At 37.7% G+C, this 132,274-nt stretch overlaps 8 protein-coding genes and 2 long non-coding RNA genes across 10 annotated transcripts; 8 read left to right on the forward strand and 2 right to left on the reverse strand.

The window, feature by feature from the left end:
- Positions 1 to 730: 730 nt before the first annotated feature.
- LOC106181551 (two pore potassium channel protein sup-9) lies at positions 731 to 55,638 on the forward strand. Its single transcript, XM_013565967.3, has 2 exons — positions 731 to 2,800; positions 53,933 to 55,638. The coding sequence occupies exons 1-2, from the start codon at positions 2,518 to 2,520 to the stop codon at positions 54,754 to 54,756; spliced, it is 1,107 nt and encodes a 368-aa protein (XP_013421421.1). The 5' UTR covers positions 731 to 2,517; the 3' UTR covers positions 54,757 to 55,638.
- A 4-nt stretch (positions 55,639 to 55,642) lies between these two features.
- Positions 55,643 to 58,228, forward strand: LOC147760267 (uncharacterized). The gene is made up of 2 exons (XR_015335705.1): positions 55,643 to 56,537; positions 56,785 to 58,228. It is a non-coding gene; the product is annotated as an uncharacterized LOC147760267 (long non-coding RNA).
- Positions 58,229 to 58,675: 447 nt separating this feature from the next.
- LOC106181549 (turripeptide Ici9.1) lies at positions 58,676 to 59,757 on the reverse strand. Its single transcript, XM_013565966.2, has 3 exons — positions 59,607 to 59,757; positions 59,057 to 59,161; positions 58,676 to 58,869 (listed from the first exon to the last, which is right to left on the reverse strand). Exons 1-3 carry the CDS (start codon positions 59,650 to 59,652, stop codon positions 58,766 to 58,768), a joined length of 255 nt encoding a protein of 84 aa, XP_013421420.1. The 5' UTR covers positions 59,653 to 59,757; the 3' UTR covers positions 58,676 to 58,765.
- Positions 59,758 to 62,552: 2,795 nt separating this feature from the next.
- Positions 62,553 to 66,447, forward strand: LOC106181548 (uncharacterized). The gene is made up of 5 exons (XM_013565964.3): positions 62,553 to 62,684; positions 63,974 to 64,054; positions 64,673 to 64,817; positions 65,058 to 65,168; positions 65,545 to 66,447. The coding sequence occupies exons 2-5, from the start codon at positions 63,989 to 63,991 to the stop codon at positions 66,123 to 66,125; spliced, it is 903 nt and encodes a 300-aa protein (XP_013421418.2). The 5' UTR covers positions 62,553 to 62,684; positions 63,974 to 63,988; the 3' UTR covers positions 66,126 to 66,447.
- Positions 66,448 to 68,330: 1,883 nt separating this feature from the next.
- Positions 68,331 to 71,501, forward strand: LOC147760268 (uncharacterized). Its single transcript, XR_015335670.1, has 3 exons — positions 68,331 to 68,417; positions 69,294 to 69,374; positions 71,384 to 71,501. It is a non-coding gene; the product is annotated as an uncharacterized LOC147760268 (long non-coding RNA).
- A 6,677-nt stretch (positions 71,502 to 78,178) lies between these two features.
- Positions 78,179 to 82,406, forward strand: LOC106181538 (uncharacterized). Its single transcript, XM_086994648.1, has 5 exons — positions 78,179 to 78,229; positions 79,116 to 79,196; positions 80,655 to 80,778; positions 81,081 to 81,191; positions 81,504 to 82,406. Exons 2-5 carry the CDS (start codon positions 79,131 to 79,133, stop codon positions 82,082 to 82,084), a joined length of 882 nt encoding a protein of 293 aa, XP_086850774.1. The 5' UTR covers positions 78,179 to 78,229; positions 79,116 to 79,130; the 3' UTR covers positions 82,085 to 82,406.
- A 1,280-nt stretch (positions 82,407 to 83,686) lies between these two features.
- LOC106181537 (uncharacterized) lies at positions 83,687 to 88,329 on the forward strand. Its single transcript, XM_086994642.1, has 5 exons — positions 83,687 to 83,775; positions 84,218 to 84,299; positions 85,005 to 85,128; positions 85,777 to 85,887; positions 86,776 to 88,329. Exons 2-5 carry the CDS (start codon positions 84,234 to 84,236, stop codon positions 87,354 to 87,356), a joined length of 882 nt encoding a protein of 293 aa, XP_086850768.1. The 5' UTR covers positions 83,687 to 83,775; positions 84,218 to 84,233; the 3' UTR covers positions 87,357 to 88,329.
- Positions 88,330 to 89,365: 1,036 nt separating this feature from the next.
- LOC106181547 (aldo-keto reductase family 1 member B1) lies at positions 89,366 to 94,793 on the forward strand. The gene is made up of 10 exons (XM_086994321.1): positions 89,366 to 89,503; positions 89,984 to 90,151; positions 90,996 to 91,112; positions 91,499 to 91,585; positions 91,760 to 91,876; positions 92,372 to 92,478; positions 93,003 to 93,084; positions 93,453 to 93,536; positions 94,155 to 94,237; positions 94,525 to 94,793. The coding sequence occupies exons 1-10, from the start codon at positions 89,411 to 89,413 to the stop codon at positions 94,559 to 94,561; spliced, it is 975 nt and encodes a 324-aa protein (XP_086850447.1). The 5' UTR covers positions 89,366 to 89,410; the 3' UTR covers positions 94,562 to 94,793.
- An 8,305-nt stretch (positions 94,794 to 103,098) lies between these two features.
- Positions 103,099 to 104,479, forward strand: LOC106168079 (uncharacterized). The gene is made up of 2 exons (XM_013547010.2): positions 103,099 to 103,183; positions 103,811 to 104,479. The coding sequence occupies exons 1-2, from the start codon at positions 103,145 to 103,147 to the stop codon at positions 104,336 to 104,338; spliced, it is 567 nt and encodes a 188-aa protein (XP_013402464.2). The 5' UTR covers positions 103,099 to 103,144; the 3' UTR covers positions 104,339 to 104,479.
- A 13,653-nt stretch (positions 104,480 to 118,132) lies between these two features.
- On the reverse strand, positions 118,133 to 124,233 carry LOC106168090 (aldo-keto reductase family 1 member A1-like). The gene is made up of 9 exons (XM_086994138.1): positions 124,077 to 124,233; positions 123,426 to 123,593; positions 122,586 to 122,702; positions 122,083 to 122,169; positions 121,782 to 121,898; positions 121,363 to 121,469; positions 120,544 to 120,625; positions 120,171 to 120,254; positions 118,133 to 118,234 (listed from the first exon to the last, which is right to left on the reverse strand). The coding sequence occupies exons 1-9, from the start codon at positions 124,167 to 124,169 to the stop codon at positions 118,133 to 118,135; spliced, it is 957 nt and encodes a 318-aa protein (XP_086850264.1). The 5' UTR covers positions 124,170 to 124,233.
- Between the last annotated feature and the right edge of the window lie 8,041 nt (positions 124,234 to 132,274).

Consider the following 132,274-nt stretch of genomic DNA (forward strand, 5'->3'; position numbering starts at 1 on the left):
AGTGAGGCAGAATTCATGCTCTGAATAATAGCAAGACTCGTGTTAAAAGAGCTTTAGGCAAATTTCATCCCAACCAAAATAAATAAGCAAATAAATAAATAAATAAATAAATAAATAAATAATTATTGACAGTAGAGGAGGGGGACTTCCTTTTGGATATCCTGCAGGCAAGGCAATGAACTTGTTACATTTAAGCTCTCTCTCTCCCTTCTGTTTTCATTACTTCTTCTGATAGAAGTTTATCTACCGGTGTCTGTCTGTACATAATGTAATAAATGCTGCTTTATATATGTCGAATATGTTGTCAAAGTTGTGAATGAACGCATGTTGAGAGAGAGAGAGAGAGAGAGAGAGAGAGAGAGAGAGAGAGAGAGGGAGAGAGAGAGAATAAAACTGAGGCAAATTTGAAAGGGAGGGAGGAAGAGGGACATAAATATTTCGAAAAAAAATTAACATGAATATAATAGAAAAAAAAGCACTAAAATACCAAACATGTAGTAAATATAACCCACCGCTATGCGCGTCACCCCAACTCAATCAGCCCCTGCAAAAATAATAACTCAAGCTTCGAGTAGATTACACCATTACAGACTGGTCGAGGCTTCGCCGCACGCCTAACAGAGAAATCGATAACATGTTCATATATCCATCCATTCCCACAAGTTAAGTAGGCGACCCGTATTGCCTGCGCAAGCTGGGTTGAAATCTGTCCATTTTAGCGCATCGTTGTTTGAAAGCTACTGCAGCACTATAGCACTAGTATTGGCCTACACTTAATACACCGTGTATCATTTCTAGAGAACGCTATGCAGGTGATTAACTAGACGGCTGCAGCGTGTTGTTTCTGTATTATCTCGCAAGCGTGGACCTCAAATGGATACTCTGGCCTTGATGGTATAATAGGTGACTTTATTTTGGTTTGGAGGATGTACAGGAGGGAAGAAATAACCCTTGGATCCGCGTGTGCGTAGGGTGTAAGAGGCCATCGTATCGGACACACGTTTGGCGTGTCGTACGTGTGTGTGTGTGTGTGTGTGTGTACGTACTTGGACCGCCCTGCCAGCTGTACACATAACACGGACAAAGGACGAGAGAGATTATATTCACGATTATTTATCTACGGTGTGATTCTACGGTAGAAACTAGGAATATCAAGCAGCGCGTGGACCGACTCCTACGTGTGGATTTATGTTCAGCTGCGGTGAAGGATCCATTCCGAGGAATGGGAGTGTACTAAAAATAGACCCCACCGGTCTACCTTATGGCAGCCATCTGTCATTTACACTCCCGGTGTAGACCTAACCATCAAACAGACGTCTTCCGACGGCAGCAGACGACACTGGAACGCTTCGCGATGTGTAGCAGACGACACCCCGCTAGGTGAGGCTTAATCACAGGAAATTTCATTGAAACGTTAACCGTATATATCGCCAGCTTAGCACATGTAATTATTGAGTTGTACCGGGCGCATGGACACAAAGAGCTACAGTATTGGCTCTGTACACATAAACCAAGGAGCGCTACCGATTTCATAAAGGAGGGCATTATTCCAGGAAATTTCATAGAAGCGATAACCATATTTTGTCTACTGTCAGCTATTATTGAATTTCCCCCAACTCGCCAGCCGAGGAGAGTATACTGCGGTCTATGTGTATTTCCAAGGAATACGGGCTCGGTTAGATCATGGGTATAAATTCCGAGAAATACCACAAAAGAGATACCCTCATCACGTCTTCCATGCCATTCCATTGAGTCGCCTTCATCACCAATATAGCACAGTATAATATTGTAGTTTGTGTGCACGGAAATAGCGTTATCGGACGTAAAGGGTAAAACAGCTAAAGCGGCTATAGCTGCTCACACTACAAGGTCGATACGCCAATTTGTAATATTTTATATGAAAATATTAGCTGCCTCGATGAAGGGAATCCTCGTGCTATTCTGATAGGTCGGCTACCGGAAAAACCTCTCGCTTCTCAGTGCGTTCATGTGATTCATCTCTAACCTATGATCTCCGAATTACAGGTGATTAAAAAAAAAAAAAAATAAAATATCGATGCGAAAATGATTAAATAGGGTCTATGTCTAACGTGTTATTGCTGCATGGAGGCATTTTGCTAAATCAAGTATGCAAATGTAATGATCTATTTTTAGCCGTAACCTCACTGAAGCAAGTTGAAATAACCATCAACAGAAGCAGACGATTAGTGTGAGAAAGAATAGAGGAAAGTGCGTCTGCTTCGGTGTTAGAAGCAAGCTGGGATACTCCTGTAAATACATAACCTGCTATTCAAAAACATCATCGTCTGTCAATTCAAGACGAAACCACCAGCAGCAGACGATATAAGTACGACACAAAGGAAGCGACTATCGTCTGCTCAAAAAATGAATTCAAGCCAGAAGGAGCAGGTGTAGTTTGGAAAGAAAGGCACTTCTGGTTGATTCAAGTTGTCGTCTGCGCGAGGTAGATAAGACAAAGGTCACATGGTGCGAATTTAGGATGTCCATGTTCACAGAATGAAGAAACAAAACGTAAGGACGTTAAGTTTAATCGTGTGCACGTTCACGTATTTACTCGTCGGAGCGGCTGTATTCGACGCTCTCGAATCCGACGAGGAGAAAAGGGAGAAATCCCGACTGGAAAATGAGGAGGAGGCCATCAAAAAGAAATACAACATTACGGAACAAGATTTTGAAATTTTACGGAAAAATGTACGACGGTCGATCCCGCACAAGGCTGGAATACAGTGGAAATTTGCCGGGGCTTTTTACTTCGCAACTACCGTTATAACCACAATCGGTAAGTGCATATTTATATTACACTCATTTTCTTTGACGTCTAGTCAACAATCTTAGGGAGCTTAGAGCCCTGACATAAGCGAGCGCATTGTATCGAAGACCCTTGACTCTGTTTAGGGCTTAGGTTCTGTTATCCAACTTTACTCATGTATAAACGGCCGCTGGGATTAAGCATGCTTCTCTTTGCTCCAACGGGCGTGCTATATCCTGCACTAGTATTTAATATTAACCGATGATGCGAAGAAGTACAATAATACAGGAAGGATATTTTAGCACGAGCTTTGAGTTATGCCTGGATCATATATCGGCTTATGTAGATACAGTCGGTGTTCAGATATAGATAGATATGGGGTTGGTATGAGTATTTGTATGGAAGATACCGCATTTCTCTTTCGCTTGATTAATCGCCTGGTATTATTTGGTTATGGACTAGAAATATACATCTGTTTTTGCATCTATAGACGAAATGCATGCTCGGGGTGTCGATGAACTTGAGGGATTATTTAGCTCGAGTGGGGAATGTTTCTGAGTCTCTCTCTCTCTCTCTTTCTCTCTCTCTCTCTCTCGTTCGAGTGAAGAATATAGTTAAGCCTCTCTCTCTCTCTCTCTCTCTCTCTCTCTCAGTGTAAAGTACGTACTACAAGTAACTGATTACTTGTAACATTACCACAGTGTACCACTGCCTTGCGTCACAAGTCCGTCAGCGTAGGCGTATAGTGGACTTATTACTGGCTTTTCATCTTCTCTCCGACAAGATATTGATCTATTATAAGAAATGCACTCCATATGAGTACATGTACGTACGCACAAGAAACACGCCTGCACGTGCAAAAACACGCGCATAAACACGCATTGTTTTAATCTCCTGTGCGTTAGCGTAATAATTATATCGACCCGTAAGATGGTTCATCAACAGTTGCACCCTTTTTTTTTGGCGAGGTTGCAAGGATTCAAAACACACACACTCTCTCTCTCTCTCTCTCTCACACACACACACACACACACACGCACACGTATACACACATATACAGGTACACACACGCACATATACAGACAACAAACGCGCTCGCACATACACATGCAGGAACACACCTGCACACACACACACACACACACACACACACACGCACACACACAAACATCAACACGACCACGCAAACAAACGTTTGTCATAGATATCGAAAGCAAACAGACCCGGCTTGTATTGTTGTATCTTCAGCCGTCCTGTTACATTTAATTAGAGAGGGCAAATAACAGCAGAATAGTCCCATTATCCTCTGAACTCGCTCGACCTAAACACCTTGCAATAGATCGAATACTACAAGTCATTATCGTCTGAATAATTTATACGCATCGCAATTACTTGTATACTAACATTATTGACATTGTTGTGTTACACGTGTGCGATTTGCAGCGGATTACATCTTTGTTTCATTTTTATCGTTACCTGTGGCTTGTTTCTGATTATTATGGGTTTTTTACTCGTTGATGCTATTATTATTATTATTATTATTATTATTATTATTATTATTATTGATGCAGTTGTCTTCCTTTTGATAACCTTGACATCATTCTAAAATTGCGAAAAAGAGCCTCATTCCGAAGTTATGAATTAATAATGCAATTTATTAATCGGGAAATGCACTTTCCGGCCACTGATAATTGTAATTAGTCTTGGATGCTTGGAGACTATAACTGAGGCATCCATTTATCTGGAACGCTTAGATTAGAAATAAGTTGGAATGACGTATTTTGCCAAATTTGGGATCAACTTGTCTCTCTTTAGATGATCAAAATAGCGGTCTTTTCGTTCTTATGTGCATGCATATGGTTTACGTCTTGTTTGTAAGCTACCCCCCATTCCCACCTCTTTTATGTGGTGGGTGTGGTCGCCTCTCTCCCCTTGCGAAGAATCGTTCACTTACGGTTCTCAACCTATTCTATAATAGGTGGGTTTTTTTTTTTACAGTTTTAATGTTGTTCTGTAATGAATGTAACAGTTTGAGAACTGTTTTTGGGAAGTCCTTTAGAATGTCTTAGAACAGACAAAGAACATTCTTCATTAAATAAGAAAAAAAACACTATATTCTAGGACAGATTGAGAACAATAAGTGAGCATTAAATGAGACAAATTTTCACAGGGTTCACAACTGACTTGTGGAATATTAACGACATTTAAAGGGATAATAACTCTTCGTATGAAATCTATATTTCACAATAAAAACATTGTGAACAACTCATAGAAATATAATATATTCTGTTGTACAAGAAAAACGGCAGTTATAGCTGTTATTCTGATATTTGAGCTTGCCTTTAGACCACGTGACCTCCACTGATGGCTATACTCTGTTATAATCTCTTAAGAAATTATAACAAAAAACAAACTTTTTAGAAAAAAACAGGGACTAACTTTGAATGTAAAAATGGATTCATTTACCATTGATAAGTACGGGAAAATTGTTGTTTACTCCAGGAAAATTCATTTTTTTTGGCCAAAAAGAAGAGTTATTATCCCTTTAAGCACCTGACGCTTAAGTCTCTGTGTAAAACTCGTCAAATGAGCCCTAAATTAATACACGTAGTTCCAAAATCGAAAACACATCACCCGACGAAGGTGACATTGGAGTATCACATAATACGTGGTACCTTACCGTTTTCGTTTTCACATTCCTGTAAGCATAACAAAAACATTAAGTAACAATATACCGCCTTGGTGCTCTAAATCGTCATAGGGGACCGTGTTTTTAAGAATCACGCCCACCGACGGTATAATGAAAGTAATTTTGAATAATAACAAGACCCTGTAATGATGCAGAGAGTAATTTCGACTGCAACAATAGTAATGAAATGGAAATATAACAGCGGACACATTTGAAGCTTTTGATATGTGTAGATGGAATGAAAATAATAATATGCTCTGAGTAAATCATGGACCGTTTCTAGTTGGATCGGCGATGTCAGGGGTGAAATATGTTATGATTAGAAAACAGCGAAACAGTAAAAGATATGTATTGGGAAGTTAAGGGATGACTCTATTAAATATTCTAGGTCTCAGTTTCACTGTTAACATGGCGTAGGTTTGACAAATGACCATTGCTTTTTATACGATAATAGACGGTTTAACACTAAGATTGAAGACAGAGAAATGGAAAATTGCTTGGTGTCTGGTGTTTCCTTCCTATCGTTTCGCTAGGTAACACCCCCCCCCTTTTTTGGAGGGGGGGGGGGGAGAACGAGAAGCTGTGTTTTCCCACCGACTCAGCCGTTGAAGGCGCAATTCACATATTCATAACGTGACCATGCATGTTTTTTGTTCATATGTGCACTTCAATCGCTCATTAACACGAAAAATATATAAATCAATAAATAAACCGATGTGCTTGTAAACGCGAAGAGAAAATACACTTTAAATACACTTGTGAATCTATTCTCTGCTCCAAAAAAGCAGAAAGGAAGTTTAATCGCGCGTGTAGTAGCTGAATTGTAAAACACTTAAGGGGCGGACTGTCTTCTAGAATAATGACGACCACCTACGTGATGCGATGTTGTGGTTCTTTACTAGAGGCAAAATTCCATCAGGTTTAAGCTGTGAAGTTTTGAAAAGGAAAACGAGACGCAAGTGTAAGGAGTAATTGGGTGTGAAGCGTTAATCTGACACCCTACTAGGAGGCATTTTACTAGAGTCATGTTGTGTGTTTTTTAAAGGGGTTTACACACGCCACATTTAGATATAGCCTTAGGCGTGGCAATCTCTGTAGACTCTGTACACCATCTCTCTCTCTCTCTCTCTACACAACGAAAAACCCACACGTCATATCCTAAATAGGATTAAAAGTAGAAAATACTACCGGAGCTGTTCCATAGTGTGGATGGCGAAAGAGGAAATCGATGACGTGTTTAGTGACGTTTCAGATGCTCGACTTACGTAAAGTTTTAGTTTGTGTGCGCTATGTACGTGTATTACAGATTTATTTCTTAACCAACACAGCCGGTAAATCTGATGAAAATATACAGATGTGATGACTTATACAAAAACGTATAAAAGTAATGTTCTTTAGGGCATACTCTTAATGAGTGACAGCCGATAAAGTTGATGATAAAAGTAAACTGATGTTATAAAAGCTAACGCCTGTTAAGTATGGCCAGAATACACATAGACTATATCACTTATCATTGTATCTAGGCGACCCAGTTTCGGTATCATTTCATGCGTAGCCAATATTAAATCAAGCGAATTAAAAAGCAACCACCTTTGAAGGAAAAGACTACTATTTTGCAGACACGTATTTTGATAATTCAAATTCTGAACATCGCATCGTCATCACTATTCCCTATGCCATAGATGGAATGATTTTTTTTACCAGCCATTAATAAGAAAAAAAAAAACACGAACAAACAAAGTTAGACAGAACGTGGAATTGATATAGACGTTAGATAAATCATCTCTGCGCAGCTAAATCAACGCTTAACCCCTATCATCGCTACTGTTTAACAACGCGCCAAAAGCACTTAAAACGTGCAAATAACTAGTCCAGGACAGGCGCAATGATATACATGTAGCTGTAGGGGTGAAATCATCACTCGATCAAATCTGAAAGGCAAATCTGCCCCCAGAATTACCGAACCGACCAATCCAGTCTCTTACTGAAGGCTATGGGGAAGATACAATTTAAATTTGCCATATATCTGCCTTCAATAGATAAACTAGATATATAACCAGAATCCGGGACAGATTAAGGTCGTCTTCTGGATCTTCTGGAAGACGGTCAGATTTTCAAGTTTACATTGACGATTGTCTGTTTTTTTTTCCTCAAGGTCAACAATGGATGCTGGATCAACAAAGACCCTTTGAAAGACCGTCAGAAAATTTCTCTGGATCCGCCCCTAAAATACTTCTCTGGGGGGTGGGGTGGGGGCGTGGGAGGAGGGGGGTTAATTGAGCACAACAGAGAATGATGGGATGTTGCATCTGTCATTACATATCTGCCCCACAATTCCCTGGGGTAGTCAAGCTGTAAGAATACCAGCTAGTTTTTTTTTTTTTTTTTTTTTGACAAGCTATTGACTAAAGAGTTTCCTTCATTTCTACTGAAATTACACACTGGACGCTGCCGAAACTCCTCAGTAAGGCTCAATCGATGTTGAACTCGAACTGGGGTCGTCACCCCACCTATCGGGCGAGAAGATCGCTCAATCAACGGGTCCTTAAATATAAATACCACGAGGCGAATTTTACCCGACAAAACAGGAAACTTGAGAATGGTAAATATCTCGTTGGAGCGCGTGTACGGAGGGTTTGTGATGAACTGAAAAGTGCAGAGATGAGGTTGGCGTGAAAGTGGTGTTTATATAGATTTAAGGTCAAGTGAGGCGTTCAGGCAGTATTGCATGCACATACCGGTACACACGCGCGCGCACACGCAGCTCGTGCAGCCTACAGTGATGGTTTTGCTTAATTGGATTAGGCTATAGGCTAGTTGAAACTTTTGCTGTATTGACAGTTAGATTTTCAGAATAATTGCTTGAAGCATGTAGTAGACCGTCTCTCTCTCTCTCTCTCTCTCTCTCTCTCTTTCTTGGCACAACGAAAAATCACGTCGTATGTTAATTATGAATAACAGTAGAGAATAATGTCGGATTTGTTCTTAAGTGTGGATGACAAAAGAGGAAATCGATGACGTCTTTAGTGACGTTTCAGAAGCTTGGATTACATAAAGTTTTGCTTGTGCTTGAAAGTACAATTTATTAGGTGCCACCATTTCCTGCATGTGTTTTACGGGTAAAAGGCTTGGTAAGAAAGAATAAGGGGATAAATAGGTACTTGAATATATAGATAAATAAATAAGTACGTTTATAAATAAATAAATTAATTAATTAATTAATGAATTGGAAAACTTGAAATGAATCTCAAGGAGAAAGTGAACGTGATAGGCATAATTCGTAGCGTAGATGTGGCAAACGCATAGATCTATGCACTCTCACGAATGGGACGCACGTACGCACACACGCACGCACGCGTCTTCTACTGTAACTGTAATTTGAAGTTGATCGCAAGCCATGCGTTCTTGCTAATGATACGGCGATACCCGTTTTAATATCGAGCAATAATAGTTGGTCTCTAAATTGAAGTAAATTTGCTATTATCTTGTTCTGAATTACGGTAGTTTTTTCCCTATTTTACTTTATTCCCTTTTATTGGAGAGAGAGAGAGAGAGAGAGAGAGAGAGAGAGAGAGAGAGAGAGAGAGAGAGAGAGAGAGAGAATAAACAAGCGTGGGTTTTTAACGACCGCACAACGCGTTTCTATAAATAACCTTCCACTTGAAGCAATTTGCAGTAGCTCTTTATCTCTCGGCAACATATGCTCTGATTTGCAAACAAGAGCATATGGTTTCAACCCATGAGCACGGGCCAAGATATACAAGAAAAAGTGATAGGTATACAAAACGATATTCTTTTTATTATTTTTTGTGGCGATTATTGTTCTTCAACTTCGCGTGTCAGTGGTTGGGATGTGCTTGTATTGCAAACAAGAGCGTGTGGTTTCTGCGCGTGAGAATTAACAGAGCGAAAAGACTGACGACGTAAATGGTCCTACAAGAATACGAGATATAAAAAAAAAAATCAAAAATAATAATAAATGAAAATAAATAAAAAAGGGTAGTCTTTTATTTTTCATGTCGAATATTCTTCCTCAACTTCTCGTGTTAGCTTTGTCAGTATATTGTAATAGACAGTATGTCAGAACAGGATTCGTTTTCCTTTCTGTCATCGTTTTTTTTCACTCCGGGGTATCCATTACACCTGCCTCTGTTCTTTGCTAGTGTGGAAGCAGTAACAGTAAGCGGCCGCGCGGTTTGCTTCAAAACATCGCAGCGGGCACTGTTTTTTATTGTATATTCTTTGCGGTGCTCTAATAAGATGCAAATTTGCTCATTTGTTCCAATCGATTGCAGTGCACTTTGCAAAAAGAAAAAAAAAAAAAAAAAAAAAAAAAACGGTCAGTCATATTGAAATGGCTAGGTTTACAAGTGAGTTAGGATAGCGCTTTGCATTCTTGCAAATAGGTCAAAATATCGCATCTAATTTATATCGAGCCGTGACTTAATAAAGAGACAACAACTCTTCGTATCAGATTCAAAATTTAACAATTAACACAGAGATTATAACTAAAAGCAAACTCTTTTTTAAAAATAATAATCAATTAACTTGGAATGTCGGAATGAATTCACAAAACCTTTGGCAAGTATAGGGGAATTACCGTTCACTTCCAGGAAAATTCGTTTACTGGCACTTTTCTCGCCAAAATGAAGAGTTGTTAGCCCTTAAATTTATGTAGGAAGAATTTGTCTGTGGCGTAATCTACTACTGACTGTCAGAATCACAAATGTCCCAGTTTAATCATATTTCTTTTGAATGTCAAAATAAATAGATCTCAATTTAGGACCTCGTAACAAACCAGGCAGAATGAAAAGGAAATTGTGTGTACATATTGCAATTTTTTTGTCTCTAAATTGATAAGCAGAACTCAGAAGATTGCATGTTCTCTAACAGGAGAAGCTGTTGTTCTCTTATCCGCATAACGCTCCGATTTTGGAAAAGAGATGCGTTTTTTTGTAAGATTTTAATTCAGCACAACAAACGTACGCCTCTACATGGCGACCCGTATCCGGTGTATAGACATGGTATTCTTCTTCGTGCAATTACAAGTGTGATGCAGCTAAAATGGTTTTTGTAACCAGGAAAAAAACTATGAGTGGTCTGTTAAGTTAGTCCCGTGTTTCCCATTTGTAAGATTGTCCTCTTTCATGTTTCTGTCATATACAGCACCGTAACTAAAATAATATTTTGAGATAATAATAATTACGTCAGAAGATCGTTTTTAAATAGACGAAACGTGCTATATACATACACGTATAAGAGACAAAACGTTCCATTTAAACCTTTACCAAATGGTCTTATAGGTAGAAAACATGTTTTTTTTCTTCAAAAACGATTTACTTTATTTTTTATCACCTTTACAAGAGATTAAACGATAAACCTATCCCAGTTATGAAGACCATTAAGTGTTATCAACTTATCACAATAACTACTCATGTATGTAGCGTTGCCTTTTATTAAAAAAAAAAGCCTTAATGTGAGAGCACTGCTTTTCGTGTACCGCCTTAGCATGACAAATTCTATTAGGTCTTTTTTTTTACCAGTATATTATCTTGTATTGAAAATTCTGCCCCATTATGTAACATGCTAGGCAGGTGTGTTATTGCTTTTAGGAGCATCTCGAACACGTAAATGATCGAAGCGATGGGATTTGAAATGTCGTGCTTCTTAGTCGTATAGCGTGATAATTGGAACGCGTTTGCCGTTTAGATATGCAAGCAACACACGATCATTTGACCACAGAAATCACGCATCAATATGGCGGTGTTGATATTTCATTTATGATTGCCTTTTTGGACGCTTGAACGAGTGATCCATGCAGTACTTAATTGAAATATGTATAATTTAGAACGCTGATATTGTTTTGTCACTCTAAATAAATGATGCAATGCAAGGGTTCAATGCACTGCATATGAAAAATACGTTGAAATATGTGTCACACCTGCAACGGATAAATTTGAATGCCAAAGCTCAAATAATATAGTAAAATGCGTAATAAGGTAATTAAGAGTCTTGTTTTTGTCACTGATATTTAGACATACAAATAACACGTCTTATTCAACTATTTATCAATGTGCTATAGATCAGGGTCAGTGGCAGTTGCCACAGAATGACTTTAGCCCGTCAATTGATCTGAACTTTAACCCAAAATATGGCCAACTTTCGTTGGAGTTAACCCAAGTGTAGTCCTCTTGAATAAAACACGCACTGGCCTGAAATATTTAACAAGGAATTTTTTTTTGTAAAAAATGCAATATGCCATTTAATTATACCGATACAGATTTGTCTAGGGCCAAAGTCGACTAAAGTTTGGTCTAAATGTTTAGACCAGTTTTCAGTCAAAAGACATCATGTGAAATAGGCCACAGAGGAAAATTCAGAAATCATTGGTCCAGAATGTTGAATCACAGAGAAATTTGTTGTTCCGTTTATCAGTATGGTCAATATATACATTACAGAACGCCCGCATGAGCAGTTGTTGTAAATTATAGAAGCATATTTGGTAATGGCAGGATCCATCCCAATTCAAATATTCATTGATTTGATTTTAATGGTTAAACTAAAGTGGGTAAATAATGGACAGTTGAGATTATCGAGGAAAATTATCGACTAGGTTAATTTTCATCGACTGAAGGTTTTATTGTAGTCGGATACTCTCTCTCTCTCTCTTTTTTTTCTCTCTCTCTCTCTCTCTCTCTCTCTCTCTCTCTCTCTCTCTCTCTCTGTGTGTGTGTGTGTGTGTGTGTGTGTGTGTGTGTGTGTGTTTGTGTGTCGAAAGTTGGAGAGAGAGAAGGAGAAGCGAGTTTTACAAATAAAAGGTTCCATGCTTGTACGTTATATGTATACTTGAGTCAATAACAGTTCGGCAAAAAGACGACGACAACCTTTTCCAATTAACTACCACGTTGGTCTTATTAAAAAAGAAATATATGAAAACATCTCTTCCACAGCGGGCATGAATATTCAGAAATATAACAATTTTTGCAATTATCAAGTTATTAGCACGAAGGTTATTTAGGCATATAGAAACAACGATCATCACGATCACTGGCGCGTATATAAGGTGGTGAATTGATAAAAAAAAAGTCAGCCATTTTGACAAAGGAGCTGTTTTTCGTGCAGTTACAGGTACAGACACAACAACTTGTGTATTACAGCTGAAAAAACGTAATTTGTGCCACAGTAAACAAGTGTTTCCCATGCGTTCTGCACAAATTGGCTATTCACGTAATAAAATAATTCATATCTGCAAGTACACGTGTGTTTCGTAAGCTCATAGGGGTCGTATGCAGAATTGAATGTACATGGGCAAATTAGAACCACGGCAATTGATGTGTATTTTACTTAATTGAAATTTAATTGAAACTCTCTCTCTCTCTCACACACACACACACAAACACACACACACACAGGCTACACCATGTATACTTATTTTTACATGTTCGATATCATCTAACAGGTATTTTCGCAGGTGTGCGCCAAAGTTATCACGTTTTCGCCATGAAGTGATGAACCCCAGAGATATAATTAACAAATATAATGAAACACAAACAAGCCGCACTTATCATTTTCCCTTCTATATCGCGATCGCTGCTGGGTTAACGCACAGAAAGGTGTTCGATTTCATCGAAAATAGTTATGAAAAATGCTGAGCCACAGGTATTAAACGAAATAGTACAAAACATTCACTCTTTGACGACAGGACGCCAAGAAGAATCGAGGCTATTTCCCCTTATGTTTCTCACCTCCCGTAGTTAAGAAATGTGGGACATTCTGTAATGTTACGCGACACGTGCGTCAATTAAGCCACGCCCCTCTCACTTCCGGTTCCGCTTGTAGTTGCAGTTTAAACAGTCACTTTCATTCTGAAAGATACCGACCTACTTTCAATACCTTTAAATTTATTTTTGCAGATTTTACCAAATTAAATACAATAAAAAAAAACAACAAACAAACTAAGGACAGAGTGATGCTTTAGGTAGGCGTATTACTACCAAATAGTTCTGTTCGAATTTAGCGAAAAACTACCGTACCATAGAGATCTTCAGCATTTTACACAGTCGACGGGAAGACGTGATACCGAATAAACATCTGGGTTTAGGCTTATCAACGGTGTACCTAGTACAAGTATGAAGTATATTCTCTTAATATCATTCATAAACAATGACACTGATGAATATATCTACACACTGCGTTAAAATATGGCGAAAAAAGAGAAATGACTATTCATAACTAGAATAAATGAAAAAAAAAGAAATGTACTGTGCGTGACTGAAGAAAAATTATTCGATCTAAGATGAAGGTAATTGGAATGAGAACACTGAAATGTGCTGACCTTTTGGAAGGATATATGATAAGGAATGCTTACCTGAATTATCAGATCCTTGGCATTGTCGAGTGGCGTTGCAATGGACTGCAAAATGAAATCTTTTATTTGTTCTAAAATGGTAAAACTAATATCTTGAAATATATCGTGCGGTTTTTGGGCTGATTTTTAGGTTCACTGTCATGTCGAAAACAATAAATAGATATATGGTTAGACAGGGGATCAAAACGAAACGTTATTTCTGCGTGTACATATATATATACAGTTACTTCGTGTTCCTCAGTGACAGCATTGAAGCAGAACATGAATACTATTCACTCAGGGGATATCTGTAGCATATTCTGAAGACAATGAATGTGTTATAATGCAGAGATAATTGGAAGCTTTCCAATCATATTGAAGTTCATATTGTTTTTTTCCCAACACTGATGACGCATTTTATGCAATTATGCATAGAGAGAGTGTTGTCGGTGGATGTAATAAGCCCTAAATAGTGTTAGTGCACTCTTTATAATACAAAAACTCTCTTAGCCCATCTCTACTGAGAATTGTGGTCGGCATTATTGCGTCTCCCGGAAAAGCGTTTCACTGTACATCTTGCATAATTTTTAAGCGTCTGAACAAAACCCTAAACCCTTAAACAAGGATCTTACAACCTTGATACCGAAATCAGCTTGACAGCGGCACATGTACGCGGAACAGCCTGCGGACGAACGACAAGAATTGTTTTATTTCCTAATACACGTATTTATTGAAGCCCCATAAAATGTATTCCTCTAAGTCGACTTTATTCCATGCAGACTATTTCACCTAGGTGTCATTTTAAGGAAAGATTACAAATTAAAAAAATTAAAAAAAATTAAAGTCGCTTACGACAATAAAGGTACAAGAGCGTCCCAACCACAAAGGATGTGAAATTTGTCATACCTGAGAACAACAGAATAACAATGGACTAACCAGTCTGAGGGTCAAATATGGCGACCCACTAAAAACCTTGACGTCTAATCCGCTAATAAACACTGAATAGATTCCCCGTGGGAAACTATTCAATTGGATCGGCCATATTTGATCCTCGGAGTAGTTAGTCCTCGGTTCTGAATGCGGCCTTACCCCAGCAGGAACAGTGCCACAGCACTAGTAATCTCATGGACACATGCACACATCCAAGTCAACAAAAGATTTAATATTGTTTTGTGAAACGGAGGCCATGGGCTTAAAGCGATTTAGTCTTTCTATGAAACAGGTACACTAAGACAGGAATTTAGTCTAAATTCTCAGACCAAAAATGTATAATCTACTGTGACTTTAGATAAATGAACCTGCGAAAATCACATGTAAATTTTGAAAACAAAGTAATGACAAGTATTTTTGTCTAATTGTGGTATTGGTTATTTTAACAGTTTATTTCTGATTTATCCAGAAAAGAAGTGAACCGCAATTTCCGGAATATCTCACAGTAATGACAACCGCCCTAGGTATTCAAGATAATTCAACTAAATTATTATTCCAATAACGCCCGCGTGAAATTATCCGTTGCGTGCTGTATAATTAACCTTGTAAACACAGCAATAAAAGTTGTGAACGTGGGAGAACATAAGAAAACACATCATGAAAACATAAAAAAACGCCTCGTATCTGCTTTGCAATTGCCCTCATTTCTCAGGTTCAAGAACGCGAACCTAGCTGTTCAGTCACCGACCCACGTACGTAAATCTTGACTGAATCGGAATACCAACACTAGCACAGAATATGTGCCTAGCATAACCCGCAATTTCCTGTTTCGAGTATTATTTAAGAAAAGATGGTCCCAAAGCGATATTTGAAAGTGGTAGATCTTTCTGTAAAACTTACTGATTTTACTAAATGTCACATTATAAATTATCACGGAAAGACAGACAGACAGACAGACAGGCAGACGGACGAACAGACAGACAGACGTGTAACAGACGTGCATATATGGGTTTTTATTAAAGATACCAAACTGGAATGATAACATGATGTCATGTACATATCCGTTTTAATCGTCATTTCTACCTCGGATATAAACATTATATATACTGGTAGCCACCGGAATGACGTCAGAAATGAAGGATTCAAGAGCGGGGGGGGGGGGGGGGGGGGGGGGGGGGGGGGGGGGGGGGGGGGGGGAGGGGAGAGGGCAAAATGAGCCTTTCCCTCTTCTCCGCGCCTCCAAAAGAAAAAAAAAACAACAACTAACAAGCAAAGCGAGTCTAAACCAAAAAAATATGGGGATCCCTGTACGTAGCTTATATATTACAGTTATTAGACTTATTGCAAATTGTTAGCACAAATTTGCTGCACATTTGCAAGAAGGAATTTAACCATGCATGTACTGTTTTAAGTTTGAAAAGATTCGAATACTTTTTGCAAATTTGCTGCTACATGTAACTTTCGATGCTCTTGCAATTTTGCAGCAATTTTTTTTTTTTTGCAACAACCTGCAAACAGTTTCTGCTGCAAGTGTTTCATATTGTTAAGGAATTGTCCTTCTCTGCTATTTTTCTTTGTGTTTGTCAAGTTTATCCCTTGCCCCCTCCCTCCCACTTCCATATTATCAAAATCCTCAAGTCGCCAATGTACATTAATTCTAGAATAATCTCGGTAATTTGCACACTGGTTGTGTTTGCGAGTCGTGGCCGGAACAGCTGCGCTCAGCAATACTTGGAAAGTAAAATCAACACACTGCACACGGAGCACACGAGATGAAACACAGTGGGATTGAAATATGAGATTTTTTTTCCTAGGAAAGATTTCCAGTCATGCTGAGAAGTTTTAACTTAGAACGAGCCTATCCGCCTTTTTACGAAGTATACATCTCTCCTGTGTGTGTTTTCAATGTAAAAGTAAATGTTTTATTTTCAAAGCCTGATTATCCACGATAAACGAAATCAAACAGCTTTATGCTTTAACTTGAATGTTATTTTGAATGAAGAATGACTTGCATAAATACATATTATGTCCTCCAGCAATCGCCTACTAGGGTGAGAATGCACCGTGCCAATATTAAATCGGAATTTTGCAAAGATCAATATGTTACCGTAAAATCTTCCGCCTCAGCTTTTATTAATTTATTTATTGTGGCAGGAATGGTAGTCCGCTAGGAACCGTAGTCCGTTCCCCATTACTTTGCAAAGGTGGGATTCGTCCCATTTATTACCCCCAATACTCCGTCTAGCCCTAACCTGTACAAATTATATATTACCCCTAGGACTTCTATTCCTAGGACTACCATTCCTATCACACCGGGAGGGTACTCGCTGGCGTCCATCGCTGTGGTTAATGTTTTAAGAACCACTTCGTTCATCACGACTCTCCTTTCTTTGTATCTCTGTCTTTTCTCTCTGTCCGTAATTCTTTCATCGATTGACACTGGCGATCAGTTGAGAGAAAACCCAATAAAAACCATATAATGGCGCGTTATTGCAAGCTTGGATATCTTTAAGGTGTTTACTCCGCAATGGCGGATAGTGGAGAGGGCCCATTGGGTATATGCCCCCCCCCCCCCCCGCCCCTTAACTTGGGGGGTTCCCTCTTTATCTCTTGTCCCTCCCAAAACTAGTGTAATATAAAGTGGAAAACGAGATGTATGTTGTATAACTCCCATTAACACAGCATTTGCAGATACGTATTGGTGTAAATTAGAGTATGAAAAGGTAGGAAAAGGTAGTGTGAAATTTTGCACTTACTGTATATTCCTGACTACCCAACCATCTATCAAAAAAGAAAAAAAAAAGAAAATAAATAAATAAATAAATAAATAAATAAATAAATAAATAAATAAAAATATATAAATAAATTAAAATACAATATCCTAAGTTTTAAGTACTGTACTAGTACGTGCACACATATGTACTGCACACATAATAAAACATCAGTTTATAAAGTCATCAATCGTTATATACCATGTCAAAAGAAACGCATGTGTTTGTTTGTTAATAAATCATTTATAAGCCATCCGAACATATGGTATACATGAACCAGTACTCGGTGATTACATCATTACTATGAATTGCGTTATTACAACAAATTGAGTCATTATTATTAATTGTGGTATTATTACAAATAGCATTTGATGTTGCAAAATTCCAGAGGGCACCATTTAGAACGCATGCAATCATGACACATTATTACATAAAATGCTGAAGGGTCAAAACATGGTATTTGAAATGTCTCTGACGGGACATTTTAGAGACAACTTTTAATATTACAGTTAGTAAAATGATCCACACGGTTACTTTTAAATACATTTCTATTGAGCTGGACCATAAAGGATTATATAAAACAAGCAACTAATTTGTATTGAAATAACTGTGGGAATGACAATCACTTAAAGGTCGGTCTCCGACGGGACATTTTTGACCCCTGTATTTTTTTTTTTACTAAAACTCCAACACAAAATTCTCTTTGACTTTTGTAATTCTTCAAAGTATTATATTCTATGGTAGAGAAGAGCTGCATGCACATGTGGGTGGGAGCCTCAATGGCAATTTTTTCTGCCAATAATGACAACAAAAATGCAGATGGAAATGCCAATTCTAAGATTTCTTTTAAAATTTCGATCCCCAGCTGAGCATTGTGTCATTTTCTTGAAATGGTGTTTTGTTTTGTGTCCATGACTTGTACATTGACGTATGTGCTGGTAATTGGTCTTTTATTATCCACATCGCCCTTTATGCATAGTAATAAATGTATCCGAGTCAGAGATAGGCTCTATTCCCATAGATTTTAGATCGATCTATCCCCGCGGGGAGTCTTACTAGATTACTTTCAGATAATCCGACTTAAATGTCCGTCCCGCCTACTACAAGCTGTAATGAGCCTTTAACTTTCGTGTCCGCCCGGCTGACAGCTATTTAGCGTGAACCCCCCGGGAGTTAGGTCGATCTAAAGTAGGTCGATCTAATCTATGGAAATGGGGTGATAGATACATGTACAGTACATGCATGCTACCAGCCCTTTGAATAGGGACGTGGTCCGAATTCAACCTTTTTAAAGAGTAAAAAAAAAATAATAAAATTACTTTTCCCCACTCTCTAGTTTAAAATACTGGTGTATGCATAAAATCTAAAATTAAAACCAAACTATCATTGAGTGACTTTTTAACAAGTGCGATATACAAGTTCCAAAATTGACTTATAGATTATTATTTCATCTTTGACCTTGTTATTTTTTTTTAAAAGTTTGTTCACATATGTCTTTTAACATTCTTTTATTTTTATTCATTAGGGATTTTATTCAAGTACGTTACAATCAAAGTATTTATCCAGCCCTCGGGGTTGCAGATTTGACAATAATAATAATAATAATAATAATAATAATAATAATAATAATAATAATAATAATAATAATAATAATAAGAATTTCCAATAGTTAATGCGTGGGCAAGCAGCATCACCGTTTGGTTTGGAAAGGGAAGATCCCCCCCCCCCTTTTCCCTCTATAACCACCAGTGAAAGTAATTGTATGCTCAAGAAAGTTGGCCTAAGAGTTGACAAGGACAAGGACAAGGACGTTTAAATAACCTAGTTTAGCTTCTAATACAACGAGCTTTTTCCTTTTTAAAACCAAGGGAGCTATCAAGTTAGATCCAACTGGTCAGGTCATAAAGGTTAAAGCGAGGGTAATTCCATGGCGGTTTCCCAGCGCCGGAAAACGTTGACATTTTGGTTGCGGCTTCTCCATCAAATCGATCGATGGCGAGTTCTCGATAACATCCTGTTTATTTCTTGTGGAGATAGGACGACTCCTCGTACGCAGATACCTGATATCAAGGCTGATAAAAACGTTGATATTTTTCAAGTTTCTTTAAGAGCACTGCAATTTTCAGGCTATCGGTATAATTTGTCCAACTTCAGATCGAAAACGTGACGTCTTATCTATTCCTTGAAGAGTCATTTGAGTTACCAACGCAGATACCTAGGTTGATAATAACTTGTCTATTCTTCTGAGGTACTATTAAGTTCACACCGAGTTTCAGGTCAAATAGAATTTCTCAATATTAAATCGACAAGAAGATTTGGTTAATAGTGTTATGTACGTAGATTCCCAGTCACCATAGGCCATTAACCCCGTGAATCGATTAGGGGTCGTCGTCCTCACGTGTCACAGATTATACTGCCGATGCAGTTTATTGGGACTTCATTTAAATATCATGTTTTTGAGAGGGTGGGGGGTGGGGGGGGGGTTGACGCCACGAAGCAGTGGCGTAAATTTACCAAAGGTGCATTAAACAGAGAGTCAGCCATTCATTTCATTCGTATTGGATAAGGTTAGCGTGATGAAACGTGAGTCAAAATCTAGGACGGGGCTTACCTGTACAAATCGATGGGGATGGAGTACATTGGCTTTAATAGTAGATGTAGCGTGCTTTCTTGGCGATCATTTTGGATTTGTGTTTTGGTGACGCAATGCAGAGCTGGAGGCAAAAGAATTAGAGGAAATCAATGGGTTTGAAGCGTATTATCATTTGAACTTTTATTGACCTTCCCTATAAGGACCTTAAGGTAGATAATCTCTTTAATATTGTTAATCACTGGGTAAAATCGCTGGTTCTCGTCTCATAGTGGCGTCTGTTTTTGATGACATGTTAAGTGGCATCGGTCGGTACCGCCAGTGAAACGGACTTAATGTATTTCTATGTAAAATTAATGGAGTTATTATGTTTTTTTTTTTTTTGGAGGGGGGGGGGTTGAATGGAAAAGTGGATTCACGTGACATAGGGAAAAATGTGAAAAGCAAAACATACGCGCAGGACGAATACCCTTATGGGAATTGAATAATTGAATGCCCTGTGGAGAAAATACGACTTGCTTTTGATGAATTGCATTCGATTTTCCATTAAACACATTCTGTACACTACAGGAACGGTTTTGTTAATATTATCCACTTCTTATATGCAGTGGTATAGCGTGTGTCCAGCCCTGTGTATAATGTACATGTATACATAGGCTGAATAAATGAGAATTAATTTTGTAATCATTAGTATTGCATGTATAATATTGTACTGGTGGCAAACTTATCCCCAGCCTCGTCTACGGTTCTGAGACTTTTGGTAAAATTCGATATGAGTTAAGCCTAGGTCCCAATAACGTTTTGGACGCACGGTTTTTAGGTTCCTTGCGTCCGGATAGGACGTAGCTAGATTGCAGGTACGGAATCAAGTAATTGGTGTTGATCATGTCGAAAAGTTTCTACGTGCTGTTTGCGTCCCCCAAAAATCGCACGATGAACGTGCTCCTCACGCACGAACTTTTCCCCATTTTTTTGGCCGTAGACATACGTAGCAGCCCGTAGGTTCGGTTGGGACCAAGGCTTTAGCTAATCACATGTAGTATATATCAACTACTATATATCATGGCCACATATGTAGCGTAAAAAGCCAAGGTATGTGCAGTTACTCCTTGTACATATTATCTATGTATATAAATTATGTGTTAAAGAGACTAAGGGTGCTTTTCCGAGCGGGCACCATAGTTAATTACCCCCTTACAGCTTTTAGTAGGCGGGACAGACGCTTAAGCCGGCCAAGCTGACAGTTATCTAGTGAGACTCCCCACAGGGATAGATCGATCTAAAAATCTATGAAAATGGGGTGTAAATTGGCAGTATCATATATCCACTGAACGTACTTCCGACTTTGGAGTTCAATGCCCTAGTAAAACATACATGAGCACACAGACGTATAATTAATTCATATTGAAACTTCTATTTAGTCCATGAGCCAAAGGCCAAAAAATCCAATTTGGCTGCACCCCCCGTCAGGCAAAGGTTTTATGATTGATTCTTGTAGTTTAGAACCTGAATTTTTCATTTCTGCTTGTTTCCGGCTTGAAAAAGTGTCTGTTTGTACCGGAAACAGGCCAAATCCAAGATGGCCGCCAGTAAATTCATGTGTCAACTGTAAATACAAAAATTGATTTAAAAGTTACTTAACAACTTAATATTATCAAAATTTGCACTGATCACAAGTACTTTGGCCTTCTTTGATTTTTCAGGCACTTTACATTTTTCAAGATGGCGACTGAATCCAAGATGGCGGCCATTTTCCTTACTTTTTGTGAAAAAATACAAATACCTAAATTTGAATTTTTTTTATTAACCAAAAATTAGGAATATTTAACATGTTTTGATGTATTTGAATAATTTGAAGTCTATATTTTTAATTTTTACCAGTTAATTTATCACAAAATTGTACATTTGAACACAGATGGCTCTAATCCAAGATGGCCACCACATAAAATGGGCTTTTTGTTTTGATATGTCAACAAGCCTTTCTTAGTATAAAACATCTCAGACAACTTAATGGAGGATTTATTGCACAGGTCATGGTATGAAATGTATGACTGAATAATTTAAATTGTTTTGAGATTTTGTTCAGGGTATAAAAATCCAAAATGGCCGCCAATTTCTGGATTCAAAACGTACATTATTTTGATTTGCATGTTAAAAAACATTAAATTGAATAATTAGCAAATTAAAAATATTTATTTTTTGATAAATTTATCTGTATTGCAATCTCATTTTGCTTCTTGGACACTTCATTCTGTCAAAAAGTGGTTAATTTTTCTTCATTAATCATGATTCCAAGTTTGCCATTCATAAAAATGAACTGCACGCTACCCGTATGGACAATACCATATGTTATGAGCCTTACTTAAAAGGCTATTTCTGAGCTTTATTGTTCAAGTAATGGAATGGAATATATAACTGAATGATTCAAAATGCTTTTAGGCTTGTACTAGTAGTTTAGGGTTGAAAAGTCCAAAATGGCCGTCAATTTCTGGATTCAAAACAAACGACATTTTGATTTGCATGTTGAAAAGCATCAAACTGAATGATTGGCAAATGATTATATTTTGATAAACTGCAGTGTCCTTTTGCTGTTTAGAATCTAATTTTTCCAAAAAGTAATTATCAAAGCTCCAATCATCAAAAATATCCAAGATGGCCACCAACAAAAAATGAATTTTATGTAAACATGGATGAAAACACACTGTTGAGTCGTAATTTTATACATGCCTGTACTTAATAAGGTTGAGTGAATCTCAAATGCTTTGCCGTTTTCTTGAACAGAAATTGATGCATAACACACAAGGGACAGCAATTTTTTTCAGCAGCAACTATATAGGTTAGTAAAATGACAATTTTCAATATTGCAGACAAAATGCATGCCCAAAACGCCCTGACAAAAGTGACGTACATCATTTACAACTTAAGGATCAATAGTTTGTTATATGGGGGGTGGGCTGTAAAATTTAATTTAGCACTTCTATTGTTACATTTCAAATGGACTTGGGTTACTGGTACATTGCTTGTTGAAAGTTCCCTGTCAAGCTTGATGAAACAGCCAGGATCTCAGTCAAAAAAGGGACTTACTGGTAGTAGTGATAAGATTTCTCACATTCTGCTAGGTGTTGATCGTAAAGAAGAATCAGAATTATCCTAACCTCAAGCAACCAAAAGGTAAAATATTTAATTTATCTGAAAAAAAGGGATGGATAACATGCAGCTGTAGCATTATTCTACATGTATAAATCCGGGAAGCAATCATTATCATAAACTAAGGGTGCTTTCCCAGAGATTTAGATTGATCTAGAGATTAAGATTTAGATCGAACTAACTCCCTGGGGGTTCACGCTAAATTGCAGTCAGCCGAGCGGGCACTATAATTAATTACCCCCTTACAGCTTTTAGTAGGCGGGACAGACGCTTAAGCCAGCCAAGCTGACAGTAATCTAGTGAAACTCCCCACAGGGATAGATCGATCTAAAAATCTTTGGAAATGGGGTGTAAGACCAGCAAAGAAGTTGCAAGAAAATGTCTGGATCTCCAAGAACATCTTTTGTCTCTTTAGAAAACAGTGCTGGATAATAATTAATACATTCAGGGAACTCATGAAGTGGTGCTGCAAAGTGAAGTACATTGATGGTGAATGATGTATGGCACATGTAAGTGACGATGAAGGAGTTCAAGCACAACATGACAAATGATGTTTATGATACAATGTATATATAGGTGCAGGTAATTCTTGCACTTCACGGATAGGTACTGCTCAATATGTTCCATGAATTCTTTTAAAATCCAACATTATTCTGAGGAAAAATATTTGGAGATCCAAACATTGGAGAAACACAGACTAAAACAAACTTTCTTAATAAACTAATTAACAAATAGATCACCACCAAAATCTACTTACTTTTAGCCTAAAAAATGACCTATCCTGAACACTTCATTTAAGTCTATCCTGAAGTTTTTGAGGTGTTTGCACACAACCTTTGGCATCATCAGGCAAGCCAGAGTAACTATTACAGAAGTTTTAAACAGGCATTTCTGTGCTAAAGAAGACTAAGTAGACTTGGACATGTGAACTAGATGAATGTTGCATAGCAAAATCCCAAAACAGCTGTCACCTGTACTATTTGACCAATTGGTTTTGGGTAGCAATCTCAGAGGAAGACCATGAGACTTAAGGACTGAAACTTGCAAAAGCAGCCTGTTTACCGTAATTCCACACAGTGACACGCTGGCAAAGGAGTAAACATTATCTAGAGCAAAGTAGAATAAATCTGTCTCTCAAAGAAAGACTAAAAGAAGTCAACAACTTGCTACAGCAAAATGAATAGACTTTTGAAGCAAAATCACCATGAAATACTGACATAAACCCTGTAACACCTCCCTTGCTTGTAGATTCTAAAACAGAACTTGCTTATAAAACATGGAAAAGATGAGCCATGAGAGAATCCGACTTTAGAAGACTATGGATGCCAAATTGAGACATACATTGCTGCATAAGACTCTTAACTTGAGTGGTGACCATATTGAATATTGTAGACATGAAACTGGTTTAAAATATAAAAAAATTAAACTTCTTAATAAAGGCTTAACTTTTTAAAATGATGTATTCAAGAAATACTTGATGTAATGATTGTCCTAGCCCCATTATTTGAAAATCATTTGCAGTGGCAGCCCATCTTGACTTTATTGATGTTTTTGACCATTACTTACTAGCAAAAGGAGACTGGAATTCAATCAAATTAATTAAATGTATAACTTTTTAGAATTAACATTTGATTTCGATTATTTTTACTTTTTTATTTACATGAATGGCTTAAGGTAAGAATTCACAGTTAATAGTAGTATGGTTGCCATCTTGGATATCCTGTCATATTTGAAACATTTGAAATATTTTAAAAAGAGAAAGCTTCGAAATCATACCAAAATAGGAAAAAGGAGTCTGCAATATATACAGTTTTATCAAAAACATGTACATTACGCCTTTTATATTCATTTTCAATGCAGTTTGATTTTTTCTCATTACGTACAGAGAATTTATGGGCAAAAAATCAGAAGGGATCATTTGTTCAATGTAGCCTTCCAAGAATTTGAACTGTATTAAACAATACTGTAGATGAATTATTGCATGAAAAAGACATTCAATTTGAAATCTAGAAAGACATAAAGCTTTCGTTCATAATCAACTCACTATAATCAACTCTTTTTCATTGGTAGCCGTCATTGATTTATGGCAATCAAGTAAAATATGATGAATTTAAGGATATGAATGGTCAAAGTAGCAAGAAAGGCCTGGATGTTAAAGATACATTAAAGATATATGTCACAGTGGTTTTAAAATAATGTTTCTTTAATTTCTCTCTCTCTATATATATATATTATTAGTAATGAATCAGATAAATTAGCATATTTAATGTACGTAATAGCAGCCATCTTGAATATTAATTGCAATGTTAAAATCTGAGAAAGTTTCTTTGAAATAATTCAAAGAAAAAGTTATTTAGGATAAAAAGTAATTTAAAAATGAGTTCAAAAAAGTACAGAAATACTGTGTACGCAGTTTAGTAAGGCTCTCAACGTGGTATTGTCCATACAGGTAGTTGCAGTTCATTTTCAACAATGGCCAACTTGGAATCATGATAAATGAAGCAAAAATAATCACTTTTTGACAGAATGAAGTCTCCAAGAAACAAAATGAGATTGCAATACAAATAAATTTATCAAAAAATAAATATCTTTAATTTGCTAATTATTCAATTTGATGTTTTTCAACATGCAAATCAAAATAATGTATGTTTTGGATCCAGAAATTGACGGCCATTTTGGACTTTTCAACCCTAAACTATAAGCCTAAAACCATTTTGAATCATTCAGTTATATATTCCATTCCATTACTTGAACAATAAAGCTCAGAAATAGCCTTTTAAGTAAGGCTCACAACATGTGGTATTGTCCATACGGGTAGCGTGCAGTTCATTTTTATCAATGGCAAACTTGGAATCATGATAAATGAAGAAAAATTAACCACTTTTTGACAGAATAAAGTGTCTAAGAAGCAAAATGACATTGCAATACAGATAAATTTATCAAAAAATAAATGTTTTTAATTTACTTATTATTCAGTTAATGTTTTTTAACATACAAATCAAAATAATGTACGTTTTGAATCCAGAAATTGGCGGCCATTTTGGATTTTTATACCCTGAACAAAATCTCAAAACAATTTAAATTATTCAGTCATACATTTCATACCATGACCTGTGCAATAATTCCTCCATTAAGTAGTCTGAGATGTTTTATACTAAGAAAGGCTTGTTGACATATCAAAACAAAAAGCCCATTTTATGTGGTGGCCATCTTGGATTAGAGCCATCTGTGTTCAAATGTACAATTATGTGATAAATTAACTGGTAAAAATTAAAAATATAGACTTCAACTTATTCAAATACATCAAAACATGTTAAATATTCCTAATTTTTGGTTAATAAAAAAAAATTTCAAATTTAGGTATTTGTATTTTTTTCACAAAAAGTAAGGAAATGGCCGCCATCTTGGATTCAGTCGCCATCTTGAAAAATGTAAAGTGCCTGAAAAATCAAAGAAGGCCAAAGTACTTGTGATCAGTGCAAATTTTGAAAATATTAAGTTGTTAAGTAACTTTTAAATCAATTTTTGTATTTACAGTTGACACATGAATTTACTGGTGGCCATCTTGGATTTGGCCTGTTTCCGGTACAAACGGACACTTTTTCAAGCCGGAAACAAGCAGAAATGAAAAATTCAGGTTCTAAACTACAAGAATCAATCATAAAACCTTTGCCTGACGGGGGGTGCAGCCAAATCCTTAAATAAGGCCTTTTTTCAATTTGGCTCATGGACTAATTCTTTTGAACTGAACGCAAAATCAAATCAGGGTCGTCACCAGTAAACGGTTACAAACGGGCGTGGACCCCATATACTAGTATGCATGTATGTTTGTAATAATATTAGTGATTGAAACAAATTTTTTTTACATTTATCTTTTAAAGGTGTTTGTATATGTAAATAAATAAATAAATAAATAAATATCTTCTGTGGGCACATCCCCAACAAAACTATTGTTCTATGTAGATCGATCCAACTCCTCGGGGACTCTCGCTTAATGCAACCAGAGGATCAGATTAATAGACCTCCTTTAGTTTCCGACGTACTCGTATAATCACATTTTTTTTCTATATTTAACTTAACGCCTGGAGAAGACAGCATATTAAAACAGATTAAAACATCTGTTAAGCTGATTGCATTCAGCAAGAGCGCTTGCGGAGTTAGGTAGATCTGTATGTACGTATTCAACGAGGAATGAACCCTATATGGTTCACCAATTATTCACAATCGACTTTAATCGCCGATAAGTCTATTTGTAGGCTTTTTTATCGAATCTCGGACCCCGTTTTATCTTTGCCATCATCTTTCCGGGTTCGTCTGCTCTTCTTTCTGCACTTTACGTCACTGTATTAGAATTACTGCGTGTCGTTAGTTATTTGCTTTCTATTTTCGTCCCCAGCGTTCTATATTTAGAAGCAGTGAACACTCCCGAACACTCCTAAAACGCATGTACTGATCTTATAAGTCGGTTGAACTGGGTTTATTCTAGTCAAAATAGATAGACGTACATGGTTGAGACACTTAGACGTCTAATAGATGGACGTAATTAATACTTTAAAACAGCCCAATTGATTCCGTATTCTGTTGTTGCTCTGCTCATATATATAATGATTGTGCCTGGTCAGATATATATTAGGCTTAAGGATCCAATAATAGAAGTAGCTAACACTCTTTCGAATTGCTTCTATTGATTTTGTATAGTCTCGTGAACTTGTGTACGTCTTCGTTGAAACAATTTTAGAACGGATGTGTGTGGCATTCGTGTTCGCGATTTAAAAATAGGTATTAACTTAATGCTAAGAAAAAAGTCCATTTCGTATAAATATCCGCAGATTGTTTTGCTTGATTGCTGTTTGGCACAGGTTCACTGCTTACTTTACACCAGTAAAGGATTTCATAACTTAATTGTGTTTTTGCACTAGGAATAAAGCAGTGATATTTCTTCAATCAACAACTTGTATTGGGTTTGCTGTCCACCCCCGATACATCGACGTGATTAATACTGATTAAAATATTGGATGTAAACTACAACGCCAATACTATTTGTTGATGAATGAAAAAAAAAAAGATTGATAAGAATAAAGCCTGGGATCAGGTGCACGAGATGGAGTGACTACTGAGTCTTCTAGTTATTGTTGCCTCCACGACTCTCTTAAACGATGTAATTTGTATCACAAAAATCACAACGAAGATTACTTGTGAAGTTACTCAATACGGTATTTTCGCGGCAGATAAAAAAATATAAAATGTCACCGAAAAAAATAAATTTTCTTCTCATAATTTGATGCTCGTCCTTGGATTGGGCGTTTTGTGTCATATCTACTTTAGGTCCCCGTCACTCTTATTCGGAAACAGCAGGAATCAAGCAGAACCAGCCGGAATGATTAAATTTAAAAACCCGTACTACATTCGGGAAGAAATATCAAATTGACCTAAATTCTTGTAAGAATGCCGTTGGAATACTCAGAATGCGCTTGAATCCGCCTGGAATGATTCGTGCACATTTTGCCTGTATTAGCTCTCAAATGCAGCTCGAATGTAGTTGGAAAACTAGGAATCTCAATAATGCTGTCAGAATACAGTCAGAATATTTAGAATACACTTCGAATGCCGTACGAGTGTAGTTCGATTGCTGGGTGAAATAGGATCGAGATGCATTCACTTTGTATTCTGGCTCATTCTAGCAGGATTTGAAGTGTCTTGCCATTTCGGTTCTCCCTCGAATGTGATCAGAATGTTTCGAATGCTGTTGGAATGCCGTGAGAATATTTAGAATGCAGTCATAGTGGAGTAAGAATACTATTCAAATGCCATTCGATAATTTTTCACTTGGAATGCAAATTTTAACATAAGCAAAACATTCGGGCCGGCCACAAGAATGGGTTACAATATTTGGAATTTTTAGAATGCTCTTCGAATATCCAGGAACGCACGAAGATTTGTCTTTCCGACGGCATTCTTGTTCATTCCGCCTCTTGTGTGACGGGGGTATTAGCAACTTCTGGGTATCCTGATACGTTGAAGCCGCTGTCCCTTCCTTGCGGTGCCGAAAGAAATATCGGCATCGCGCAATGCTATTTGAGTCTCTTGGAACCATTTTTAGGCCTGGACTGGAGAGGATATATTGATGTGCATCACATTTCAAAATAAATATGTGATTTTGGCACAGCTCCATATGCCTGTAATTGTAAAGTATGGTTTTCAAATATGACTTGCATGGATTAAGATGTCTAGACGCGATACGTTTGTCACTGATATTGACAAAAATACGAACCTCTGTTCATTGCTGGGTTAAGATACGATATTTTCTCCAATACGGATACGCAGACGCCTCTTATCTATTCAACTGAGAGGAAACCAATACTGGTGATAATGCATTGAAATATTGACGGGTCCACGGAGACTTGCTAGGAGCTGTGTGAAAAAAAAATAAATAAATAAAAACTCTCTTCGCTACGTCAATATAAAACTAGTACATACAAAGATATATTTTACATTTTTAGGACATGGTGATGGAAACGTGTTTGATCTTGCCCCGTTATACTGGTGATTTTTCTATGGGTTGGGGGGGGGGGGGGTGAGGGTTAGGAGAAGGTAAATAGGAATTATATCAGCTAATAGTTAAGGGAGTGACACGTAGGGTCTACGTCCTTATCCAGTTATGAGACCCCTTATAATGGCACGTCCCGCACGAAAATGAAGTAGATACTCCAGCGCAGTAGACTACTGCAATCATACTGCAAACATGCTTCAAATCTGCTTCGAAGTGGGAGCTAATTAGCATATGAAACATGCTTCTATCATGCTGCTAATCTACTGCATTTATGCTCCTCCTCTGTACAACCCTATGTAATTTTTGAAGTAGAATTGCAGTAGGCTATACTGCATTTCTACTGCAAATATGCTCCACACCACTACTGCGTTAATGCTTCTTTGCTACTTCGATACTACTGCATTTTCTTGCGGGGTGATATAAGAAATTGATAAATGTTACAAAACATACTGGACACATTAAATGACTGGTCGTGTGTCATTGGTATCTCTCTGATGTATGTATACTCTATGGCAGATGATTGGCAGTAAAAGCGACATCTATCGACTAATTGTTATTGATCACGTGGGATCCTCGCAGGTGTTATCGACTCCGGTCACGGTTTTGATGACAATTAAGCGCCGTGGATTGGGGATTATCTGATTTTGCCACTTCAAATCGACTTTTATTTCCAAAGGGATGTTTCATGATGGGGAAAATTAATGAACTTAAGCTCCTCTTGAAGTGCGGCCCCACTTCGTTTAATCTGTTTGCATAAACGTTGATTGTTACATTGATGTTTGCGCAATATAATTAAAAAAGCTTGTACTGCAAAACGAGCCATGTAGTCTTCGCATCTCAAGGTTGGAGTACCTTGTTGAAATAAAAACTGATGAGAGTTGTTTTCTCAATTATGGTACTTAAAACTGGCGAACAAGTTTTGAACGTTTCGAAACCACCGTAGGGGACCGTAGCAAAAGTCCGAAGGTTCAAAGGTTCATTGGTCCGAATGTTCACTACAGAACCTTTGGACCAATGAACCCTTTATTAAAAAAAAAAAAAACTGAAAATGGTACCAATGAACCTTCGGACTATCGAGACGCCCCCGAAACCAGTGCTAACGATTCAAATTCATCTAACAAACTCCAAGATATTTCATCCTTCACCCAGTTTTGGTCGCTGTGAAGAATGATGGTGATATTATTTTGTGGCGGGGACTAGAGATCTTCTGCCTTCCCCTGTCTGTCTGATTATGAAGTTATACACTGTATATGGTGGGTGGTTGGTCCATGTACCTTCTTCCATTTTTGTCGCATTCCCTTTCAGGAGAGATCACTGCATCATGGTCTAAGGTGGATCGTTTCCTTTTATAGCACGTTTTAATCGACAATTTCCTTCTCTAGTGTTTGGCATAGAGAACCTTATTATCAATCATTGTTAGTATACATTTATGACAAGTAAAATTACCTCGTGTTTTATTATTATTATTATTATTATTATTATTTCGTGGAATAAGTCTTACGGATTGTATTGCCTTTATTTCCCGTTTGCAGTTCAACTGCGGTTTCATTCCCCAACGTGGTATTGGTAATCGGTGTCAATGCCACCGACAGGTTGATAATGAGTGAGATACATTTATACGAAACTAGGAACTTCAACTATAAATAGAGTTCGTGCATGAATGCCTTTAAATGTGTGTGCACGTGTATGTGAGTAAGTCCTCGCGTGCGTATTTGGTGTGCATGACAGTATGTGTGGATGTGTATATTTGTGGTAGGCCGTTGGTTTCGAAGGCAAACTAACGTACGTTCATGCCTTCCACGGCGACATCCAAATGGTCCTTGAATTTCAATAGTATATTTCAAAAATTCGAACTCTGTTCCATTCAGTTCATTAAGACAGCGCAGGTCGAACATTGTACGCAATGGCTTTTGGCGTTAATTATGGATATCTTTGTGAATGACAGAACGAATGTAAACTGGCGGTAGCATGAATAAGTTATGTCTCAAAAGAAACCTACTAAAAGAATAGAAACAATGTACGGTTACGTGTTGAACTGTTCTGTAGGCCTAATACTGCAACAAGCTCAAGGACACACTGCGGCTGTGTGTGCAAGGTGTCTCCTTCAGACCAATAATTAAAAACACAGAAAGTCAGTTCGCTAAACTTGTTTGAGTTTAACTTGTCTTCTTTTAACGGTCCATGTGTTAAAATTGTCGTCTTGTAATTATCGTATGAGGTTAAACCTGTCGTCAAGTGATGGCCATGTTGCAAGTTTGTCTAGCTTGTTATAGTTGTATGTAAAGCGTGTCCTTAGAAATGGCCAAACATAACTTAAACATAAATATTCTTGAAATGAACAAACCGGTACATATATATATATATATATATATATATATATATATATATATATATATATATATATATATATAATCGTATGCTACACTGGCCTTTTTGAAATAGTCAAATGGTCAGATTTTTGCTGTTACGGTTTTATTGTCAAGCTGCCTTCTTGAGTTAATTTTGCAACATGAAGGACGCTGAAACGGTTGTGTGCATAAATGCCGTTCATTTCACTTGCAATGGGCATGTCATGAACATTTCTTAGACATTGTGTATGACAAACACAAGGGCAGTCACACGTCCATCTTTCGCTTACGCCTGCTTTCTTCCTAAATCGTTTTGTCATGACCGTGTGTTTAGTATTTCTTTATTATTGCATATTTAGCAAAGCGAAGCACCTTCGACAGTCGTGCATTTAACTGACCAGTTTTCTAGCTTACATCATCATGTCATGACCATGTGTTAAATATTCCTAAAACATTGCCTGTTTAACAACGCAAAGGACCCTGGACAGCCGTGCGTTTAATCGCCCTTGTGGTTCTACTGAGTAACGGTCGCTTTGCATAGACTTAAGACAATAGTCACAGATCAATATCAGAATATGCCAAGATGTGACGGAGATAGCTGGTCTCGGATAATCGGATAATCCATGCAGAATCGATTTTTCATCAGCATTTCACAGTTTCACACGCTCAAGGGCCACTGGGTCGGCGTTTTGGCATGGTTACAAGGGAGCCGTTAACAAAGTGAAATGAGACGCTTTTCTCGTTATAAGCAGCGACAGGGCAGGGATTAATGCGGAGCTGTGTTTCTGGTATAGTGACAGCCGGAAGTCCATTGAGAATTCAGGGAGCATTCAGAAAGAGTTGATCGGCGGACTAAGGCCGCGTTCACATCAAGTTGAGCCATGGCTCTACAAAGCCACGACCTAAATATGGCGGACGTGCATGAAAGGAAAACCGCCTAATATTTTAATAGTCTCTCCGCCTCTCACACGCCTTTCCATGTGTCGTCCCAATGGAGCCGAGATTTAATGACTGTGCCCCCGCAGGGACGACGCTTGGGGAAGCGTGTGACTAAAAGGGAATAATAGAGCTGAGAATAATGGGATGATCAAAGGTTAAATATAAAGACAGCCTATCTCCATACAAAGTTAAGATAAACACAAAACCTGTTTTAAATTTTGTCTATATATATAGAATACATACCGTGCCATCCACTCCAGTTTATTTTATTTCCATTTGTCATAAGCCGATTAAACTGTCTTATGTGTTTCTAGTATTTTGACATCGCACTGAATACAATTATGTGGACCAGGACGCTAGTATTAATACCATTGTTTTATGGCTGTCTAATTATAACAATAAAACATAATGGAAATGAAATGAAACTAGCAAGATATAAGACGCAGAATGCTTAAACAGCTTCCCCTTTATCATACGTCAAAGAGCCCATCTAAGTATCTGATACATGATGCTCATCATTTCCTAGAAATAACCAGGTTATCGTCCTCGTAGTCATTCCTAGAACACTCATGATGCTTTACGATATCGATGCTTCATTGAAAACTATCTCATATATCTCTCCTTCAATAACGCTATCTGTCCAAACACAGTGTTTATTCTTTATAATAGCGATCCACTCAAGAAAGGCAACAAATCAATTGTTACACTTCATTTTCTAGGAATCCCATTTGTAATTGAGACGATCAAAATTGATATATTTCCCTAAAGAAACAACAGGTTGCGTCAACTCTGACTAGATCTGCTAATGATACTTTCATATTTGTAAAAAAAATATGAAAATATTCATGCTGATATTTAGTTCAATGCCCTTTTCTTTGTCTGTTGTATAGATTATTAAAACATTTAGATAGTTGATTTCATTTTTTTATTCAATTTTCATTTATGTTATTTTGTATTCTTTGTTTATATCCTTTTTAATTTTATTTATGCCAAAGTATTAATTGTAAAGATTATATTTTATTTGCTTATCTGTCTATCATCTGTATGTTTTTTTCATGTTGGTAGAGGACAAAGCATAAAGTACAAAGCACCAATTTTGCAGCAGTACACCACTTCATGTGCACTTGCCGAGATATACACTTACGAGTTATCTGCGTTGACAGTTGAAGTGTTTTTATCTGGATATATCGACGATCGTTTCTTGGAAGTGAGGATATTAATCGAAAGTTTACATGGATGAATGTGTATTTAAGAACAACATAAAATGTCATTGACAGACCGAGAAGTGCGTGTAGAGTGGCAATAATAACGACTGTAATGACAGTTATCTAAAGAAGTATCGGACACATTTGTACTTTCAAGCACAGGAAATACTGGGAAAACTCGCCTCTTTACTTTCACCACGCCTCTGCTGTTTCTAGAAACACCAGGTGTAACAGAGATGCTAGGAACCGCCAGGAACCGTAGTTCGCTCCCCTTTACTTTATACAGGTGACATGCGTCCCATATACAAACCCAATACTCCAACTACTATAACCCTAACCTGTACTTATCGTATGGAAACCCGGACTTCCATCCATTCCTAGGACTTCTATTCCTGTTACACCTGAGTTTCAGACACAACTCGGAACACTATTTTATTTTTCAGCTTGTTTGTTCCATTACTGGAAACGGCAATGGCATGTTTATAATGGATGTCATTAGAGTTTTCAAAAAAAATTTGAAACTCGGGGTGATAGGCCAAACAACAGAGACATACTGATAGTAGAGAAGTGAGTTACCGAAGTTATCGCGATTTCAGGGTACTTCCGCGGGCAACCCAAGGCTCTATTCTGTACAAGATACACAAAACACAATGGCACAAAATAATGTGCACGTAAAGACGGTAATAGACATACAAAGCGCAGCAGATATTTATTTGCCTGTAAAACAAAAAGTGAAATTTCCATGAAAAAGCAACACTTTGTCCTCTCATCACCAATGAGCCCGTATATAACCCTGTCCACAAAATCACTGTATACGTACCCTTTTTTGTGTCTTACGTTTCCAATTTTTAATACCTCGTAAAACAAATGTGGGAATTCGTAGATTTCTCTAGTAACGTTGGTAGTAGGCATCTAGAACTCAAAAACAAGCTATCATCTCTCCAGTTCTGGAAATAGAATGTACCTTGGTGAGACAAAACGTTGACATTTCCGGAAAGGTTTATTTTTGTCTGTCCATATAAAGGTAGCCCTAACTTGCTTTGTTCAAGATAATTCACAAGTGCAGGAGAGGCCATGCGGTAATTCCAATTCCATAGGCTCTATTCCCATAGATTTTAGATCGATCTATCCCCGCGGGGAGTCTCGCTAGATTACTTTCAGATAATCCGACTTAAATGTCCGTCCCGCCTACTACAAGCAGTAAGGGGGTAATTAACTTTCGTGTCCGCCCGGCTGACAGCTATTTAGCGTGAACCCCCAGCGAGTTAGGTCGATCTAAAGTAGGTCGATCTAATCTATGGAAATGGGGTGATAGAAACCATTACAGAGCAGTCGGTAACAGCTGCATGTTAATAAGACCGACAGCGGGTGAACTAAGAACAAGCTAGGTAGAATGCGACCAGGAAAGTTCGTTAAACTCTCTTGACATTTGATACGCGTTTGTTCCAGTTTGACCACTAAGTGAAATTGACAAAAATCGATATTGGAATTAAGGACTATGCCTTGAAGCTAATGGATGGTCTAAAGCAATATGGGAAGCTTACTTTGCCTATTCTTTTTTTGTCAAAGTATTATCTAGTTCTAATTTTGTTTGGCCAGTTTAAATTATCCTAATGTATTCGAGCTGCACCTTCCATTTTGTGCTTGGGGACCATTGGACATATTTTTTTGATGTAACTAAGACATACTTTTCTGCTCTCAATGGGTTATACTGCTTCAGAAATTAAAAAAAGTATCCTGTCCGGAATGTTTTCGACAGTCATATTTTTGCCTTGGGAAAAAGACCCTTTTCCTACTCGCAAATCAGTGAGAGACCCGTCAATCTACATGGGTTGGATGTTTGATGCCATTTTAAATTAATAATACCTTTTTCCTAAAAATGTCCTTCGGAATTTTAGACGCAATTTCGTTCTCTACACTTCAGAAGGAAATATCGACATAAGGTTCCTTTATTTGAGATGTTTTGTTGTATATCAGCTCAGAATAGGGAAAGATAAGTAGCAATTTTTTCAGGATAAGTAGACATGAAAAAGATGACTCAATGATATTTTCAGAATTTTTAGACGCGGAAGGTACACCTTTAAGAGACACACTATGACATAAATGGTGCGATCGAAGTGGAGATAAGAAATTCCTTTGAGCAGAGGCGTTCCATTAGACGTAGTCGTCCAGTTTCCAGCCACCGTGCGTGTTCCTTCAGTGTTCTTCAAGATCGAAATGTCACGGGTTGCAATGGTAACAAGTCCAAACAACATGACTAATTATATTAGACTTAGCTAGATAAGATGAAATTATGGATAGTAACAGGCGTACCAGGACACGGGTAATGTCTGCAGGATTTGACTTCCTTTCCTACAAGGGTTTTTATTTGGAGAATATTTGTGTATTGGCTGCGTGATATATTTTTATCAGTGGTCAAACAAATACGATATCATAAGATTTATATGGTATCATTTGAAGACGTTTTAGTTAAGAACTTCTTGACAGAGTAATTTAAGCCAGTAAATTATAGATTATACATATAGATGTATTCTTCATTGACAGTAGCTATTGGCTTAATTTTAGTCTTTGACATCAAACTGGATCTAGAATTGAGACGCCTTGCTTATATAATGTTCACCTGTGTGAATGTGTAGATATACAGAAACAATCTAAATGTTAACCTCTTTCTCAGGTAACTTCATGCTCAGTTTGGGTTCCTTCTTGCTAATGCGTAAAAGTGATGTACAAATGTTAAAAAGCCAATTTTGCACAAACCAATTTTGTCTGTGGGGTTTTACCTTGAAATAATGATCCATTCTTAAAATTACATTTCATCTTACCAATAAAAAAGACATGTGCTTGTTGTTTGTTAGCACGTTCAAAACTCTCTTCATGGGGAACAGTTTCTTTAAAAAGGCCATCATGTGCAAGCAATTGCAACAAATATAATACAAAGGGGTGGTGAGATGCATTTTGGGAGAGGGTGCAGTTGCCTACGGGTATTCTTGAAAATACTTATTGGATCATTATAATGTGTTTGTTCTTTCCATTTCCTCAGTCCATCTGATGTCTCTTTTTTAAGTCAGTGTCTGGTTGAATATACGTGTACTGGAGGCCTTATCGAGCATTTTGCTCCTGCCAAACTGTCTTGTTTTACTTGTAGTACCAGTACATTATTTTGTGCACTTTTATTTTGGTGCTTTGTTGTGGAAAAAACTTTCTTGTTTTTATTACTCGGTAATGGGATATATTTTTTCATGTTTCAAAACAATGTCATTGTGTGAAGAACAACTGGAATGTGGCAAACAAAACAGGCCAAAAAAGAATACTGCTACAGCAAAGTCCTTGTTGCATCCAATATAATAAACCGAAGGCTCCATTACACCATAACCTGATTGTCCCCATGTCAATTATGTATTTGTAGTCTATCCAATAGCTTGTATTTGCTGATTTACCAGTATACACCGTCACATAACTTGTTTCATTAGTACAATTTCGGGCGAGTAGACGGAGATGTGGGGTGGGGGTGGGTCTGGGGTCTTGGGTGTGAAAGAAAAAGGTGGGTTCTACATGGGTTTAATGTTTGGTGCCATTTTAAATTAATTATACTTTTTCCTAAAAATTGCCTTCGACATTTTAGATGCCATTTCGTCCTCTACCCTTAAGAAGGAAATACCGACATCAGGTTCCTTTTTTTGAGATGTTTTGTTGTATATCAGCTCAGAATAGGGAAAGCAACGCTCTGAAGCAACGCTTGACATCGACTTTATGCCATTTTTCAAGTTAGGGAGGGATGTAAAGAGAACCAGTTGTTCAGAATCAGTCCCACCCTTTGTTATACTTGCTACAGACTAGGTCATTGAATAAATAAATAAACAGATAAATAAATAGTTAAAGCGTTTTCTTCGGATGGTAAGATCCCCCAGTGCGTTCTTGCAGAAAGCAAACCTAACTGATGAAGCTGATAATTATAGCGTTGGGAATTTTGCGAAACGAAGGCCGAAACCACTTACAACACGATGCCAAACGTGCACTTTTCATTTCGCCTTTATTACCGAAGTGGGATTAAACAAATCGCTGTTAAAAGGTAACATATCATTCCCCTTATAGCACATAGTGCGAATCAACACAAAAAGCGACGAGGACATTATTCTCATTGCTAAGACAGGCGCTGATGGAGTGTAAATACGACAGTAATTCTAAGTAGTTGTTAGGTCCCGCAGGGGAAACCGATATTGATGAGCAGGCGTTAAGATAATGACACGGCTAGCGCTTCTCGGCTCATCTAATTGGTGATGTTAAGAATACCTAGCATGGGTTGTCTAAGAACTGTTTTTGGTTAGGTCGTAATTGACAGCGCAATATATTAGCATGTTGTAACAGCCAGAACGCTCGAAGAATCAGGTCATTTTCTTTTTCGTATATTCGAATTATGACAGCCTGTTATGATTTTTTTCACTGGTTTTCTTTGGGCATGAAAACCTCTTGCCGCAGAAGCACGTGCTGGGATACGTTTAGTGCTATTTTTATGCCCTATATAATTGGCAGTTGTTCAAGATATGGGACCTATTTTACAAACCGATTTTTATCTCATCTAGGTCCAAATGATAGTCCGAAATATTGAGTCTGGTTTGACCCGGAATAAGCCTGTGTGTCCTACAAGGCAATGTCCTGTTTCCTTTGGTGAAAGGCATCCATTATGTTCAATTATGTTAACTTGAACTGAACAGGTCAAATTTTCTCTTCTTGATTTTAAGACCTGGTCTCTACTCAAGTTTTAGTTTCGTGAAATCGGTCCGTAGTGTACGTTCCAATCCATTCCAAACAACGCGTATCATTTCCAATAAATGATACCATCAACTCTATCATTTGATGTACTTTTATCAAAATTATTCCCCAATAACGCAAAGCGCGTTCGTTTGACGAGATTGAAGCCGACAGTGTAAAATGAACCTCGCGTCATCCCACCTGCAAATGCGTCAAGGTTCAATTTAGCGAAACGATAACTTCGGTAACCTTCCAGCCGCCTCTAGCCGGCGTAAATACACGCAACATTATGGAAAACATCCCCCGACACGGTTCAGGAGGGGAAGGATAAGGTCGTTGATTATTGGGCTGTTACGGATCACTCTGTCTCGATCGTCTAGGTGCTTACTTGATGCTAATTGGTTAAGTCAGACATGTACACAAAAAAGTGCAGAAAACCCTTCTGCGCCATAACGAGGGTTTATCCATTTTTCAGCCTCGTTCACAGCCTCGTTCACAAGATTAAGATTAGGAAACTGATAATAATTTGATGATGATGATGAATATGATGATGCTGGCAATAATAATAATAATAATAATAATAATAATTATAATTATTATTATTAGTATTATTATTATTTACTCTGAAATCCACTTTGCTCAGTTGACTTTTCAATGCAATGTGAATAAAGAATAAAAAGGCTAGTAAAAGAAGAGGAGTAACTGATTAAATTTAAAAAAAGAGGGAATATTTTCCTACATATTGGCCCACTTGACTGTGTCTCGGGTAAAGAAGCGCCTCTCGAAATCGGTTTCTAGAAAAACCGACGTAGACCCAAAAATAGATATGACACTGCAGCGCGTCTAAGGTTGCATTCACAACAGTGAACTAACAGATCCTCGGATCAAATATGGCTGACCCACTTGAATGCGTGTTGCATAATCCCCCAGGGAATCTGTTCAGTGTCTATTATAATGAAGGGTTTACGCGGCAAGCTTTTAACTATGTCGACTTATTTGACTCGGGGATCTGTGAGTCCTCTGTAGTGAATGTAGCCTAAGAATGGGTTCCCATACTTAGATCGATCCATCTGGATCTACCTAACTGCCTGGGGTTTCACGCTAAATTGCTATGACCTGAAGAGGCTTAAATGTCTGTCACTCCTGCCGAATCAGCTAGGGGTAAAGATATTATTATCCCCTAATAACTTTACTAGGCGTGACAGACATTTATACCGGTCAGTTTCATAGCAATTTATTGAGACTCTCCAGGGAGAAAGATCGATCCAAATATCTGTGGGTATGGTCCCTAAGCTGTAATTCTAGTACCCAGAATAACCATTCATCACTCACGGCGGCGGCACCACGAGCCATCTCCATTTATAAAATAAGACGTCAGTCGCACAAAACGACAATTACAGCAGATCAAAAATAATCAAAACCGTTTAGGAAATCATATTAAAGCTAATCTTTTTTCCCGATTAAGGTTTCCAAATATCGATCAGCTTTTCTACGGCAGCCAGATCCATGTTAAGCTCGCACTGCGAAGGTGAAAGGGTGTTTTGGTGGCTTATTTATTCCAAAAGCCGTCTAAAATTGGCGTTAGCCAGCGATAAACTGATAGGTCAAGCGCGTCCTGAGATTTCATTTGAGTTTATCCCGGAAGATGGCATCTTATCACGATAGTTATTAAGCATGCAATATGTCCCTTCATCACTTTGAACAACCATAATCATAAATAGGCGCTTTTTTACTGTAGATCAAACGCCTTTATCACACTTCCCCTCAAATTGAAAAAAAAAAAAATATTATTCCTAACCTTAATCGGGGTAAATTCGCTCTAAAATATGCAGCCAAGGTGAACGGTGCTTCAAGGGTTCAGCTCGACCTCAGGGGAAATCTATTCTTATCTTGTCAAATCAGGACAAGATTACAGAGATCAGATTCAAAATTAGAATCCTGAAATCTGAATTAGTTTGGGACACGCAGTGAGAACTTCTAGTAGTCGTGACGTCATGGTGGTATTATTCAGCTTAGGATTAACGTTGAAATAGTCAGATTTTCTCAAGGGATTGCGTCATTCAAACTTAATGTATTAAAACTGTACTCGGCAAACTAGACGGGGACCTATGGGCATAGCATTGACATCATGACACACGACTTTAAGTTCTAACCTTAAACTTTGATGAATGTATTCTTTAATTTTAAGGGAGGGGGAGCTCATTATCAGCGCTGTTGACATTACGTGGGTTATGGTTATTATCCTGGATGAGTTTCAGATTTTTTATTATAAAAAATTTGGTTTTTGTCGTAGATTATTTGATCTGTTGTATACTGTATAGAATTCAGCCAGGTCGAGAGCAGTAGAGGAAATTTGTATTACGTACGCTTAATTTTGCATCGTTTCTGATCTCTCTCTCGTTCGAACGAAGAATATAGCCTCTCTCTCTCTCTCTCTCTCTCTCTCTCTCTCTCTCTCTCTCTCTCTCTCTCTCTCTCTCTCTCTCTACATAAACCAGACCCGATCCTCCTACAGATGTTTGACATTACAGGAACACAATCTGACACTTTTATGGGCAACACGTTATTTGATTTGAGGGTTAAGTACCCGGCAGCTGTTAGCGCTAGTAATAGATACACTCGCTGTAGATGTTTACATGTTTGGCGTGTTTGTTGTGTCTTGAAGAAGTGAGCACCTGTCTTAGCCTCTTCTGGAAAATGTACTTTTTTTCTTTGTCCCTTTTTCATGTTCTTTTACAGATATGTTTTTTTATAATGACATGTGTAATGTTACCTTATGTGGCTGGTGTGGATCCGAAGATGAATATCAAAATAGACATATTTGTCATATTTATTTATCTCGGGCCGGTTGAGGATTGCATTATTTGTAAGTGCTGTAATGAAAGTTTTGCATGCTATCGCAGCGAAAGCGGTCTTTATTAGTGTCAGCTTACAGAAAACTGAATATTTTAGCCAGCAGGTTGATGAATGATTGAAATGATGAAAAATTATTGAAAAAACCGAGGAGAGAAGATTGACGTTTTTGCTGTGGGTTCCAGTTTCCCCGCTCTCTCTCCCCCCTATGCGAATTGTCCCAAATAATGTTCACGTTGTAGTTTTTGTACTTACAAAGAGCGCAAGGTGAAATTTCTTGTGTTTGAGTTTTACAGTACTTTAGACGCGCTTGAGGTTAACCAGTGACGAAACCACGGCTATTTTTACCGTACATTTGCCAGACAGCAGTGCCTTCCCTCCCTCCTCGCCTGATTCGCCAGTTTAAATGTAAATTTTGTCTACTTGCACCTATTTAATGCTGTTCTATATATACCTTAACAAGTTTATAGTTGATGGTTAAAGCCCTTAATAGATTAAGTATACATCTAGGTAACGTCTATCTTCCGTTGGTTAACTCGTTTCTTCGTAAATTGCACCCTACCCCCCCCCCCCCCCCATTATATGTCTAAGAGTTGCGTTATGCGGGCTTTGTTTATATGAAAATACATGTCGTTGTTTATGGAATCGGTGCTATTAATCAAGCTTGATTTTTATCATACACCGATTGCATTCTAAGTCTTAACATTTCACCAATCAAAAACCCATTCGCCCCGGTTAATAGCAATACAAAGTGCATGCTTACTTACAGAGTATAATCAAATTTTATCCCAGAAGACTTCTGTTTTGTCTGGATGACACCGTGCCAATAAGCTGGCTTTTGGCAGTGGACGCCTCTGGGATATATATATATATATATATAGCGGTTTATTCAACCTGGCGGCCTAAGTGGTCTGCCAGACAGTTGAATCCCCCCTCTCTCCCTCCAGGGAAACGGATCAGGGTATAGATTTTGCTATTTTAAGCTTAAGGGTCGGGAATGGTTGTATCACCTGGAAGGCCGTTTTCACTGTAGAAATGGGTCAACTGAAGCGAGAATGTTAATGCTGTAATAATGCTACACAGTGGATATTTATTCTTTTCGCACTGGGTTTCAAAATTTAAGATGCCCAGCGACCGATCAAACGTTCGGTAGTCAGGTCAGATTTCCGATGTTGATGGCAGAATACATGTACGTGAATTGAAACTAGAGAATTTCAGAGATTTGACAAAGCAAATATATATATCGAAATGATAAAATAAAACAAAATATATTGAAATGTATTTAAAAAGTATGGAATGAAATTATATAAAATTATTATATAAGGGGACCCTGATTCACTTGAAAGTAATTGAAATTGTCATCACCTTTCCCTCGTAAATGAGTGCCCATCTGAAAATAAAAGAAAAGAAAGAGAAATCAATATTTGCAAAGGATCTTTGCAAATATCTTGTCCATGAAACAAACACCCAATGCCGATGACAATACCACAGTGCTAATGCGACAAAAAGGTTGACAAGATATCGGATCGTTGAGGTCTGTAAATTGACGCTATCTGACGCGAAAACGTTGAAACGTCAATACATATAGAATATTCTCTAACGCAACGCCTGCCCTTTTCACCAAAACATCATCTTAGAAACAAAATGTCAATATGCGCATTCGATGTCTTCATTTTCGCCTGATGTTCTATTCATGACTTCTTATTTCGTAAGAATGATCTGTGTGTTGTCCCGAGAGGATTCATCTTAGGCCGCATTCAGAACAAATTGATCCGCGGACAAACAGTTCCCTTGATCAAATATGGCCGACTCACTTGAAAGCTTGGCGCATAATCCCCTAAAAGACACTGAACAGATTCCTGGCGGGGATAACGTGGTGATATATCAAGTGGTGGGCCGTATTTTATCTGCGTTTCAACTTTGGTTGTGAATAGAGTCTTACTGTGGGAGATATGAGTTGAGAGTCGGAACTAAGTGACAATCGTCTATGCGTGATTAGCAGATATTGAATGCCAGCTATGTTTCTTTTTGGCAGCGTTGTGTTTTTCTTGAATTCGCTATGAATAATTACACCGGGAACGAAAGAAAACAATGTTGCAGACGTGTCTCGAGTTTGAATACCATTTCACCTCGTTCCTGCAAACCCTGCCTCTGCCAATGTGTAATACAGTGTATCATCAAAAAAGATCTATCAATTCATCGTAATTCATCTCTGCACCCTCATCTCTCTTTCTCTCTTTGCCGACTGATCCAGTATCCATGTGTAAAGGCCGTAGGTTTGAAATCTGAGTTGTGGAAGGGAATGCAGTGGCAGTATATACTCATGGATGTATGCGCGATTGTAGACAAGAAGTTCCAAGACGAGTCCTTAAAAAGTCCGAGCTTGTGACAATCGTAAAGCTATAACACTTCTGGAAGCTGTGCTTCCATCGAATAATTCCTTTTCGTAGAAAATTGTGCTTTAGCTTTACAACCTGATGGCAAAATGCTTCTTTGCATTGGACGTAAGTTCATTTAAAATGCTCTGAAAAAAAAAACACCAGATTGAACTACCGGTAATTTTGGTGGGAGTTAATCCACACCCTCTGTTCGACTAAAATTTCCCGAAAACTGAAACCACCACTTTTGAACATTTCTGGACTTAATTAGAGGCTATGTGAAGTCGTATCTCAGTTATTTTCATAAATAAAGACGTTTGCCATTTCTATTGGGAATTTTGAGTAAAGATCCTAGGCTTATTATCATTGAGGGTTTTAATGGCCTGAAACAGGCTCAGTGTTGACTGCAAAAAAGGAGACACTTACATGCAATAAGCACACACTATGAACAACCCAATTTAGTCATGCGACAGTCATATCTGTGACAAATCGAGAGTGCTATCACTTCATTTGCTTATCGTCTTTCCCCTAAGGACTTACGAAGGCAATGCTCGGCTTATTGTCACGCAATTTTCCAACTGCTGAAATCTGAACATATAAAAAAAAACACAAAATGAACGTTAAGTCATAGACAAAAAAGGCTTCAAAAATTATATATAATGTCAACACTTTTTCTCATAATCGCTAAAAAATGTACAATGCAAAAGTGTTTTCTGAACTGCGATGCTTATATAGACGTTGGTGACCTCTGCATGTTGGTTTTGAATTAATATATAGTAATAGAGATAGATAGATACTGTCGATCTTTATACGAGAAGAGTAAAAAAGACATTTAGAAATCGAATGCGGGTTTGAAAGTCTACTTTTTCTCTGCGACATTGGATTGCGGTAGATTGATGACAACAGGAGGATTTTCTACATATCCAAAAACGTTTTTTAAAATTGTTGCTCTTGCTATATGAAGGTCTCGCTTGCTTTTGGTGACATTGAGTAGCTCGATTGCAAAGGCTTCATGGTTTCGACTATGTTAGGAGAGAGAGCACAATGTTTAATCCACATTAGAGTAAGCACGAATGCTGTGCGATACGATGACACGCACAAAAGGATATTATGACAAATGACAGATAATGGCCGGAGGGCGAATAATTTGTTCCTATGAATATAACCCATCCATTATATGGGCTTATCGTTCAGGATAGATAATAGATGAAGACGTCTCACTAATGCTACCATGGATTTATGCTAAATATAAAATGGTAAATCAAAATTCATAGTCCGTTTAAAGAAATATTACGTTTTCGTTTAATTCATATAACACAGATAAACAAATAACATTCGCCCTATATCCCTATACCCAATAACCCTGTAGTTCGGCTTACCCAAACATTAAATAATCAAAATGCAATCCTGGGTCTTCATTCCTGTCACAGGGAGCTTTCCAACAAGTGTTGTCATTGATGAATGAACCATTAAGAGTTGTCTACCAACATTTTGTCCTAATATTTGTAAGGATTGATAATTGCGAGTCACCAGGCCTGCGAGCAAGCTGTCCGCTGTGTGATAAGGGACCCTTGAACCGAACCCTCAAAGGAACCTGCCACAGCTTTGCTCTAAGCCATGCGTGTACATATATTTGTATTTAATATTTTATTGGAAATTAAAACGATTTGCTTATTTTTGTAATTGGGTGCAGACATGGCGATGAAAACAGGAGTCACACTTGTGAGCATGGGTTGGAAAACGGATATGTTTTTAGCTAAACTAATATGTAAATAATACAAAATCATTAATATTATTATTATTATTATTATTATTATTATTCCGTAACGGTCTGGTCATATGGGTGAAAATGTGCACCAACTATGAGTAATACAACAATGTATATAAACGTACAGCAAATCAGTATGCTAAAAGCCATCATCATAACAAATAATAAAACAAAAACACGGACTACCTGTTAGAGCGCATTCAGAACAGCGGACTAACAGATCCGTGGATCAAATATGGCCGACCCACTTGAATGGTTGTTGGGTAATCCCTACAGGGAATCTATTCAGTGTCTAATCGGGAATTAAGCGGCAAGCTTTTCACTGGGTCACCATATTTGATCCACAGATCTGTTGGACCGCTGTTCCGAATGCGCTCTAATGTGTGAACAATCAGGTGACTTAAGGCGACGTCAGCTTATTATATTGGCTGCAGGAGAGCACGGTAGTTTGTATGTGATGTATCGTTAATGACGTAATATCCGGCAGGCAATATCCGGACTTTCATTAGTGTTACCGTGACTGGGGTGCATTGGCAGCTTATCACTTAAGAGTTGAATGGAGATAGATCACCAAAACTGATGTGTTTTCTGCACGGGGTAATGGGAACTTAGAGGAGGATGTTTCAGAAATAACCTTTTTTTGTCCGATATTTGGTCTAAAGTTCTAGACTTGTGTAAATTATGCTTTGCCTCGAGATGGATACCCGGCAGTTAGTGCAAATAATAAAACAAAAAAAAAAAAGGAATAAAATGATGTGTTGCGCCTGTTCTATAACAAATACATCCGTAATTCTATGGACCCACAGTTATTTTATTTAAGTGTACAACATTGGGTTTATCTTGACATGGGCCATATTTTTTGGTCTTCGAGTTAGGTTCAATTTCGCCAAATGAATTATTTACAGTATAAAACTGGCCGAGCTGTTGATGTATCTTATTTGACCCAACAAAGCTGGATCGAGTGAAGCTACCAGTTACATGCATATTCTCAGTGCTGTTAATCCCATTTGTGCTTTTCTTATATATATGAGTGCCAAGCCAAGTGAACCACGCAGAAGTGCGAGTTGAAGCATCGGGCATTTCTGCAATTAAGCATTGTGCAATTATCTAACTAAATGCAGGCCTTAGTTTCCCCAACGCAGGTTTTGTAACCACTTTCACTCTACATTAAATGTAACCGATGTGTGGTTTAATGATATGATACAGCAATAATGAAATAATTAGCGGTCGATCATTGAGCAGAACCAAGGTATTGAAGGGCAACAGCGTATATCTGATATATTTATTCTTATATAACCCGTTAGAGCAGCATGAGCTATAGTGACAATATGCCGGTATGTGTAATATAAAAGCAGTAGATTTTACATCAAGTGTGCATCAAAATATACAATAAGGATAACCGGTATGGTTTGTGACATATGTACAAAGAGATAACTTATAAAACAATGAATAACATGAACACGACAGTAACAGTACAGGGCATTCCTGTCATGGCACAGTTTGAAAACTCAGCTTGCTCAATTAATTCATCCAACTAGCAAAAGGTGTATCTCGCCCGATAGTTCACCGTATTGTTTCTGCTCCTGTTTTTTGGTAAAAACAAAATACCGCAGGCATGCACTTGAACAGCAGCGGATCGGTTTGATCAACACTGGATAGGGTATATTATGGATAATGCTAGGGTTCAACACATGGAAACAAATGTTTACTGATAACTGATAGAAATAACTGGTGATCATGATCCCGATAATGGACTGTACTACCTTATAGAACCACGGCAAACTGGCAAATATACAAAATGACACCATATACATTCAAAAGACCAAAAATAGAAACAAAACGGTGAGAATCTGTAGTGTTCCAGGACAATTCATTTGCAGTTCAGTTGGATATATGTGACAGGCAAGGCTTATGTTTCACATCATACTTTTTTATTCAAATTATGGCTAGTAGACCAAGACGTATATACATGAATATATAGGGTACTACAAATTACAAGGTCAGGTTCGCAATCATTTGTACAAGGTCAGGTTCGCAATCATTTGTACAAGGTCAGGTTCGCAATCATTTGTACAAGGTCAGGTTTGCAATCATTTGTACAAGGTCAGGGTCGCATTAATGTGTGCAGGTAATCCCCGTGCTAGATTTTGACCCACTAACGTGACGTTCGTCACGCTAACCCTAACCTGCTTGAATCCAACTGAGGTCGGACTCCTACTCTACGGGCCATCAGTTTTTTGCTTCGGGTCTTTAGTTTCTTTCTCAGATCTATGCTTCGTTTCATGCAATGCACGATCGTTCGTGCCCAGTTCTTTCGTGAAGACGCACAAGATTGCCCCCTCTTCACCGCCCGTCTTCTTTAACCAAACAAAATGCTCAATCGATCCTTCTCCGCGTTCGCGTGCCACCGCGGCAATTACTCTACGAGATAACGACAGGTCTTATTTGCGTGGTTGCCCAAACCATGTAATTACTTTGAAGATAAAGAGTTATTAGCGCGACACGCAATGTACAATGTACTTTTATCTTCACAAAACAGCGCCCAGGTACACATGTATTACAACAATAGAGTTTCACTAACGTCGCGAGCCAGCTGTTGAAATTCAAAAATACACACACTGGACAATAGAAGTATCACCCCTACTGAACCAATACTTTGGGGGAGATAAATGACTGTGGAATGATATGCTCCTGGTATCATTTTTTTAACATCAAATTCACAAAAAGACCAACCAGACAATTCCATGGTACAGCGGTTTTATACTCACTAGTCACATTATAAGTAGACCAGGCATTATCACTACTCAAGATCTACCTATTGATTGTTCTGATTCAGGGGGTGACAATTCGATTGCCCATTGTGTGTAGATATATTTGAGCTGTCCTGGTGTAACGAAATTGAGGGACTGTGTAACAGTAAGTCCGCCCTCCATTTGTTTATAAGGGTAAGGGTTAGTCTGACCTAAGCAGGTCAAAATCTAGAGCTAGGTTTACCTGTACAAATAAATAGGAAGCGGACCGTCTATCATTTGGGGGGGGGGGGGGGGGGGGGCTCTGTCACGTTACACCGGCCTTCAGATGTAAATAGTGACAAAAATAAATAAAATTTTTGTCGTTACAAAACATGTTGTTTCAAGTTGACTGGCTTTTCACTTCGCGCGCTATATTTTAGTGACGCAACTGCACCGGCAAACATTGAGACTCTCCCACATGTAAATTGAGCTACAAGAAAGTGTACACCCTTTCAAGTTCTTCATTAGTCCACTTAAAGCATCATTCCTTTGAGGCAGAATTAACGCTGACCGTTTAGGCAACTCCGGACAACATTATCCATTAGATAAAATTGCTATCCTCTGGGCAATTATGGGTAAAGTGATGTTTACTAAACACTATGTAGATACTTGCTTTCCAGTGGTTAAAAAAGGCTGCTGTCTTCAGGATAACTTTCCAGAGGATAGAAATTTTATCCAAAGGATAGTGTTTTCCTTATGATAGCGATATCCAGTGTTAATGAAAATGAGCCTAGGGGGCTAGCAGGTTGCCAATCGTTCAAAATATACCAGAGTAGCTGTATATATCGCTCAGACCTACCGTTCAATGGGAAATGGTCTTTCTTTGAGCAAGACTTTTGTATCGCTTGGGCAAACCTTGTCAATATGGCCGCTACAGGAAGTAAACTCAGTATTATATCAGCTATTCGGTCGATAACAGCCGTTAGCACGATTAACGATAGTGATCATAAAATGTCAACGGACGCTTTATTTGCTTGTTATTGATTGGTTTTTGTGTCCTTAAACGGTACCGACTTGCTCATTTCTTTTTCGCATGCAATGTTTGGAACTAGTTATGAAATTGGCGTTATTTATGTGTGTTTGTGAGAGTGCAAGTGCGTTTTTGCGTGTTTGTTTGTGGGGTTTGTAAGTGTGTTTGAGTGCCGAGCTTTAAACCTTATGTAAAATGATATCAATTATACAAGAAAGCATCAATTATAAACTTAAATTGCACTGCAAACTATTCCGTGTACTGTTTCTGACAAACATATACACATGCACGCACGCACACACGCACACACGCACATTGACACCCACACCCACGCACAAACATACACACACGCATTGACACGCGCGTACATAGTGACACACACACATAAATACACTCAAATACACACGCACTGAACATAAACATGCACCTTGGTTTTAAAACAGCGCACCGGGTGTAACATGCAATAGCATCGTTTCTTTACAAAATTGTGTCGAAATTAACCGTTCACGTCAGCGACACAATCAGCATTTACAATAAGATCCCAGTGCATGTGTATATAGCATGTGTAAAGCAGGTCAAGGTAAAATAGCGTGGGGTAGGAAGAATCGTTTCAACAGAATGAAATGTCGATAAACAAAATACGCATGGGCGGAATATGTTGTAAAATTTGCTCAATATCTTGGATATATTTAGTTAAAATAACAATTATTACTAATAACAATATAAAACAACTCAAAGTGTATACGGATTATTAACCAACATGATACGATTATTAATATTCTCTTGCGACATATTGCCTTGTTGGTAGTTTTCTTTGACAACGCACGATTTTTTTATACAAAATAAATTAATTAAAATACTAATTATCTCCTTATCCTTAGTGTATTGCCAGTAGTTTACTATTATTATTATTATTATTATTATTTTAATCGTCATCATCATAATAATCGCAATTGTTGTAAATAATTGTTATTGTTATTGCTACTCAACTTCGTCCCCTAGTAATAAGATGGCATTAACAAAAAGAGTCGAGTGACAAACGACGTCCTTAGCACTACATATAGCGGTGTGCAATGTGAACATTGATTTTCCAATTGAAAAATGGAAGTTACTTCGTGCTTTGCCCTTTCGAGAAAAAATATGATCATAAACTACTCACATTGCAATTCAAAATTTTACATAGACTTTATTTCACGAATTAGATGCTCTTTAACTTATTTTCTGATAGACCATGAACAATGCACTTTCTGTAATGCCCCAAAAGTAACTTTATTACATATTTTCTGGGGTTGTACATATGTCCAAGCTATTTGGACGTGTTTCATTCAGAACCAAAGTACACAGTACTCTGTTGCATTAGAACGAAAATTTTTGTTTCTATTTGGATTCTTAGACAACAGCCATTGCATGGGTCTAAATCTACTTCTTCACATTAAGAAACATCTCACTCTGTGCAGACAGATTAAAATTAAACCGCTCTGGGATGCCTGCAAAAGTATTTGGAAAAGCAAAAGAAAATAGATTTTCAGTATTTATATCTACTGGGTATTTTCAAGGCAGCAGATCTAGAGAAAAATGGGAAGGTGTAGAAAAAAACATTCAAGTTTGTTTGCAAGAACTTTTAATCTTATTGTGTGAATGGCGTGTGGAAGGTGTCTTTGTCTCTCATTTTGTTGTAAATGTTAACTTTGTGTATGGAAATAAAAATAGTTGCTTCGATCGGTAAACATATATACGTAGGCCTTCACGTTTAAAGGCCTACGGACCAAGTTGGGGAGGGGTGTACACGGACCAATACGGGGCGATTAATACACGGACCTTGTCATGGAGATTAGTACACGGACCAATTCACAGGGGATCGTTACACAGACCAAGTCACGTTGGGGGGGGGGGGGGGGGTCTATACGAAGCAAGTCACGAGGGCCCCTTTCGCTAATCACCGCTCCTCGCTTGGGAAAAAGTATTTCCGATGAGTTCTCTGGCTGACCTTTGCTCAAAATGAGCCTTTGATGCATTCCTGATTGCCTAAGTAGTTCCTAAGAGAGGGTGATTGATACTCTTTTTCCTCTGTGGTCGGTGAAGGTTTCTGTCCCGTGAAAGGTCAAAACTCACATGCAGAAGTTGAACTGTGTACATATTAACGTTTAAACGTGTTTTGACATATGTAAAATAAAAAGAAATGTGTAGTACTAGAATGAGCAGCCATAAAGATGGACATATACATGTGTGTACAGTTGCGCTTGCGCAGTGTGCACAGGGAGCATTCGCTGGCGTATACTGGTGCAACCTGTTCATCTTGCATAATGTTTTTATATTAGATCTCACACATATTCACACTAATCCAAGCCATGGTTGACTTGAATACTGATGGATTGCAATCAATTAGTCAACTAGCTTTTTCCTCTAGCCGGTGTATTATTGGATATAAGTGATATTCATGACACGATTTTCTATAACTGTCAATCCGTTTGTCATTACAGAGGGATTAGAGTCAATTACAATGGCTTGTCACATACGTTTAAAATGCATTGTTTTTTTAATACCGTTTTCAACAAGGACTTAGTCACAGATGTAAAGTTATTAAGTAGTCGGATTCTCAAAGAAGCTTTAGGCTGAAAATTGCTCTAAACTTGAGGTTAAACTGAAAGCTAGTTTGAATCAAAAGAAACGTGCAGTACTACAATTTAATGAAATGCATCACACCCATTTTACAGCAAGGAACGTGTGACTTTTGTTCCTCATATTTATTATGAGTTTTAACACTAAGATATTATCGCAAAATGAAGTGGAGAAAATCAAAGAGATGTATCTGCGAATGTGAATGTCTTCAAGTTTAGTAAGACCAAATTTACGGTCTTTAAATTTAGTTAGACCAAATTTACGGCGTAAAAGTTTAGTTAAAGCAATTATCTGGCTAAATTTATTTTGTAAAACAGCTAGGACCCTAGAAGCAAAATGCAGTACACACTTCCCTAAGGTGTAACACGCGGCGCGTCGCGAACACCTGACTTATTTCTACCAATTAGACTTAATTCCCTGGAATAACAATTCTCTAGAGAGAACCGCCAGAAAATAAATTGACAGGATCCACTTGACCTTTGGGGCGCCGTTGGAGATCGCAGTGATTCCTATCAACGTTTGTACGTACCTGCGCGGGTTTGTTACTCCCCGGTGTTTGCGGGAATAAAAAAGCACTGAATTTTGCCTTTTTCTTACTCTTTTTCTTACTTCTTCTTCTTTTTTTTTCTTTTTTGGAGGGGTTGGGGTCCACACGGTGCACTGTAGTGCGGATGCGTGCAGTGGTCTAATGCACCGGTTTTACACTGTGTAAAGTGCATATACATATACCTGAACCAACCGTTCTAATCTTTACCCTCTTCGTGCAATGGAGGTTGTGATTGCCCTGTGCTAGAAAACTGCTGAGGGAGACGTCATATTTTACTTATGTTTTCCGCATCCAATTTCATAAACTACTCCTCTACTCTTGGAAAATGTCTAAATTGAATTTGTTCCTATTTAAATAATTTAGATTTTTTATCTGAGTTTTTTTTTTTTTTTTTTTTTTGTGGTATTGCAAAGTTTATCGACAGTAGGCTATATCTTTTATACATTTTTGTTTCTTTCTACTGGGTACTAGTACATATACATATTGATATTCTATGCTGCAATATATCCATACTAATGTTTTGTATGTGGCGTCAAAACTGATGTACACTCGACCAAAAAGTTCGGAAAATGATTTTCAATAATTAAGATATTACGTAATGTAAAGAGAAATTCTTCAGTGTGTATAAAAAGTAACGAATGGTGTATGAATCAACCATCAATATTTGGTTTAAGTATTTACCTAGACTTATATGGCTATTTTATAACTATTCAAAATAAGAATGTTTCCGAAAGTTTTTGCTCGAGTGTATATCAGGCCCATAACCAGCAATTCCAAAGGCGGTGGGGACTTGTCCTGAAAAGTGGATATTTTACCATGAAACCTTCGTATACCTATAGATCACATTTTACCCAGAGCAGACCTTTTGCTGGCAAAAAGAACTGTTAATTCCCAGGCGTGTATATATATAAAAGTACATGTAGAAGGAGACATATCATTGTAACTTATGGTTTTCAATGTGTATTTTCAGGTTATGGCCACAGCACGCCGAAGACCGTCGGAGGCAAGATCTTCTGTATGTTCTACGCTCTCTGTGGCATCCCAATGACCCTGGTTATGTTCCAGAGTATCGGTGAACGTCTCAATACCTTCGTCACATTCATCCTCAAGCACGTCAAAAAATGCCTCAAATTGAAAAATACCGAGGTCAGCCAGACAAACTTGATCATGGTCGGCCTGAACATGTGCACAATAGTCCTTACATCGGGAGCGGCGGCGTTTTCCATATACGAAGATTGGCCGTATTTAGATTCCTTTTATTACTGTTTTATAACGCTTACGACTATAGGGTTTGGGGACTTTGTAGCCTTACAGAAGAGCAAGGCGTTGCAAAGTCGCCCAGACTATGTTGCATTCAGTTTGATATTTATACTCTCCGGTCTGGCGGTATTGTCCGCCAACATGAATCTCTTAGTGCTGCGATTTTTGACTTTAAACACAGAAGACGAGAGGCGGGAGGAGTTGGAGGCGGCGGTCGCGGCAAGAGGAGCCGTTCGACTGGAAGGAGACATTATTGTTCCCAACGGGAATGTCATCCAAGGACAACCCCAGGAAAACCCCGAGTATAGTGACCTTGCCTCGGTCTGCTCATGCACGTGTTACAACCTCCGAGCCAGAGCGTCTGAAAAAAAGCACAGACTCTTGTCCCGCTCGCCAGGCGGCGGCAAAGGCGCTCACCACGTGCAGATGACGTCAATGAACTCAAACCGAGACCAAGATCTCCACAGTTGTTCCGACGATGTGTCTTTACAATTCCCCTACCAATACCTCTCCCGGAAAAGAGCGTCTATATAATGACATTCACCACTGCTAACAGAATTGTATCCAACAAAAAGGGCAGTATTTGGCGTGCGATAAAAATGATAAAATATCTCAACGCCGCAAACACACTTGGGTCACCATTTTATGTTGGGCCACTACTGTGGAAGACCACCACATCGCCAAGAGATCATCGCATCTAATCCATCCTCTCTCATTTATACACATACCGTATATGGCTCTTAACTAACCGATGCGTTATACTGTGGTTCACTTCAAACATACCTCAGGCACATGCTGTTCAAATGAGATTCATGGTCGTATGAAACAAAGACGCATGCGTACCGAGGCTTTTGAAAGTCCACCGAAAGAGGGTGCTGTCGCTGCTACCGGACGCACAACTGGACGAGCCGTAGGATCGAGGTGTGACCAAGGACAGAGGAGTGACCATGAGTCGAAGCTTAACAAATGAAGTGCATGTATTGTTGATGTCCAAGCGCAGTGAGCAACGCAATCAATTGCCAAGAGCTTGCTTATCAAACGCAATCAATTGCCAAGAGCTTGCTCAACAAACGCAATCAATTGCCAAGAGCTTGCTCAACAAACGCAATCCATTCATTCTTGACTTTCACTTATTGCGATAGGACCAACGAGAAGGAACAACCCGGAGGTTTGCACAAACTGAAAGAGAGTTTTAATTTTGAAATGATAGTTATGATAAAAAATGGGATTACATAATCCAGATGACATGATAATAACAATGCCAATGGCAGGAATTGGAAATAACCAACCGTCACGAAGGATTTTTGGTTAAAACCACCGCATCAGACAGGATGCAACTTGGTTTATGGGATGCTTTCGTCTCTGTATGGATTTAAAGGTGCAGTTATATTTTAATTCATTTTTTTGGGGGGGTGGGGGGGGGGGGGAGAGAGACGCATTTGCATATGCGAGTGGCAAAAAGGGTTGCTGATTGGTCTGTTTTATGAGCCGACGAGTTTCCAGATGTTATGCCAATACAAATGCTGCTGCATTCTCAAGACTGCTACATGTAACTTATTGCGCATGCTCGAAAAAGAGGAATTCAGCACACACACATAATGCGATGAGAGACTTGCGTACATTAACGATGGGTGCTCTGTCGTTATTTTTAATACTGATACAATATCCAAGTTTTGATGTTGTTGACTTTGAATGCTATAGTGGTGTCCTAGCTTGTGACGCTTTCGTACATGTACAACAAACACACACGTCACAGAACCAAATTATATGTTATGTTTTTTCCTTGTTAACAAGCGGTGTGCTAATCTAATACCACGAGATATGATATGTCAGATTCATATTTCCTTTTTTCATATTTTTTCCTCATATTGTATAAATGCACTAATTTTTTTTTTCACGTGGCGTTACCAGCACTTGCAGTTTCTTTAATATACCATTCCTTCATTTTTAGCTAAGGTACAGAAAAGCTCTTGCATTTTTTATTTTCGGATTTGTGTAATTTTTTTGGTACTTTTTGAATAATTTTTATGTAGAATTTAGGCAACCTTCTTAGACTTTAGTTAATGTTAGTTCTTTCTAACGAGCATTTTTAAGGAATACATTGGTATTTGGGGGGTCCGCAACCCACGCATACATTGTAATTCGAACCAAGCTATTTCTTTTTTAATTTTAGCGAAATTGACTCAGTTGATATCCCAGAGCAATATTGCTTCGGGTCATATTTGATTCTGAGTTGGATAAAGACCGCCATAAGGCGCAGAGCACTACCCTCAGCACACATGGTAAACGTGCTATAGAATAGCAATTCCTAAAAGGTACATTTTCAACAATGAAGACATACTCTTTAATGTAGACATAGCAGGAAGTATGCTATTGGAAATATAGACTTACATGTGTATAGGCTACAGTATGTATGGACGTTTTATACCAAAAGTTGAAATGCTCAAACGTTACAGTTTATCTTTTACGACTATTTTAATGTATACATATTTACTTAGACATGGTTGGGTGTCGTGTTTTTTTTTTATTAAGTTTTCTGTATTTTGTCTTCCTGCGTTGCAGCATTTGCTTCATCTTCCACGGCAGAGTGTACGTTTGTAGAGAACATTCTACATTGGCTGGTTTGCACATATACGTGTTGCATTAGTCGCACCTACTGCACCTAACTGTCAGAAATGTACGTGTAAGGCAGACGACAAAATGACGCACACCTATATTTTGTTTAGATTTCAAAATAACTTGGAGAGATGCGTGAGATGTAATGGAATTAGTTTTTAATTGTCTCTTGAGGAAGGCTATAGCAGTGCATATTATTCTTTCTAAATAGACTAAACCTACATGTACACTCTACGTACGAGTAATCCTAAACTACGTACGAGTAAAACTAGACTTAAACTGTACGTAAGAGGGAGCTTGTGTCGTTGACCGCTTTACGCGTCCCGGTGTATGCCGGTGTGACAGGAATAGGATACCTACACCTGTAGGAACGGACGTCCGAGGTCCCATGTATGATAGGGACAATTTCCACAGATATTTGATACATTTTTCTCCACGGGTAGTCTCACTAAATTGCCATCTGCTATCGGCGAGGCCGAGCGTGCAAGAAAGTCAATTACCTCCCTTGCTGATTCGGTAGGCGTGACAGACATTTAAGTCTCCTCAGCTGATAGCAATTTAGCGTGAACACCCAGATAGATCGATCTAGGCATGAAAACACAGTCATAGAGTACAGGTTACGGTTAGTCGTGGATTTTTATTTACTTACTTATTTATTTATTACTTATTTATTTTTTTTTTTGGGGGGGGGGCGGATTTAAAGACTCATGCCTCCTTGGTGAAAAGACGTTTTGTCTCCTTAAAAACTATATTTTTTCTATCAAGTAAGATATGGTGTAATGAAAATCCTCTAAATGCAGTCTGGTCAAGAATGATGATAACTTCCCTAGAACTACGGGAAAATACTGAGTTGAAATCGTATGCAAATTTGGGGTATGGGATTTTTGACATATCTTTTTTTCAAATTTGGGTTGGGGTTGGCTTTTCAGATTAGAGATGTTGTTGATTGATAAGTGACATTAGGCACTAGTAAAATCACATAGGTGATCCTGAATCTGCTCCTATGTATTTAATTGTGTAATGTGTGTTTGTGATTCAAACATGACAAGCTGCATAAGTTGTATTATATTTAGACTCATTTGTAGCTTATAATTAGGCACAGTCCTCTTACAAACCAGACGATATTCCTCATATAAACAGGACAAGCTGTTTAAAACGGCTGTCGCAATTGGAACCGCTTCTCCTAGTACCTTCACTATATTTATAGATAAATGGGTTATATCGGTGTGTTTAATTTATTGTTTTTATTACAAGTAAACATCTCTGTGTATATTGATAGTGGCTCCATTTTGCGGGCATCTCGCAAGGCTACTGTCCAATCCCTTTTGTATTGAATTGAAACCGTATGTATATATTTTGCCGGATGAATAAATTATGTGTTTTCGGAGAACCATCGACTTTGTTGTCTTTTGTTTTAAATGACGTAATCATTTTATCTTTCCTATTAAACTATCATTTTCTTCTTTTAATATTGAGCCAAAATTTTGTTACACCAGGCTTTGTCTTTGATTAACATATTATCTTACGTTTAACTTATCTGTCAGTGTAATTGTGTATAGTATGCAGGTAGTTCAATGCTTTGACTCTCGCAGAATGCAAACACATGAACAGATTAACTCACTTACTCTTGTCCCAATCCTACTCGTACAATCGTCATATTTTCTGTATTTTACGCAACACCAAGGAGGAGGCTTGTTAATCTCTTAGACTGATTGCTTTCGGTGCTTTCATCGTCTGTCATATACAAAACAGTAATACAAATAAAGTAAAACAATACAAATACCCGCGAATAAATTATGTGATCCATATTTATAACCCAAAATAAAATGCACAAACGTACAGAAAACCATTTTTATTTTCTTGTATGTTTCTTCTAAAGATACACCCAGAGCTATTATCAGATATGTCCTAGTTTATCCATTCGCGTTCATGGCTTGGGGGTCGTTGAGGCCGTCGGTGGCAGAGTGAATATGGGTCTGCTAGGCCCCTTCTCGCACGTGCCATAAAACTTGATCTGTATTGGGTCCAAACCTGATAATATAATATAATATAATATAATATAATATAATATAATATAATATAATATAATATAATATAATATAATATAAATGTGGAAATGAAACACAATTCTTCAAAAGAATTAAATTTCTTCTTCTTCTTCTTATTATTATTACTGTTGTTGTTGTTGATCCTGTTGTTGTTGTATTGCGCATCTTACCAATTAAATCTGCAGCGTTAGACGCAATTTTCAAGTAGCAGTCATTCCTGTACGTTTTGCCGTCTGTCCCGCACACCGGAAAGTATACGAGGTAACAGGCACGGACTGAAATTATTGATTGATTATAACCATGCCCTGTTAGCAGTTATCTTATTAGAAGTTGATATCAGGTTGTTGTCATTGACGTCACAATCGAGCAACAATTTGGTACAAACGGTCAACAAAAGAACCCAGGTGTGAAGAAAAATACATTTAAGAACGTCCTTGGGATACTGACCAGAAGGAGCTAACGGCTCAACGTGCCATTTTCAGATAAAAATGACATTTCTGTCTAAAGATATTGCTTGTGGGGCACCTTATATATAATAAATAACTAAATTTATTTTAAATTATTAATTTATTAAAATAAAATGATAACCATACAAACAGATAAATGGATAAATAGATAAATAAATAAAATAATTTTAATACTGTAGATGATAGAAGCCAGAAAACAGACAGACAGAATCCAATTATTCAGAAAACATACAATAGAAGTGTCGCACTATACCTGTGGAAATGACAACTATCAGCAAAAGTACTCCAAGAAATTTCATGGCACCCTGATGGTAAATTAACTGTACCAAAATTGTACTGAGTTCACTATCATAGTCTATACTGCACTAACCAAGCAAACTTATACGGATCGACAGCTGCCAGTTTCCTGAGGCCCGTTTACACTTACAGACCAGGACCGCTTGGGCCTAAACTGTTTCTCAAATGACCTTAAGTCTAAATGCTGGTGTAAATGTGTACACCAAAATTGCTGTCAACCTTGACCCAAATGAACCTGTGATTGTTTTATCGCAGGAAAGATCAATGCGTTTAGTTAATGTTCCATGTCACTACTTGCTTACAATTCGCTTGCTTTAAACATACAACTCCTATGGACTTACAATAACTTGAACTGAAGTAGACTAAAATGTTGGTCTAACATTTAAGACCAACTTCCGGTCTTAAATTCTCCTCGGAACCAGTGTGAACGGAATAGAAGTCCAGGGTCCCATATGAATAGTACAGGTCAGGGTTAGTCGGAGTATTGGTGTTAGTATATGGGACGAATGTCAGCTGTACTAAGTAATGGTTCCTTGCTGACTACCATTCCTGTTACACCGTACCATTGTAACGTGACACAGAGTCCCCCATGATAGAGAGTCCGCTTCCCATTCATTTACAGGTGAGCCTCGCCCTAGATTTTGACCCCCTTAAGTCAGATTAACCCTAACCATTATAACTATGTGGAGGGCGGACTTTCTGTTACACGGACTCTCATTGTCGTTACACGGGCTCCTTGAATGATACAGATACAATATTTGCGCACTGTCATCGGCACCAATCTCTGTGCCATGTGGTTCTCTAACTCCTTCTGTAGTTTTTCTATCGGGTACATGTAGTATATAGACAGGGTGAAAATTCCCTCGCAAAATTTCCTTTGGACAGCGCAGAAAAGCCGTAGAAAAACATATAAATTCTAAAAAAAATATCTGACAAGATTAATCCGCGCCCATGGCAGAAGGCACTGGTACATGCACCTTCCCAAAGCATCCATTTTTTACCACGTCATCCCTTAGCACATAGAACCAAGGAACTTAATAAGTTTCTATCGTTCATTGCACTGTGCACTAAAACAAGGCACTAAAGTAATACACCATAGCCCTGTAGACCCTGTCAAACGATGTAAGGACTCGGAGTATGGATTATTATTTTACAGCTGCCCAACCGCCCCTATCCCGTCGATATTTTATTTATTTATTTATTTATTTAGTTAGTTAGTTATTTAGTTAGTTATTTGTTATTATTATTATTATTATTATTATTATTATTATTAAATGGTAATCTCCCCCCCCCCCCATTTCAAATTAAGCTTTTCACGAGGTTAACGAGTTCCACGGATGAAGCACAGTTGTGTCGACGCACAGGTAGAACCAGTACTCTTCATGTAGAACTGGCATGTGTGCTGGTCCCCAAGGCGTGTTGTCTGATAAGAACAGAAATGATGTAAGGAGGAGGAGGGGGGGGGGTGACAGGTGTGTTTGTACTTGATAACCTAGATGTTAATTGTTTGTTCTTGTGTGTGTGTGTGTGTGCGTGTGCATGTGTGTGTGTGTGTATGTGTGTGTGTGTTGGTGCGTGTGCGTGTATGTGTGTGTGTGCTTGTTTGACCGTGTGTGTGTATACAGGGTATGTGTTTTTGTTTGTGAGCGTGTGTCTTTGTGTGAGTTTTTTTTTTTTTTTTCTTTTTTTGTGAATTGTGCTACTCTTTACCCAGGTTGAAATCCTTTACCCCGGAAAAAGATAAAGAAGTAAAGAAAAATAAGCAAACGGGCATGCATGCTGTTATGTTTATGCCGGAGAGGTTATCTTGCCCAAGGTTTAACCCTAAAATTCATATCTTTCCTCCCTGTTTTTGAGGTCCGATTTTGTCACATTAGAAAGACAAAACCTATCTTTAGTAATAAAGTTGTTGGCAAATATGTTTTTGCACATGGGGAACTTCCACCACGCTAAGCGAGTATATCAAACATGACAAAAATAGGCGGCAGTACTTCAAGAGACGGAAACCATTCGTAAATCCCGAGGAGGATGAGAGCTTTCTCTCTGAAACTCCCGTGATTTGTATAATTTAAATTCTTATGAGTTCTTTATGAAGTCTTCTATAAAATAACCAGTCGCATGCAAACTTATGCGTCAAATCAAATTATCCCTACGCTAGATGTGACTTAGTCAAATTTTGAGCTAACAGTTTATTAAATTATAATCACAATGAAAGTACACGCTGTAGGTAGTAGGAAAACAATATCAGGTGGGAATGATATTTTCTGTAAGGAGAAATCTATGTTTGCATCGGGCTTAAAGAAACAAGAGTCCAGGTCTTTAGTTACAGTCTGAGGAAGCCTCTTCTTTGCTGTTTAAAAATAGCTGTCAATTGTTTACAGAACTCAAGTGTTCGTGTCTTCTTTCTCCCAGATGGTGATTCCTATCGCATTTTCTCTGATTTCACGTGCACACGCTGCATCTTGGCTATGATTTGAACAATCTTTTCTTCGTTCACTCTATAGCAATAATGGCTGTTATAACACGACCAAAAGTCCGTCTCGCATTCAGCTCCTCATTTGGTCTCCGATGGTGCAAGAGGAGAGGTAGACAAAAAAGTAATGAGGGACAACATTTTAAAGCGCATTCAGAATAGCGGACTAACAGATCAAAGATGGCCGCGGAACAAAGATGGCCGACCCACTTGAATGCTTGTTGCGTAATCCCTGCTGCGAATTAAGCGGTCGCCATATTTGATCCGCGGATCCGTTAGTCCGCTGTCCTAAATGCACTGAAAGAATGGACGGACATGAGCTTCTTCCCGATTGAGGCATCATCGCACGTTGGAAAATAATGGGAAAACTTGGCGTGCGGAGTGTCAGCATAGCGCCATTATGATTCGATGTTACAGAGATTAAGACAGTGCAATTTAGGTCGAATTTCGATCCATAATTGTTCTAGTCTGAGGGCATTCTTATAAAAATGCATCATTCACTGTTAAAACCATATTGACAGATCACGTCTGCATACTGTCGAGATCGTTGTTTTATTGAAGGTAAGGATAAAATTTAGAATAAGAGTTAAAATGAGTTTTGAAGAGTAAAACCATTATACTTTAAAATGATGTTGATAGTTAACTATTTTCTAGTATTCGCACAGACAAACGCAGAATTTTTTTTCGACAATTTTCGAGCGCATAATAATTTGTACATTTGGCCCTGATGAAGTGGTTGCTTGACTGAACATATACTATTTCATATTTAAAATGATGACTTGTTCTATTTGTTCGTTCAGCAATTACACAAACTTACGGTACAGATCGAGTATAATTAATTATCTCTTTAATATAAAAAACATCAGTGGAAGAAATGAGTACCAGCTAAAACATTCATTTTGTTTCACGTTTCCATGCACTTAGTACTGAAGTTTGTTAGTTTAAGCAATGCATTGTTTTAAAAATGATTTTTCTCTTTGAGCTGCACCTTTAACATCAAAAGTTCTAGTTCTATAGTTCTAGGAGGAATGTAGCGCTTGTCAAACTAAAACCGATGCTCACATATTTACAGACGCAGGCATACACGCTCGATCCACACATGCGCACACATATGCATACGCACATGGATATTTATATTCGCTCGCACGTACACATATACACACACTTGTGCGTACGCCTACTCGCACAAATACAAAGCCTTGTGTGGTATACACTTACATACTCGCATGTGTACGCTATCATTCACACACGCGAGTACACACACACACACACACGTACATGTACGCACATAAGTGAACACAAAGAGACGCTCATACTCAATGAATGACAGATTTGCACATGTAGCGAATGTCAAAACAAAAATTTCCGGTGGAGGAATAAACATTTATTTACACTCGTCTAGACACAATATGGTGACGGTGAACTGAAATATAATTGAAACAAATGAAACAAATGAGAGTAAAAGAATAAACAAATATGAAATTAAACTTAATACAAATATCTCAATGCAGAAATTACAATAAAACACATACATTAAATAACTGAAAATACGTACATAACAATGCTGCCTCCATTCTTTAGCATACAGTACTAGGCGTGTTCCAACCATGACAATACATGGTGACGTTTTATTACCACACATCAGAACATCAGTCATCCAACATATGAGGGCGCCACTCACACCAAGACGAGACAACACAAAGTAATCAAGACAAACAACACAAGCAAACGAAACAAAACAAAAAATAAATTTGCCGACGACACTGTTGGCAACTGTGCATATTACACAATTTCTTAATAACCAAATTTTATGCTCTCTATCTACACTGTTTTTTTTTTTTTTCTTAAAGGCAAAGACACTGACAATGTGTACAAAACACTTGCCGTGGTGTTTCCTGCTGGCAGTGGCTGTCTTCTGTGCTGGAAGTCAGGTAGGCATTGAGTGATTTAACTACAGTTTGAAAGAGTCGCAACTGTGTTTAAACATGAACTTATGTTTATTGTATGTATGTATGTATGTATGTATGTGCACAGATTTTCAAATTTCCCAGGTACACCTAAATTGAAGACTTACGCAACAGATAAAAGGCAGATTAATTTATACATGCATGTACAAAATATCATAGCTTAGTTTTCACCAGTAATAAAATCATGTGCATTCAGGTGACTTCGTATGTAATCTATATTTCACAATAAGTACATTGTAAACAACTCATATAAATAAAATATATTCTATTTTACCACAAAAAAGAAAGTTGTAGTAATAAATCTGAAATATGTGCTTGCCATCTGACCACGTGACCTCCATAGAAAGATATACTCTGTAATAATATCTTAAAGATTATTACACAAAAAACAAACTTTTAAGAAAAAAAAAAGAAGAAATTGAATGTAAAAAGGGACTCATTAACCATTGGTAAGTATGGGAAAATTGTTGTCTACTCCAGGAAAATTCATTTTTTGGCCAAAACGAAGAGTTATTATCCCTTTAAATGTGAATGATACGTCAAAGCAAGTGCAATATATCCTGTAATATCGTTCATCTGTAGTCATGTGACTCCAAGGACAAATCTGATTGGAGCGCCTGCACCGCTTCTTGTGGTGGCGGACTGCAAACTAGAAGATGTAGTGACACCAGCATCGTCGCGCGGGCGTGTAATCCTCAGTCTTGTGCAAACTCTTGGAATAACATAGGTAAAGGTGTTGGTATTGCGGTGTTGGTAGTGCCCTAAAGAAAAAGTACTGTACGATCTTATAGGATCCTTGAAAAAATCTATAGGACTTAGTAGGGTGGCTTTTATTTTTAATCGTGCGACGTAAATAAAATTATTATTATTATTATTATTATTATTATTATTATTATTATTAAGAGGAGCAAAGGGTGCAAACCATGTCAAATATTGTGAGTAAAGTCCTCCAAACTCTTTATTTCAGTTAAAGTACCACCACCTCGCGGCTTCTGGCCGCTTCAGAGCTCCACTAGGGGGCGGGATTGTAGTCTCCATGGCAACCACGCTCACGTTCACGGTGTATCATTTCATCGTGGTAAGAATCAGTAATGGCTATGAACTTATGTAACAATTGGGTTGAGAATTGGCTGTGGATACTATGAAGCGTGTGTTTACTAGTGACCCGGGTCACGTGGTGGTGGGTCACATGTGGAGGGACGAGGCGCTTATGGCACTGTTTCCTTTTGTTCACTTTGAATAAATAAAGCTAGGTCCAGTGCTTTTTATTCGTTTATTATTTTTTTGTCAGTCTTAATATAAGCTACAAAGTTACCCGACATATAATTGCACTTTACTTGTTTCATTAGGAAAAAAGGTCTAAAAGTACGTTGATGTATTAAATACCCTGTGTTTTGATACATATGATTGGATGATCGACTTATAAGGTTTTACTTATATGTTTCATATACTAGAAAGCTACGATGGCGCCTACAGTTCTGCAAAATTTGCGGGAACGGCCATGTCCTATCTGACAATTCCGAATGAAGGTGCCAAATTAGAGACTCGCTCGTTTACGTACGTCGCCTTTGTGAGAATCTTCGCTGATGACACCAATAATGCGGGTCCACTGTTTAATTTCCAAATTGAAGAAAATGACGCTTTCAGTAAATACGGCACCCACATTTCGCTTAATGGTTCTAATAGACTTTTTGTTCGTTTGATGATCGCGCAGCCGTATAAGTTCCTCGGCAACTTTGCACTCCCGGCATTCTCAGCATCCACCTGGGTTCACGCTGCCGTTTCCTATGACTATACCACCGGGCTGTACCATATGTACAAGAACGGTGTTGAATTGGGGGAGTCATATGTGGGCCGTCACATCCATGCTACAAGCGGTCCAGTTCGTATTGGCGCCCGCCACCTGTCTGCTAACGATAACCGCTACTTCAGGGGAGCCATGAAGTGCGTGCAGTGGTTTGGTGAGGTGCTCACAGCAAAGCAGATTCAGGAGACCATGCACGCTTGCGATAACCCTGTGCCCTGTCGCGGTTAGTCCACAGACCTTTCCCAGAATATGGACTTATTCCTAAAATATTATTCATTTGTTTTTCTTTTACGCCGATATCCTTATCTTGAAACACGATAAAGAAATTGTAGTCTTTGAAGATCGAAATTAATTACATTGCTTTTCTTTTTTTTCTATTATGTATTCAATACATTTGAGTAAAATTGCATTGTGATGAAAAGTATTCAAAAAGATGAATTGGCAGACAAAGTTTATTGCATTTTGTTTGATACTTGTTCTGTTTCATTTCTGATTCTTCATATTCAATTTTTGGACATATCTGTACTAGTAGATCTAGATAACTGATCACTTAATTTAATAAATTCTGAGCAGACAATCTTTTGTATTGGTTTTTGAATGAATATGTTGGTTTCATTTTTTCTTTGGTTTTAATTTAGATAACTACACGTGGAAAGGTCTCTCCTTCATTTCGTTCTTCATGTATAGTATAAGATTCAGGATGAATATGGTGAATTCCTTAACACGAAACACGAATTATTTTTACCGTGTCTCTTCATTTCCATCAACTATGGGATTGAACCTAAAAGACAGTGGCTGTCTTAACATGTATGTCATATTTATACTGTCAGTATGAGGGAACCTGACTTAAAGCTATTTACTTGATAAATGTTTGAAGTATCCAAATAGAATATTACTGTGGTAATATTAAATGGGTCTCATTTGAAAAAAAAAAATCGCCGGATTTAACCTTCTAGTCATTCTGATTTGCCGGCAGGAATATACTTTCCAACTTCAAGTGTAATTCTTTACTTAGCAGAAGAAACCACAGAAGAAACCTATAAAGCCTCAGTGCGCATGCGCTCCTATTGTATTAGCGGTAAAATAGTTGTCGTAAACCCCCCGACATCTATCATTTCTGGAGCTTGAAACACTTCAGATTGTTGTCATATTGGACGAAATGAATGATTAAAGAGTAGCTTTCACACGTATGCCTTACCCAGTTACAGCAGCATTGGCAAATTAGCTGGTTTGGTAAGAGCTGAGCTGGTTCGGGACTACCAGCTCAACGTTTGCTCGCACATTTTCCCACAATGCAGTTCGATATCCCTACTGAGCCACATCCGGAAAGTGAAGAATGGGTCTCTCTGGTTATTTGCTCCATCACATGAATATTCTTTTAAATAAAATACTTTAAGGTATCCTATCAAAAACTGTTGAATTTCAATTGAAGAAGTAACAGTTGTACAATGCCTAATTGTTTAATCAAAAAGACAAGAAATGCTAACAATTAGAACAAAGATAATGAACTCATAATAGCAGTAGCTTACAACTAAATAAAGAATGGTTCAATATGACACAGTGTATCAGTCAGACTTCGTTTATAAAAAAATCAGTCGCATGCAAACTTCTGTGTCGATTCAAATTGTCCATATACTAGAAGTGCCTTTGTCAAAGTAATCGAAGACCTTCGAAAATTTGAGCTTACAGCTTGTTAAATTATAATCACAATGAAAGTACACGCTGTAGGTAGTAGGAAAACAATATCAGGTGGGAATTAAATTTTCTGTAAGGAGAAATCTATCGTTTGCATCGGGTTGAAGAAACAAGAGTCCAGGTCTTAAGTTACAGTTTGTGGAAGCCTCTTCTATGTCGCTTAAAAATAGCAGTCCATTATATACAGATCTCATGTTTTCGTGTCTCCTTTCTCTCAGGTGGTGAATCGTATCATATTTTCTCCGATTTCACGTGTGTACGCTGCATCTTGGCTTTTCTTCGTTCACTCTATATCAATAATGGCTTTAATCACACGGCCGAAATTCCTTCTAGCATTCAGCTCCTCATTTGGTCTCTGATGGTGCAAGAGCAGAGGTAGACAAAAAAGTAATGAGGGACAACATTTTAGAGCGCATTCAGTATAGCGGACTAACAGACCAAAGATTGCCGCGGAACAAAGATGGCCGACCCACTTGAATGCTTGTTGCGTAATCCCCGCTGCGAATTAAGCGGTCGCCATATTTGATCCGCGGGTCTGTTAGTCCGCTGTCCTAAATGCACTGAAAGAATGGACGGACATGAGCTTCTTTCCGATTGAGGCATCATCGCACGTTGGGAAATAATGGGAAAACCTGGCGTGCGGAGTGTCAGCATAGCGACTCCATGATTCCATGTTACAGAGAATAAAAAGGTGCAATTTAGGTCGAATTTCGATCCATAATTGTTCTAGTCTGAGGGCACTCTTATAAAAAATGCATCATTCTCTGATAAAACCATATTGACAGAACACGTCTGCATACTGTCGTGATTGTTGTTTTATTGAAGGTAAGGTAATAATTTAGAAAAAGAGGTTAATTGAGTTTTGAAGAGTAAAATCATTATACTTAAAATAATGTTGATAGTTATTGACTCTGTTTTATTTTTTAGTATTCGAAAAGACAATTGAAGTAAGCTTCTTCTACCATTTACATCAAAGTGCATAATAATTTGTACATTTGGCCCTGATGAAGTGGTTGCTTGACTGTAGATACTGTATGTTATTTCCTATTTAAAATTGGAAATTATTCTGTTTTGTCGTTCAGCACTTTACGATTATTATTTCTTTAATACAAAAAAAAAAAGAAAAAAAAACACGCAAGTGGAAGAAATGACCATTCATTTTCTTTCACGTTTCCATGAATTTCGTACTGAAGTTAGTTATATTAAGAAATGCATTGTTTTGAAATGTTCGAATAGATGATTATTCTCTTCGAGCTGCACCTTAAACATCAAAAGTTCTAGTTCTATCGTTCTAGAAGGAATGTAGGGATTGTCAAACGAAACAAGATGCTCACATATGCACAGGCCAATACATACACTCTCCATCCACACATATATGCATGCGCACATGCACATGTAAGTTCGATCGCACGTACACATAAGCACACACATGTGCGTACACCTGCACACACACATATGCATAGTCTTTTGTATATACACATATACACTAGCATGCACACACGTACGTACACAAACACACACACACACACACACGCACACACACACAAATACACACACACGTGTAAGCACACAAGTAAACACATAGAGACGCTCACACACATATGAATGACAGATTTGAACATACCGGTATTATACAATTCATCATTTACCAAATTTTATGCTATCTATCTATGTATCTATCTACATTTTTTCTTCTTAAAGGAAAGGAAACTGACAATGGCTGTAAAATACTTGCCATGGTGTTTTCTGCTTGCAGTGGCTGTCTTCTGTGCTGGATATCAGGTAGACATTGTGAAATTTATTTATACAGTTTGAAAAAAGTGTGGATTAGATCTGTAGATTAAACGTTATCGTGAATTTTTGTATGTACAGACTTGACATTTTATATGGAATATTTCAGTATTGAAGGTATATGCCTAGGTAAAAATGTGTTCTTAAAAAACAAATAAATAAATAAATAAATAAATAAATAAATAAATAAATAAATAAATAAAACTCGCATCTTATATACGAATGGAGAAGTGTGTAGTCAGGTGTGTCGCTACCAATTAACTACCATGTCTGTTGCGCTGCGCTGCTGCGGTAATTTAATTGGGTAGTGCTCCTTTGGGTTGGTCAAAGCTTGGCTTTGGCAAAGTATGGTTCTGTCAAAAAAGTTTCCGTATGTCGACAACTACTGCATAGAATAGTTTGAAATTCTGCATGCAAGCGGACGGTTTTGCAGTGCGTAAAATGAGCTAAGCAGTGCTTATAAAATTGTTTATCTGTGGCAGAATGGCGCGAAAAAGACAGATATTGCCAGCCAGATTATTGAGCCAAACTGAACGGTTTCCCACAGTTTTATAGAGTAATGCCCAAACTGATGTACTTACACAGAGGTCTCACCCAATGTATCGAAATCTTACCACCAGGTTACAGGACCCACTGTCTTTCAGGATATGATGCTGCAACTAAACAAAAACCACCCAGTCCGTTCAGAATGAGGGATAAGTGAAAAAATGCGTTTTTCAAGGCCCTTAGCAAACGCCAAACTGGTTTTAGCAGGTTAGAATACCAGTCGACCTCTGTGAAAAGAACTATAAACATCAAAACATCGCCTGTTTCTCTAATGAATTGGGGACCATGACGGTTTCTAGGTATAACACTGAAACCGCGCTGCTTTCTTTATTGAAGTCAGATTTCACCTGTACCGCTCAACTAGTCAAAACAGAGTTAACATACATCCAGAATAGGCCTACGACGAAGTGACTATGGTCATTGACAGCGTCAATATTTGGAGTGAATACCACATTGGTGCCAAAACATCAATGATGAAAACCTGAACCAGATCAAATAAAGAATTAATCCGGGAACCACTTGACTATCATTTGATAGGGGGCACCTTAGGAACAAGTTTAGGTTGCACGGTGAGGTTGCCGGTTCACACAGAGCACTTTTAATAGTCGATAACTTACAGAACCAAAGGAATGAGCAGCTACCTTGGTCATCAAAATTGTCATATTTAAACCAAATATACAATGTGAGGGTAGGCCATTGCTCGTCGAATCAACGGCCTACATGTCCTACAACTAAACTGGGCCAAATTAGACAAGTTTTGACCGATGCCTGGAATGTTTTTCAGATTGAAATCTAAAAACGTATCCCAGGGAATGCCAACGACCGTTGCTGTGACTAGACTGACATGAGGGTCCTTTGAGGAGCGTGTAACTCTTTTACAGACGATAATTTGGAAAATATGGAGATCCAAATTATCTCTTTTAATGGTTTCGTATGACATAAGATAGGCAATGTATTTTTGTTTGCTTCACTGACAAATACAGTTAATGAACTGATGTCACAATGACATCAAAGAGACAATTAAAAGTTATTAAGACACGATTTTAATCCTTTTTTTCATTTATCAGTCAGCAAAATAGTTTAAAAAAACTGACGAAAAACGGAGAAAATCGTTCACATAAAAAGTCAAGTGTGTGTGTGTGTGTGTGTGTGTGTGTGTGTGTGCATGTATATTTGTATATATGTATACATGAAAATATGATTTCATGTATGTCTGTATGTATGTAGGTACTGTTAAGTCTTCTGCACGTTAAAAAAAACAAACAAAAATGATGATCTATATTGCGGACAAAGGTAATCAAATTTACAGTTTAGCTGTATAACATTTCGTCTGTGTACATGTATGTGCCGGTATGTTTGTGTGTGTATCTATGTTTGTGTTAGAAATAAGAATTGTTTTGCGAATGATTTGTCAAAACAAGCGTCATATTTCCTGCAATATCTTCCATTTTCAGTCACATGACTCCAAGGGCAAATCTGATTGGAGCGCCTGCAGCGCCACCTGCCGTGGTGGACTGCAGACGAGAAGATGTAGCGACACCAGCGTCGTCACGCTGGTGTGTAAACTTCAGCCTTGTGGTAGGTTACCTTCAAACACTTGAAATAACATACTGATAGGTAAAGATGTTGGGATTCCGGTGTTGTGGTGTCCTAACGAAAAAGTCCCAAAGTCCTTTTTTCGTAAGGGTGTGGGGTGTGGGGTTGGGGTGGGGGGATCGATAGTCGACATTGCTCCCAATGTTCAAACATGTCAGTCCTGGGCACAATGAGAAGGGTAAGGGACCCTGTACTGATATATGTGCTGGTTGTAGGAAATACATGTAGCTATGCTGAGAAACGTTTAAGACGCAAAAGTGACATCGGGCTCTTTGTCCATTAGGACATACTACAATTATAAGATGCGTTGCCTGAAGAAGCTGCCCTTTTTTTTTTTTTTCAAGTAAATATATTGATTGTAAGAGAACCACAAAGCCCAATGTTTTTTATGGTGATCTTATGTATACAAAATATATGCCAAATATATAATAGTCGGAAATAAGCCTTGTCGATCCCTGGTAAAAATGGCGACACAGGGTGTTCCGTTGAGTTTCGCTCTTGGTGCTTCCATTAAAAGGAGCAAACAGTACAAACTATGTCAAATATTGCTCGTAAAAATCTGCAAAACTCTTTATTTCAGTGCCACCACCTCTAGGCTTCTGGCCGCTGCAGAGCTCCACTAGGGGTCGGGATTGTAGTCTCCATGGCAACCATGCTCACGTTCACGGTGTATCATTCCATCGTGGTAAGAGTATGTATGTGTAGTAATTGAGCTGACACTTAGTTAGAGAAACTATTAACTATGTTTTTACAAGTGAAAGCCACTTACTTATAATTATCCCTTTTGAATAAAGCTAGACGTATCATGATATATTTGCACTGAATATATATATGTTAACCATTTTGATTCAGTTTTAATGGCTAACAGTTTGTCTTCTGGCCCACACAGTTACGAGTAAGTCGATGGTCGATAAGGGGTACTATAAGAATTTTTTGGGGTTGGGGGGAGTAATATAACCCTGGGGTAAGAAGTAATGGGGTATGATAACTTTGTATACGTAGTAGCATAAAAAACTAAATGTCACTGATTAATCATGATCAATAGACTGTCATCTAGAGATGACAATTCACAAATGCTGTGAGAAAGTGATGACTACTTATTTTAAAAGAAATTTTCACAATAGCCCCGGGGGGGGGGGGGGGGGGACCTAAAAAACCTAGATAAAATATAAGTAAATTATTGTCAACAATCTATCCGTCTGAATTAAAAGATGAAGCTGCCATCCCATTTATTTTCTACAAATGTAACTCTTTTTATTTTTCTGAGCCACTATAGTATTTACTTTCTATGCTTTCTTTTGTATCTTAACATTATTGTCTTATTGTTTAATTTTTTTCTAAACGTTTTACTTATTTCATAAGAAAATATGTTATGATAGGGGTATTTAAATTCAGCATATGATACTAATATAACCATAAACCACGGGGAAAATGTTTCAGAATATTGATAATTCCTGCGTCTTACTCTGTATAGTCTTAAGATAAGGCACACAATTACCCAACATACAATTGCACTTCGAATGTACTTTTCACATCAGGAAAACAGTTATAAAGGTACCTCGGTGTATTTGATATTAACACATATCATTGGATGATCGACCCATCAGGTTATACAATTATGTTTCATTTTCTAGAAAGCTACGATGACGCATACAGTTCTGCAAAATTTGCGGGAACGACCTGGTCCTATCTGACAATTCCTAATAAAGGTGCCACATTGGAGACTCGCTCGTTTACGTACGTCGCCTTTGTGAGAATCTTCCTTGAAGGCCCCAGGCGTAGTGGTCCCCTGTTTAATTTCCAAATAGGCGAAAATGGTGTTTTCAGCAAGTACGGCACCCACATTTGGTTTACGCATTCTAATGGATTGTTTGTCGAATTGACAAGCGCGCAGCCATATAAGTACCTCGGCCACTTTAAACGTCCGGTATTTTCAGGCTCCACTAATTGGGTTCACGTTGCCGTTTCCTACGACTATACCACAGGGTTGTACCACATTTACAAGAACGGCGTTGAACTGGGGGAGTCATATGTCGGCCGACACATCCATGCTACAAGCGGTTCGGTTCGTATTGGCGCGCGCCACCTATCGTCTGGCGATACCCGCTCCTTCAAGGGAGCCATGAAGTGCGTACAGTGGTTTGGTGAAGCGCTCAACGCAAAGCAGATTCAGGAGACCATGCATGCTTGCGATAACCCTGTGCCCTGTCGTGGTTAGTCCACAGACCTCTCCCAGAATATGGACTTATTTCTAAAATATTACTCATTTATTTTCCTTTTACGCCGATGTCCTTCTCTTGAAACACGATAAAGAAATTGTAGTCTTTGAAGATCGAAATTAATTACATTGCTTTTCTTTTTTCTTTTTTTTTTCTTTTATATATTCAATACATTTGAGTAAAATTGTATTGTGATGAAAACTATTCAAAAAGATGAATTGGCAGACAATCAAAATATATTGCATTTTGATTGATACAGGTACTTGTTCTGTTTCATTTCTGATTCTTCATATTTAATTTTTGGACATATGTGTAGATCTAGCTAACTGATCATTTAATTAAATGAAATCTGATCAGGCGATCTTTTGTATTGGTTTTTGAATGAAATGTTGGTTTCATTTTTTCCTTTAGTTTTAATTTAGATAACTACACGTGGAAAAGGTCTCTCCTTCAGTTTCGTTCTTCATGTAAAGTACAAGATTCAGGATGAATATGGCGAATTCCTTAACACGAAACACGAATTATTTTTACCGTGTCTCTTCATTTCCATCAACTATGGGATTGAACCTAAAAGACAGGGGATGTCTTAACATGTATTTCACATTTATACTGTCAATATGAGGGAACCTGACTTAAAGCTATTTCTTGATAAATGTTTGAAGTATCCAAATAGAATATTACTGTTGTAATATTAAATGGGTCGAATTTGAAAAAAAAAAATCACCGGATTTAACCTTCTAGTCATTCTGATTTGCCGGCAGGAATATACTTTCCAACTTCAAGTGTAATTCTACACTTAGCAGAAGAAACCACAGAAGATACCTATAAAGCCACAGTGCGCATGCGCTCCGATTGTATTAGCGGTAAAATAGTTGTCGTAAACCCCCCGACATCTATCGCAGGGGCGTAACCAGACCTTTTAAATTTGTACGCACAGAATTTTAAAATTCCCAGGTATAGCTAAATGTAGATCGACTTACGCAAAAGATGAAGGGCAGTTTAAATTATATGTGCCAAATATAATAGCTTAGTTTTCACCGTTTATAAAATCATTACTTAAAGTTTAAAATATTCCCTCAATATAATTAAGTTCCAGTAAATTATTTCACCCAGAACCAACGCTTTTTCTGGGATTGGGGTACAGGCCATGCATAATTGCCATCTGTATCTTACTTCAAAATGTCAGGGCCTCAAACTTTTCCAAAAGCCGTGAGCGGGGGTGGGGGTGGGGAAAAATTAATGGAATCTTTTTTTAATAATAAATTTCATTGGGAAAGAGGGTTAAAAATAATTGATACCGATCTCCCGTCACGCTCTTCCACGAAAGAACGCCCTTGTATGAATATAAAAATTGCCTTCTCGTCTCGCTCGGATCGCGAACGATCTCTGGCTGACGATCTTCTGCGAACGAAGTTCATTGAACGAATGTGAAAATTGCTTTCTCTTTTCGCTTAGATCATGCTCGATCTCCTGCTGAAGATACGAAAATTGGCTTCTCATCTCGCTGCGGTCGGTAACTATCTCTTGTTCCCGATCCTCGGTTAACGAAGTCTCTTGAACAAATATGAAAATTGCCTTCTCGTCTCTTTCGGACTGCGAACAATCTCTCGCCGAAGATATAAAAATTGCCTTTGTTATGTATTAGCTTTGTCAGGTGCCATACGTATAAAGATCCGAAAGGTGTCCCCTTTCATAATTTGGCGGCAAGTTAGGTCATATTTCATTTAGGGCCTACACATGTTTTGTACCGAATGTAGATCATTCTTGTCACTTCTGCATTATATATTTTAAAGTCAATGGAAACATTTTATTGTGTTTTGTAAGCTTTAGGTAGTAGTTACGTCGTGACTGAAAAACAGCGTGCACTACAAAGTAGTATAATATTCATACGTCCAATTACTGCAATGGATTTTCATACGACGTCCACAGCTACCCCGACAAGTCAAGACTTTTTTAATCGTAAGCCATCCAGCCTTCTAAATTTGAAAACATAGGCCGTCCAGTGATGACAGCGGCCGTTCAATTGGCAGCTGGAGGGCTCGCTGAAAAAAGCCTTGCTTAGAATGGTATATTTATTGAACTAGGGGCTTACTGACACAAACTTTGAAAACATATGCAAATTATGCCCGCTTTATCAAGCTAAATTCTAAATAACGGTGAGGCTCCTTTGTTCGATGTGGTTTGTTGCGGTTATCCCGAGTTGTCAGAAAATAATCTTAAGAACAGTTGATCGTTGTAGGATTCATACACCTTCTTGCTATCCATGGCAGGGCTGTAGCCTCCGGGGAGGCAGGGGGGGGCAGCTGCCCCCCCCCCCTGGAAATTGGGGTGCAAAAAAAATGATCGCAAAGGTAAAAAAAAAATAATTGCAAAGTTGGTATTAATTCTGTGAGAAAAGGCACTCATGGCCACTAGACAATCATTCAACAATCTGTTTACAAAGGTGTACTGTTTTTAGCCAACTCAGTTTATGCCAAAAAGCTCACCCTCCGTGTTGTGTTGAAAAAATGACTGTACTTATGGCAAAATGAACCCACAATTTCTGACCTCTGATTGGCCAATAAATAACATTTAAAATGCACCAGAATGCAGTATTATACATTAAGTTTTTGAAAATTTTCCACACCGTGGGAGGGAGGCACCCCCTCCCCCCTCGGGGGCTTCGCCCCCTCGTGTCCGCTTACTGCCCCCCCCCCCCCCCCCCTGGCATTTTGCTCAGGCTACGGCCCTGCATGGTCAGCTTAATGATGAATCTTCTAAAAGTTGAACTTATATATGGTATCATCCAAAATCAAACAATTATATTACAGGATAAAGCTCTGTTTGTTTGTGAAAAATTGCCCATATCACCCTGTAAGTTTAGAGGGTTAAGCTGGGTCAAGTCCGTGTCAAAATTCTTTAGAGCTTTGCAGGAAATATTTTTTTGTTTCTCTGGCTCCTTATAAAGCCCGTTGTCCAGATTTTATCTAGTGTCCCCAGGTCTGCTGGAACTGCTCTTTGAAAATAACACAGGTAGATTTTTATCTGAGATAAATCTCGCCAGCGAGTGTGCATTCGACACACTTAAGACAAGGGCTACCTGAGAGTTGAAGGGCATTCAAACCTCCAATTAAGAGGCAAAGGAAGTTCCAGCTAGATGGACGATTAAGATAGGACTTCTGGAGGTAGCTAGTATTGTTTATTTACCTCAGTTCTGTGAAAGCAAACGAGACGGGGGGCGTCAGAACAATGGTGCGTATACGATTCATACAGAAGATTTGTACATTCAGGTGACTCTAACTTGCAATCGAAGTGGATTTTCGATTATTTTTCGTGAAAAATACACTAAATTTATAGAGAATAATATCATGATTGGCTCAAAAAATTGTACGCACAGTGCATCCGTGCGTATGCCTAGTTACGTCCATGTATCATTTCTGGAGCTTGAAACACTTCAGATTGTTGTCATATTGGACGAAATAAATGATTAAAGAGTAGCTTCCACACGTATACCTTAACCAGTTACAGCAGCATTGGCAAATTAGCTGGTTTGGTAAGAGCTGAGCTGGTTCGGGACTACCAGCTCAACGTTTGCTCGTACATTTTCCCACAATGCAGTTCGATATCCCTACTGAGCCACATCCGGAAAGTGAAGAATGGGTCTCTCTGGTTATTTGCTCCATCACATGAATATTCTTTTAAATAAAATTCTTTAAGGTATCCTATCAAAAACTGTTGAATTTCCATTGAAGAAGTAACAGTTGTACAATGCCTAATTATTTAATCAAAAAGAAAAGAAAGGCTAACCAGTAGAACAAAGATAATGAACTCATAATAGCAGTAGCTTAGAACTAAATAAAGAATGGTTTATTATGACACAGTGTATCAGTCAAACTTTTTTTGGGAACGTTTCAACAAGCGAAGTGAGGATATCAAACATGACCAAAATTGGCGATAGTATTTCGAGAGACGGAAACCATTCGGGAATCGTGCGGAGCACGAGAGCTTTCTCTCTGAAGCCCCTGTGATCAAATTCTTATGAGATGATTCGTTTATAAAATAATCAGTCGCATGAAAACTTATGTGTCGATTCAAATTGTCTATATGCTAGAAGTGCCTTAGTCAAAGTAATCGAAAACCTTCGAAAATTTGAGCTTACAGCTTGTTAAATTATAATCACAATGAAAGTACACGCTGTAGGTAGTAAGAAAACAATATCAGGTGGGAATGAAATTTTCTGTAAGGAGAAATCTGTGTTTGCATCGGGCTTAAAGAAACAAGAGTCCGGATCTTTAGTTACAGTTTCAGGAAGCCTCTTCTTTGCCGTTCAAAAATAGCAGTCAATTGTTTACAGAGCTCAAGTTTTGGTATCTTTTTTCTCACAGATTGTGATTCGTATCGCAATTTCTCCCATTTCACGCATTCTTATAAAAATGCATCATTCACTGATAAAACCACGTTGACGGCTCACGTCTGCTCACTGTCGAGATCGTTGTTTTATTGAAGGTAAGGTAATAATTTAGAATAAGAGTTAAATTGAGTTTTGAAGAGTAAAACCATTATACTTTAAAATGATGTTGATAGTTAACTATTTTCTAGTATTCGCACAGACAAACGCAGAAAGTTTTTTCGACAATTTACGAGCGCATAATAATTTGTACATTTGGCCCTGATGAAGTGGTTGCTTGACTGAACATATACTATTTCATATTTAAATGATGACTTGTTCTATTTGTTCGTTCAGCAATTACACAAACTTACGGTACAGATCGAGTATAATTAATTATCTCTTTAATATAAAAAAACACCAGTGGAAGAAATGAGTACCAGCTAAAACATTCATTTTGTTTCACGTTTCCATGCACTTAGTACTGAAGTTTGATAGTTTAAGCAATACATTGTTTTAAAAAGTTTGATTACATGATTTTTCTCTTTGAGCTGCACCTTTAACATCAAAAGTTCTAGTTCTATAGTTCTAGGAGGAATGTAGCGCTTGTCAAACTAAAACTGATGCTCACATATTTACAGACCCAGGCATACACGCTTGATCCAAACGCGCACACATATGCATACGCACATGGATATTTATATTCGCTCGCACGTACACATGCACACACTTGTGTACGTACGCCTACTCGCACAAATGCAAAGCCTTGTTAGGAATACACTTACACACTCGCATGTGTACGATAGCATGGACACGCGCGTACACACACACACACACACACACACACACACACACACACACACGTACATGTACGCACATAAGTGAACACAAAGAGAAGCTTACATGTACACTCATATGAATGACAAATTTTCACATATTACACAGTTCCTTATTTACCAAATTTTATGCTGTCTATCTACACTTTGTTTTTTTTTTTTCTTAAAGGCAAAGACACTGACAATGTCATTAAAATACTTGCCGTGGTGTTTCCTGTTTGTATTGGCTGTCTTCTGTGCTGGAAGTCAGGTAGGCATTTAACTACAATTTAACTACAGTTTATTAAGAGTCACATCTGTGAATTAAACATAAGCATGGTGTTCATTGTATGTATGTATGCATGTATGTATGTATGTATGTGTCTATGTATGTGTGCGTGTGTGTAGGTTAAACAGTAACGTAGCCAGATCTTTAAAAACTGCGCTCAGATTTTCAAATTTCCCAGGTACACCTAAAATCTACCTGTATGGTATCATCCAGTTTACATGCAGGTACGTGGCTCCCCAAATCAACCAATTATATTACAGGATAAAGCTCTGGTATATCAAATTTTAATTATTTATTTGTGAAAATTGCCCATGTCAACCTGTTAGTTTAGAGGGCTGAGCTGGATCAAAATTCTTTGAACCTTTGCAGGAAAATCTTATTTTGTTTCTCTGGCTTCTTATTTAGCTCTATGTCCAGATGTTTCTAGTGTGCCCTCAGGTCAGCTGGAGCTGCTCTTTGAAAATAACGCACATGCATATTTTTACCTGTAATAAATATCGCCATCGAGAGTCCGTTCGATACACTCAAGACAAAGGCTACCTGAAAGTTGAAGGCCACTTAACCCTCCAATTAAGTGGTAAAGGAAGTTCTAGCTAGATGAAGGATTAAGATAGGGTTTCTGAAAGTAACTAGTATCGTTTACTTCAGTTCTGTGAAAGCAAACGAGATGGAGCGTCAGAGCAGTGGTAGTATACAATTTACACAGGAGATTTGTACATGTACATTCAGGTGACTTTAAAGGGAAAACAACTCTTCGAATGAGATCTATATTTCACAATAAGTACATTGTAAACAACTCATAGAAATAAAATAAATCTATTATAGTATATCTATAATAGCATTTTACCACAAAAAAGACAGCTGTAGCAATAAATCTGAAATATATGCTTGCCATCTGACCACGTGACCTCCGTAGAAAGCTATACTCTGTAATTATCTCTTAAAGATAATTACAAAAAAAAACTTTTTAGAAAAAAACAGGGACTAAGTTGAATGTAGAAATGGATTCATTAACCATTGGTAAATATGGGGAAATTGCCGTTTATCCCAACAAAATTCATTTTTGGCCAAAATGAACAGTTGTTATCCTTTTAGGGGATTTGCGATTATATTCTGTGAAAATTACATTTAATCTTTGGGAATAATATCATGGTTGGCCCCAAAAACCGTACGCACAGAGCATCCGTGCGAATGCCTGGTTAGGTTTGTGAATTATGTCCTCTGTCCGTTTTTGAAAAAAAAATAATGATCCATATTGCGGACAAAGGTAATCAAATATAGAGTTTAGCTTTTGGTCTATGTGCATGTATGTGTGTGAGTGTGTGCATGTGTGTATATGTTGGCGTGTGTGTCCGTGTATGTGTTAGAAATAAGAATTGTTAAATGTGAATGATACGTCAGAGCAAGTGCAATATATCCTGCAATACCGTTCATTTGTAGTCATGTGACTCCAAGGGCAAATCTGATTGGAGCGCCTGCACCGCTTCTTGTGGTGGCGGTCTGCAAACTAGAAGATGTAGTGACACCAGCATCGTCGCGCGGGCGTGTAATTCTCAGTCTTGTGGTAGGTTATCTTCAAACTCTTGAAATAACATAGGTAAATGTGTTGGTGTAGCGGTGTTGGTGATGCCCTAACGAAAAAGTACTATAGGATCTTATAGGGTCCTAGAAAAAAAATCTATAGGACTTAGAAGGTTGGCTTTTATTTTTAAACGTTAGACGTAAATAAAATTATTATTATTATTATTATCATTATCATTATTATTATTATTATTATTATTATTATTATTATTATTATTAAGAGGAGCAAACGGTGCAAACCATGTCAAATATTGTGAGCAAAGTCCTCCAAACTCCTTATTTCAGTTAAAGTACCACCACCTCGCGGCTTCTGGCCGCTGCAGAGCTCCACTAGAGGGCGGGATTGTAGTCTCCATGGCAACCACGCTGACGTGCACGGTGTATCATTTCATCGTGGTAAGAGTCAGTAATGGTTATGAACTTGGAGGGACGAGGCGCTTATGGCACTGTTTCCTTTTATTCACTTTGAATTAATAAAGCTACGTCCAGTTCTTTTTATTTATTTATTTATTTATTTATTTATTTATTTATTTATTTTTTTGTAAGTCTTAATATAAACTGCAAAGTTACCCGACATATAATTGCACTTTGAATTTACTTGTCTCATCAGGAAAACAGGTCTAAAAGTACGTTGATGTATTAAAGATTTTAATAGATATGATTGGATGATCGACTTATAAGGTTATACTTTTATGTTTCATTTTCTAGAAAGCTACGATGGCGCCTACAGTTCTGCAAAATTTGCGGGAACGGTCATGTCCTATCTCACAATTCCTAATGAAGGTGCCAAATTGGAGACTCGCTCGTTTACGTACGTCGGTTTTGTGAGAATCGTCGCTAACGACTCCAAGAATGAGAGTCCCCTGTTTAATTTCCAAATTGAAAAAAATGGTGCTTTCATAAATTTCGGCACCCATATTTGGATTCAGGGTTCTAATAAACTCTATGTTCTTTTGATGATTGCCCAGCCGTACAAGTCGACTAGAGCCTATTCAATTCCGGTATTCTCAGGCTCTACCTGGGTTCACGCTGCCGTTTCCTACGACTATACCACCGGGCTGTACCATATGTACAAGAACGGCGTTGAATTGGGGGAGGCGTATGTCGGCCGACACATCCACAATACAAGCGGTCCAGTTCGAATTGGCGCGCGCCACGCTTCGTCTGGCGATGCCCGCTACTTCAAGGGAGCCATGAAGTGCGTACAGTGGTTTGGTGAGGTACTCACCGCAAAGCAGATTCAGGAGACCATGCACGCTTGCGATAACCCCGTGCCCTGCAGCTATTAATTCAAGGAAGTGGACTTTAGACTGAAATACTATCTAAATTATTTTAAGACCAAATTCTCAATATTGTCCCAGAATAAAGGAGCAGCAGTCTATGAAGAATCTGATTAGATTTATCGCTTGCTTTTTTATTTGAGATTTTCAATTTATTTCAGAAAAGTTGCATTTGGTGAAAAACATTCGAAAGGATTCTCTTCATGGAGAAATTGGTATTATATTTAGAGTGACCATTTTCTGATTCATTATTGATCATTTAAAGTCTTTTCTTTTGGAAATATCTGTGAATCTAGCTTACTGAATAACTGAATAAATTCTAAGCAGATGATTAATTGTATTGAATTTTGTATGAACATGTTAACTTTATTTTTTTTTTTCTTCATTTTGTTCAACTTCCATCACCAGATTCGGAAAGGAACACCCCTTCTGTTGGTTCTTCATAAAAGTACAGGATGAACACCGTGAATAATTTAACCAAGGACGAACTTTTTTACCACGTCTCTTCATTTTCATCAGTTATGGGATTATATCTCAGAGAAAGTGGCGGCCTATATATCACAGTCATTGTGTTAATATGATAGAACACTAGCTACACTAGCTACACTATCGATATGCTTGGAAAATTTCAACAGAATATCAGTTCGTGGTAGCAATAAGGCCGTGCGAGGATAAAAGGTCACACTTAACCTACTCATCATTCAGATTTGCTGGAAAAATATTATATTTATTATTTTATTTATATTTTACATATTGTGCGGGAATTAAACTAAGTTCAGAGAAAAAGATGTGCATTAAGTTTCCCAAATCAATTTTGAAAGATTGAACAAGGAAATGATTTGTTCTGGCTAAAACCCCAATTGACCATAATGCATTATTTGTTGCATACTAGTAAGGTACAAAAACCTACTTAGCAGTCAGACCTGGCTGTGTCGCTGCTGGTGATATTGTTTCATTTCCTCAATTACTGTGGATATCAAGGACATTCAGCATTGCGTCATGTATAAAAGTTAATACATACAGGCCTACCCAACTACCAGACTCGGCACCTAAGGGTCCTGAATTAACCGGTATATCGGACCACATTACCCGTTTTCAAGGTGTGTGTCAGATCGCATTTCGGAGTATCAGCCAGAACACAGACAGGATGAGCCCTGGCATGCTCGGCTGTCACCTTGATTGGATAGTAAACGATTGTCGTAAAATCGCTATATGATTTTAAAACCGGGTGCATAAATTTGAAAGCCACCTAGATGAATCTTAGACTGCCACATTAATCTAATACAATGCAAAAAAGCCCTATCAAAAGTGGTTAAAACATTCAAACCGAATGTCGTAAAGTCCCCATATATCCCCATAGAGACAATAAAATAGAGTACTCTAAAGTAAGAGTACAGTTTAAGGTTGTTCAGCCGAGCGTGGATGAGCCCGCAGTCGTGCTACAAAATTTGTTCTGGGGTATGATACTCCGAAATGCGATCTGACACATACCTTGAAAACGGGTAGCGTGGTCCGATATACCGGTTAATTCAGGATCCTTAGGTGCCGAGTCTGGCAGTTGGGTAGGCCTGTACGTAGGTCGCCCGTGGTTCATTCCGGACGTACATGTAGCTCTGTGCACAGACGGACGAAGAGGCAACACAGCCGGCTGGCAAAGTGAATTGTAAAAGACATATTGTTGAAGTTCAAAAGAAGATACTGTGAGTAAAACATTCCCTTCCTTACTTCAGGCCATTCATGAGTTCAAATTTTCCTTGAAGAAGAGCAGCACGGCCGCTCAATTAATGGTTTTCGATTCAGCACGTAGAATTTACTGGCGAGGTGTAGATGGCCAGACTGCACAAAAATGTAACATGTTCACAATTGACATGCATGCCGTAATTTCATGTTTTCTTTAAGTTATTTAGCAGTTATACATATTATCACGAGCCAGAATCATTTACGCTAAATGTAAACCACAAATGCAATAAATCAGTGGGGATGTGCCTATACTCAAAATTTACATTTTGATTCAAGTTTCATTAAAATTGGTATTAAAGTTTGTAATTCATAAATGTTCATTGTTTAAAGTCTGAATCGCAAATTTTCACCCATCATAGTAACCTAAGTTTATTAAATAAGTTTTTTTTTTCACAATCAAAGGACACTGTTTACCACAATGTTTACCAGATATTGGTCATGGTGTTTTCTGCTTACAATGGCTGTCTTCTGTACTGGAGATCAGGTGGGGAATGTTTACCAGATATTGGTCATACTGTTTTCTGCTTACAATGGCTGTGTTTTGTACTGGAGATCAGGTGGGCAATGCTTACCAGATATTGGTGTTTTCTGCTTACAATGGCTGCCTTCTGTACTGGAGATCAGGTGGGCAATGTTTACCAGATATTGGTCATGGTGTTTTCTACTTACATATATATGATTTTATGTATGTATGTATGTATGTATGTATGTATGTATGCCTGACCGGATGGCTCAAATGGTAGAGTGCTCACCTCCGGTGCAGTAGGTCGCGGGTACAATCTCCGGTTGGGTCATACCAAAGACCATTATAAAAATGGTACCTAATGTCTCCTTGCTTAGCAATCAGCATAGGTTGAAGTAGGGAACAATGCCAGTGTTGAATGACCGGTAACAGAGGGCCATATGGAAGATATATTATAGTTTACCCTTTATAAATAAAATTCAAAATAAAATGAAATAAAAATAAATATGTAAGTATGTAAGTATGTATTTACGTACGCATGTACGCACAGACATATGTATGCACAGGCATATGCATATGCAAACCTATGTGTGGTTGTCTGTACGTCTGTCTGTATGTCTGTACATACATCTGTACCGTGTATGTTTGTGTGCGTGTGTTTGTGTGTGTATAAATATGATTTTGTACATGAAAGTACGCCAGTAGCCAAGTATCTTTTATTTGTAGTCATGTGGCTGTCAAGGCGAATATGACTGGAGCGCCTGCACCGCTTCTTGTGGTGGTGGCCTGCAGACTAGAAGATGTAGTGACACCAGCATCGTCACGCGGGTGTGCAACTCTCAAGCTTGTGGTAAGTTGTCTTCAAACTCTTGAATTAGCATGGTTGTAGCGGTCGAAGGGAGGTCAAAGGCAGCTGGTTACCACATTATTATCAGACACGCCAGTTCTTAGTACAGGGATCGGTTTGGGGAGGAGGGGTTATAGTCATTGGAAGAACATGTATCGAAGAACTGAAAAAAATTATGGTAGTCATTAACCAAAGTAACCAAAATGAAGCATGGTTAGATATGTGTAATATGAGAGGTATTTCGTGACTTGAGGTTAAATTGCAAGTGGGTGATAACATATCTTCGAACACACACTTTAATCTACCCACAGAATACAGAAAAACATCCTTCTTTTTAAAAACATGACATCCCATGTTTAATGTACTTCGAACCATATACATATTCCTTCTTTTTGTCAGTTTGTTTATAACCAGTACTGCTTTCAATAATCTTTTTAGCCAGTTCCGATTATATTTTGTTCAGTGACAAATGGAATGTAGTCCATCTTGCCTATAGTTCTATACTCTATTTTATCACGAAAATGAAAACAGTGATACGCTGCCCCTCTTCCACAACGCTCTTGATATTCTCTTTTAAAGGGACATACTGAGCAAATTCTCATTTTGTTAATAAAAAAATATTTACATTGAAACTGTGCATCTTTATTCCAGCAAGAGTACCGGAACCTCTTGGATTCTGGCCGTTACAAATCTCCACTGAGGGACGGGATTGTAGTGGTCATGGCAACAACGCTGATGTCCACAGTGTATCATTTAATCGTGGTAAGAGCCAATAAAAGTTTTGAAAAAGTGTTCATTAAACGGGTTGATTTTTGCATGAAGAACTATCATTAAATCGAGGTAAGAGACAGTGAAAGTTGTGAAAAAGTTTTCATCAATTGGGTTGACATTTGGCATGGCGAACTTCAAATTATGCAGTCAATTACTCGGTTACTTGGCTGTATGCCGTTGGACAAGGCGCTAACATCATTGTTTTCTTAATTCTTAATTATGCGTATCATGAAGTATTCGTAATACACGTTTTACTAACCCAGCAAATAATGCCCATAAAGCACAAGTCCATTTCAAACAAAAATGCATGTAGTTATCAGTATTATGCATTTGAAATTATGCCCGAAATCAAAGCAGCTCGCTTGTAAGTTATTAACTCCGTGTCTTGTAAGTTATTACCTATTTGTCTGTTTGTTTGTCTGTCTGTCTGTCTGTCATCAACATAACTCAAACAGTTATAGACCGATTTTGATGAAATTTTCGGGAACTGTCAGAAGTGGGCCAAGGAACATTAGTTTTTGGTGGTGATCCGGATCAATAATCAATCAGTAATAATAATAAAAATTGCTGCCTTGGCGGAGGTCTGCGCTCTCGGAGTGCTTTTACAATATTTATTTTTCAATTATAATGATAATTGAATATGCTGATATTATATTTGAAAATATTGCTTATTTTTGTCTGCTACTGTTTATTTACATATGCAAGCTACGTGCATGTAATGTCCCGCAGTTAAATTGCACTTCCTGTAAGGCCAGATGACAAAAATGAACATCTTGTTGATATATAATTTTAGGATATTTGATTAATAGACTAGCTTATTAATTGACAAATGTATAAAATATTCGACTAAGCATTTTTAACAAATGTTTCATTTTCTAGAAAGCTACGATGACGCCTATAGCTCTGCAAAATTTGCAGGAACAGCTTCTTCTTATCTTACAATTCCGAATGAAGATGGCAGTTTAGAGACTCGCTCGTTTACGTACGTCGCCTTTGTGAGAATCTTCGCTGGAGATGCCAAGAATGAGAGTCCCCTGTTTAATTTTCAAATTGACGAAAATGGTGTCTTCAGTAAGTATGGCACCCACGTTTGGATTCTGGGTCATAATAGACTCTATGTTCTGTTGATGATTGCGCAGCCGTACAAGTCAACTAGTTCCTATTCACTTCCGGTATTCTCAGGCTCTACCTGGGTTCACGCTGCCGTTTCCTACGACTATACCACCGGGCTGTACCATATTTACAAGAACGGCGTTGAATTGGGGGAGTCGTATGTGGGCCGACACATCCATGCTACAAGCGGTTCAGTTCGTATTGGAGCGCGCCACCTATCGTCTGGCGATGTCCGCTACTTCAAGGGAGCCATGAAGTGTGTACAGTGGTTTGGTGAAGCGCTCACCGCGAAGCAGATTCAAGAGACCATGCACGCTTGCGATAACCCTGTGCCCTGTCGTGGTTAGTCCATGGGACTGTTTTACAAATGGACTTTATCCTGATATATATCAAGGTTTTCTTCTACGCCGAAATCCTAATCTTAAACCCACGATAAAGAATATTCAATAAATTTGAGAATTATTGCATTGTGGTGAAAAGTATTCAAAAAGATGAATTGGTAGACAAAGGGTGTTGCATTTAAAGTGTTACTTGTTCTGTTCCTTTTCCTTTTCTGTTTCTTTAAATTTAATTTTTTGGAAATATCTGTAGATCTAGCTAACTGATCATTTAATTAAATGAAATCTGAGCAGACGATCTGATGTATTGGATTTTGAATTAACATAGTGGTTTAATTTCATTCTTTGTTTGGCTTTAATATTCATAACAAGATACAGAAAGGGTCTTTCCTTCAGCTTCGTTCTTCATATACAGTATAAGATGCAGGATGAATATCGTGTATACTTTAATCCAAAACACGAACATTTTTACCGTGTTTCTTCATTTTCATCCATTATGGTATTGGACTTTAAAGAAAGTCTGCAAGTATGCTTTCCTTGCATTACGTTGGCAAAGATACAACGCTTTAACCGCAAAATATCAATGTATTAATAAAATTAATTAATCTTAATTTTCAGAATAAAAGTCGATCTTTGATTAGTTACGAAGATAAGGATCACACCACAATGTAAATTAGATGCAGCATATATATTTTAAAATGCTGCATGGTTTGCACATCTAAATTTTACTCCTCTTCAGACAGTTTTGGACGCGAAGAGTTAACAAGTTAAAAGAAATATATGATAAGTATAACGTAGGAATTAATATCGCTACCTCTACCTTTCCTGAAAAATAAGAGATACAAAATCAAATATGCGCATTGGGAATTCTCTATTAAAATATATTATACTGTAGCACATTGTTTTATGCAGCGATAAAATTGTGCAAATGAACCTAAAGACTGTACTACCATAATAAGATGGTTTTCATTCACATTATGGACCGAATAAATTTACATGGCTGGCAATACATCAGGTTTATAGTGTTAAAACGTGAGAACGTAGCCGTTAAACTTCTCTCTTGCTACAACAGAAGGGGTATTCCAATAATATCTGTGCTTATATGGTATAAATATGTATTTCTATTATCATGTACTGAAACTCCATACCTATAGAGGCCGTCAGTCTATGTAGATTGCTCCACTTCTGCGGGGACTATCTCTGAGTATAATCACCTTAAAGGTATAATAGCTCTTCGTATGAGATCTATATTTCACAATTAAAACATTGTGAACAACTCAAAGGAATATGATTTATTCTGCTGTACCACAAAAAACGGCAGTTATAGCTATTATTCTGATATCTGAGCTTGTCATCACATCACGTGACCTCCATTGATGGCTATACTCTGTTATAATCTCTTACTGTCTCTCGATCTTAAAAGATTATAACAAAAAAAAAATTGAAAAAAAAAACAGGGACTAACTTTAAATGTAAAAAGGAATTCATTAAACATTGGTAAGGATGAGAAAATTGTAGTTCACTCCAGGGATGTTCTTTTTTTTTTTGCCAAAACGAAGAGTTATTATTCCTTTAACTGAATGACTTGTTACCAACGTAATCATCATCCTTTACTTAATGTCAGGAGGTGGCGGTTTAATCTATGAAACGCATAGCACTCAGTCCGCCTCAGTCCCAGTTGGGTCGATCTTTGAAGACCAATGCTGAGAAGGCGCCTTAAACAGTTTACCTGCCATACAGTATAAAGAAACACTGCGGCATATGGTGTTGCGATGCATATAGCATATAAGTTTAATTCCCAATGCCACTATATACATTTACTAACACTCGATAACCCGTAAAATTCTGAATTACAGTATGTTGACCCTGAGCAACGTGCGCCAGCTGTGCAATGTGCGCTATGACCTACTTACAAGGCGCAGACTTGAGCTTAATCTATAGATAACACGACCTTAACACGTCCTTGACACGGCGTTTGAATACATAACGTAAGGGGGAGATATTCCATGCATAACCCAAGCTGTTGCTGAGTGTCGGAACACATTCCCATCAAGGAGGGTATAATGGCGGAGAACGTACCGTCCCTTACTCTAAATAATGGCGTAAAAATGCCCATCATTGGACTTGGAACTTTCCAAGGAACGTACGATTACAAGGTAGATTGGAGTTCGTACAATGTACCGCCGATATTTGAGTGTGGGGGTGGGGGTGGGGGTCACGTGGGAGTGGGGGGGGGAGTACGCTTTTGTAAGATCTCTGTGTGTTACGTGCATGGACAGTATATAGAAACAGTATAGATCAATTAAGAAATTTAGTGAGTGCTTACGTGTGTGTGTGTGTGCACGTGCGTACATGTGCTAGAATGGGGTCATTGTGTGTGTGTGTGTGTGTGTGTGTGCGTGTGTGTGTGTGTGTGTGAGAGAGAGAGAGAGAGAGAGATCCATAGACTCCTGTGGGATTTCCATATAGTGCTTAAGAGACGGCCTTTAGGATGTTCTACTGAAAATTTCATAAGGGTTGGGTTTGCTTTAATAGCAAATAACATACATGTAATCTGAAACACTCAGATTTGAATAGCCAATATAGATGAGGAGGTTCATTCCGTTTACAGTATACACCTTATTCTTTCACCCTAGAGCCCTTTCGATACTGTAGTCGAAGTAACCAAGGCTGCAATAGACGATAGCTATAGGCACATAGACACAGCCTTTATCTATGATACAGAAAAACCTGTCGGGCATGCCATCAATGACAAGATTAAAGAGGGCGCTGTGACACGAGATGAAGTATTTATCACCTCCAAGGTAAGCGGAATTCGAAGCTCAAGCATTCTTTAGATTCACGGCCGTATTTTGTTATTATATTAACCAGCAATACCCAGGTACATGTAATAGGCATTCCGTCTGGTCTGACCTTATTGCCAGGGGCACTGTGAAGCTAGATTGTAAACTATTCAAACCTTTTTACGGGATAGCTTCGTATTGCCGATATGGGTTCAATATTAAATCAAAATCGAGCTGGAAATCTAGAACCTAGGGTATTCTGGTCCTGTAACCGTCTCTCTGTACCCCTATCAAAAAAAAAAAAAAATGTATATATATATATATATATATACTACCTCTAACTATAAACTACCCCTGTATTTACGAATATGTTGTAATATTTTTCCTCTATCCATTATTCCTCTATGCATTACCACCATCCTCCATTCAAAACACCTACAGTACACCCACACTACACCCACTCATCTAACCACCATCCTCCATTCAAAGCACCTACAGTACACCCACACAACACCCACTCATCTAACCACCATCCTCCATTCAAAGCACCTACAGTACACCCACACAACACCCACTCATCTAACCACCATCCTCCATTCACAACACCCACTCTACACCCACACTACACCCACCCATCTAACCACCATCCCCGATTAACAACACCCATTCTACACCCACACTACACCCACCCATCTAACCACCATCCTCCATTCACAACACCCACTCTACACCCACCCATCTAACCACCATCCCCGATTAACAACACCCACTCTACACCCACACTACACCCACCCATCTTACCACTATCCTCCATTCACAACACCCACAGTACACCCTATCTGTTCATATTGTGTTTTACAATCAGCTGTGGAACAACGCTCACGCCCGCGAAGATGTCCAGGTTGCAGTAAAGAAGAGTCTCCAGGCGCTGGGGATGGAGTATATTGACCTCTTCCTTGTTCACTGGCCGGTGGCTTATAAGGTATGGACAAATTATATTTACAGGGAGACAGACAGACAGGTAGACAAACTGGCTAACAAACACACTGACAGACAGACAGACAGACCGACTAACAGACAGAGAGACAGAGAGCATAGAAACAGATGGTCAGAAAGGCCGCTATAGAGAAAGAAAGAAAAAAAAAGAAAGGACAAATCGGCAGAAAGCTAGACAAGCACAGGAAAGAACAAGCAGTCAGACAAGCAATTATGTACACAGAAATATAGTAAGAAAATAGGATAAACAACAGACCGTATGGACAAAAGTTGTTGCCACAGCCTTACTTCCACACTTCCTATTTCGTAATTAATTTAGTAATTCAACGTTTTAAAAAAAATTCTAAATACATCGTTTTAACTTACGTTCAGAGCGGCGAGGAATGCCACCCCAAGGACGCAGATGGGAAAATAGCCGTTGCGGACGATGACGAACATGATTACCTTGAGACATGGAAGGTTAGTACCCCTCCCCCCCCCCCCCCCCCCCCCCCCCCCCCCCGATATCTCCCGACTGAAATGTATTGATATTTGCTCTCTCGCTCTCTCATTTGGATTCTTAGAATTTACAGAGAATAAGATTGCCTAAAAAGAAGAAATTGTATATAACTTGTTTTGTATTTTTTACTCCAGGATATGGAAGACATACTGGAAGCAGGGTTAGTCAAAGCTATCGGCGTCTCCAATTATAACATAGATCAAATGCGCCGACAGGTGGAGAATTGCAGGATAAAGCCAGCTGTCTTAGAGGTGGGCATGTTTGTGACGATTTTAGAGTACGCATATGTATGCGCGTGGAAATACCGTTAAGTGTGTGTCTGCATGTGCGTTATTCTCTCCCACTATCCAATCAGACTATGTATGCACGCGCGCGTCTTACGTGACGATCTTGAATGCGTGTCCGTGTCCGTGTGCGCGTGGAAATACCGTTATTTGTTTGCCTGCATGTGCTTTATTCCCTCCCCTCGGTCTCAAACTATGCAATCGGGTGCTTCCTACGTAAGCATGTATCGGTAGATGTGTCAACATATGCAGTATTCTCTCTGTCAGAAGCCACTTTCTCTCTCTCTCTCTCTCCTTCTCTCTCTCTCTTTCTCTCTCTCTCTCTCACTCTCTCAAAGTATCCGTGTGTGTATGCCCGCGTGTGTGCGTGCGGAAATAAACTTGCGGTTTGTCTAAGTTGATAGTTTGTCTAAAACACATTTTTGGTGTTTGGTATCATTTTGGCGTTCGGTTTTTTCTTAGATCGAAACACACCCATTCATGGCCAATGAGGAACTGGTGGATTTCTGTCAGACGCACGGGATAGCCGTGATCGGGTATAGTCCCCTGGGGAAGCCCGGACGCTCTTGGTAGGTGACACGAGTGGACTTTGTTCAAAGAAAGGACTCTGGGTGATAGAGATTTTTTTACAGAGTGGACAACTCAATTTAATAGCTTTTATTCGCATTTCGAAATGAATTGGAAAACGCCCTATATCGCCCAGCAAAGCTGTGTTAGATTTAGTAGAATTAACATTCAGAATCGGCTCGTTGCATTGCACGTTCACATTATTAATCGGCGACTTCTCATTTAATTTTTGTCCCGGACCTTCATAACTGTACATTAATATCACAGACGCCAAGTCTCTCCGTTGTTAAGGCCATTCTCCAATTATTTACAGGTGTTATTCTATTGTTATTTTAATAGACTTCAGACAATAGATCTTTGTATTTTGAGCTCTGCCATATCTGGATTTCAAGTCCTCCCGGAAAGTGTATTCTCGTAATTATACGTGAAATGTAGACCGACATGCATTGTTGAAGACACAATATGTTTTAACTCATACGTTTAATTTTTATGTTATTCAAGTTAGAACTTATTTATTCATTTTTAGGAAAACGGAAGGAGACCCGGATATTTTCACCAACGAAACCATAGCAACCATTGGGAAGAAGTACAACAAGTCTCCTGCACAGGTAAACAGACCCCGTTTAGTCTACACGACAATACCTCACTGGCGTGCCTGGAATTTACTATTTCGCATGCATTGTACACCTTTAAAATTAATGAAGTTTTTTTTTTTTTTTTTAATTTTAACATATATAAGTACATAACAAAAACCTACGGTAACGTACACTGTATATTCCTTTTTGGGTTTAGAAGAAGAATCATTTTTTTTTTATTATTCATGGTTACAGGAGAGTGAAACTTTGATACAAACTTCATCATGAACAGTGTAGGACACTAAAATAATCAAACATAAGTTTTTAAGAGCATTTGACCTGATTTGCACCTCTATATTGGGTTTTGGGGGTTTAATTGTAATTCACATGTCTGCCTATAGGTGGCGCTTCGGTACCAAGTCCAGCGACAGGTTTGCCCTGTGCCCAAAACTAAGACCTTGTCACGGCTGAAAGAAAATATAGATGTACGTATTGTATAGAGGTTTGCTTTCTTTTACCCTTTTGTCCTTTTCTTTATTTGATTGAGAAGTCCTTGTGGATGAAGTCCTTGTAGATTAAGGCTGTATTCCAAGAGCTTTTAGATCGATCTATCCCGCGGGGAGTCTCACTAGAATACTGTCAGATAATCCGGCTTAAATGTCCGTCCCGCCTACTACAAGCTGTAAGGGGTAATTAAATTTTTTGTCCGCCCGGCTGACAGCTATTTAGCGTGAACCCCCAGGGAGTTAGGTCGATCTAAAGTAGATCGATCTAATCTCTGGAAATGGGGTCTAAGGCTTGCTTGGTGTCTTTGTGTAAATTCATTTTATATTTCCAGTTTGGCTCAAGTTATGTGAAAGCTAAAAACTAGATTAATAAAAATTGGGTCAACATAGGCTCAAGATTAACTCAATTACCATATCTGTCTGTTAATCTGGTTACATTCAGCGAGCCCCCTCTTTTTTGACGTCTCCTTGCTTTAGATACTTTAACACCAATATTGCAAAGTCAACTTTAAAAAGGTTTTGTGTGGTTGAAGGCGTGTAATTTCGCACACAAACAACCAATTATCTATATAATTACTTTTTCATTTATTGTCGCAGATATTTGACTTCGAACTCTCTGGAGATGACATGAAAAAGCTTGAGAAACTTAACCAGAACTTCAGGGTATTGTGGCTGGAGAGGTCAGTTAACGGTTGATAAGTTTAATACAATACTTGAAAAACTAAATCATAACTTCAGGGTATTGTGTCTGGAGAGATCACTTAACGGTTTAATTTAACACAATAAACTTATTACTTGACTGAAACATTATTATCTTTTAAAGTTAATTCGGTTTGTTCTTGAAAAAAAGACTTTTGGGCGATATTTATTGGTACCAATAGTGTTACGGGGTAATGTAACCTATTTCGATCTAAATGTCTATCTAACAACAGGATGTGTATAATTGATACTGTTCTTTATTTTTCAGTCTAAAACACAGCAAAAATTATCCATTCCATTCGTAAATACAGGACTAGGAGGTGTATCATGCTGAATTAAGTCTCGCGAACGGTGGATCATCTCTCATATTCGTCAGACAAACGTCCAATATACCGGTGATATCTTGCAGTTTATTTTATTTATTTATTTATTTTTGTCTTGAAAAAGGCGCCAAACTCGAGATGAGTTTTATTCTTCACGTTTAAATGTGGCAATTCATCTACACAGAGCAGCAACGAACTGAAACCTCAATCAAATTTGCCTTAAAACCATATGCGTACAGAGTATGAACGAAATGGGGGGGGGAGGGAATAAATACACAAGGAGCGCAACCAATACGGGCTTGCTTTCCCATTCTTAATGCGTGTTCGGGGATTATGAAGAACTTCTGATAGGTATAACGGGACTACATGAACATTTTGGGAGGAAAACTATGCAGCACAATGAAATCGCAGACACCCGCTGTACCACCATAGCCCCGGTTTCAAAAAATAAATAAATAAATAAATAATTAAAAATTAAAAATAAATAAAAAAAAACATAAGTCAGGGTTTCTATGGCTACTTACAAACATTACATGGTCACATGTGCATATTTTTCCATATCAGGAGTAGTGTAGCAGAACTCTCATGGAAATCCTAGTCAATTAAGCCAGGGAACTGACTTTGATTTTTTTTTAAATTTATTTTATTTATCATTTATTTTTTATTTTCTGTGTGAAACTTTGGACTGTTTTTGGTGCTTTGATTAAAAAATAAAGGTTTTCTGGTCATCAGTTCAAGTTTTTTAAAGTGATCACTGGGGAACACACACACACACACTGGACAATACAAGTGTAGCCCTTTCTGAACCAATACTTTGGGGGAGATAAATGACTGTGGACTGATATGCACCTGGTATTATTTTATTAACATCAAATTTCACAAAAAGATCAACAGCACAATTCCATGGTACAGCGGTTTTATACTCATTAGTCACATTATAAGTAGAGCAGGCATTATAACATTGATTACTCTGATTCAAGGGGTTTAACTTCTATTGTCCAGTGTGTGTAGTCAGGGCCGTAGCCTGAGCAAAATGCCAGGGGGGGCAGTAAGCGGACACAAAGGGGCGAAGCTACCGAGGGGGGTGGGTGTGGTGTGTAAAATCCAAATTCCAGGGGGGGGGGGGCAGCTGCCCCCCCCCCTGCCCCCCGGAGGCTACGGCCCTGGTAGTATGTGTTTTGTTGCAATACAAGGGTCAAAATCGAAAATTGTAGAATACACTTCTCACGAGATAATTATGTATCACTAGCGAAAAAACAAGATTTTACCAAGAAGTTGGGGAAGGGGGCAATATTAGAAGCTTGATTTGGTGAGTTCCATACTGTCATTCGAAATAAATTTATTTGTTGCAATATACCTGTATGTGTGAGATACCGAGCGATATATGCCATAACACCTCGAGCGTCAGCGAGAGGTGTTCATGGCATATATCTTGAGAGGGTGACAGGGTATTATTTGACATACATACCGAGAAAAAATACAGTCCATTATCCTAAAACACCCCTAAAACCGAATAAAGTGACCAAATATCACGCTCTAGAGATGTTATACGGAATAAACTCGTCCACGTGCGCTGGTAACCTCCCGCCAAATTCTTACGTAATGTCTGACCAATTTGGTCAATTTTTGCTAAATACTTGTCGTGGACGTTCAACTGGCTTGAGAAGTATTGAATCAACCGTCGACACTGACCATGCACGTCTCAGCTGAGCCACACCTTGCTGGGACTGCTGCGGAAACAAGGTCCCAAGGCAAAACCTCTCCTTTTTAGTGACATTTCTGATAAATAAGGAGCGTCGGACCGGTATATAGTCAAACTAATTTTCACAGGTGCAAAGGAGAAAGAAATTTACTTTTTGGTGATATTTCTGACAACGAGGCAGTTTCGGAATATATTCAAAATCGACGGATGTTTATTACAAGTTCACGGGAGTAATAATTCTAGTTTTTTATTGTTATTTCTGACGACGAGGCGGTTACGGAATATAGTCAAAATCAAACGGATGTTTATTTCAAGTCCACAGGAGTAATAATTCTACGTTTTGGTGACATTTTTTTACTACGAGACGGGTTCGGAATATACATGTGCTGGTTTTCAGAGGATTCATGTGCTACATGTTATTACAAGTCCAAAGGGGGAATACATTTGATATTTGCCGATATATCTGATAAAGAGGAAGAATGAACAGCTTAAAAACAAAAGGTAAATAACACAACCCTCGTTAAAAAGTTATAGATTTACAAATAATTTGTATGCACGTGTGGCTTAAATATAAACTAATTCCCGTTTTCAAACCATACCCACATGATATTACTTAGTGTAATAAAGTGATAAATAATAATTGTTAAACGTGAAAAGTTGTTAAACGTGAAAAGTATGCAAATTTTTTAAGAGCGTGAGAGATTTTAAATTTGTCTACTGGTAGGTATATAACGCAAGCAACGTCACTATTCTCTTGATGCCAAAAAGGTCACATGATCACTGTCTTTGGCTTTCAGCATTTAAGTGACCTCGACTGATTTAACAAAGATGTAGTCTTGAAATTCTAGACTACATCGAGGTTAAATCCGAGTTTTCCGAGAGACGCTACGCAGAAATGTCGAGTGAAGCGAGACATTTTTGGGTAGCGGCTCGAGGTTGCCCTCGATCTTCACTGAAGCTTACCTACATTGTAAATGGACAGGCTTGAGTGATCATCATATCGCCACGGTCATATAACATCCCTAGGTATGTATATCGAATATATGTATGCAATGTTGTCTTTAATAAGCCAATGCATGAAGCGCAAATATCACACGTGGCAAGAAAAAGACAAACATAGTTACAAATACGCACATTAGGCTCGATCAGAAGGATCGATTACATTATCTGTGAATCCGTCTACATGAATTTCTAGGTACAAAAACAAAAAGTATTGGACTGGAAGAGAGTAACGATTGCCCCTATCGAAAACAAGCAGTCATCTTATGCAGTAATCCATAAAATGCTGCGTATTGACAGAACACACTATCCAATATACCATCATCCCTTAAGTGCATTTAATTTAATTGGATGCATATGAGTTATGTGTGGCGTTCATTAAGCTAAAACATAAGACCTCTAGTTTGTGTACTGGGGTATGTATAGGTAAATTTGTGATGATAAATATGAAGCACTCATATAGAAATGTATGTTGTATTGTCTATATGTAGCCCTAAGTGCACAGTAAAAATGAATGTATTCATGTTGATAATGTGAATGTATAATGTTTACTTTACATATGAATTTCTGTTAAACTTAAGTTATGAAGAGAATTAAGTCAAATTTCAGGGAGGAACCTCTACATATTAGAGAACAACAGCTTTCAAATACAGAGAAAATAGATTAAGGGCCTAAAACAAATAAAAACCGACCTCCCCACTGACCCACCAAAACGTTTTCACGAAAATGAGGATCACTGATTATGATTTAAATAATTATGTGGAGCGAAACACAAACAGCAAGACTCCAATAACATGCAGACTGAAAATACATGTAGGTCTCAGTGACATGATAAAATAAGATGCACATCTTTCTTGAATATAGTGAGCATAAAGGCGAGTGAATACTTATTTTAATTGGAGATAACTTTGCAAGGTGCAACAGGCAATTGTTCAGGGTGTGATTTCTATAGATTTTCTTGTCAATAATGTAATGCAGCAGCCATATATATACCTATGTATCTATGAACACGCCCGCTTTTCCTTGATCGAGTTTTATTTATGTATAGTTTTTTATTATTCTGGCGTTTCACAATCTGCTGCAAATGGAAAATGCAATATTGCATAATGCTGCATCCATGATAAAATATTCAATTTTTTCAGCAGGGAGTAATGCAAAAGTCGTTTTTACATATTCTGTCCAATGTCTATTTAATTTGTGGAAGTTCTGTCAAAAACATGCCTCTGGCCTAACAAAATACCAGAATTGCATTACCATGCTGAACTTTAAAACCACGTATCATGCTATAGTATGCTTCATAATTTTTTTTATTAAAATATAGAAAATAACCTATGATAAACGATGGTAAATGTGACCAATTTTTTTCTGTGGTGTTACGTTCTCTTCCTCCCCGCTGTCATTGTCAACATGGTGCCAGGTTGTTGTTTCTTTTTTTCGGACTCGCTGCCACACTCAATTTAGTACTTTATGTTACTTTTTTAAAGCTTTGGCTAGACCTGGTGACCAGAATGGCTGAATTCAAGGTAAATGATACATTTTTGATGCTATGATTACATTTTTCAGATTTTAGGGATGTCATACAGATATCAGTTATTGCAAAAGTTAACAGATGCATTGTTCAGTTTCATATTTTGTCAACCACGGTGAATGTTTTTTTTTTTTTTTTTCATAAAGCGTTATCCTTATATTTTAACATTAAAATATATTCCCATAATATCTAAAAAATCAGAAACTTTTGAAAATTAACACATCAAATTTATGTTTGAAAGTTATTTTCTTTGTGGCTTATTATATGGTTCTCAACATTTAGCTGTCACGCCTACCGAATCAGCTATCGGGTAAAGATAATTACCCCCTACCAGTTTAACTAGGTGTGACAGACATTTAAACCGGTTTAGTTCATAGCAAATTAGTGAGACTCCCCAGTGACATAGATCGATACAAATATCTGTGGGAATGGTCCCTAACTCATATATCGTACCCGTGTGCGCTATACTATCACCAAAGGGTCATAGGACGGCAAGTATTGCAATAAAATTCTGGTTGCCATCTGGATATTTATTCAATTCCACGTTATCATTTCCATTTCTGTATAATTATTAAGAAGTGATGATAATAGTGTATCCCTGCGTGGATGAGCATAGTTTAATACTTAAATTATTCTTATAATGTTTGTATTAGTTAGAGAGCCTGAAATGTAAACCATTTCTTTGAGCTGAGTAAATTATTATTATTATTATTATTATTATTATTATTATTGGAAAATTATTAAAACCCTCAAATACGATCTTGAAAATCAATTATAAATAAGATTCTCTATGTGGCTGTCAAGCACCAAAAAACAAAGACTCATTGTTTGCGTTGTAAAAGAAATCATCGGCTGCTTTAGAGAACTCATGTTGGTCGATGCAACCATTTTGGTTTTCATCGATGTAACTAAAAGACTCGTTGATGCCCTTTCGTACGTTATATACTTGACAGAACGCTTTGTGTTCTTTGACACTCATCCCTTCATCTTCATCGGCATCTGCTGCTTTAAATACCCCCTTATTCCATAATACGCTTGATGGTTCTTCGAGTTCCCTGCGTTCTAATCCACGCAGGTGTATCCAAATGGCGTTCTCTATGTCCACGTTTTTTCTGCATCTGTCTTCTGGAACGGACCAGAAGGTTAACCAGCCTTTGGATAGAGTCTCATTGAAAACATTTATCTTGTCGGCCACAAAATAAATTCTAGCTCTTTCAACAGTCCTGTCAACATAGTCACGGCGGTCCAAAATTCCGTCACTGTCCACATCCAATAAGGTGAAATAGTGAAGAAGTTTGGTATACCATGCATTCCCTACAGACACATGCTCCTGAAGTTTAAAGATTGTACCATAAAATAGTGTGTCTATATAATTTCTAGTTTATATCAGGCATAAAATAAAATGCTTATCTGTTGGTACGTCAGCAGTCATATTTACAAGCGTTTAATTATCATAAGTTATTTTTCAATATTATATTAAAAAAAATTATAAAGTATTGAATTAAATGATTGCATTAAATATTAGCTCTTGAAGGTTGCTTCCAACCCCTTTTTATTTATTTTTAAGTTGTTATTTTAACCCCATAGTTAGTGGATACTGAAACTAGAATGACTCGTTCAATATTTATGCTGCAAGGATGGCCGTCAAATCGGCCCCATTGTTTTAAAACTACAATTTCAAATGGATGGAACGAACCGGTTTTGGCATACTGATGTGCAGACGGGTACAGATACGTTGGCATATAAATAGGGAATATAAAGGGGTTATGGAGATCTCTAAAATGTGTGTTTAGGCATAATCAGTGAAAATCAACTCTACTGCGACAGCTGTCAGTTCATGAAATCAAGAGTTAACTTCTGAAGACCCGACTGAAGTAAGGAAAAATATTTAAGAGTCCATATTGTGCAATTGCTTTAAAAAGACATTTTGCAAAATTCACAAATAATAAAATATTGTGTGCAGAAATTTAAACTGTTCAAAGCAGCACAGTAACAGTATACGTAAGCATATCCTCCAAGATTTACTTTCGAAGTAAGGCTACCTTGGCAATATACGTTATAACGTCCAGATATGCATGTATACATGTTGATGTGTAATTCAAAACAATACATTGACATTGAGTGAGCTTTAAATACAACGACGAGAGCGTCTTACCTTTGGACAATTCTTAGTTACAGACGAGTATGTTCTTGTTACATCATAAACAATCACCGACAACAGCAACCAAACCAGACGTGGAAGTAAAAACATCATTCGTGTGTGCCAAGCAAGTCAACTGTCAATATATCTGAGTTTTGTGCAATTGTGGTATGTCTCAATATAGTGAATCGTTTAGATATAGTTGTTTTCGATACTTCTAGAAGTATACCGACCCCAATCGTATTTGAACACGTATCTGAAATTACTGGGCTCCCTTCTTTTCAGCTCAAGGCGACGACGTTTTTCTCTATCCACACTTTTGTCTGGCAACTCGAATAACAAGTATTTTGTACCACATTCACGAAAAACATTTGTTCTCTTTTTTTCCGAGTCATTTTCACTGTCAAACTGTTATAGAAATTATGAGAAAAGATGCTTGCCAACACAATATTTAACAACCTATCTGCGGGTATGACATAATGTTGGTACTGATGTGTATGTGTTGTTTAAATAAAATGAATAAAAGACACAGTTGTTGTTGATTTCCAAAACATTGCGTTTAGAAAGAGACCCATTCAGTCAAAAATGTATCAGTTCAACATAAACATATAATATTACAATATTATAATATGGCCTTGTGATCAGAGTGCCCAGTTCCAGAGTCTGAGGACGTGGGCTCGGCTCCGTTTGGAGCAGCCAGTCCTTCATTAATGGTACCATCTGCCCCCCCCCCCTCCACCACTCCCCCCATTTTGACAGCAGCACGCATGGACTGAAGTACCCTGTAGGGGGAATGTTACTGCTGTGTCAATAAAAGGTATTAATCGTTTGGTAGGTGTCAGCACATTATGCGGCAGCTGTGCTGTATCCTCATCAGGAAGGTGAAAATACCGACACACAGCCTATATCAGGGCCGGGCGTCTATTTTTACTGCACTGAGACTCATGTGGAATACGCAGTATATAAAATAATAAACTTCACTTCTTATGTTTTAATCATTTACAATTAATGCCTTAATCTCCTTCTTGTTTTAATTCTGATGTTATAAACGTGTCGGAACATAAAGTCAAGGTATCAATATGAACATCGAAGTTGCAACAGAAGGTTTTGATACATATTTTGACAATTCCTCATACATATAATGATATAGTCATTAACAATACCTTTTTATGTAAATTGGAAAGTTATAAATATCATGCACGTGTCTAGGTCATTCGTCACCAGTGAAGGGGGGTAGTTCTATTAGGATTTGAGTAAGGATTATTCATTTATAATATCTTCAAGTAGGGTCCGCCATATTTGGTTAGATTTCGTAAGGCTATAACATGCAGTCTATTATCGTTTCATTGCGTTATCACAGGGAATCGCAAGGTTGCAGGCTTTTTACTGTGCACGAAGATAAACAGTTAAAGAATGCCCACAAAAATTCGTACCACGTTTCAGCAATGTATGTTAAATTGCGATTGTATTTTATCAAAATATTCAGTTATTCTAGCTGAGTAAATGGGTCGATTGGTGAATAAAGCCGTCTGTTATATTATTCAGTAGAGAATTAAGTTTACCTCAGGCGTAAAATGTTTTGGAAAGCAAAATTACATTTATCTATTCAGCATTCTGTGCATTCGCACAACCAAAGGTCAGCATCAACATGTTTTATGGGTTGTTAAATATTGTGTTGAATGGAATCATTTATCATAGCTCATTTTTATAATTCTATGGTAAGCCGGTGTGCACGTGCTTGCCAGACCATTCGCTGTGTTTTAAAACTGACGGAATTATATCTCATTCTACATCAGTATGGCAATGAAAACACCATGGAAAATATTAAACCAAATGATTCAGGAATTTAATACAGCAGGTAGGTATATAAGTTTTTAGATAGCATGTTGTGTGAATATGAAAAAAAAAATAAGTCGTCACCCGTAAGGAAGAAAGCCCAATAACATTGAGGGCACGGATAACTGTTCTGGTATATGAACCTGGACCGCCCCCATTTACTACGTGTTCAAAGTCGATTTGGTAAGATACACCTCTGACTAAGCCGAAAACAACCTATTTAAGTAAAAATGCTGTGTTAATACGTAACACTTTCGCACAGAACGCAGATCCATTAACAATTAACTTTCTACGCATACAATTAACATGTTTCTTTCAGGTTTGCTCTGGTTATTGCTGTTGGTGATTGTGAATTATGTAATGGGAAAGTCATGTAGTGGACACCAGAATGGTCAGAAGGTAAGGTGTTTTTTTTTAATTGATGTATCATTTTGAAATGATGCTGGCATGAGCTTACATATCCATTCTATTCTCTTTCGCATAGCACATTAATGCATAAATGAAAACAACTACAAAAACAAAACATATAGGTTGGTTAATATAAATTAGGACAATAAAGGCTGATTTTTGTCATACCATACCGAACGTAGAATAATTACGAAATTTACCATATATAACTAACTTGCCATGAGATAAATGTAAATATGCAGTTGGCTGCTAAGAGTCCTGAATATGACTTGACCAAATATTTTGATTATAAGCAACGAATAAAAGAGTTTAGACTGGTTGCAGAAACGCACATATCTCCGTGTATCCTGGGGAATAACCTCATCTTGGTGTCGTTGGCCATATTTGTGTGATTAAATTCTACATATCAATTTTACACCATTTTCCAGTGGTCACGTTCAAATGATGGGTACCAAAAATGTTAGGGGCAACAGATGGTGGAATCAGTGTCTTTTTACGCAACAGTATGTTGTAAATTCACGCTTAGGGTAGATAGTATGTGTATCTTCCACAAATAGTTTTATATGAATAATCTTAAATAGCATTTAACGTTTTTATGACACATTTTATAAACTACAGGAAGATCTGGAGGAGGGTGATAAACGGCGTGATAAATGGGTCCGCTTTTTTAACTTATTGGACGCTGACAATGACGGCTTTGTGGACAAACATGAATATATCAACGGGTCTGTTGAAAGAGCCATGGGATATTTTGCGCCAGAAAAGATCAACGCTTTCAACGAGACTGTCTCCAGAGCGTGGTCTTCATTTTGGTCCACCCCAGAAGACGACTTTCAACAATGCTTTGACGTGTTGGATTTCATCTCAGCTCACGCGACAGTATTTAACACCACCATGTTTCAGCCGTCGGTCAAATATTGGGCAAAGGGTTTATTTCGAGCAGCAGATGAAGACGATGATGAAAAATTGAACGTTTTCGAGCACAAAGCCTTCCTTCAAGCATCCAATGTTCACAAGGGCTTCTATAAGTCATTTAGTTTTGTCGACGAAAATCAAAGTAGAAGCATCGACAAAAAAGAGTTTGTTACAGCCGCTGTTGATTATTTCTGCAACCGTTATGATGGTTCTTTGTTTTATGGCGAGTAATATTAACAAACACAGTCCTATTCATTTGGTGTTGTGAATTATCTTTGAAATATTCAATGTCAATATTACAAGACTTGGATAACGAGATATGCTATTATGAAATAAATATACAGAAGCCTTAATTTTGTTTTTTTTTTCTTTGTATTTTTGGTTTATTATTACTTTGTAAACATTTGTCGTTTATAACCCTTTGGTGAGTTACGTATATGCTTTCGGTACAAGGGTGAAAAACACACCGCAAGCGAAAGTACACTATACTCTTGCAAAGCATATAGAACAGAACTATCAATTCCTTCCACACGTGACATTTTCAACAGACACCTCTCTCAATTAGCAAGAGGTGACCACAGGGATACTACATTGACAGGTTTCAGCGTGACAGTGCACTTGCTCACAGTTTTCGTCTGGTGAGTGTATTTGTTGCACAAAACGCAATGTTCCGAAGATGAAGCAACCATCTTCAAGCTCTGCATGGTATTAAACCTGCCCAAGCATATGTGGCATTAATTCACCTTTTTCGTCTTTTGCGGAGATAAAAAGTGTGCATGGCAGGAACCGGGCGCCACAGGGGTCATTGTAGTCCTCTGTTGTTTCCAGCCTGGCACTGTTATGTGAATATGATGAACCAATTAGGTGCCTTTATAAAAAGGCCGTTTGAAGCGTGCACTGTGTAAAACTAAAAAGGTGGCTGAAACACAGTTCTAAATGCGTCATCTGTAGGCAAGAAAACATTAGTTAGAGGGTGAATCCAGTATTTTTACTTTTAATTAAAACATTTAATATATTTAATTTCCCAGTTTAATAACGGCGTGCTGTGCAAAAGACTTCACCTAAGCGTCCGCGCCTAGGCTGCACTTTCTTCAGTGATGACGAACTATACCATCAGAGTTCTTTTAAATGCGTTCGACAATAAAGATGTGTGAAATAGACACGTTATAGTAGACTGTACATAGCTTTTTCTAGTGTGTGGACAGGTACGTCTTCATAATATTAAATGTGTATATGCAAGCTGTGGCGCTATCAGTTCATCTACTATCATGTGTACATTTACATGAAGTATCAATTCATAACGGTTTTATATGTCATGTTTGAGGGTTATCTTAAAAGATTTAGATTTTTTAAATAAAAACTATTACATGAGACGCAGACTGCACGTCGGATAACTGATGAAATTATTTAGTACATGTACCTTATAAGGCATCAGGTACCACTTTTTCAAATGTTCGGTTAAGGGGGGTGGCACAACTATGGTCTTTCCTCTGTAATTATAACCTAATTTTGTATGTTGAATAGGTGAGACAGGTATTTTCGACTCCCTCCTAGACATCAATTAGACTGCTTACCACGTACTACACTAGTGTATATACAGACTTAATGACAGGTGCAAAAAGATCACACCTACGGAGTGACAAGTGTGAAAATTCTGTCAAACTGAAACAAAACCGTCAGATCAAAAAACAATTATAGAAAGAGGGCACATTATTTGACATAGCGTATTTTTATAGTTTTCAGCCATTGACAAATTCCATTCAAATAAACTGTTTTCCATATATTGAATACTTTTCAGCATACATAAGACGATTAAAAATTACACCTTTAATAATTAACATATTTGTATTACTGGATCGATCTAAATACATGGCTAGATTATTTTATCATCCATTTCGTTTTTTCCATGCATGTACATGTATGCTTTGGTACATTATCTAAATAACTTATTTATCTAAATTCACTGTCCAATTCACTTGTCATTAAGATCAGAATTATATAACTCAATAAATGAAAATTTTATTTATTTTATTATTATTATTATTATTATTGATTTCGTCGTAAGTAGCAAACCCCTTGTAACACTTTTGGCCTCTTTTGGCCTCCAAACTTCATGCTTAAAGTGTTTTCTTTCTTTTTATTTTTCATTTTTTTCTTCGGATCTTTATAATGTTTATTTCGCGCATCTCCCCTGAATTTTTTTTCCGATACTACGTTAGATCCGTTGATTTCTCTGAAAATTCTTTTTGAAAGTTGGGCACTTTGTCAAACTGACTATACACAGTCACATCACGGTCATCACCCATTTACTAATACAGGTGGACGTAGTGTTGGACTAGGCATATTGAAGGCATGGAGGATATCGGAAAAGTGCATCCAATGTACGTGTAATAGCATGAAAATTTTGGTAATCAATTTTATTGAAAGACGTGTGTATTAAAAATGAGTCAAAGATCTGTTCGAATATCTTTAGTTTACAAAGTTATTAGTTACATAAGAACGTCACAACCGTAGTAAGTCGCTGATATGACTGTGTTTATTCATTTTGATAAATTGGGGAATTACGATTGATACATCACAGTGGTTTTTGTGGGAACATTGTGCTCAAGATTCTTACTGACCAAAGAGATAAGCGGAGTTGGTCCATTTCAACTCTTAAGTTTTCCAGAGACAGCACAATATTGGACAATATCAGAGTTAGAAATTCTGTTATCACAACAAGCAAAGAAGTTAGAAACCTGGATGTAATTCTCAACAACAATTAATTGTGACATGACTACAAAGGGTGTTAATCATCATAATTTAGTCTACAACGAATATCTAAGATGCTTCACCTCATGGCCAGAAATGCGCAGCATTCACGCGATACGCGAGGGCGCTACAGTAGGGCTTCACGTGACTCAAATAGCCAATCACAGCACAACAATGGCATCGCACACAGACTCTGTGATAAGTGCTCAGCCCATTGTCAAGTAGTGTTAGTTAATGGTAACAAGCGTCTGACATGTGCAGAGAAGTTTATTGTAATATATATTGTTGTTATTGTTACATTATTAAATCTAACTCTGTATCCAAGTAGTAACTATACTGTACCAAGTCAGGTACTGATAATGTGCAGAGGTCATATATTCCAGAATAAGCCATTACCACTAATTTATAACTTTAATTTTGTTTAATATGTTATTCATGAAAGAGTTCATGAAAGATTATTTTAATTTGTTAAATCGTGATCTTATTCTTTTTATATTCAAGTAATTGAATAATGTGGGTAAAATTGGTCTTCCACTTCTTATTTGCATTTTCCTTTACTACAAGATTATTTTGGAACAGTTGCAGCATTAAAATTTAAAATAAATAGCAATCTGAAAGAAGAATTTTGCATTATTATTAAATGATGATAGGAATTTTGGATTAAGAGACTAGTTAAATACTGAGTAGTGATATTGTCATTCAATTTATGTAGAATCTGATAATATGATTGAAAATACTGATTGAATTCTTGGCCTTGCACTGGGCAGTTTCACATTTGTGCCAAGTGCTTTTTTTTTTTTTTTTTTTTTTTTTTTTTTTTTTTTTTTTTTTTTTGACTCCATTGTACAGTGGTAAAAGTTCTTCAATTGCCATGAAAGTTTTTAATCAGACTCTGCATGGTGCTGCTATCTGCTGGTGCTATCGGCAACGAATGAGTTTGCCTTTGTTTCTGAGTGAATCTACCGTCTAAAATAACTATTTCTGAAAATATGTGCGTTTTGCTGAGGGTAGGCTAGGCAATACACGGCAAACTTCTTAGTACGTGTGTACAACAGAATTTTTTTTAAAACCCTAGCGATATTTGGTCAGGAGTTGCTTGAAGCATAGCACAGCGTTGCTGTTTATCGGCATCAGGCCGTTGGTTTGTCAATTGTCACGAATTACCCACGAATCGCGAACCCATTCATTTTCCTATGGCAATCTAGCAACTCATTAAAAGTGCACGCATGCGCAGTGGGCTAAGCGTGACGTCATGCAGTGCATTTCTGGGGATGTAATTAACAGCAAGCAAGCAGATCTAATCATCCATGTATTTGTGATTTCTAGACTCGTTTATTGCAACGGCCTTTTGTTTGGAATACCTACCTGTAACTATCAAATGGAAAAAAAACTGCAGTTTATTCAAAATTCGACAGCTCGTCTCCGTCGAAAAACTCAAAAGTCTGACCACATCTCGCCAGTTTCCCGCGGTCTTCATTGGTTACCAGTCTCTCAAAGAATAGTTTATAAGATTTGCTCATGACTTTTAACATTTTAAAGGGCGACTTTCCATTTTATATGAACAATATAATATAACTTTTAACTCCTCTTAGAACTCTTCGTTCCAGTGGCCAATTTTAACTCAAAGGAAGTACCAAAAAACTCAAAAAACATATGGTCATATGAGTTTCGAGATTGCTGCACCAATTTTATCGTCCAATTTATTGAACGACTCTTATTACTGTTTTAAAAATAATTTAAAAACCTTTTCATGAATATTTTGGTTAACGTTTATCTCTCAGTTTTAAATAATTTTTGGTAGTTTTTAATTAATCTTTGTAGTTCTAGCTTTTATATGTAAGTGCAAAGAGCGATGAGACGCAAGTGGAGCGCGGTTTTAAGAAATTCTTCTTCTTTTTCTTACAAGGTATTATTAGTGGGTTTGATCTTCTCTACAGTCCAACCCATATCGCGTGTGCTCAGTAGGGTTAATACTATGGCTAAAAGATGGTTGCCCCATCTTCGGAACATTGCGCTTCTGCAACAACTGCACTCAACAGACGAGAACTGCGAACAAGTGCATTGTCACGATGAAACCAGTAGTGTCCCTGAACTCACCTGCTGCAAATAGAGTGAGAAGTCTGTTGAAAATGTCACGTGTTTAAGGAATTGATGGTGGTATTTTATGTGCATTGCGAAAGTACAGAGGTTTACTCTTGCTTATGGTGTGTACCATGTATCTTAACCACACCTTGTGTGTTCTTTTGAACCCCCACTTTTTACAAAGAAAAAGAAACGAAATAAATACATGACAAAATATTGGCTTCTGAATATTTATTTTAAATAGGAGGTTGTGTTATACAAATCTCCTACTATTGACTGAATATTTCAAAGATAATAACTGTTCATTTCATAATATCATATAAATAGGATTGCGTTTGTTAATGTTATGCACCAAAAAACAAAGAATCTTCATAACCGTTGCAGAAATAATCAACACCGGCTTTGACAAACTCTTTTTTGTCGATGCTACCACTTTGATTTTCGTCGACATAACTGAATGAATCATTGAAACCTTTGTGAACATTGAATACTTGAAGGAAGGCTTTGTGCTCGAAGACGTTCAATTCTTTATCATCGTTTTCATCTGCTGCTTGAAATACACCCTTTGCCCAAAGTTTGACCAACGGCTGATATCTGTCGGTATTATATAGTGCCACTTCGCTCAAAATGAAATCCGTCACGTCCAATCTTGCCAGAAAGTTGTCTTCGGGGATGTGCCAAAAGGACGACCACGCTTTGGAGACAGTCTCATTGAAAGCGTTGACCTTTTCCGCCCCAAAATATACTCTTGCTCTTTCAACAGCCCTGTTGACATAGTCATCTTTGTCCACAAAACCGTCACTGTCAGCGTCCAAAAGGTTAAAGAAGCGGGGCAATTTAAAACGCCGTTTATCCCCTTTGTCCAGACCTTCCTGTAGTTAATGAAATGTATAATTATAATAATTAAACGATGTTTGTCTTAATGGAATTTTAGATTATTCATAGAAAAAATACTATTTGTGGAAGATACACATTTAGCATAACCTTCGCGTATATTTACCACATATTGTTGTGATGAATACGAATTAAGACACTAATTCTCCTAACGTGATATTGGTACTCATTTGAAAGGGATCTCTAGAGATTGGAATTCGATTGATGCGTGAGATTTGTCACAAACATGGTCAACAAAAGCAAGATGAGGTAACTCTCCAGGATGCACAAGAGATATATCCATAATAGCGTTTCTACAACAAATATAAAATATTTCATTCGTTGCTTATTATCAAACTATTTTGCCAAGTCATATTTCAGTGCTCTTGACAGGCAACTGCAGATTTACACTTTATCTCATGGCCAGTTAGTTATATATGGTAAATTTGGAATTATTCTACGTTTGATTTGGCAAAGAAGCAGCCGTAATTGTCCATATATCAACCAACCTATACATTTTCTTTGTATTTTTTTTTCTTTAATGCATTCATGTTCTATGCGATGTAAACTAGAATGGATATTTAAGCGCATCCCTGCATCATTTTAAAATGCTACATCAACTACAAAAAAACTTACCTTCTGACCATTCTGGGGTCCACTACATATGTTTCCCATTACACCGTTCACAGCCACCAACAACAAGAACCAGAGCAAACCTGAAAGAAGCATGTTTCCTGTATAGTGAACTAGTTAATCGTCAATGGGTCTGTGTTCCGTGCAAAAGTGTTACGTAACGGAACAGCAGTTTATTTAAATAGGCCGTTTCCGGCTTAGTCCGAGGTGTATCTTATCGAATCAACTGTGAACACGTAGTAAATGGGGGCTGTCCAAGATACAAGAACAGATATTCGTGCCCTCAATATTATTGAGCTCTCTTCCTTACGGGTGAAGACTTATTTTTGTGTTTCATATTCGCACAACATGCTATCTAAAAATGAATATACCTACCTGCTGTATTGTATTCTTGAAGTACTTCGTTAAAGAGACAATTCCCACAGATATTTGGATCGATCTATTAACCTGGGGAGTCTCACTAAATTGCTATCAACTCATCCGGCTGAAATGTCTGTTACGCCTAGTAAGTAAAGCTGTTAAGGGGTAATTATCTGTAGCTGATTCGGTAGGCGTGACAGACATTTAAACCGGTTTATTGACAGCAATTTAGTGAGACTTCCCAGGGAGTTAGACCGATCCAGATGGGTCGATCTAGGACCCCATTTCCATAGATTTTAGACAGATCTATCCCTGTGGGGATTCTCACTAGACTACTGTCAGCTTAGCCGGCTTAAGCGTCTGTCCCGCCTACTGAAAGCTGTAAGGGGGTAATTAACCCGAGGGGGGTTAGTTGGATCTAAATCTTAATCCCTGGATCGATCTAAATCTCTGGGAATACACCCTAGGTATGGGAACCCAGGCTAACATTTTTCGTGGTGTTTTCATTGCCGTAATGATGAAGAAATAGAAATAATTCAATCGGCTTTAAAACACAGTGAATGGTCTGGCTACCACGTACACACCGGCCTACCATAGACTGATAACAATGAAGTATGATAAATGATTCCATTCAACACAATATTTAACAACCTGTATAACGTGTTGATGCTGGCCTTCGTTTGTGCAAATGCACAGGATGCTTAATATATACAGGTAATGTTGATTTCCAAAACAGTTTACGCCTAAAGTAAATTCAATTCTCTACTGAGCTATAGAACAGATACTCAATTTACCAATCGACCCACTTCGTCAGCTAGAATAAATGATTATTAAGACAAAATACAATCACAATTTAATATACATTGGCGCGTTTTAGTTGTATGGCCATACTTTAACCTCATAAGGCCGGTAACCGCACATGTGCTGTTCTTTCTTATATGTCCCTAGGGCCGGTTACGGCACATATGCGGTTATAACTTTTCTTGCATGTTATGACCCCCTATTGTCACCTGATATATAAAAAATCGCTTTAAAAGCACCTGGTTATCTGTCAGTTCAGTCATAATTGTTCCTAATTAGAGGTTGTTAATCGCCAGAAATTGGGATTTTATCGCACCCTGTTAAAATTGCTGTCAACGGGTGTATTCCAAATGACGGAGCTCTGTAGGAAGAAACGTATGGCAGGGGAGAAATTTTAAGAATTACTGGAAAACTCTGATTATGATTATGAAAAATAGGAAGTAAAGTTTATTACTTTGTACACTGTGTATTCCACATTCGTCTCAGTGCAGTTGGCATTAGGCGTTCGGCCCCGATACAGGCTGGGTGTCTGTATTCTCACCCTCCTGGGGAGGATACAGCCCAGCTGGCGCATAAAGTGCTGAAACCTAGCAAACGATTAATACATTTTATTGACACAACAGGATCTTTTCCCTGCTCCAACCCATGCATGTTGCTGCCAAAGGGATGGGGTGGGGTGGGTGTGGGGGCAGAGGGTACCATTTATGAAGGACTGGCTGCCCCAGACTGAGCCGAGCCCACGTCCACCCACTCTGGAAGTGGACATTCTGATCACAAGGCCATTCCGTCTGTAATATTGTGATATACCCCGGTACTTATATCATTTGCTGATAACAAGAAGGGGGGGTGAATTTTCATATTGATATACACGGTAGTTGATTTTATTGAACAGATAAATTCAAGGTGACTAAATGAGTCAATTGGTAAAAACACTACCTGGTTTATAGACAAGTACAGAGAGTTCCTTAGTTAACACAATGTTTTGGGAATCATCAACAACTGTGTCTATTATTCATTTTCTTTAAACAACACATAGACATCAGCACCAGCATTATGTAATACCCGTAGATATATTGTTAAATATTGTGTTGAGAAGAACCATTTCTCAGAACTTCTATAGCCGTATGACAGTAAAAATGACAATAAAAATACCACAAATGTTTTTCAAATGTTTTTATTATTCAAAAACTAGTTGTCTGAGACAGACAGTAGGGAATAGAGAAATGAGTCGTGGCCTGAAAAGAGGGGAGCTCGGCACTTGGAGCTGCTATTTTTAACTGCGTGTTCAATGGCGACTGGAGTCATTATGCCTTTAGAACCGGCGAAAACGACTCCATATTGAAACTATTTACTTAATAGAAACATACATATGTGCCACAAATGCACAGAGCGCAAATCTATCGACAGTTGACTTGCTTAGCATAAAAGAATGATGTTTCTACTTGCATGGCTGGTTTGGTTGTTGTTGGTGGTTGTTCATGGCGTGCCAGGCGAAATGCTTTTGTGATGAACTATTAATTGTGTTCGGGTTCATTCAGGTACAATCGTTTTCTTTTTCCAAAGTCTCTTTCCGAAGATCGGTTGTTCCTTTCACACGTTGTCGGAAAGACGTTTGTCACTATAGTCTTGGAATAAGACATATGTCATGCTTTCATGAGGTCAGGTCAGGCTCCACCTGCTACTGGTATCATGTAAACCAGGGCTCCGTATCTCGAAAGATTCGCCATGTTGCGCACGTGCGCAAGCGTCTCGACTCCATGGCCCCGTATCTCGAAATAGAATCGGTTATGGAATCGAGACACTTGCGCACGTGCACATCATAGCGAACCTTTCGAGATACGGAGCACAGTACTACCTGCCCCATGGTCGGGTGGTCGACGACTTAACCGGCTCCCCCACTTGGTTTCCTCGGTGACCTCGTGAGGAGGGTGTGTGGACACAACCAGGACTAAAATCAAGACCTGTCAGAGGGCTGATGTGTCCCAATCGAGCCAACGGCCATCCACAATGTACGTGGAAATGCGTGAAATATTTGGTAGTCATTTGGTAAAGACGTGAATTTTTTTTTTAATATGAGACAAAGATATGTTCGAATATCTTTACTTTTCGAAGTTAGACGTTACATAGCAGCGCCGCAACCGTAGTGATGTGACTGTGTATATTCATTTTGATAAACCCAGGAATTACGCATGATTTATCACGGCCGTTTTGTTGAAAAACTGTGCTGAACGTGCTTACTGCATGACTAAGAGATTGGTGGAGTTGGTTCTACTTTTTACTATATGGCCAGTAGGGTAAATAGGTATAATACTAGGGCTTGAAGATGGTTGCTTCATCTTCGGAACATTGCGTTTCAGCAACAAATACACTCAACAGACGAAAACTGTGAGCAAGTGTACTGTCACCATGAAACCTCTTTTTAATGGAGTGAGATGTCTGTTGAAAATGTCACGTGTGAAAGGAACTGATAGCTGTATTCTATATTTATTTCATATCAGTTTGTCTCGTTATCCAAACCTCGTACTTATATTGACACTGAATATTTCAAAGATAATATTGGTAATTTTTACAATAACAGATCAATAGGATTGTGTTTAGTAATGTTATTCACAAAAAAACAAAGAATCGTTATAACGGTTGCAAAAATAATCAATAGCGGCTGTGATAAATTCTCCATCGTTGATGCTTCTATTTTGATTTTCGTCAACATAACTAAATGACTTATAGAAGCCCTTGTCAACATTGAATACTCGAAGGAAGTCCTTGTGCTCCAAGAAGTTCAGCTCTTCATCATCGTCTTCATCTGCTGCGCTAAATACACCCTTTGCCCAGAATTTGACCGACGGCTGAAACATGGTGGTATTAAATATTGACACATGAGTCGAAATGAAATCCAACACGTCAAAGCATTGTTGAAAGTCGTTTTCTGGTATGGACCAAAGTGAAGACCATGCTCTGGAGACTGTCTCGTTGAAAGCGTCGATCTTTTCTGGCGCAAAATATCCCATGGCTCTTTCAACAGACTTGTTGATATATTCATGTTTGTCCACAAAGCCGTCGTTGTCAGCGTCCAATAAGTTAAAAAAGCGGATTTATTTATCACGCCGTTTATCCCCTTCCTCCAGATCTTCCTGGAGTTTATAAATTGTGCCATAAATACGTTTGTATTAATAATATATAATATTATTTATTTAAAAAACTACTTGTGAAAAGCAATCACACAATATATCCTAAGCGTGGATTTAACACATATTGTGTATAAGACATTGATTCCACCCGCTGTTGCCCCTATTTGAACGTGACCACTGGAAACTGGAGTTAAATTGTTGCGTAAAATTTAATGACACAAATCACGCCGTTTATCCCCTCCTCCAGATGTTCCTGTAGTTTATAAAATGTGTCATCAATACGGTTGTCTTAATAATCTTAAAAGATTATTCATTATTATCTATTTGTGGAAAATACACACACAATTTATCCTAAGCGTGAATTTAACACATTGTTGTGTAAAAAGACATTGATTGCACCTATTTGACGTGACCATTGGAAACTGGAGTTAAACTGATGCGTGAAATTTAATGACACAAAATATGTTCAACAACACCAAGATGAGGTTATTCCCCAAGATACACGGAGATACGCACGTTTTGGCAACCAACCAAAATTATTTTAAGTCCTGCTTATTATCAGAATATTTGGTCAAGTTATATTCAGGACTCTTAGCAGTCAACTGCAAATTTACATTTTATTTAATAGCAAATTAGTTACATATCATAAATTTCGTAAATATTCTTCATTCGGTTTTGAAAAAAAGAGCCTTAATTGTCCTTAATTATATCAAACTACCTATATATTTTGTTTGTGACCTTTTTTCCTTCATGCATTCATGAACTATGTAAAATAGAATAGAATTGGTATGTAAGCTCATCCCTTCATTATTTCAAAATGATACATTTATTTTAAAAAATCCTTACCCTTTGACCATTCTGGTGTCCACCACATGACGTTCCCATTGCACCGTTCACAGCCACCAACAACAAGAACCAGAGCAAACCTGAAAGAAACATGTTGCTTGTACGCCGAGCAAGTTAATCGTCAATGGGTCTGAGTCTGAGCAAAAGTGTAGACGTATCGGTACAGCACTTTGTTTAAATAGGTTATTTTCGGTTTAGTCAGAGGTGAATCTTACCAAATCGACTTCAAACACGTAGTAAATGGGGGCAGTCCAAAAAGGGCACTTGGTTTATCATTTTGTGCCGTTTTCATTGCCATACTGCTGCAGATTTAAAATAATCCCATTGGGTTTAAAACACAATTAATGGTCTGGGTAGCACGTGCACACGGGCTTACCAATAGACTGATAACAATTAACTATGGTAAATGTACCAGTCAACACAATATTTAACAACCCATATTACGTGCTGATGCTGGCCTTCGATTGTGCAAATACACAGGATGCGAAGTACATATAGGTAAGCTTGATTTCCAAAACATTCGTCGCCTGAGGGTAAACTTAATTCTGTACTGAGCTATAGATCAGATGTCTCTTCTTACTAATACACCCATTTTTTTTTCAGCTAGAAAAACTGGATACTGAGACATAATAAAATCGCTATTTGATATCCGGATTTCCGGATATTGCTGAATGAAGCTCTGAAAATGAACATATTAACAGTATATTTTACTACGGGATTCTTCGTCATCCCACACAGTATTCCATTTCGCCAAAAACGTTTCCCCTTATACCAGGTAAATCAATTTCAACAGAAACTGGTGTGTTGTCAATTCATGGCCATTCGTGGGATTCATGGTCTGTGTGAAATAGGGGCATAAAGCAATAAGGAAAAGAGTGCAGTGTTTGGTCTAAATCCGTTATTGCATGTAGAAACATAAAAATCCACAATTACCGAGAAGTAATTTCTAGCTCTACTTCGATAACTTGATTACCTGTGTGTTCTTATATAGATTGCCTTTTATGCTTTCTGACTTCTTGAATGGTTAAACGAACCACGGCAACGTGCGAACAGGTGAACTGCCTGAAGTACGTTTTGTAATATATATATATATATATATATATATATATATATATATATATATATATCAGTGACTGATTACCAGCTTATTCATCATGTGACATTGTCGAGGAATGTCTAGAATTTGTATTTGCTTCCCAAGCTGTATGTGTGTCAAAAATAATTTTAAAGTTATAATGCATACAATGCACATTTTTTCGATGTATCAGAGGAAGAAAGACTGACGTAGTCTTCTCATATATGAAAAGAAAATATAAAAGGCACATATATTGATAACTGGTAACGTTATGGAAATAAAAACGTGCATAATCCGTGCTTCATGCTTTTGCTGATAAAAAAACATTATTTTCGTATATCGATATTTATTGCTACATATAATTTTATTTCAAATGACAGTATCAATCTCACCACATCAAGCTTGTAACCCCCCAACTTCTCCGCCTTCTTGGTAAAATCCTTTTTTCCTCGTTAAATAATTATATCGTGAGTAATTAAGCTTTCGATTTGGATTATTCTTTTGCAAAAGAGGACATACTGTTTTCTCCATGTCGTCACTTTAAAACACTTAAACTGAGGACCAAAAATCATGTTTAATCAAAGCACCCAGAACAGTCCCCAGTTTCACAAAAAGAAGAAGAAAAACAAAGTCAGTTCCCTGGCTTAGTTGACTAGGATTTCCATGAGAGAGCTGTAACACTGTTTCTAAATATTGTAAAATATGCAAATGGGATCTTGTAACGTTGGAAATTAAGTTCATAGCCAGGGATTATACGCATCCTTGAGTTTTTTCGCCTTATTCAAGATAAAAAATAAACATCAAGATATCACCGGGTATATTGGACGTTCGTCTGCCGAATACAAGGAAAGACCCTGAACTATCCACCGTCCACGAGACTTTATTCAGCATAATACACGTCCTATTTCTGTATTTACGAATGGAATGGATAATTTTTGCTGTGTTTTAGACTGAAAAAAGAACAGTATCAGTTATAAACAGCCTTCTGTAAGCACACATTAATTTGCAACAGAATGTAATTAAGTTTTTTTCCAACTAAAATATATTTGCATAGGTAACATTTCAGATAAAATAAGATGTACGAACTAAATAATTGATGAACTCATTTAATTGTTATAAACCAAATCATGAACCAGTGATATTAAACAACTGGATTCAATAAATGACGTAAAATTAAATTTGCCAACAGATCGAAATACGTTACATTTCAATGTAAAACGGTGTACCAACAAATATAGCACAAAAGTATTTTTTCAAGAACAAATTTAATTTAGCTTTAATACATAATTATGTTTCAGTCAAGTAATTAGATAATTGTGTTAAATTAATCAACCACTAAGTGACCTCTCCAGCCACAACACCCTGAAGTTCTGGTTAAGTTTTTCAAGTATTGTATTAAACTAATCAACCGTTAACTGACCTCTCCATCCACAATACCCAGAAGATCTGATTAAGTTTTTCAGGTTTTGTACTAAACTAATCAAACGTAACTGACCTCTCCAGCCATATCACCCGGAAGTTTTGGTTAAGTTTCTCAAGCTTTTTCATGTCATCTCCAGAGAGCTCAAAGTCAAATATCTGTGACAAAAGATAAATAAATAAATAAATAAATAAACATGTTTCTGTATGTATGACATTGTACGCCTTAAACTTTCACAAGCCCTTTTTAAGTTGACTTTGGCATATTGGTATAAACGTATTTAAAAATGGGTCGAGCTGAATGAATTTGATCGACCCTGCCAGGTCGACCTAGCTACATGGAGGCTCTCGATGAATGAAATGAGATGAAAAAAAAATGGTAATTATCTTTGTGAACAACTATGGGTTTATCTTGAGCCTACATTGACCAATTTTTTTACTACTTAATTATTTTTTATTGACATCACAAAACAAAACATACATTTTTCACACTAAACACATAGTACAACAAAGTCTACATTAATAATCTGATGCAACACAAAAGACTGACAGTAGAGGTTATCGAGATATATTTCAGATTCATATAAAAACTTAGCTGTGAACTTAGGCACAGAGAGAAGATAGCTGTAGGCATGCACTAATTGGCTATGACCGCAAGGTATAAGGGGATTGTCACACATCCACACTCGGCACTTATTATATCGTCCTAAGTAAGGCTGAATTGTAAATTGTACGTTAAGATGGCCCAAATTCTGTATTGAGTCCAGATATTCTTTAGCAAATTCAACAAAGGAAATAAGTAATAATTGCTTGTTTTTGCACCTTAAGCTGTAGCTATGTTTGATTAGCATATTTAAGACATTATACGCATCTTTATTACTTTCCTTTTTGTCAATAATTCCAAATATAATTTTTTTTTTTCTAAACTCATACTCAGCTTATCTTTGATTACTTTTACAAAAGGTTTCCGTTACGGCACAGTCCCATAGTACATGGATTATTGTTTCCGTCTCTTTCTCGCACCTTTTACAAAGGGGGATGTTGACCAAACCAGTTTTTGCAAGATAACTAAATGTCGGTAGTATATTTTGGTTTATTTTATACTGGAACCACTTAAGTTTAGGACTGATAGGAAGGTTGAAGGGCAGTTTATTTATTATAGACCACTCTTTGTCATTAACATCGAACAATTTATTCCAATTTATTTTGCCCTTTGAAGTTGAAGTATTCTTACTAAGTATTTTATAGAAATCTTGGCAGCCCTTCTTACTTTCAAAGAAGATACTTAAATGCTCTGGCAGTTTAGGGACCCTTCCTTCAAATTCGTTTATGTCATGCAATCTCAAGTATAAAATCCCTTATTGTAGATATACCTTTATTGAACCAATGCTTATAATATATTAACTTACTGTCTACTCTAAGCCCTTCCAACACAGACTTGCTTTTCCCCCTTAACTTATCTTTTTTGACCCTGAGTTCTTTCCATGCAAGTAACGCGTCTCCTCAGAACCGGTTTCGGCAAACTTTTAGACATTTATTCAAATACTCATTACCACCCATTGAAAGAAGTTCAAAATGCAGATATATATCGATAGCAATTTGCCATTTTTTCTCGTTGTAAAATTATGTCTAATTCAAGTTAGTTTTAGTGAGGATAATAGTAAAAGCAAGTGTCTCATTTTGATACCACCGGAATTTTTAATAATTATATCGCGCTTCCATCGGAATTTTTAATAATTATATCGCGCTTTTCTTTGCCAATCTTTGAGTTCCACAAAAAGTGAAAGAGATCTCTCTGAAGATCATTGATAAACCTTTGACTAGGATTTGGTAAGGATATAAACAAATGAAATTATTAAGGATTTTATAATCATACACTTGCTGATGGGGGTGACCATTCTTCTATTCCATGCCTTAATAATTTTACTACTTAAATTTATTTTTTAGCTTTCACGTAACTCGAGAAAAGCTGAAAATATCAAATGGATTTTCACAAAGACACCGAGCAAGCATTATAACATCCGCAAGGACTACTAAATCAAAGAAAGACAGAGACACAAAGGTGCAAGAAAGCGATCCTCCATTCAATACGTACATCTATATTTTCTTTCAGCCGTGACAAGGTCTTAGTTTGAGGCACGGGACAAACCTGTCGCTGGACTTGGTACCGAAGCGCCACCTATAGGCAGACATACATTAATACAATTAAACACCCAAACTGAATATAGAGGTGCAAATGAAGTCAAAGGCATGCTCTTAAAATATTTGATGCACAGAGAACATAATTATGTTTGATTATTTTAGGTTGAATGATGAATTGTGTATCAAAGTTTCACTCCCCTGTAACCATGAATAATAAAAAATACTTATTCTTCTAACCCGAAAAAGGAACATTAATTTTAAAGGTGCACAATGCATGCGAAACACCAGTGAATTATTGTCATGTAGACTAAACGGGGTTTGTTTACCTGTGCAGGAGACTTGTTGTATTTCTTCCCAATGGTTGCTATGGTTTCATTGGTGAAAACATCCGGGTCTCCTTCTTTTTTCCTATAAATTAATGAATGAGTTCTTACTTTGAAAACACAGAAAACAAATGTATGAGTCAAAATCATAAAAAGTGAGCGAATGAGTCTTACAAACATTAAGTTGCAACGTAAAAGACATACTTTGTGAAATATTCGTAGCGTATATGAGGTAAGTAATACTACGTGTAGTGAGTCGTGTGTAAGCCATGTTCAATATTTTATATTATCAGACGATTTAGCAGACGATCTGTGCCAGTTAAAGTCTTGATGGAATTAAACAAACGCCTTGCCCCACGTTCTTTTTAACATATTGTGTCTGCAACAATGCATGCACACTGTTGGTCTACATTTCACAAACAATGACGAGAATACACTTTCCGGGTGGACTTAAAATCCAGATACGGCAGAACTCAAAATACAAAGATCTAACGTCTGAAGTCTTTGAAAATAAAAATAGAATAACAACTGTAAATAATGGGAGAATTGCCTTAACAACGGAAAGACTTAACGACTGTGATATTAGTAATGAAGTTCCAGGACAAAAATTTAATGAGAATTTACCGATTAATAATGTGATCATGCAATACAATGAACCTATTCTGGATATAAATTCTTGCACATCTAGCAAAGCTAGATTTGGGTGTTTTCCAATTTATATGGAAATACAGATAAACACCATTACATTGAGTTGTCAACTCTGTAAAATGTTCAATCACTCAGATTCTTTTATTTGAAAAAAAACCCACTCGTGGCACCTACCAAGAGCGTCCGGGTTTCCCCAGGGGACTATACCCGATCACTGCTATCCCGTGACTCTTACAGAAATTCACCAGTTCCTCATTGGCCATGAATGGGTGCGTTTCAATCTAATAAAATAACGAAAGCCAAAATGATACCAAACACCAACAAAAGATGTTTTAGGCAAAATTATCAACTTTTCAAGTGTATTTTCGCATGCACCCATGTAGGCATACACACACAGAGAAAGAGAGAGAGAGAGAGAGAGAGAGAATAATATATACGCATGACACACATTCACGCATATGTAAGACACAAACGCGCGCGTGCACGCAGTCTTATGCATATTAGGAGACAATAACGCACATGTAGGCATACACTTAAAGGTATTTCCACGTGCACACAGATGCGTACTCTAAAATCGTCACAAATATGCGTACCTCTAAGGCAGCTGGCTTTATCCTGCAATTCTCCACCTGTCGGCGCATTTGTTCTATGTTATAATTGGAGACGCCGATAGCTTTGACTAATCCTGCTTCCAGTATGTCTTCCATACCCTGGAGTAAAAAAATACAAAACTATAATTATATCAAATTTCTTCTCTATGGGCAGTCTCATTCTCTGTGAATTCTAAGCGTCCAAATGTGTGCGTGTGTGTGTGTGTGTGTGAGAGAGATAGAGAGAGAGAGAGAGCAAATATCAATACATTTTAGTCGAGAAGGATCGGGAGGGGGTACTTACCTTCCACGTCTCAGGGTAATCATGTTCGTCATCGTCCGCAACGGCCAATTTCCCATCCGCGTCCATTGGGTGAAATTCGTCGCCGCTCTGAGCATGAAAACGATAAATGAATTAAAAACTATCATTTTAGAATTCAAGTCAATCATTCAACCTTAATGAATTACGAAATAAGAAGCGTGATAATAAAGTTGTGGCAACAAAGTTTGTCCGTATACGATCTTATTTCCTTATTATACTTCTGTGTACATGTCTCCTTGTCTGTCTGCTTGCTCCCTCCGATATTTGTCTTGCTTAGTGCCTGTTTATCCTTTCTTTCTTTCTTTCTTTCTTTTTTTCTTTCTTTCTCAGGCAGTCTTTCTGACCATCTGTTTCTATGATGTCTGTCTGCCTGTTTGTCTTTCATTCTGTCTGTCTGTCTGTCTGTGTGTCAGTCAGTCAGTCTGTCTACCTTTCAGTCAGTCAGTCAGTCTGTCCGTTTCCTAGTAAATATAATCTGTCCATACCTTATAAGCCACCGGCCAGTGAACCAGAAAGAGGTCAATATATTCCATCCCAAGCGCCTGGAGACTCTTCTTCACTGCAACCTGGACATCTTCGCGGGCGTGAGAGTTGTTCCACAGCTAATTGCAAAACACAATGTTAACAGATATGTCAACGATTTCGTAAACAAAAATATAAAGTATTTGAGATGGATGGTGGGTGAAATAGAGGGTTAGGTAGGTGGGTGGGTGTATTAAATAAAGGTGGATATTATGGATGGCGGGATGGTGGGTCTTAGGCGAAGTGTGTAGTGTAGAATGGATGGAGAGTATGGAGGGTTTATAGTTAGATGGCTGGGTGTACTGTGGGTGAAGTGTGGGTGTTGTGAATGGGGGGTACTGGTTAGATGGGTGGGTGTAGTGTGGGTGAAGTGTGGGTGTTGTGAATGGGGGGTAATGGTTAGATGGCTGGGTGAAGTGTGGGTGAAGTGTGGGTGAAGTGTGGGTGTTGTGAATGGGGGGTACTGGTTAGATGGGTGGGTGTAGTGTGGGTGAAGTGTGGGTGTTGTGAATGGAAGATGATGGTTGGATGGGTGGGTGTAAGTTGGGTAATTGTAGGGTGCAATGGATAGAGGAATAATGGGAAGATGGGTGTGAAAATATAAATAAATATTTCAACATTTCGGTAAATACAGCGGTAGTTTATAATTTTTATTTTTAGTTTTAACTAATTATTAAAATAAGGGTACAGAGAGACTGTTGCAGGACCAGACGGGATGTCTTTTATCTGGGTATTCCCAGTTAATTTAATAACAAAATACGACCGTGAATCTAAAGAATGCTTGAGATTCGAATTCCGCTTACCTTGGAGGTGATAAAAACTTCTTCTCGTGTCACAGCGCCCTCTTTAATCTTGTCATTGATGGCGTGCCCGACAGGCTTTTCTGTATCATAGATAAAGGCTGTGTCCAAGTGCCTAAAGCCACCGTCTATTGCAGCCTTGGTTACTTCGACTACAGTATCGAAAGGGCTCTAGTGTGAAAGAATAAGATGTATACTGTAAACGGAATGAACCTTCCCCCTCACCTATATTGGCCATTTAGATTCTGTTTAGTGCAACGAGTTTATCAGATTCTGTTATTTATGATTAAAACAACCCTTCCCTCATAAAAAATATCCATTATGACACTCTAAAGGACGACTCTAAAGTTATCTATAGGAATCCTACATAACTCCACTTTCTCTCTCTCTCTCTCTCTCTCTCTCACACACACACACACACACACACACACAAACACGCGCGCGCGAAATCAACCCATTATTGTATATGCATGTACGCATGCACGCACACACACACACACACGTACGCATTCGCTAAACGTTTTAATTGCTCTATGCTGTTTCAATAGACTGTTCATGCACTTAACACACACCGTGTTTACAAAGGCGTACTTAGGGACCACCATGTGATCCTCCCCCCACTCCCAAATATCGGAGGTACAAAGTCCAATCTACCTTGTAATCGTACATTCCGTGTACAGTTCCAAGTCCAATGATGGGCATTTTTACGCCATTATTTAGGGTAAGGGACGGCACGTTCTCCGCCATTCTGCCCTCCTTGATGGGAATGTGTTCCGACACTCAGCAACAGCCCAAAGTTGTTGGGTAATGCATGTATAATTTGCCCCTTATGTAATGTATCTCAGCACTTCTTGATAAACTGAGTGAATTAAGGCCCTGTTAACTACAGATTAAGCTCAAGTTTGCGCCTTGTATTTAGGTCAACGTGCACGTTTTTATTACAGATCTATTACATAAACTTGCAGTGCCATGCGGGCCCCAAAGTGGACTTACTTGTCTTTTAATGAACTGTTCCTGTCAACTTACTCTTTGGAACTGATTGCATGTAATGAATTAAGGCTAAACACAAACGCCATACATTATAGGCCTACATTCAATTGCACATTGCAACTATTGCTTCATGCCTGTACAAAGATGGCCCTACTTCTTTTCTCTGCTTAATTTCGGTTAGGCTATAACCTGCGGTCGATTACCGTTTCATTGCGTTTTAAAAAAAGAATCATAGGGCTACAAGCTTTTTACTGTGCACGAAAATAAACAGTAAAAGAATGTCCACAAAAAATTAAATTGCGTTTGTATTTTGTCTAAATATTCAGTTATTCTGACGAATTGGGTCGATTGGTAAATTGAGACATCTGATCTATAGCTCAGTACAGCATGAAGTAACAAAATCTATATCTATTTAGCATTACGTGTATTTGCGGAATCGAAGACCAGCATTAACATGTAATGTGTTGTTAATTATTGTTACAAAATGAGGTACATCTATTTAGCATGTACTTTCCACAATCGAAAGCCAGCATCAACGTGCGATATGTGTTGTTCAAGGCGTAAAATCATTTTTCTATTTCATTTTTTAATTTAAGACTATGGTAAGCCCATGTGCACGTGCTAACTAGATCGTTCACTGCGTTCTAAATCCTAGTGCGCTTGATTTGGTCTTTATGTGCAACTTCATATCACAAATGATCTTACACGGTTTTAATCATTACAGCGGTAGTCTTAAAATGGACTGAATCTGCTTTTAAGATCAAAATGATCTAACGTCTACTTAAATAGTGGTCAAGCAACTACCTCCCCTCACAATGGTGGACACCTCTGTTCACAACAGAAGAGCATGTGAGGGGAGACAATCGCATAACAAGTCAGTCCAGTAATTGTCTTACTCCTCGTTTAAGACAACGTAAGAATGTTTTTGATCTGAAATTACACTTTAAGACCAAATCAGGTGCACTAGTGAAGTCGATGGACTTCTATCTAATTCTGCGTCTGTGTGACATTAAAAAAGTCACAAAAATGATAAAACAAGTGCTTCATCCATATAATATAGCAGTTAGGTATATTGGTATTTAGATAACATTTAGTGTGATTACAGAAAAATACGTCTTCACCCGTAAGGAAGAGAGTCTAGTAGTAGTAATATTGAGGGCACGAATGTCTGTTCTTGTATATATTCTTGGACCGCCCCCTTTAGCTACGTGTTCACAGTCGATTCGATACAATATGCCTCTAACTAAGCCGAAAACAACCTATTTAAATACATTGCTGTACCAATACGTCACACTTTCGCACAGAACGCTCACCTATAGATGATAAACTTGCTCAGTATGTTTCTTTCAGGTTTGCTCTGGTTCTTGCTGTTGTTGGTTGTGAATGATGTAATGGGAACATCATGTGGTGCACCCCAGAATGGCCACAAGGTAATGTGTTCTCTAATGTATCATTTTAAAATGATGTAGGGATGCGCCAACATATCGATTCTATAGTCTACATCGCATAGTACATGAGTGCATTAATGATTCACAGACATAATGTATAGGTTGGTTGATATATAGATAATTAAGGCTGCTTTTTGGCAAACCGAACGTAGAATAATTACAGAGTTTACAATATTGCATAAACTTTTTATATCTGTGCATCCTATAGAATAAGTTCATCTCGTTATTGTAGGGCATATTTGAGCCATTTAATTTCACGTATCAATCGAAATCCAATGAGATCCCCTTCAAATGGGTACCAATATACACGTTAGGAGCAACAGGGGATGGAATCAGTTTTAATTCATATCCATACACAAAAAATGTGGTAACTACACGCTAAGAGTATGCTTAATGTGTATCGCCCAATAATAGTATGTTTTCTTTGAATAATGTAAAATATCATCAAGACAAACGTCGTTTTATTATTATTATTATTATAATTATTATTATTATTATTATTTTTTTTTTTATTATACATTTCATAAACTACAGGAAGGTCTGGACAAAGGGGATAAACGGCGTCATAAATTGGCCCGATTTTTTAACTTATTGGACGCTGACAATGATGGCTTTGTGGACAAACATGATTATGTCAGCAGGACTGTTGAAAGAGCCAAGATATATTTTGGGGCGGATAAGATCAACGCTTTCAATGACACTGTCTCCAAGGCTTGGTCTTCCTTCTGGTCCATACCAGAAGACGACTTTCAAAGAAGATTGGACGTGACGGACCTAATTTCCAGCCACGCGGCACTGTATAATACCAACAGATATCAGCCGTTGCTCAAACTTTGGGCAGGAAATTTATTTGGAGCAGCAGATAATAACGATGATGAACAGCTGAGCGTCTTCGAGCACAAAGCCTTCCTTCAAGTATTCAATGTTCACCAAGGTTTCGATGATTCATTCAGTTATGTCGACGAAAATCATAGTGGTAGCATCGACAAAAAAGAGTTTGTCACAGCCGCTCTCGATTATTTCTGCAACCGTTATGACGATTCTTTGTTTTTTGGTGCCTAAAAATCCTATTCAAATGTGATTATGAAATTAACAATTATTATCTTTGAAATATTCGGTTAAAAGTACGAGTTTGGATAACGCAAGTTACTATTAAAAGATAAATATACAGAAGCCCATTTTTTTCGTTTGTTATTAAAATGCAAACATTTGTCATTTTTTGATGAGGGATTCAAAATTTCATAAAGGATATGGATTAGGTACATGGGTGAAATACATTCCACAAGCAAAAGTAAACATTTGTACTTTCGCAACGCACACAAAATACCGCTATCAATTCCTAACACACGTAACATTTTCAACAGAATCCTCACTCCATTTGCAAAAAGGTGATTTCAGGGACACTTCAGGTTTCATCCTGATCATGCAATTGTTCGCAGTGGTCGTCTGGTGAGTGCAGTTGTTGCAGAAATGCATTGTTCCGAAGATGAAGCAACCATCATTGACCCTACTGAGCACACGCGACATGAGTTGGAGTGTGAATTGTAGTGGAAAACCAACCCACTAATAATAATAATAATAATAATAATAATAATAATAATGATAATAATGGTACATGTAATAATAATAATAATAATAATAATAAATTGCTTAAAAACGGCGCTACACTTACGTCTCAGCGCTGTTTACACTTACATATAAAAACTAAAACTACAAAGATTAATTAAAAACTAACATAAATTACCCTAATGACTTTGATACAAAAACTTGGCGGACATCAGATGACGGCATGTTACAGTATGTAGCATAAGCTTAAATGCAAAACTAAAACAATGTAAAGGATTCGTTGTAATATCATAATTTTAGTTTATGTATTATATTATATAACAATACTTCTAGAAGAATTACGGGACCAAAGCTGTTTTTCAGATATGCTCTTCGATCTAAATCATGAAACAATCGCAGTTGGATATTTGAAAATGCCTATGTATGTTTATGATTTAAAATGAATGCAAATAGCTCCTTGCTGTTACAAAAAAGGAAAGGTTTAAGCAAAAGATGGTATGTGGGAACTCATGCACAAAGAATGGCGTGCACAATTTAAAAACACGGTACAGCCTGGTGGTTGTAATAAATCGGGCAGACATGAGTCATAGAACCAGAGATGTTGCATTTTCAGAAAAAAACATTTTTAAATGAAACCTATACATTAAATATTTTAAAATGAAACCCATTCTCCAAGGGAAATTGCAGGGGAGGAAATTAGCAGTGGAAGTTTCCTAATCAGGATTGACTATTGAAAATACTTATGTGAAGACTTATAGCCATGTTTCCATCAATTCTGACCATCACCATCATTATTGACAGTCAAACAAAGATTTAAAAATACACAGATAAAGAACAGAAATGTGAAAGACTTCAAGCAACAACGGATTTATCACACATTGAAACGTTTTCTATAAGTGTAGTGTATGTTTCAGTTTTCCATGTTTTACTTCTCATTTTCGCCTTATTTTTTATATCCAGGCACTTTCAGTTCTTCACTTATTATGTCATTCATCTTTTACATTCTTATCGTCCTGTGATTTATGAAATGGGTCATAAAACGTTTTGCTTTAAATACTATATAGCATACAGTGCAAATATCATAATGACGGAAGATACGCCAAAATGATACCACATGGAAAACTGTTTACCACAGGCTGGTTTTAGAAATTGTCCAATTAATTGTTGTGCAAATCTTGCATAGATATGTTTTCAATTCAAAACAGTACCTTGATTAACGTGTGAGCCTTAGGCTGTATTCCCAGAGCTTTTAGATCGATGTACCCCCGCGGGGAGTCTCACTAGATTACTGTCAGATAATCTGGCTTAAATGTCCGTCCCGCTTACTACAAGCTGTAAGGGGGTAATTAACTTTCGTGCCCGCTTGGCTGACAGCTATTTAGCGTGAACCCCCAGGGAGTTAGGTTGATCTAAAGTAGATCGATCTAATCTCTGGAAATGGGGTCTAAGATGCAACGACAAAAACAGTTTAACTTTTGACCTTCCGAGCAGCAGAAGAAAATATTTGTACTGAATAAACGCCGGCTTCTTTTTATTGAAAAAACACCGAGTTTTATTGGAATTGCTGATGTTCAATATTTGCCTAAAAGGATAAAAGATGACTTATTCCAAGACAAATGACAAACGCCGTTCCGACAACGCGCCAAACGAACAACCGATCTTCGGAGAGACTTCGGAAAAAAGAACATTAACGAACACATATGGAAGCGAACACAATTAATAGTTCTTCACTAAAGCATTTCACCTGACACGCTATGTGAACAACCACCAACAACAACCAAACCAGACATGGAAGTAGAAACATCATTTGTCTATGCCAAGCAAGTTAACTGTCAATATATCTGCGTTCTGTGCATTTGTGGTATGTCTATATTCAGAAAATTGTTTAAATACGGAGTTGCTTTCGTCGGTTCTAGAGGCATATTGACTCCAATCGTCATTAAACACGAAGTTAAAAGTAGCAACTCAAGGTGCTGAGCTCCTGTACAGCACTTTATACGGCAACTGCGCTGTATCCGCCCATGGACGTGAAAATACCGCGACACTCAGTCTGCATTATGGCCGGGCGTCTAATGCTAACTGCACTGAGACGCACGTTGAATACACAGTATACAAAATAATAGACTGTACGTCTTATGTTTTAAACATTCACAATTAATGCCTTAATCTGCTTTTGTTTTCATTCTGATGTTAATAATGTGTCGGAACATAAAGTCAAGAAAATATCAATATAAACATCTAAGTCGCAACAGAAGGTTTAGATACATATCTGACAACAATTGCTCATACATATAGGCTAGTCATAAACAATACCTTTTATACAAATTGGAAAGATCTAAATGCCATTTGTAACGTGTCTAGGCCTTTCGTCACCAGTGAAGGGGGAGAGTTCTATTAGGATATATTAATAAATTGTTAAAAAATTCACTGCCACTGGGGCCATTCAGAATAGAAGATCCGAGTATCAACTGGTCCAAGGATCAAATATGGCGGACCCTACATAAAAAGAAGACCGCTTAATCCGCTTAATCTAACACGTCTGCTCTGGTCGTGATTTAATTACTGTACCCCTGCGTGGACGACGCGTTGGGGAGCGTGTGAGATGCGGAGAGACCATTACAGGATTAAGTGGCTGCGGTCTTCCCTTCAATTAGGGTCCGCCACATTTGAACCTTGGACCAGTTGATACTCGGATCTTCTATTGTGAATGGCCCCATCAACGTGTCACGGCCTTTCCACCAGTGAGAGTGTTATTGCATGAACACGAAGTGCCATTATTGACCCAAAGTAAACTTACTCACCTTTGATGCACTGCTTCCGTCAACTTACATTTTGGCGCCGATTAGATGTAATAAATTCAGGCTAAACACAATAACCGTACTATACATTCAATCGCACATTGCAACTATTGAATACAAGACAGATCTACGACTGATTAAGTTACTTCATACCTGTACAAAGATGCTCCTATTTCTTATTGTTGGTCAAGTTTGGTAAGTCTATAATCTGTGGTCAATTGTCGATTCAGCTCGTTAAAAAATCATAGGGCTACAAGTTTTTTATTGTACATGGGTACGAAAATAAACAGTAAAAGAATGCCCACAAAAAGGCCAGCATCAACATGTTATATGGTTTGTTAAATATTTTGACAACATAATCTACATCTGCTTAGCATTCAGTGCATTTGCAGAATCGAGGGCCAGCATCAACACGTTATGTGTTGTTAAATATTATTAACACATAGTCTACATCTATTTAGCATTCTCTGTATTATAATTTCCACAACCAAAGGCCAGCATCAACATGTTATGTGGGTTGTTAAATGCATGGAATCATTGGTCACAGTTCATTTTTTTAATATAAGACTATGGGAAGCCAGTATGTAAGTGCTACCTAGGCCATTCATTCACCCAAATCCAATATAACAATTGAGGTCACAGGCATATTATTAAAAAAATATATTCAGTGCACAAATTGCAAACTACGTTGATTATTTTAGGGTTGCACATGAAGAAGTTTGTATGAAAGTTTCACTCTCGTGGAACCATGAATAATAAAAAAAATAACAATTCATCGTCTAGCCCTGAAGAGAAAGATACGTTACATTCACAAATGCAAAACGTCCAGTTGTGAAATCTTCTACTCACTTTGAAAATTCAATCATAACTGATTTTGATCTTTTATTTATAGTCCGGTTGCTTAGGGCAAAAAAATGGCCAAATCGTGACACAGCGGATAAAAGCACCAAATTTTGCATGTGGGTACCTTTTGACATACTAAATCAAATTAGAGTCGTAGCCCACGGAAAAAAATTACCGTTTGGCCAAAAAATCCAAAATGGCCGCCAATTTTTGAAATTTTGTAGAAATACATACATATCTATGTTGATTTTTACCAAATTAAGTATTTTCTCAATGTTTTCCACATCCTTATTACCCATATTATGCATATGTGTCAGATAACAAACTAGTGTCCTTGGACTTATTGAAAAATCCAAGATGGCCGCCGTGTGGCATAGGAATACTAGAACGTACAAGGGTTTTCAACTAACTAATGCCAACTAGGAAGGTGCATTGCACACTATCTAATTAATTTTGTTTCTTATTACACAAATAATATATTTGTGGTGAGTAACTAACCTTTATTCACAGGCAATTCGAGAAAAATACAAGATGGCCCCCATATCAAAGGAATACTAGTATACACATAGGGCTTTTTCTGCCATGGAGATATAATATTAATTGATAAATTAGGTTTGTTTCTGAGTATTTTCCACATCTTTTTAATTCACATAATACATATGTGATGAGAATGTTATGTGTATCCTTTTTGAAAACAAAACAAAACAAAATGGCTGCCATTAGCCATAGAAGGTAGGGTTCAGTTAATACCTGCGAGGGATAGGCTTACACATAAAATGAAGCTGAATTCAGTTGTTTTTCTGTTTTTTTAGTATTGTTATCCCATGATACATATTTGTTAGGTAATTAATGTCCATATTTTATCATTTTGGGGAAATCCAAGATAGCCTTCTTTTCCCCATAGGAAAACTGGTGCATTAGATTTTATAGGCACTTCTAAGGCAAATGAGGGTAATCATGATATTTTTTCAAAATACTTAAGGGTATACACTTGTTACCCACCAGATAGATATCTAAAAGTCCAAAAAGAATGTGTGAAATACCGAGAAACAAAATTCATTTTATATTGAACCCAATGTCTCTCTGGCAGTAGTTGACTGTACTATTCCTATTGTGAATTGCAGCAATCTTGAATTTTCTCAAATACGCAAGATGCACACTTGCTACACACCAGATTCATAAAGAGTATGGTTAATAAGGATGTCTA

The sequence above is a fragment of the Lingula anatina genome, chromosome 8 (genome assembly GCF_051362555.1).
Source record: "Lingula anatina isolate TDL-2025a chromosome 8, LinAna3.0, whole genome shotgun sequence".
Lineage (NCBI taxonomy): Eukaryota > Metazoa > Brachiopoda > Lingulata > Lingulida > Lingulidae > Lingula > Lingula anatina.

What these genes read in the sequence shown, in the direction of transcription:
- LOC106181551 (XM_013565967.3), top strand. Translation starts at nt 2,518, where the DNA reads ATGAAGAAACAAAACGTAAGGACGTTAAGTTTAATCGTGTGCACGTTC. An exon ending in TACCGTTATAACCACAATCG is followed by an intron (nt 2,801 to 53,932) that starts GTAAGTGCATAT and finishes GTGTATTTTCAG; the next exon opens with GTTATGGCCACAGCACGCCG.
- LOC106181547 (XM_086994321.1), top strand. Translation starts at nt 89,411, where the DNA reads ATGGCGGAGAACGTACCGTCCCTTACTCTAAATAATGGCGTAAAAATG. An exon ending in ACAACAAGTCTCCTGCACAG is followed by an intron (nt 93,085 to 93,452) that starts GTAAACAGACCC and finishes GTCTGCCTATAG; the next exon opens with GTGGCGCTTCGGTACCAAGT. An exon ending in AGGGTATTGTGGCTGGAGAG is followed by an intron (nt 94,238 to 94,524) that starts GTCAGTTAACGG and finishes TTTATTTTTCAG; the next exon opens with TCTAAAACACAGCAAAAATT.
- LOC106181537 (XM_086994642.1), top strand. Translation starts at nt 84,234, where the DNA reads ATGTTTACCAGATATTGGTCATGGTGTTTTCTGCTTACAATGGCTGTC. An exon ending in GTGCAACTCTCAAGCTTGTG is followed by an intron (nt 85,129 to 85,776) that starts GTAAGTTGTCTT and finishes TCTTTATTCCAG; the next exon opens with CAAGAGTACCGGAACCTCTT. An exon ending in CAGTGTATCATTTAATCGTG is followed by an intron (nt 85,888 to 86,775) that starts GTAAGAGCCAAT and finishes TTCATTTTCTAG; the next exon opens with AAAGCTACGATGACGCCTAT.
- LOC106181549 (XM_013565966.2), bottom strand. Translation starts at nt 59,652, where the DNA reads ATGAAATTTCTTGGAGTACTTTTGCTGATAGTTGTCATTTCCACAG. An exon ending in GATAGTTGTCATTTCCACAG is followed by an intron (nt 59,162 to 59,606) that starts GTATAGTGCGAC and finishes CAATAATTTCAG; the next exon opens with TCCGTGCCTGTTACCTCGTA. An exon ending in TAACGCTGCAGATTTAATTG is followed by an intron (nt 58,870 to 59,056) that starts GTAAGATGCGCA and finishes TTATATTATCAG; the next exon opens with GTTTGGACCCAATACAGATC.
- LOC106181548 (XM_013565964.3), top strand. Translation starts at nt 63,989, where the DNA reads ATGTGTACAAAACACTTGCCGTGGTGTTTCCTGCTGGCAGTGGCTGTC. An exon ending in AAACTCTTGGAATAACATAG is followed by an intron (nt 64,818 to 65,057) that starts GTAAAGGTGTTG and finishes TCTTTATTTCAG; the next exon opens with TTAAAGTACCACCACCTCGC. An exon ending in CGGTGTATCATTTCATCGTG is followed by an intron (nt 65,169 to 65,544) that starts GTAAGAATCAGT and finishes TTCATATACTAG; the next exon opens with AAAGCTACGATGGCGCCTAC.
- LOC106168079 (XM_013547010.2), top strand. Translation starts at nt 103,145, where the DNA reads ATGGGAAAGTCATGTAGTGGACACCAGAATGGTCAGAAG. An exon ending in GACACCAGAATGGTCAGAAG is followed by an intron (nt 103,184 to 103,810) that starts GTAAGGTGTTTT and finishes TATAAACTACAG; the next exon opens with GAAGATCTGGAGGAGGGTGA.
- LOC106181538 (XM_086994648.1), top strand. Translation starts at nt 79,131, where the DNA reads ATGTCATTAAAATACTTGCCGTGGTGTTTCCTGTTTGTATTGGCTGTC. An exon ending in GTGTAATTCTCAGTCTTGTG is followed by an intron (nt 80,779 to 81,080) that starts GTAGGTTATCTT and finishes TCCTTATTTCAG; the next exon opens with TTAAAGTACCACCACCTCGC. An exon ending in CGGTGTATCATTTCATCGTG is followed by an intron (nt 81,192 to 81,503) that starts GTAAGAGTCAGT and finishes TTCATTTTCTAG; the next exon opens with AAAGCTACGATGGCGCCTAC.
- LOC106168090 (XM_086994138.1), bottom strand. Translation starts at nt 124,169, where the DNA reads ATGGCGGAGAACGTGCCGTCCCTTACCCTAAATAATGGCGTAAAAATG. An exon ending in ACTGGCCGGTGGCTTATAAG is followed by an intron (nt 122,170 to 122,585) that starts GTATGGACAGAT and finishes TTTCATGCTCAG; the next exon opens with AGCGGCGACGAATTTCACCC. An exon ending in GGCTGAAAGAAAATATAGAT is followed by an intron (nt 118,235 to 120,170) that starts GTACGTATTGAA and finishes CTTTTGTCACAG; the next exon opens with ATATTTGACTTTGAGCTCTC.